Source organism: Necator americanus, chromosome X (assembly GCF_031761385.1).
Source record: "Necator americanus strain Aroian chromosome X, whole genome shotgun sequence".
Taxonomy (NCBI): domain Eukaryota; kingdom Metazoa; phylum Nematoda; class Chromadorea; order Rhabditida; family Ancylostomatidae; genus Necator; species Necator americanus.
Genome location: NC_087376.1, coordinates 6,917,886 through 7,025,040, shown reverse-complemented (window position 1 = coordinate 7,025,040; position 107,155 = coordinate 6,917,886). Strand labels below are relative to the sequence as shown.

General features: G+C 36.0%; 7 protein-coding genes across 11 annotated transcripts in view; 2 read left to right on the top strand and 5 right to left on the bottom strand.

The window, feature by feature from the left end:
• Positions 1-1,104: 1,104 nt before the first annotated feature.
• On the bottom strand, positions 1,105-5,920 carry RB195_021685 (uncharacterized protein; the record flags this gene model as incomplete). Its single annotated transcript, XM_064208552.1, has 4 exons — positions 1,105-1,275; positions 2,088-2,167; positions 5,263-5,382; positions 5,830-5,920. 4 exons carry the CDS (start codon positions 5,918-5,920, stop codon positions 1,105-1,107), a joined length of 462 nt encoding a protein of 153 aa, XP_064064433.1.
• A 1,207-nt stretch (positions 5,921-7,127) lies between these two features.
• RB195_021684 (uncharacterized protein) lies at positions 7,128-27,184 on the bottom strand (the record flags this gene model as incomplete). The annotated part of the gene is made up of 13 exons (XM_064208551.1): positions 7,128-7,171; positions 8,494-8,659; positions 10,095-10,149; positions 10,212-10,293; positions 12,651-12,739; positions 16,499-16,595; positions 16,656-16,772; positions 18,024-18,159; positions 18,744-18,811; positions 21,443-21,566; positions 21,818-21,889; positions 24,142-24,269; positions 27,019-27,184. 13 exons carry the CDS (start codon positions 27,182-27,184, stop codon positions 7,128-7,130), a joined length of 1,344 nt encoding a protein of 447 aa, XP_064064432.1.
• Positions 27,185-32,947: 5,763 nt separating this feature from the next.
• On the top strand, positions 32,948-72,330 carry RB195_021683 (uncharacterized protein; the record flags this gene model as incomplete). Of its 3 annotated transcripts, XM_064208548.1 has the most annotated exons (30): positions 32,948-33,075; positions 35,579-35,712; positions 35,793-35,895; positions 35,972-36,140; positions 36,419-36,562; positions 37,067-37,168; positions 37,250-37,344; positions 44,515-44,598; positions 45,525-45,655; positions 53,404-53,506; positions 53,876-53,985; positions 57,202-57,269; positions 57,327-57,430; positions 59,852-59,921; positions 59,992-60,096; positions 60,159-60,233; positions 60,293-60,379; positions 60,468-60,587; positions 60,650-60,739; positions 61,478-61,545; positions 61,619-61,699; positions 61,769-61,882; positions 61,957-62,063; positions 62,534-62,708; positions 62,796-62,970; positions 64,177-64,263; positions 64,360-64,434; positions 64,502-64,651; positions 67,952-68,109; positions 72,267-72,330. In XM_064208548.1, the coding sequence occupies 30 exons, from the start codon at positions 32,948-32,950 to the stop codon at positions 72,328-72,330; spliced, it is 3,276 nt and encodes a 1,091-aa protein (XP_064064429.1). The 3 variants fall into 3 exon arrangements, with proteins under 3 accessions (XP_064064429.1, XP_064064431.1, XP_064064430.1); XM_064208549.1 differs by lacking the exons at positions 32,948-33,075; positions 35,579-35,712; positions 35,793-35,895; ... (4 more) ...; positions 44,515-44,598; positions 45,525-45,655 and having other exon boundaries at positions 53,406-53,506; XM_064208550.1 differs by lacking the exons at positions 44,515-44,598; positions 45,525-45,655; positions 53,404-53,506; ... (18 more) ...; positions 67,952-68,109; positions 72,267-72,330 and having other exon boundaries at positions 37,250-37,366.
• Positions 72,331-72,982: 652 nt separating this feature from the next.
• On the bottom strand, positions 72,983-83,968 carry RB195_021682 (uncharacterized protein; the record flags this gene model as incomplete). 2 transcript variants are annotated; one of them, XM_064208547.1, is made up of 5 exons in its annotated part: positions 72,983-73,198; positions 75,633-75,791; positions 77,880-78,002; positions 78,068-78,257; positions 83,877-83,968. In XM_064208547.1, 5 exons carry the CDS (start codon positions 83,966-83,968, stop codon positions 72,983-72,985), a joined length of 780 nt encoding a protein of 259 aa, XP_064064427.1. The 2 variants fall into 2 exon arrangements, with proteins under 2 accessions (XP_064064427.1, XP_064064428.1); XM_064208546.1 differs by lacking the exon at positions 77,880-78,002.
• Positions 83,969-89,464: 5,496 nt separating this feature from the next.
• On the bottom strand, positions 89,465-97,187 carry RB195_021681 (uncharacterized protein; the record flags this gene model as incomplete). The annotated part of the gene is made up of 12 exons (XM_064208545.1): positions 89,465-89,599; positions 89,678-89,792; positions 89,853-90,001; positions 90,066-90,150; positions 92,905-93,024; positions 93,366-93,507; positions 94,363-94,498; positions 95,363-95,445; positions 95,506-95,605; positions 95,857-95,970; positions 96,999-97,050; positions 97,114-97,187. 12 exons carry the CDS (start codon positions 97,185-97,187, stop codon positions 89,465-89,467), a joined length of 1,305 nt encoding a protein of 434 aa, XP_064064426.1.
• An 831-nt stretch (positions 97,188-98,018) lies between these two features.
• On the bottom strand, positions 98,019-98,267 carry RB195_021680 (uncharacterized protein; the record flags this gene model as incomplete). Its single annotated transcript, XM_064208544.1, has 1 exon — positions 98,019-98,267. One exon carries the CDS (start codon positions 98,265-98,267, stop codon positions 98,019-98,021), a length of 249 nt encoding a protein of 82 aa, XP_064064425.1.
• Positions 98,268-101,723: 3,456 nt separating this feature from the next.
• Positions 101,724-107,155, top strand: part of RB195_021679 (uncharacterized protein) — a gene marked incomplete at both ends in the record, with an annotated part of 6,528 nt that continues 1,096 nt past the window's right edge. Inside the window, 11 exons of one of the 2 annotated variants that reach the window (XM_013436972.2) lie at positions 101,724-101,820; positions 101,884-101,985; positions 102,039-102,160; positions 103,244-103,354; positions 103,405-103,496; positions 104,170-104,349; positions 104,410-104,551; positions 106,100-106,440; positions 106,529-106,591; positions 106,657-106,771; positions 107,126-107,155. The exon at positions 107,126-107,155 is cut by the window's right edge and continues 58 nt beyond it. In XM_013436972.2, coding sequence (XP_013292426.2) covers positions 101,724-101,820; positions 101,884-101,985; positions 102,039-102,160; positions 103,244-103,354; positions 103,405-103,496; positions 104,170-104,349; positions 104,410-104,551; positions 106,100-106,440; positions 106,529-106,591; positions 106,657-106,771; positions 107,126-107,155 — 1,395 coding nt within the window. Of the gene's footprint in view, positions 101,821-101,883; positions 101,986-102,038; positions 102,161-103,243; positions 103,355-103,404; positions 103,497-104,169; positions 104,350-104,409; positions 104,552-106,099; positions 106,441-106,528; positions 106,592-106,656; positions 106,790-107,125 lie in introns of both variants that reach the window. The other variant, XM_064208543.1, reaches the window with a different exon arrangement.

Below are 107,155 nucleotides of genomic sequence, written 5' to 3'. Positions count from 1 at the left end.
ATGTGATCTGACGCGGAACGTTATCTTTATCAGTAGGATGATGTCTTTCACGTTATTTTATGTTAAAATATCATTCTGTGATAACTTCTGGGGGAAATCAGGAGGAACACCCATACTTCGAGTGGTGCTTTCAAATTATATCTATATTATTTTGGCATCGAAGGAGTGTTTGTAGCTGATGGTCGAATATCCTCCAAATGTAGAATTGACGCGTTTAGAAGGAAAACTCCGTAATCTTTCGCCTTAATTTATAATATAAAGAAGAGAAGGAAAGCGTTGTTAAAAAAAAAAAAAACACAATTCTAATTTTACAGAAAACACCACTACTATTAACTTTCATTGATCAGTCAAGGGGAACGAAGCTAAGACCACCGAAAGTCTGAAGTCCGGCTTTAGCCGGACATTCAGACTGGTTTTTTTTAAGATTCAATTTTTACTGAACACGATACAATTTGGAGCAATCTTGCTTTTTTTTCCTCAGATCCTCTCTAGGTGAGGTCTGATCGTGAATAAAAATGATTGGCGCTCGCATCTCTCATGAAAATAACAAAGTGATTTTTCATAATGGAAAAGTGAAGACAAGAAATTTATAGCACTAATAATTTATTATTTAACGCTTGTATACATATAAGGTTGAGCAGATCGATGGTAGTTGTGTGTACAGCATAATTCAATTGGTTTTACACTAGATTTACATTAATTATGAATTGAGTATACTATCTCTGAGCACAAGCGATATACACCATCCTTTAATTGGTTCCTCAACTCGTGGAATACACATCTCATCCCAAGCACATCCGCTCTGTAATTAAGAATAGAGAAACTCAATTATTTTTTTATACTATTCACCGAATTTCCGTGTTGTCATATGATCATCTGAAATGCATTTGCGCCTAACCGATACTGTTCCCTCGAGAAATATATCCGTGCGGTGCTAACCTTAATAGCATCCGGATCGCAGCTAACAATTCGCATGTTTTCAGTCTCTGACTTCTTCATCTGTTGAAATTGTCGACGATTTGTGGATAGATGAATTGGAAGGGATCCTGGAGCAATGGGACTAACATCGGTTGCTGAAAATCCGCACTTTTAAAATCTTATAATTCAGTTCGTCAGTTCAGTAATAAAACAAAATAAATATTGAAACGGACGATTATCAGTCTTCATTTCGAATAATGCCCTTGAGGAATAATCGGAATCTCCGTTAAATAGACGTGGAATGATTTGTACTGAGTATCGTGCACCTTGACGTAGATGGTTTAGGCGTACGGTAGTCTGAATCAGAAATTATGTTGATTGAATGGTATTCAAGTGACTGTATCTCCATGGAATTTTAGAGAACGAAAATACGCTTTAAATTATTAGAGATATTTTTGGATATTTTAAGAATAATTGCGGAACTTTATTTTGTCTAAAACTTCATTCTTTTAGTAGTACAAGAAGTACTTCGATCATCTTGATCTACAAAGATTTGACTTTTTGAAAAATAGCTAAGAAATATTTAAGAGTAAAGCCAACTTCCAGTAAATTTGGCATTAAGTCTGGTCCAAGTTTGTTTTACACAAATTAAGGTGCATGAAGAAACGAGAAAGAAGTTTTGCAAAAGTTTTCTCTTACAAACGTGAGTTATCAAAAAAAAAAAAGCTTTTTTTGAAATACATTTTCATGTTTTAAAAACATGAAGACGTAGTGAATATTTAACATGAGAAGATTCTAGCGAAAAAGGGAGCTGTAGTTACTAAGTACGGTGTAACGACGGTGATTTAGTCCATAGTTGGCTTCCTGGAAAATTTGCAGTCGCTTCCGTCTTACTTGGGATAAACGAAATAGTGTGTACTATTCAAAACAAGTTAGAATGGTATGGATGTGCATCGGAACTGAAAAGGGTGGAATTGCTGACCCTTGTATACAAATCTCGTTTCTAATACATATTCCAGGTTATTGATTAGTTCACCTGCATTAGCGAATATATATATATATATATATATATATATATATATATATATATATATATATGTAAAACATACATGCAAAAACCGTAAATGTTATCCTTGAAACTATCAGAGAAATCTCTGTACATGACTTACATTCTTCGAGTCATTGATGATAACTTTTTCCCATTGTTCTGGAGACAATTCTTTACGATCCGTGTAAAGGATGGTTGAGCCTAAATATATAATATATTCGTAAATTCGACAACATTTTAAGAAAGAAAAAACGAAAGTGAAAATTAAAAATATGAGTTTTTTTTTTAAATTCAGAAACAAGATGAGGGTGCAGTAACTTCAACTTCGCCTTAGTTCAGCGATTTCATGAATGTCCTCGATAAATACGGTGGATTTCTATCAGTTAATAATAAACTGTTGAACTGATGAAATCGTTCAACTTCCACTATTTCCATTAATATTAACAATAACGGATAAAAATGTTCAATAAAAACTTCTTTTCACTTTTGTTTCACTTTAAATTTGATAATAGCATTGAAAAATAAATAAATAAGCAGATAAACAGGTGAAAATATGTAACTAATCGAAAGAAATGGCGGATTTGAGCATGTTCCTACATCCAGAAATATGGAATAAACTTTCATTCCGAAAAGTATTTAATGTCCGTTGAATTATGTGGGTAGATCCAGTGTGATGTTATAATGATGTTACAATGATATTATATTATCCAGTAACACCAGGGTGGAGGAAAGTTTCTGGAAACGAGATCAGTTTGAATTATTGCTTAGTGGTTGAGGTTGCTACAGGAGATAATTTAGCTAATGCTGGATCTTAGGGTTGGATTTTTTTCAGGATCTATGTAAATAGTTCCAAATGTTCCTGAACAATTATGCTTCTCTTGTTATCTGTACTAACAGATGAATGCATCAGTAATGGTGGTTTTGTTTTTTGAAATTTGGACTCACATACTAAAAGAAAGAGGCATTATTTAGCATATTATTTGAAAGAGTATTTCTTTCTCTACAAAAAAGATGTTTTTGAACTTTCATGATGATTCAATGTTTTTTCGATAATTTCCATATCGATCAAATGGAGTGTCGAGCGGAAAAAAAATGAGCATTTCTGTCGTCCATCTTTGCTTTTAAGCTTTTTCTATGGGAAAGAAAATTGGCCGATTGAACACGCTCCGCTCAATCGGCCAATTTTCTTCCCGTATAACGTGGATTTCCGTGCAAAAGTTGATCACGCCTCCTCAAATTCCGAAACGAGGTGCAGCTTTGAGATCGAAATTGCGCTCTTTGAATCGTTTAAACCAATTTTGCGCCGTTCTTTGTGCACGTCAAAAATGTCACGAGCAGTTTCTGTTGCTCTGACATCTCGACTAAATTGCAAAGAAAAAGTTGATATTGAAAATGCTCATTTTTGGCAGCCTGACGTTCTATTTTATTGATTTAGAAATAAAAAAAAAACAGAAAGAGCCAAAAACGCTATCTCTTCTAGAGGTAGAAATGCTCTTTCAAGTAACACATTACAAAATAATAAATCCTTTTTTTTTCTCTGCGCGAGCTTAAATTTGAAAAAAAAAAACGCCATTACTTATGTATCGATCTAAGAAATGCTTATTTGTAGTCTCAGTACCGATTTTTCTTTCCTAGTTATACTTGCTGAAGTTATACCTGGATTGACTAATCCATACTCTCTAAATGAATTTTCTAAGGAAATACATAGTTTAATTTAAATATGTAAATCAATATAAGGTTTTTAACTGATTTTAATGAAAGAAAGCTAGCCGCTAGTGTCTAATATTTCCATTATTTCAATTATTACCCATTATTTCTATTTTTATGCTAAAAAAAAATTTACCTTGTCTAATTCTGGAAGTTTCGCTGGTGGTATGGTAGGAAAAAACAAAATATCGACCAATATCTCAATGAATTTCACTTTATTTCCTTTAAATCCTCTCTTAGAGTTGTTTTACTCTAATAGAGTCCTGTCTATATACATAGTTTGTGGTTTTTCGTAGAAAGCACGAACAAATTATGCTTAACCTGTATTTATTAAACAAATTATTATTGCTGCTACTACTATTATTATTACTACTATTATTACTGCTCCGATTATTATTAATATCATTGTCATTACTATTACTATTACTATTATTGTGCTTTTTCTACTGTTCATATAGTAATGTGATATTTCGGGAATGTTCGAGTGGATCGCAGATATTTACATTAATCGATAATTGACATTACTCAGGCTTTTATAATTGTAATAAAAATAGTAAAAAGTATCGAAAAAGCTTCAGTAGTAAGAATTTAAAGAATTTAATGAGTACATCTAATACTAATTTGGACTAGATCTGCTCTCCCGTGTAGTGCATCCGCACTCCGCTAGAACGTGCACAATTTGATGACAATTTTCGTGAACTGCGTTACTGTACATACGTGTATGTCTATAATTTCAGAAACATAATGTAAATATGATTTCGTGAATGTATGACATCAGTTCCATGTAAGACGAACAAATATCGGAATGAGAGCACTTTCGAGGATTTTTTCACATAGGATATCACGCAATTCTCAGTAACCTGATATTTTGTAGAATTATTTTGGTCCCTCATAAGACTTTTTTTTGAAGGGAAATGTGTAATGCATTTCTTAGCAGTGTTAATTCTGTTTTTTTTTCTGGAGCATTGAAATGTGTTTATTCTTCTTTTTTTCTCATCAACAACATTAGCAATGTCTACGGTGATGGATCCGAGTGTAAACAAAGATTCTGATGAGAAAACTTGGGCGACGAAGAGTAGGTTAACTCAATATTTACTAATTTATGTAAAAACAGAAAGAGAAAACTCTATTCCTACTTTATCCATGTCACCTTATCCAAAGGAAGTGTTCATCTTAAATTGTAACTGGTTTGAGTGAATTAGCCACTAGTACTTGTTGCCACATGAGTTTGAGTGAATTTGGCATGAGGTGAAAGCGTCCTGAGGAAATTTTGTTATGTAAACAAATTTGTTATTGATCAGGCTATCTCCTTTGGAAGCGATGAAAACATATTAGTTTTCTCGGTAACTAAGTAGAACCAAAATATCCCAAGTGGAATTTGCTACTTGGCACGTTAATTCTGTTTGATCTACCTTTTAATTAGCCTTAGTAAACAAAAAAAAAACATTCGCGAACTTTTTCCATTCCCATAAAGTTAGTAACATTCTTTTTAAAGACGGCTTTTATGTTTTTTTTGGAGGTAAATTACAGGAAATTTCCCCAATCTTTCAATTTTTCTTTTATAAATCATTTAAAAAAAGTACGCTTACCTACTACACTGTTCAATATGTGATTAGGATATGTCCACGAGACTTCAACCTGTCCTGGACCAATATTTCTATAAGCCAATGAATTCCCTCCCTTGTCATTTTTCTCTGTTCCATTTTTCTCTAAAAGAAAAAGTCTGTTGATCTTAAATCGAATACTATAAAGTTAAATAGCAAAGCAGTAAGCTGTCAATGTGTTGGCAACATAGCAAAGCAAGGGGAAGGAACAGCACGTGAATTCTCTAGTTTTGACTTTTGCTTAAAATTCAATGGTTGGTGCAACGGTAATTGATTTAATTCTGATAAATTATAGTTTATAGATCACAGTTCACAATCACTTAACATTACAAAAAAAAGGCTTAAAAAAGTGAAAACAAACGGTTGAGAGGGAAAATCCTCGAAGTAGACGCTGTATTGGTACCCACAGGTTTCCTGTTTCAGTATTAATCGGAGGAAAGATATGTTTGATACAAGAGCCAGATCAAAAGTCTCTGAAGCCAAGTGCAATTGCGTAGGCGGTTGCGCTTGAAGCGGCGCTAGCGGAGCTAGCGTTTGCGATCGAGTTGGGACTCTTGTTCATCTGTGCAGCTCTAATGGATCCAGCTGTGATCCCGTCAGGAACGCAGCCGCTTGCTCGTCGCCGCTTCGTGCGCGGCCACATACGCAACTGCACCAAGCTTCAGCTTATTTTGACACGACTATGGTGAACATAGCACGAACATAATTATTCACAAAAAACCATGCACAAACCAACCAAATTGCGAACTCTCCATTCCAAATGTTTTCTCTTCAAAATCTCCTCATTCTTCTTCTTTGAAAATAAATAAGGAGATTTGGAAGTGGCATTTTTTAAGTACCAGTACCATTACAAGCACAATACAGTGCATTTCAAAAGATGATAAGTAAAAAAATTTTAAATCTCGAAATGACAACTCATCTAACCTCTTGGCATCATGTACAATCAAAAACAAATTGTTAGCTTATCGTTCTTATCGATTTCCCCAGACTTCTTTTGTGTGGATTGTAAGCACTCGAATCGTTTCGGTTATCTTGTGTTCTCAACGTTTTTGAGCCCGACCAGATATTCTTCGCTGCTTCATTTCATAATAGTCTCATAAAACCTCTAAATACGTTTTTCTGGATGTAAAGAAGTGAGTTAATGGCAATAGTAATCGCATTTTATGCTAATTTTCTGGAAACTAGAGTATTATGCATTTTCTGGTTTATTACAAAACTGGCGCACTTGGAAAATGTAGATTTTGTAATGTAGATTACAAACACTGACATGGTCCCGCTTAAGTCCCCTTAATGGTCTCTAGGCGTAGGATACGGTGTTTGTTCCCAGGAAGAACGTTGCAACACGCTACTCTTGCACACGCGCCGCGTCCACGAGCGAGCGGCCATCGAGGTCTCCTCAGCAGCCAATCCAAGCAAAACCAACAAGTTGGCTGCTGAGGGAACCGAAGAGTGTAGGAGAGTGACCGCGATGACAACTGCATTCGGCTACAAGTGCGTTTTCCGAGAAATTCATCCTAACCAGAACATTCCACACCTTGTCGACAAAAATAGGATTTTATTTCATGTTTTATGTTCCCAGAAATTCCCTGGAGGCCATTTTCGATGTAAGACATTATCCCCCAGATACTGGTTTTGCATTACTGTGCTACCAGGATGAAAAAAAAAATCGAAGATATGTTTTTGTTTTCTTACATGAGCAAATATTTGTAATTTTATATGTCAAGAAGGATTTGTGAATTGCAATTCAGGATATTTCTATTGAGGTTTTTTGAGGTTGAGGTGAGCCTAACACACTTTCACATCTTTTTAGTACGAAATGAATTTATTTAGAATAAAAGATAAGTTAATATTCATTCAAACGGGTTCACATGATTTCTTGATGTGTGCTGCCAATCTGAAATTATTTACTCTATATACGAATTATAAATATTTACTGTGAAGTCAGTGATCAGCTGATTAAGGTGGAAACTCGTCGATGTTTGCGGAAAAAAAGTTACAAGTTAGTAATCTAACGTCTCAAAATGTCTTTTGTTTATTGTAAAATGATATCAGAGTATCCTTTTTTTTCATTTCCATTCATGTGATTCTTTTCTTCACATACTTTCCCGGGGATAATTTTTATTATTCCTACAGCAAAAATAGCTCTCACTTTCACAGTGATAACTCAAATCCTTTACTTGAAATTCCTGAGTAAATGTGGAACATAGAGGATAGAATTGTTTAAAAATAAAGTTAAAAAAATTAAGAAGGAAATAACCGTGGTTCTTTGTCTTCCTTTTTATCCTTTTTTATTCTTTTTTAGCCCGAAAATGACAGTGGACAATCCTTTTCCATAATTTTCAATTTTTTCTCACATGCTATCGCCCTTTTGATTGTTTTACTTTCTAAAGCACACCAATAAACAGATAGAAATTTAAATTGTGATGAGAGTTTCTTAAGGATGTACTTTTTTTTTGTATTTCTGCACTTTCCGGCTATCGTAGCAGTCCACTAAAAGTTGAGAATTCGAGTTGGTTAAAAGCTTCTGGACGTGTTTTTGGGTTCTCCTGTAAGTAATCGTATTTCGTTCCCTATTCCATGTGCAAATTCAGTGTATTTTGCTAGTTCTTCCTCAAAATGATGTCGTCAAGCGCAAATCTTCGTGTTTCCACCACATGTTTCGCAGAAAATTCACCGTTAGATTCCAGATAAATTTCGGGAAATGTCCACATGTGAAATGCGAGCTTCATGTACCACCATTCATTACCGATTAGATTTCGTCGCGCACTTTTTTGAACCGCATTTTTCCGAACATCTGTCGGATTAAAATCCGCCTAGATTATGGATCTTTTCGTTTGTTCGTCGGATTTTGTACATATTCCAGAACTGCACGGTTTTTGATGATCCATCGATCCTAGACAGCTTAAGAAAAGGGCTGCTCATTTGCACACAAATAGCAGTTGCGACAAATATTTTCAAAAGTTGTAGATCTAAAGAAAATATCCAGAATTTATGCGGATTTTCATAGGAATGGACGAGATCAAGAAATCGTTCAATGTTTTTCGCGAATCCTTCGCTATTTCTGCATTCATTCACTTACTTCAGGATTATTTTTTTTCTAAATATTGCTCACTTTCATCCCTCATTTCTCACGCTCTCTCCCGATATTTATCCGGAATCCATTGGAAAAAAATTGCCACAGTGATACCGCATATTATCTTTTCTCATACTGCTTACCGATCGTTTTAAACCTGTAGATGGAAGGAGCTCTGATGACGGAACCATCCTTGTTACGAATATTTACTCTCACAAAATATTCCGTTGAACTTCGAAGGTTATCCAGAGCCAACGCTGCTTCACGGTTACTGAGCCGTATCAACCGCCATTGTGAATCGGGTCTATCCTAAATATGATAATTTGTGGCAAAAGTCCTTCTCATGTTTTTTATTTTACTATTTTTTAGACTAAAAATCGTAATCATTCATTTTCCTCTCATTCATTTTCACTTTCCCAAGTCCTTTGCTTCTTTTTAAAGGTAAATAGGAAAATTCTTACTTGAGTAGTAAAAACAAGATGTGAAATGAAAAACAAATAGTTAAAATTTGAAAAGGATAAAACTCCATGAAAAATTTTTTGATGTGGTTTTATGAAGAAAAGAACCATATTATATGTAGATTTTTAGTAGTCGAACATGGATATTGAGAGTTTTGACCTGCAAAATCAAGGCTAAATTGGTCAATTCCTGGATTTGATTGTGCTGTTGGTTAAAAAAAAATGGAGATTTATTTTGTTTCGCTATTCACAAGATTGTTAACAAACAATTGTGGTAAATAAGGTAAACGATACCGTCTTTGGTCTGTTGCGTCGATTCCTAGTCATCTATAGCGATTTATGTTATATGTGCATTTTATTTTTGTATTTACGTAGCAAATGCAGTAAACAATTATTATTAGGTTAGGATAAAATGCTAGAATAGAACTGATGATAGAACTAGAACAACTATGTGAATTACAAATTACAAATATTAAGAATGTATAAGCTTAAAATTAAATTAATAGGTAGATGTCATCACTTTTTTCTTTGGAGAATTCGGTTAAGCAACCTAACATACTCGATGAATCAAATACAGTTAACAATAAACCAAAATCACCCAAGTTGTGGTAGCATCGCATTTTTTTAAACACTTTATCGGTCAATCGGACTAGGATAAGAAAAAACGAGTTTTTTTCAATAAATTTAATGTCTCGTTTAAGGTCTCCTCTATGTTCTCTACTCTGGTGACTGTCATAGTCGTCACTGAACCAGTTCAACCACGCCGTCGCAACGCGTCCGCTGCCGCAGGCGGGTAGTGCGCACATTAGTGCTGATCTACGGATAGTGCGGACACGTCTAAGTAGCTCAGTGGAACGTCTTGTACGGCCATTACGTGTTCTTGGAAAACCGTGTTCCAGGAATTTACTAAACATCTATATGTGATCTGTCATCTACATTTTGAACCTATTTAAAGTTAAAGATTTTTATTGCTCCGATCATTTTTAGGCGGGCCCAAATTTATTGGAAAAACTTTCAAAAGATGGTTTTTTTTGCTAAAATATTATCTATTTACCTTTTTCTTTGTGAACACAAAGGAAGAAGGATTCTGTGGACGAAGTTGATCAATCCCTGCGAGAATACGCCTACACGTTCGAGTTTAATTCAGAATTGTTTGAGGTTTTGCGAACGTGTGGGCCAAGCGTGTGGGAAAGGCTTGGTTGGCAGCGGAGGGGTTTTGAATCATTTGTGAACATTTTATCTCTTTTTTTTCGTACATAGCCATTTTTGAAAGCTTTTTTTTTCACCTTGTCGTCGCTAACGTAGACATCATAGCCAGCGATTTGATCTGTTCGAACATGCCTAGGATAAACCATTTAGGATCAAGAAAGCAAAAACTACTAAAATAATGTGGAAACACTTACGGTTCAAGAATCCATTGCAATTTTACCGAGTTTACCTCATGGGAATAAATAACATCCACTTTTTGAATCGGATTCGCTTCAACTGAAAAATTTATTAATAACTTCAATCACTTTAAGCATTTTCATACCTCTCACAATTTTTCATTTCATAGTTATTTTATTGAATAGGTGACCTTAAAAAAAAAACGAAGAGCTTGGAATAACGACATGTTGTTCCAGAAAATTATTTTAAGTCTCATAGCAGCTACAATATCTTCTCGGAATCCTCTATACAAACACGGATACTATTACAACAACAACAAGGAGGAAAATGTAATCCCGACGTCATCCTATTTGTTCTTGGTTTGCTTTGTGAGGATGATGTATTAAATTACTACTTATTAATTCGATTTATTTCATCGCGAATGTGATTCCCTATGGGACCACGAATAATCTATTTGTGTAAGTGTAGTTTGATCTTATGGTAGAATTAAAAAACATATTCATTCCTTTTCACTATTTCGGCTTTTTTTCTTTATCTATCTCTCTTTATTAAGTCTTTATTTGAAATTCATTAGAATGTGTTTTTACATTTGTTATTACTGTGGATTTACTGTGGATTTGTTTAGTGACGTAACTTAAGTGTTACATTATTGGTTTTCCTTTGCCTTTTCTTATGGCAGTTCTAAGGATATTAAAAAACGTAAAATATTTATATTTTTGCGGTTTTCTTCTACAAGTAGACCAGAATTTGGTCTTTGATATTTTCGTATATTGCTAAAAAAAAAATAGGCTAGAAATAGTCTGGAAGTTGAAATACGGATGATTAGTAGAGAAAAGAAATTAATTTTGATTTAAATAGTTCTTTTTTTGGCTATTTTTATGTTACTTCAGCAAATTTGGCTAATTCTGGATTACACGTTTTTTGAACGCATATTTAGTGACATGCTCGCGTATATTTTAGTATCAGTGACATTAGTCGCACTTGGTTAGTTAGTTACTATTTTAAAGATTCTCTAATTTCTGGATATCCGGACCGACGGGCACGTAACAGATGCTTCTTCACAAGAATGTCCTTATTTTGCGCTCTTTCACAATATACTCTGCTGTTTTTTTTTCCTAGTTTGATGTTAGCACTATGATTACTATTAAAATATCACGAAAAAAAAATTCTATCTTACTAATGATGTTATTATTTGAAGATATTAGCAGAATTGTAAGGATTAAAATTTGTGGAATTTTTTCTTCTTGTCACCTACATAGTCTCAGTGTGCGTATTCACATCACACACCCGCCTGAATCCACATAGTTCAAATTCTCAATCCGATTGAAGGATAGAAAATAGTTTTTTGTCCAATCCAGAAGATGAAAACATTTTTAATGGCTGGTAATTGAATTTGCGCTATTCTACTCAGTCATAAACAACTGCGATAGTCATAATGGAATAAAATTTTACCAGCTGATACATTTCCTTATAATCGGGATGAGTTTTTGGAAGGTAGAATGTTGATGATCAGAGCTTCAATGGATATGAAATCCAGAAAAATGAATGGTTTGTGATTTATTATATCCTCTTTTTTTTAAAATAGAAATTACTCATCCAAAAATATTACTTTTATTTGGTACCTCGTCTATGTTTCCTTCTTCTCGTATACTGCAACATTTATTATGTTTATGAACTTTTTGTGCTTGATCCAGGCAAAATATTTCCAACGAGGGATATTTTCAACAATGATAATTTGAATTTAGACATTGAAAAGTCCTTCAAGTGATATCACACATAGCTGTTATTGTTGACCACATACGTACGGGCCTCGAAATGGATCTCTCTCCAGGAAAAATGTCTGCTGCTTTTTTTTTTACTTCCTAATTGTCGAAGTAATTCCCGAAAATTTTCGAGGAACACACGAGCATTTGTTTGCTTCTTTTCAGGGGTTTTTTTGGAGGATGTCATTGAGAATGAAATTTGAGAATACATTCATGACATATTCTCATATGTACATCGCTTGTTCGTACGGAAGTTCTAAACGAGTAACGGGGTCTCATATTCTCACACTCTTTCGCAATGTTCTACGCGGGACCGACGATGCTTCGTTAACGATGTGATACGAGGAGGTGGGATGTGTTTTTCCCATGGAAATGCAGTTCATTTCGCTAGTCGTCGTCGGCTAACCTCTGAACATACCGAGACGAGGAGAGATCGTTCACCGTATCCCTCTATATCCGCGTGTTTATGGATTTCAGCGTCCGAGCGTCGTGTTTTTCTCTTCGTGTTTTTGTGTACGTTTTGAAACCCTTTGTGGATCTCCTCTGAATTTACAAACGTATGACCAAAATGGATCATAATGACGCTTCCCGACGATCATCATAATATGCGTATGTCAAATGCAGGACCTTGTACGTTTTGTACTCTCTCTTCTTGGATTTTATGATCTACAGAAACTTCCGAGGATCGCTTACCTTTTGGTGTCTTAAATTTGAATTCGCCACTTTCTGTCTGAATATTGTTAGCGAGTGTTGTTTTGATACGTAGAATATATTCCGTATCGCTGAAAAAATAAATATTCTAGGACATTTCCAGAAGAAAATATGTAAGTGGACACAAATATTTTGAACAACCTTTAGATTTAATATTCGAAAGCTTGAAGTTTTATAGTTAATTATGATTTGAATTTAGAAACTGAGATCGGGATTGGACAACTAAGGAGTAACAAATTAAAATGAATTTCAAATAAAGTTGAAATTGAGAATGTTCCAGAAGTTTCTATGATGGACTTGGTCACCATGGAATTAAGGAAGTCTTTGTTTAGATCGGTTTATTTCGTGGAAGGTTTTTCGAGTTCGAAATGAGGGAGCTATTGTTCTTTTTTCCCCCATCTTTCCCTATACATTAGCTTTTAAGGCTAAGTGAACCGTATGATAGGGATACGGTAACGATTTGTCCTTTAACAATTCCTTAAACAGTCAAGCGTAAATGTTAAAGAAACTTGTATTAGAAACATATATATGATATTCTGCAAAAATGTATGATTTACAAAACAGTTCTTTGATTCATATTTCTATGAGAAAGAGTGCATATTCGTTGTTTTCTGCCGAAATAAATTCAAAAAAAAACACAATAACGACAATGTAGGTGTATTGTCTTGTATTTGCAGCTTACCAGTAGTAACATTAAAATGTTATTTAACTGCTTGGAAACATTGTAGCCATGTTCAGGAATTCTTCAAGAAGAGTTCGAGATATACCTAATATCATTGCATGCATTCAAAAGTGTTAAACCATCGCAACAACCTCAACTCCTTAGAATGATGTCAATGCAAAATCTTGAAAAAAAAAAACAAAAATAAAATCAAGGCTTTATTGTACCGTATTCTATTACCACAGGTCTGAAAACCAATAAGTTATGATAGATCCGTTAGTCTACCAAAACTGTAATATTGTCCATATTCCTATGGAATTAATTAATTGAATTAATTAATTAAAATATGCCACTACCGAGCGATGGGACCCATCGGTGATGGGAGTCGTAAGGTGTGCAGTGTCCGTAAACACGCCATAACGATGGGACTAGAGCAAATTTTTATTAGTGCCTAAATCCTTTCAAAAGAATAGGTATGGGTTTTCTAAAACGAGGAAAAGTATGAACCTTCATGGTAAAGTTGAATTGTTAACTCAGTCAATCCCGAAGTTTTTTCTTCTAGGTGGCATTCTGGATTACCTAGCAAAATGAGAACGACTTTCTTTTTTCAGGTATACAGGAAAAATTCACCAAATACTAAGTTGTAGTCAATAAAATGTAACTGAAAAATTAAAAAGAACAAAGAAACGTATTTTTTACTTCCATAGAACCTGTTTGCTGAAATTTTCGTTGAGGTTAGGATTGCGATTTTTATTCGAAGAACCTGAGCCGCACATTCTTTACAAATTTCTGCGCAGCAATTTAATATAGTGTCCGAAAATCATGGAGTCCTTCAATTTTTCAGGTCATATGTATTTTTTTCCTAATAGTGATGCATTGATATATGTTGTATCAATCTTTCCTATTCCTGAGAAAATATACTTTTTCCAATACACGTTTTCAACAATACGAACTGGATTTATTACAATTCTTCTCAGTGTTTGTTGTGTTTGTGACATCATTTTTTTCATGAATTTTCTATGGATCATGAAATGATCCAGCCGAATAGATAACCATTTGTTCTGGGAACATATACAGTAACATTTCGCTCATTTTTTCTTTAACAACGTTTAATCACTTTGACGTTTGAGAAGCTGTTGTTTTGGAAGTTTGCCAAAAACGTCTCTAATTTCTGCGTAGTCGTCTTCTCTGACGTGTTTTACATCGGTGTCATATTTCAGAAAACAAAACTTATGTAATGTTATTTATACTCTATCTTGTATAGTAATTACTATTCTACCTAAGATTTGTTTCGTTCGATTGGATGAATTCCAGGGTATTCAGATACTACCGTCTAACTTATCTTGCTAGCTCGTATAGTAAAACAGATTTCCAAAGGTCAAGCTCATGAATTTAAAGAAAACCACTGAATATTTCATCAGCTTTAAGTGTTATCAGCAAAAAAATTAAATAAACAACTATGAAGCAGCATCATAGAATTAAAAACTGGTAATTTCATAAATAGCAATTCTCTACGTTGAATAAGTCTGAATATTATGTAAATACAAGTATTTTACATGACTACAAAATTGAGTGTCATTTTTTTTTCTCAGTTCGACTCCAACCTCTTTGGAATATCGGAAAAATATGCCCTTTTTCAGCCACATCAAAACCAAATAATTATTTCCATATAGTTTTTCTGTTTGTCAATATCAGTGATCTTCTGTCATCCGTTAATGATGTCGATGATGTTATCCGAGAATTCGAAATCTGGTGCAAGAAAATGATTTTGTTTTAAAAACAATTTTAAATTGACAGCGGTGACAATTGAGTAAAATGAAATATGAGGTTACAGTACAATTATTAATCCTGACGTCTATCTTAAACAAGAAGGGAGTTGCGTCATGTAATATAATTTGGCAGCTTTTGTTACACTATTTAACCGACACAATCGAAATGTAAATTAGGAGACTCTTTTAATGAGTTGTTGCTATTAAATTGTATGTTTATATGAGAAAAAAAAAACATCAAATTAAATTCACTCTCAATGAAAGTTCTAAAAGAAAGGATTTGATGAAGTTTATTCTGCTATCCATACTACTGCTTTCTGGATGTAATTAAAATTAAAATCGTTATTTTTAGATCGATACGACAAAAATGCAATTATATCAAACAGGAAGTGAATGGATTAGGATTCATTTTCCGTTCATCATTTTCAATATTTGCTCTCTTGTTTCCGTTTCTGACTAGTTATGTTTATGAATTAACGCCTACGAAGGGGTTAGAATTTGCTGAGACTCCTAGAATTCCCTTCTTCTTTTTTTGTCCCCATGGGAAAACGGAGGTATTGCATGGATTGGAAGAAAAGGAAGTAAAGAAGGATCTATAAAAGTACTTCTAGAATATCAGCTGGCAATTTTTAACATTGACAAATTTTTTCAGAGAAATTTTCTTTAAAGGCATCACCCCACGAATCTGAGCTGGTGCAGATTTCAGGTGGAGTATTCGTATACAGAATGGGAGACTACGGAGAGGGGGGTGATTCCGTCCATTTCCTCCTAATTGCCGTAAAAAACGGCCCGGAAGATACGGCTTCATTCGTTTTGGCGCACCATTTTGTACAAGAGGTTCGATTGGAGCGCGCCAGTCTTGCGCGGCGCCGCATCTTCCGGGCCGTTTTTACGGCAATTAGCAAGAAATGGACGGAATCACCTCCCTCTCCGTAGTCTCCCATCCCGTATACGAATACTCCACCTGAAATCTGCACCACCTCAGATTCGTGGGGTGATGCCTTTAACCCACTAACGGCAGCGCACCGTATTTTTTTTGTTTTCACGCGTGAGCGAAGCATGAAAAATAACGGTTAAGAAAAAAAAATAACCGCACCGTTGAGCTGCGCTATCCTCAGAAATTTAAAAATCCTGATTACCTGTAAAATAAACGTGATGAAGTTAGTTTTTTTTCCCAGCTATATGTAATTTCGAAGTGATTTTGAGGAAATATTATTTATTCATTCTAACCCTATCACTTCATATTCTCACTTCTGCTTGCATGAATTAAAATTTTTATCCAGAAATTTTATATGTGGATTTTTCTTAGAAAAAACAAGTCAAAACAATTCAAAAGTTTGCTAGTTCTATTATAATAAGATGTGTATTATAAAAATATGAGTTCTTTATCAAATGCATACCTTTTCAAATTATGAAGTACAGCTGTTGGTTTAGTTCCATGAAATACGACTTTTTGCCAGCTACCACTTCCTGATTCTACGTATTGTACATCATACGCTGAAAAAAAATTCAAATTTATTCTCTCTCCTATAATGAGGAATACGCTGAAACACGTACAAACAACTTGATTTTCCATATTCGGCGGAACTTCCCATGTTAAATTCACTATTCCACGACCGTTCGATTGAAAATGGCTACTAATTATGAGATTGCCGATTTCGAAATAATCCGCTTCTGCAATTAGAGGAAAAGAAAATCCAATTTTCATTTTCCTAGAATTTTTCCATGTAGAGAAATCGTTTTCTTTTTTTCTGAGAGCTGCTAACATTGACATTATAACACCTTTTTTTTAGGATCTTCGCTTCTAGTTACTTGTTGTTTTCCTCATTCCCACACTTTTCTTAATCCTGGCTATCATGTGATTCTTTTTTTTTTGTTTTTTTTTCTAATCCTTATCTACTGAGTTGTTCCTGCCAACTCATTGTTTTCTTCTTCTTTTCATGTGATTGTGACTGAAGAACTTACGATCCTCTTATGCTAATCCAAGACAAATTTACATACTGTGGATTTCCTCATGGATCTACCTTGCACTTTAGACCTTTTCCTCATTTGCTATCGAGTTAAATGTCAGTTACAAACTTTCTTTATTATTTAATTCTTATTGTTGTTCACGTACAAAATATAAATAGCTTTATTTAATTATAGTTCGCTTAACCTCCTTTTCCTTCTTTCTCATCAAATAGAGTCGCTTATTCAATACAGGAAACGTCAGGATGCCAACAAATATGATTATTTTGTTTTGAACAGATATCCTTTCAAAATTGGCAAAAAACTGAGCGGTTTAACAATTCTATATATCAAAAAGAATCAAAAGTTCCTATAGTTGGAGGAAGTTATTTCAAATTTGTTATCTTAAAGACAAAACTTAATTATTTATCTTTCATTTCCGGGACTTTTCTCCGTTTTTTTTTTTGAATGAAAAACGAATTTTATTAAATGCTACTAGCAACAATGGAGGAATGTGAATGTAAAAGTGTCATCGTTCAATTTTAAGCACTCAAATTTACAAATATTTTCAGTCTCTCTATTTGATCTCTCTATCTAACTTAATTAGGAATGTGCCTAAGATATCACATTTAGTGCGATCGATAAATCAATAGAAGAACAGGAAAAGTGAAGAAATTTTAACTTCGATTTTGGATTTGAGTTCTAACGAAAAAAAAAAGAATTTTTAAAGACTTTCATGAAATCCCCGTATCTAAAAGTTTGATCTATCTCCAAGCTCAGAGGGACACTATTAAATAAACCTTTGCCCTTCATATAATATAGCTTACTCATATGTTTAATAAATATGTATGGATTAAACTAAATTAAATAAGATTAAAATTATGAGTAAAAACAGCACAACAATTTTTATGAACAAATGAAGAAGAGAAGTAGTTGAGAGTTTCTAGAAAACTAGGATCTGAAAGACTCCTATCCTACCTCTTGGCATATGGATCTCTACAATAGCAGCAGTAGATGATATCCTTGTTGGGCTGAGTGCACTACGAATAGTCATCTCATATTTCTCTCCAGCGATCAATTTCCCCAATGTGAAACTATTTGCCGATGTTTTTATCTAAAATAGGTTGAAAAATTTGTATGGGTAAACAAATAATACATTACATATAACCTTGGACAACTTTAAACGCAACGCATTACAAAATTGACAATGTTAGGATCTTTCCACAAAAAATTGGAGGTAATCGAGGGTGCAATGCAGTTTACGATGATAAGCATGATGAAACTCTGTTTACTTTACTAATCCTGGAAATAAGCGTGTGAAACAGCTTTGTTTGATCCTATCTTCCTAACGATGCAACTTATTACGCAATAGAATGAGGGTAACTCCGTCGTCCTCCAAAATCCACAATCCAACTAGTGTAGCAGCAACTACCTGACCCAAGCAAACTTTGACGCGTTGTGGACTGTCCCCGTTCTATAGAACCCGTACTAAGTTGCATCGTTAAGGAGATGGGAACACGCAGAACTGTTTCAAACGTTTTCCCGGATTAATATGAGGAATTGCGATTGATCATGCTCATACTCGCGATCTATATTCAGATCTCTAACTATTCGTGGTGAGACCCCAACGTTGTCAATTTCGCGAGCTGGTGCCTCCAAGTTATCGAAGAAAAGTCATCACTTGCAAAAAATCCATACCTGTTGTCGATGAAGAGCGGTTCCAGAATCGGATGTAAGCTGTTTTACGTTCACTATATAGAAGAGATCTGAATTTTGGGTTATCACTAATAATAAAGTGATAATACCAGCAATAATATAAAAGTTTACTACAAAAATTCACTTTAGTAATAGTGATAGAAGTAAAATATCCTGAAGCAACACCTATCCTTATAGAGTTGTTTAATTTTATTATCTATAATTACAGCGTTCAACCTATAATTACTAAGAATACCACTAGTTTAGTGAAATTACAAGTTACTAATTTTGTTTTATTGTGATTTCAAATTTCATTAGCAGAATGTTATCCAAAAATTGATCACCGGCGATCGATAGGCCAAAATCATTGACTAGCTGCTGAAAAATTTTGCCACCTTCGTGTTTTATATACAAATTTCGACAAAATCATTTTTTGCATTTTTTTCGCGTTATTTCTTGAGGATAACAAGAGAAAAATTTAGTTTCAGCTGATTCCACTCTAATACAACAATAAAGACATACTACTGTATGAAATAGAAAAAATTTTATCCATAATATTACGTCATAGCGTTTACAGTAGGAGTTTGTTCGATTATTTGATCTGATTTCCTTTAGAGATCAATTTTATTTAAAAAAGATAAAAATAAAAGATAAAAGTAAAACAATGAAAATATCTATAAAATCCTGAAAAAAACACATTTTCATGTTGTGAGAGATGACTTTAAGCATTTTGTATCCTAGGTTTCCAGAAAATAGCGTAAGATGGAGAGCAGTACATTTTTACTTGTTCAACGTTTTCTTATTTTCTTTTATTTTCTCTTTTTTCTGTTGCTTTTATTTGGAAAAAAGAGATAGATTAGGTAGATCAAATAGCTTTTGGTCGAATTGAGATGTGTTGACAAATCATTGAATTCCTCTAAATGTGTTTGTGTTTATTCTTGACAGATTTTGTTTGGATTCATATGAATTTTCCGTAACATTTTGAGTTTATATGCGTTTGACCGCTGACAAAAATAAATACGTACGAAAATCAATCAGAATATACTTTTTTCCAGAGGTTTTTCAGTACACAGATTCAATACGAAGGACTTTCGTTGGAAAAGGATGATGACTAAAGTTGATAAATCCCTCTAGGACCCCTAAAGATGTGAGGTTTATGCCCCGCGGGCAATAATTTTTGGGACCAACCGATAGATCACGCTTTTCCTCAAATTTGTATTCACTATATCATGTTTTACCCATCTCTTTTCGAAAAAAATAGTGGAAGAGAAATGAAATTTTGTGTTAAGTTGTCGAAATCTTAAAGAAATACCGCCTGATGAACAAGGTTTTTTCCTCGTTTCCATTGTTGTGACAACGTTTCAGAACAATTAACTCTTTTAAGAGATATATCGTGGATTAATGGTTTTGAAAAAGTGGAGTTATTTGATTTTTCAAGTTGATTATTTGATACAAGTCAATTTTCTGGAACAGCAAATGGAGAAGGGAATTTATCCTTCATTTATCCCCTCTTTTTTTGGATGCAGTGTAAGATTGATTGCAAATTAGTGTCTTTATCCGTGCAGGTTTAAATCTGCTATCAACCTGTGGATCCCGAAGAAAAAAAATGCTCGATAGCTTTAGTACTGTATCAAACGATTGTGGAAATCCTTTATCACTGCGCTACTATCGCTCTTGTGAACCTCTGCTCTTTTTTCATCTTGCTTTCTTTTTTTTTCGGGATTATTCGAGTTTATTTTGAAAAAAATTTCCTTGCACAATTTCCTCAGTGTTCGGTTTGCGGATGAATTCAAATATGTTCATATCTCATAAACGCTTACCGTGTAACCATTACCGAAAATATTTGGTAATCCGAGACACTTTCCTGTCAACAAATCAACAAATTAAAGGAAATAATAGTGGAAGGGCGGGGCAGAGTCGATGAATCGTTGAGGCGTGGCCTTCGCTTCGTCGCAATGATACATCTCACATAGCTTTGATTGCTCGGGAAAAGTTACCGGAGCTTGTTTCGGATGAAACCATTTATCCATTTTCATCTTTTCATTCCTAAAGTTTCCAAACTCCCCTATCATCTTTTATTTCTGTATTTCTTTCAAGAGACAAGAAATTTTGCTAGAATTTTCTCTATGAGAATTTAACAGAAAATTTATTAGTTCTCCTCCTATAGAAAGATTGAATATGAAATGAATCGGTATATTTATGGAGTAATTTTTTCTTTGTCCCTTTTCCACGCATAACATTAATCAGCCACTTTTTTTGTAGTAGATTTTTTGCTTTCGAGTGCAATACTTTTTTCTATGAGTGGGGTTTTTTTTTCGTTTTTGAGGCCAAGCAATCATATTTTAACTCTATCATCCGTCATCATTCTCTCTTTTCTTTATGGTTCTGTGCTTTACTTTATACGAATACTTGTATGTACACTTTAATTGCCCATATGTTCTTTCCTCTTTCTCGTACCGGAACCTATTCAGCAATTACTTAACTGCTGTTGCTCACTCTCCTCTTATAGATGCTACTCTGGAAATCGTACAATTATTCCCTTCAATTATCCTCACGACTACGTTTATATGTTGTTATCATTACTAAACTTACAACATAAGAACATATCAATACATTGTGAATGTCAAAAGTTACATAGCTGTTCTGGATGACATCATAAAGGACCCTTGCGCCATATCCAAGAAAATAAAGAGAAATCGCACCTGGTGAAGCTCCAACATGTGGTCGCCATTCTAGTTTCACACTTGATGGGCTCAATACATGAGCAGTGAAATCCAGAGGTGGTACAAGTTCATCGTCGTCAATCTCCATATCTCCGATCGTTACCTTAAAGTAAAAAAAAAACAAGTCTAATCAATTTACAGTAACTTTTTTAAATTCTAAAATGCTTATTTTTGTTTAGAAACGATATAAACAGCAAATACGTTTCGGATTTGTCCAACCGGATGAACTCAACGCGTCTACCGCATCGCATACGCATCCCTCTACTTCCTCGTAAAGGGTTCGATATCGCGGTCAACCGGTTGAACACATTGGCCACTATATGTCTTAAAACTAAAAGCATTTGGAATTCTTACCTTTTTATTGATGGTCACAATAAGTTCCTGACCCCAATCTTCAATAATTTGTCCACCTTGTTCTGCTTGTACCTAAATCTATCCTTCATATTTACTTTTTAATATAAATAGTAATGATTCCTGTTTTTAGGTTGGTTCTTATTCCTGTATCACTGGTATAATTTTGTAGGTTCTTGTTCTTGTATCACTGATGTAATTTATTCAAGAATTTTCTCGAATTCGTTCAGAACTTTCGTTTAAGAGCTGAAACTCACATTGCGTATTGTGCCTGTAAAAGACATATTATTTGCGATAAATTAGGTTTAAAGCATTCCATGGATCGCTGTGGATGTGCACGTGTGAAATTAGCAAAACATTGACGCTCGTCTGCTATTGCTTCACATAGAAAACATTATTGCAGACGAATCTAGCTTTTCTCCTAAAATTTCCCATTACATTACTGATTAAAATTCGCTGGAGTTTAAAGGCATCACTCCACGAATCTGAGGTTCTACGGATTTCAGGTGGAGTATTCTTATAAGGGACAGTAGATTATGCAGAGGAGGATGATTCCGTCCATTTCTTCCTAATTGCCGTAAAAAAACGGCCCGGAAGATACGGCTTCGAGCGTTCCGGCGCGCTATTTTCTACAGGGAGTTCGACTGGAGTGCGCCAGCCTTGTGCACGCGCCGAATCTTCCGGGCCGTTTTTTACGGCAATCAGGAATAAATGGACGGAACCGCCCTCCTCTGCATAATCTACTGTCCCTTATAAGAATACTCCACCTAAAATCCGCATCACCTCAGATTCGTGGGGTGATGCTTTTAACTGTAAAAATTTTATTGCGTGAAGTTAGCGTTAGCTCTATGTTGCGAGTAAACAAGTAACTTTTTAAGGAAAGTTCTCAGTGTTCTTACTTAACAGCAGCTGAACAAGACCTCATCTCCCTTTTCTTCGTGATGACAGTATTTTTAGGGAATAACTAAAGCAATGAAATGTTCTACTTCAGGGCTTGGAAGCCAAAAGTTTCATAGATTTTCCTAGTTTTTTTTTTCATCCGGAACTGTTACAAAATTATCTGGATACACTTTTTTTAGATGCAAAGCACGTAAACATATCCGTCTCCATCTTTTTTTTTTGAAATAAAATTTCCTCTTACATCACATGAAAGGGATCAAATTTCTGTCATCAACTTCAGAGAATTTTCAAATAACGATAGTGTTAAGTTAGTACCGGTAATTATATGGTTCCAGAAAGATTTTATTCTTTTACAGTTCTAAAAAACATAAGAAATTCTGGATCCAGGTTGTTGTTTCAGTCGGGATCATTGTAATCGCATCTAATTAGAGATACTGTTGTACTATTCAGATCTATGACGGCCAAAAATAAACTCATTCCACCATTATCGTTCTATTTTTTTCCTCGAAATTCCCGTGTAAATTTCGGACGAACGTACATTATTTCGGATCCGAGACGACATTCATTTATGGTGATGACGAATTCGTGTTGTGTGTGCGTTTCTTTTTTTTCCTTTGTATGATTGTCAGCTAATGGGTTGACATCCAGATGGGAAACAGCATACAAACGTGAGGAGGGCGTCAGATTAGTTATACACATCCTATTCCGACACACATTCACCTCATTCAATGCTATCCTTCTGTATTCCATGGATACGTCAACAAATTTTTGCATTTTTTTCCCTGAATTATTATTATTTGCATAAATGATGTTGACGCGTTTGCATTTTTCACAAACAGAAACGTTTTTTCATAGATTACTGTATCCTTCTAGTTGACTAAACAATATAATTTGTTTTCCGTAAATGTTCATGTTTGAAATGTATCTTCTCCATGGTGTGACTAAAATTTGAGGGCAATAGAAACGAGAACTGTAAAAAATCTTCGACAGTTAAAAAATAAATCTGTATTACCTTCATTAACAAGTTATTTGTACGTTCATTTCTGGGACAAAATATCTGTAAATAACTCGATTCTCCCGGCTTTTTTCATTAAAACTTTCTGATATTGTACTTGTGAGATGGATTCTTGAACTGGTGACCCATTGTTGGGTTAAAATCCGACATCTTTTCTGCTTCATCTTTTCCTTTCTTTTTTTTCTTTTTTTTTGATATCTCTAACATTCTTCTTTGAAGTATTTTTAGAGGAAAATGCCCTGCTATCCAGGGCTAACCACTAAATTTAGCAGCATAATTCTAATGGATGTTTTTTTAATGTTTTTTTTTTTTTGAAATGAAAAAATCACCATTTTCCTAAAGCAAAGTGTAAAGCGTAATGAAGTGATAAATCAGAAACAAATTTCACTTTAGATTAGCTATAGAGCTCTACCTGTACAAAAAGTTCGTTTCCATTCTTGTATTCCGGTAAATTGATCCGTAATTGCGGTTGAGAAGTTCGTGCATATCTCCATGTTGGATCGTCTCTTCCAAGACGATATCGTACAGTGAAATGTACACCTGAAGTATATACATTAACATATCTTACGTGGATTTTTTACTCAAATACTAAATAATGTTATAGATTTCATGGTAGAAATCCTTGAACACGGTTAGCGCCTCAAATGATAATCCCTCTTCTCTCTTTCGAATAACTTCGGAGAATTTCAAAAAATTTTTTTTCGTTTGTGACATGGTCAAGAAATTTGCAGATCTTGAGCTAATATTTACGCAAAGACGTAATAACATCAGAATTTAGAGTCTGAATGATATTTGTTCAACCGGGCAAACGCTGTGCTTCCACCGCAACGCACTCGTTTTCTCTGGTTCACACACATCTTCCCTCCTCTCTCTGCTCTGCTCCAATCGATAGCATATGTCAATCGCTTGAACGTATTCACCATCATCTTTAGGGACAAGCGACATTGGAAATTCGTACTTCGAAGAATCGCGTTTGATTTCTGGTAATTCTCTTGCTTTGAAGATGTATCTTTCTAAAACGTCATTATGAATCCTCACTTAAAATCTGACTTTTTAAATCAGTCTTTTTTTCTGAGATGGTAGATCTTTTTCCTCAAGAACGGTAAAGGTCCAGCATAAATTTAAAAAACTGGATCAAAGCGGTGTTAAATTGCGTTAGGGTGAGTGCCGAAAATGCGACGCTTGTCGTCATTTTATATTCTTTTATATTTTATATTCTTCTTATTAATATACAATTTCTTTGTACTTCTTCTTAGTAAATAATGAAATTGTTGTCTTCTAGAACAAGTGAACCTAAACTTCTAATTTGTTCCTCTTCTCTGATCCCCTGTTACTTCACTTGTTCCTTCCTCGAAGGATTACGGAAAAGATAAAAATTGTATACCTCGAAGAAATCCTCGGTAGAAATAGGTTCATTTGCCTCAATTTTTACAAAACAGTGGTAATTCATCTTTTGAAAAAACCTTCACAAAAGAAACACGCAAAAATTTGAATAACAACTTTGTTCAAAGATTAATCCAGGGTCTATAGGTGAGCCTAGACATTCTTCCTTGAAAATATCAATTAATCAAAACAGAATTGATGCATTGAGAAAGAAATATAATTTTAGTTGGTACTAGAGTAATAATTAGTTATTGGACTCCCTCTAAAAAGCGATTTTTCTTTCCAAAAATATTAATGAAACAGTTACGTCGAATATTGTGAAGATTCAAAAGGCGATTTTTTTGCACCATTTGCAGATTTAAAAAATGAAGTCCTCCTAGAAACCACTACAGAAAAATCGCATCGCTTTACTGTATTGTGTATGGTATAGTAATGCATAGCCTGTTCTAAAGAGACAAAATGTCATTTTTCTTTTGTTTTGATGCGACGGCTCTCAGTAATCCTTATTTTGCACAATGGTTTCCATCATCCGTGATGACTAGATGCTTTAATGAGACGTGGTCTTTACAAACCGCATCGTTTACGGATTCACTTTTTCATTAAAACACATCCACAGACGTTTTTTTTTCGGCAAACATTTTTTTTCCATTTTTTCCCCGTGATACATATTTAGCGATACATATTTTAGAAAAACTTGAGTTTTTGAACAATTCTCTTCCAAGATTTGTATCAAAGATTATGTAACTTCAAGGTTCTGCCATATAAATTATATAGGAATGGAGACTATGAAAAAGTGGGATTTATATTATTTTATAAGTATATAATTTACAGAACACGGAACTCTCTACTAACTATAATGATTACAAACAACATCACAGTAGTTATTTTTCGCAATATTGAAAATTAGAGGGGAAATACATTCTTCTACAATTTGATGTTCGAAAAAAAAGGAAATCCTCTTTACTTATCCGGGTCGATTTTTGTAAAAGTCACATCAAATCAAGATCTAAGTCTTTGAAATAAATGATTTTTATTTTGCAAAACATTTTTTCAGCTGTTCACACTTTTACAATTCTAGATATGTGACTGATTTTTTTCTAGTAATCTATGTAGAGTTACCAAAGAAGTTTCCGTTTCCGTTGCCGCTTTGAATCCGTGCATTTTTAAAAGTGAATATGTAAACTTAACGAACATTTAATCCTTTCAAGTCTTGTTTACCTGGTATTCCTCTCTTAAACATCAACAGAACCCGAAAAAAATAAATAATTCCAGGGAAACTACAGTACGTTAGTTTGGTTACACTCGAATGAGAGAATTTGTCGAGAAATAAATTACGATTCCCGACAGTATTGAGCTCATCTACCACAGTGTTCTTTTTTCCTTACATATATTTTTTAAAGTGCTCCATGACCTTCCAAACTTGTTCCTGAAATCTAGTTATACTGCCAATTTTATTTCAGCATGTGTCCGACACATCTCTTGTCGGCGAGCATATTCCTTTTTATCATCCAGATGGAATCGGGTGACTTTGGAGAAACTATTTCAAAGAAAAAAAATTCTCTTCCGGAGTATCTGCATGTTTCCTGACAAAACACTAATGATGACACTAACTGGCACGAGCTTGTCGGTGGATTGGTCGGCTTTAAGAAAATATCACTTTTTATCCTACTTATAATAATGACTAGCTCACTCAACCTAATCTGGATAGTGTAGATAATTAGTACTAGTAATAGGAAGGCCAACTCGAATCCATGAATAATATGTAAGAAGCGCATAGGGATTTCTTTTTATAAGGCTTTTTTTTGTTGTATCTCGCCTTGTTAATAACCAATAGGATTGCAAGGGACGATGGCAAATATCTCGATTTTTTTTGGGGAATTTTTGTTTTTTATGCAAAAAAACGTACCGTTGTTGGTTGGTGTTCTTGGATATTGCCATTCAATAAAAATTGAGCCAGAATTCTCATCGAATCGTGCATGAAGATTTTGAATACTTGTTACTGGTACGGAATAAATTAAAGTCACTGTGAATAGCAGTAATAGTGGACGAAAAAAATTGAATAGTGTTGTCATAGCGGTAAAATTATCCTTATACAAGGATAATCAGTGCTTATCCGTGATATGTTGGTGTGTTGAAGCGCAGCACAGAAGGAGCAGCAGTAGCAGTAGCAGAAACAGCAACTGGTCGGTCCAATGGCGATTTGTCACAACACAGACAGAGTACGCCCGATCCATTAATCCAATGTAATACACCGCTGTATGAGTTGTAATGTCCTCTTTGCCTAAGGCTAACTACACTGCTGGACGTTTACAGTTCTGGACTCGTAACACAGCTCACTTTGCTCGGATCATCTATAAGGATCCGAATATTCATTGAGAAAGACATCAGCGAATTTCGGAACAAACACCATCAAAAAAAAAAAAGGGAATAACGCTGTTTTTTTTAGTAACACTAAGTATGCGTTTACCGTTATAGAGGAATTTTCGGACAAACTCGGATCACCTTTAGTGATCAGAGTTTTTGTGGGAAAAAGTTAAATTAAAAAGTGCACAGCGTTCATCAATTCCTAGCCGGATGCGCCTGCGCCTACGACTTCAGTTCAGATTCTTTTGAAAGCAATTACTAACACATGTCTAGGATATATAGATAATGACTTCCGAGGGCAAGTCGATGTGTCCAATTCAGTGTTTTTACTCATCCAGACAAGTCTAGTGCGAATTTATCGACTCCGGGAAAGATGAAAAGCTTGGTTTTTTACTGCAACGCTTTTGAATCATTGGCCGTGTAAACACGGTCGAATCGCTGACCAGCTGTGCTGCATCCGTCCTCGGGAAAAAAAATTAATTACATTCCATCAATTTTATCCGATCATCCTACAAATAATGCAATTTTTCCAACGGCAGTGATGGTGTATTTCTTGATCAAATTAAATATAAAAAAGCTAATTTGGGACGAATACGGATTATCCTAAGTGATCAGTGTTCATTAACTGCATTGTTTACGGCATGATGTTGTGGAAATAATTCATTTTAACAGGATTCTTCTTGCCAACACTTTGTATTTGTACGGATTTGTACGGATATCATCCCAAAATTCACTTTATAGAAAAAGACAATCCCATAAGTAATGCTGTTCCTTTTTCATTAGCGCAGAATCGTATTTTTTGTCATGCAAAAGCAAATTTTTGTTCTAACTCGGACCTCGGATCTCTAGAGATCAAAGGGCTCATGGGAAAAAGTTAACCACAACATATAAATTCCATTGAATGATCCATAAATAATTCGTTTTTTCCGCAGCCGCACTGAAGGAGTGTTCTTCATCATGAATAAGCCAATTTGGTGGGAATGACACGTTGAAAGTTTGCCACAAACAAAAAAAAGGAGGAAATGAGGAAATGAATGAGAGTATGTCTTGGATTGAAAAAAAGTTTTTTTCATTTTAATTTTGAGAAATTTAAGAAGTATTGAATACGACTTTATATATTATGTGTATTCTATTCCGTTTTTATTTATGTAAAATTTGTTAAAATGTTTATTTTAGTTCCAGAAGAAGGTAATTTGCCGATGTATTGGTAAATAATTTCAATTTAGTCAATAACAGTCTTGTACACAGTTTTACCTTGTCATTTTATCATTTGAAGTTGACCGAAAAATTGAAAAAAATCAATTAATTAATTTAATTGAAAACTACGATCTAGTCGATCAATAAAAGAACACACTTTAGCGTTTTCCTGAATTTACAGACATTTTGTCATGGAACGAACAATCGCTGAGTATTTTTTTTTTCAAAAATTGGATCTTCTTTGGAGACCTGGAAATTCCATAGTGATCCACCTCATTTGTAATTTTTAAATTCACATAATCATTGAAGGTACCAGAGGAAACTCTTAGCTCTGGCTTTTACAAACATGGAGGTTCGAAGTATTTATAAATTTTGCAAAAATTTTATTGATTGATAGAAGGTGTTTCATTTCATCACTTTTGCGGATATGGAATCGTCCCATTATAAAACAGTGGGTCTTTTATATAGGAGGCGATTACATCGCCGACTGAGATTTATAATATTTTAAATAATGTTTGGTTGTAATTTGATTTAAAAAAGCATTACTTCGCAGTATCATTAATATGGAATTTCTCCAATTCTTTTCTTTGTCTAGGAAAAATGTCACATCAGTAAAAAGTCGAACACAAAAAACAAAATTTATTCGGTCTCGTATTACATGGATTATAAGGACATGACGTATGTAGCTCTTCGCTGGAGTATGATCTTCTAATTGAATAAATGTTATTTTAAAGGATGGAATGTTTGGCGTTAATTAATCCGCTTCGGATGCTCCAGCGAATTCACTACAGTTCAGAATCTTTCGAGATTCAAGAACGAGAGCTGCTGAGGCTAGCTGGCTATGTGTGAAGTCGGTGTTTTGATCCTTCAAGACAAGTCTGGTACCATTTCATCGACTCTGGCGAGATGAAAGGCTTGGTTGGCATTAGGGCGATATCGAACCATTGGTCGATCGTACAGACACAGCAGAACCTCTTACCGACGGGGCTACACCTGTCCAAGTGTTATCTATTTAGCTTCATTTGAATATTTGTGTGAGAGGGAGAAACTGATTTCAACTCCACCGTGATCTTATAATTATTTCCAGCAGCTGACAGTACGGAGGACGATGGCTCTTTTCTAGCGCTGAAACTGAAAAAAAAATCGAAACATTGTTTATTTTGAATATTATTTACTTGATGTCTGTTTTAGTCCTTAGGTGGAAACACTCTTCTTCTGGCCTTGTATTTTCTACTGTAAGATTTTTAGAGCTCTCGGATCTGTGCGAGATTTTGATGATTCGGCTATTAGAAACGGTGAAGAGTTTGCAAAAATTTTCTGAAAAAAATTGAAACAAGTTGGTTAGTTAATAATAACATGAATAACAGTGGAGAGTAATGAATGAAAAACCTCTCAATAATCTTAATATTCTTATCGTTTTCTAAGATGTAAATGTTGATGCATATGTTGCAACCTTTAATTGCATAATTTCTCACCATTGACGTAATTATCTTCTTAAATGACTTTTTTACTGCAAAGTGAATGTTTACCTCCATGTATAGCATCATGTGACATCTGATCTTAACTTAACACGTTTGGACACGCTCTTTTTTGGCCGCGTTAATCTTTTTGAAAAGGTGATTTGTGGATTTGCACTGAGCGACAAATGTTACAAGCTGATCCAATGGCGGTGTACATCAAATCTTATACGAATTCATTTAATAATTCTCATCCTTATTCTATAATGAACAAATGCAAGACTTTAAAAAAGCTTCCTATTTTTTTATTATTTAATTCTCACTAAATTTATTTAAATCATATTATAAATGTAGGACAGAGCTCGAAAATATCAAAATTGAAAGTTTCGATTAGGTTCTTTTTCTGCCCGATCGTAGTCGAAAGCCGTTGTTTGTTGTTGCAATTTTTCCTGCTTCCGTTCACTCTAATCTATTAATTATCGGCGAATTTGTAACAGTTTGTGCCTGGATGTGGCCGGTTCGGAGATGGAGGAGCCAGTGAAGAGACTTTTTATATGCATAGCAAAAAACCAGCGGTGAATAGAGCCGTTATTTTGCAGGAAAGAAAGAGAAGTTAAACGAAGCCATTTTAGCGGCTGCAATTACAAATATAAACTTCGCCGAATCATTACTATATAGTTAGCTTTAGCGATAAAGTACAACATCTCAGGATTTTTGAACGACTAAAAGAGATAGATTAGGATTCTTTCTGCTATGCTTAGAAATTATTGACTCAACCCAGAAACCCTGTACTACTTGTTTGGATACGTGTACCTTTGCTTATTAATATAAAAATCCCTTCATTTCGTTTTTTTTTTAATAGATTAATTTTTTTTTTTGTTGAGCGACGATAGAAAACCTCACCTAATGTTCTCATCATTTTCAATGCAGAGCACATTAAGGATTCAAAAAAATTACTCTTACAGTTTTTCGGAAGATATTCTAAGGTTTCCGAATGCGGAGTACAGTATGCCTTGGACAGGAATAGTGCTGTGTTTATGGAAAATTGCTGATGGTTGAATACATTATTGCTAGATACTCCGCTACACTTCTGCTCTGCCGGTAATTTTTTTCTTGATAAGAGGATTGTGAAGAGATTGGGACCTTTCGATTCATTTGTATTAATATTAGATTTACTGTGTGTCACTTACCAGCTGTATCGTTATATGTTAATATTTCTAGACAATGAAAATCGGATTTAGTCCTGAAATGAGCCGCTGTGTCGCTACCTTTCTGTACCAATAACATTTTTTTTCTGTTAACTATCCAAGAAAAACGGAATACTTAATTGTACGGAAATGTACAGTGCTATGTACAATCTCGTTACTCGATGATGCATCCTCTGTTTTTGTTTCGGGAAATTTGCTTGTATATACATGTGCTCTTGTGTGTTCCTGGAACAGCTCTTGTAAGGAAATGTTAAGCAAATATGTCTATCCTGATAAGGTCACGTAATCCTCCTATGAAAGGAGGTTCTAGTTGTGTACATATTGAAGGTGACATTCCAATAAACCGCAGATTCCAGATTGGGATTCGGGAGGAACGCGAAGCTATCGGTCATTAGTGAAGTTTGTCATACGTATTTTCTAGAAATATTCTCTTATTAATATGTATAAAATTTTATGTGTTATTTTTGCAAATTTTTTATTCTCTGAATCGTTTAATTCAAATCTTTTCCATTAGTTCAACTTAGTTCTAAGTTCGCGTAACTTTGCTTTTCTACTCCTTTTTCAAAATTTACATTCAAAATTTTTAACAAGTTTAGCATTGATGATTTTATTACTGGTGAATACCATATAGTTTGAATTATGCACTATTTTCAAAATTCGTTCTTTATAATGAGGAGAATGAGTGAAAATATGCCAAATAATAATAAATATAATAATAATAATATTAACATGCCAAATAATATAATATGGCGCCAAATCCGTTCAGTTGCGTTGGCGCGACGCCTCCGCCCGCAACGCCTATTCCTCCATCTCACGCGTAATCCACTCTTTTCTTGCTCCGATCGAATGCGCATCGCGTTCGCGCGGTTCAACATAGCCGACGCCGGCTATGCTACATTTCTCTGCATTTTCGGTTGTGCAGAGGAATTTCCTTTGCTCTTCTTTTATCTTTCTTAAAAATCCATTCAGACCTAAATTGATTGAATCTTAATCCTACATTAATTCCTACCCAAAATGGGTAGACTAATGAATGAGTGAATGAATGAGCAAATGATTAGAAAGATGAGTGGATGAATGAATGAACAAATGAAACTCACTGTCTCGTTCGATTTCAGAGAAGTTTTCACCACTGTACTCTCATAGCTTGTAAATATCTATTCAGAACCTGTATCGTCTTATAATTTCCAGCTAAGAAGCATATAGCTGAAGTTAATGCTTTAGGGTCTTGTATGATTTTTGTTTCCTATCGGAACCAACATGTAATGATTGAATTAATTCCTTGCTCGTTTCAATCCTTGTTTTCTTGCAGTTTTCTTTTCATACCGCAACATCACATAACAGTCATTATGAGACATTTTGAAATGTTTCACGGCTTTTATTTCTGAAGAATATTCCACGCATTCTTTTTCGCCGAGCTAGATAAGCGAGTCAACGGAGACTGAGACTCTGCCGATTTTTGCAACCATACGTTTCACGATTTTAAAATAAAATTCTCATCTTATGAAGACAAACTCTCTCCTTTCGTTGTCTCCTTTTTAGCTTTCTTCGTTTATTATTTTCGTAGTTCTTTTAGCATACATTTTTAAAATATACCTTTTACTTTCAGAAAATGAACGAATCATATCAAATCCTCGAAATGGAGCCAACAACATCCGAAATCATTGAGATGTTCTATCAGATTTCATTCTTTCTCATTGGTACACCAATCAATGTGTATGCCTTTTTGAGAACGACGAGGTTTGTTACTCGAAAACGGAAATGTAGACGAAACTGAAATAAATAAATAAGGAAGAATTAGTAAGTGGAGTTAGTTAAATAATAATATAAAATATAATAATATTATTGTTATTAAAAATTAGTAATTCATCTGAATAAGTGAACAAGTAATTGTAGTACACGAATAAATAGAATCAAAAAGTTAAATTTCCTGTGAAGAAGAAAAAATGAATGAGTAGCAAAAAAGAAAAGTGCACTCTGAATTTTGGCCTGATTATTCCTCAGTTAGTCGTGGAACTAACAAAAATGTTCCAGGATACTGATTTCATCCACTGTACTACGAAAAAAAAAAATCGGGCCTACTTTCATAACTAAAGAATGTGTTGTAGTCCTAAATATTAGGTGAAGTAAAAAGTTGTGTGCGTTTCCGCTGGACGTTCTTAGCGGGTCATATCTGACGATGCAGACATCGCATCGGGTCATACTACACGTCGATTGACATCACGAGAACAAAACCGGAAAAAAATCGTGGTCCAATCACGTTGGGCCGGCCCAAACGATCGCCAAGCTCGGATAACGGGCCAATAAAGTTTTGATGTGTGTTTAATGGAATTGGAAGGGAATTATCCACTATGAACTCCTCCTATCGGGCCAAACACTCAATTAGGACCTCTTCTGTCAATAACTGACCAGATTGAATCAGGCGACCAGATTTGGTTGATAGGGAAGGTGCACTGTTCCATCACGATAACCTCAAGCTGCACACATCTTCAACGAAGACGCATCAGAAGCATCGAGAACTTGGATGAGTGGTTCTGCCGCATCCGCCGTATATTCCAGAACTGGCGCCAAGCGTCTATCAACTTTCCAACCATTTGAAAAATTTCATCGATGATGGAAAACTGGCCTCAAGAAAGAGTTGTACAGATTTGGTGGTCAAGTTTTTTTTGCCAATGAGGACGAGGAGTTCTTCAATAGTGAACGTATGAAATTGCCATCAAAATCGAATGAAACAGCGTATGTTTGATCTAAATCGATTAGTCCCAGCTATGTTAGTTTTATCGTAGAAATAAATCGAAAAAGTGCACAGAACGTTTTACTTCACCTATTATTTCTGGCATAATCCTTCACAAATTACCACATAAATATACATAGTTTCAGAGATAACTGAAAACAATTTAGTCGTGTAATGTTGCTTAAAGGCATCATCCCACGAATCTGAGGTGGTGCAAATTTCAGGTGAAGTATTCGTATACGGGATAGTAGATTATGGAGAGGGGTGTGGGTCCGTCAATTTCTTGCTAATTGCCGTAAAAAACGGCCCGGAAGATTCGGCGCGTGCACAAGGCTGGCGCACTCCAGTCGAACTCCCTGTAGAAAATAGCGCGCCGGAACGCTCGAAGCCGTATCTTCCGGGCCGTTTTTTTACGGCAATTAGGAAGAAATGGACGGAATCACCCCCCTCTCCATAGTCTCCCATCCCGTATACGAATACTCCACCTGAAATCCATACCAGCTCAGATTCGTGGGATGATGCCTTTAAAGTAGAATCCATATGGCGAATGTTTTTTTGCAAAGCAAGCTTTTTTTTTGCTATCACCTCATGAAAAAACTTCTCAAATAACCAAGGCTTAGAACTCCAGATGTTTAGAGTAACATCCCATCGATCTGTCAGATTGTTGTTTACGGATCTCTGAATATTCCGGACGGACTGAATGACACTGACAGCTAAAATGTATCTCTCTGTTGGTCAAACGAAGGTAACATGTTATTGGCAAAAACGAGTAACTCGACACTTAGTTTCGGTGGGAGAAAGAAAACGTCTTCACTTTATTGCCAATCACAGCGAGTTTTTCTTGGATTTCCTCCAAGACCTGTGATTGCAGGGACGAGAGTGAAACCTTTCTAATTACTTTTCTTCTAATGAAGAATTAATTAATTAAGAATTAATTAATTAATTTTTTGCAAAGGAGAGCTAATAAGGTTGTTAATTGAGTTAATAAGGAAGGTGACCTCAGTGGAGGTGAAGCGCTCTCCAGTTGTAAGACCTACAACTATTTTCCTAAAGGGAAATTTGTGATTTTAATTGAAAATTTCAGAACAAGGAAAGAATTAGAGAGGAAGTTCTGGATACATGCTTAGAGAGAGAGGAGAAGAAGAAAGAGAAAGGGAGTAGGAGAAAATTGAAAACATGCACAAATCAAACCACAGCGTTTTGGCGGTAGAAATTTAGCAGCACTATCGATAATGTAGATCAAAAATTTTTTTTTGCCTTGAACGTTCCTGAAGACACCATCAAATCAATGGAGAACAGTTTACAATATGTAGGAAAAGGAAACAATCTAATATAGTACAGAATTAGGAACCCAATCGTTTACGATCCTGGATTTTGCATCATACGGTTTTTTTAATGTTTCAATAACAATACCACTAAATGATGTTCTGCTAGCTAATTTTAAAAATTTCATCAACATTTTCTAGAAAACATTCAACGAGGATTTCAAAAAATAACTTCGTTTTCCAGAAATATCCGTGAAGGTGGTGTGGAATCACGTCTTGTGAAGCTAAGCCGTCAACTTCTTATTGCTCATATAATGGTGCTTTTCACATACGGTGTATGGCGCAGTTATTGGTTTTATAATATTGTTTGGGTTCAAGGTTAGTAGTAAATTGTTAAAATGAGTCATATTTTAGTTAAATTAGGTAGATCACATCGTCCTGTTTTTTTTTTGTTTTAGGGAATATGATGTGCAAAATTTTCTCATTTTTTTGCGCATTACCTTTTCATCTTTGGTCGAATATGGTGGCCGCAATAGCTGTTGATATGCTGTGTTGTATCACGTTAGTTTTAAAAATATTAGCTTTTTGAAATGATCTATTGAAAATCAATACTAGATTCTAATGGTTTTTTTTTCAGTTCACCTTTGAACAGTTATCGAACTGGTGCGAATCGTGTGGATTGGTTGATTGCACTCGCATGGATTTGTGCCTTTTTATGTGCACTACCGATGGCTTTTATTCGTGGAACAATTACAATTTATTCGTTTGAGGATGAATCCTATGAGCAATGCTATCCGTTAGTGAATGTAAGTGTTCACTTTATTGGTCAGTATTAGTTGACATTAGACTTGTAAGCAACGGCTTAATCGTTACAAAAGACACGGTAGCGGCGATATTTTTTTGCGGAAACAATACATGACTCAGAAAAACACATGATTTAAAGGTAGTTGTAGTCGTTTTCCAGACTTATATGGGTAATTCTTGAGGTATAATTTCTCGAAACTTCCATTAATTATGATTTGGGCTTTACATATGGAAAAATTAACCTTTTTGTAAATACTTCATTAATCGTATTTATTTCCAGAACTACAGCAGAGATATACTGATTGCGTTTAATTTTTTCCATGTTATAACTACATTCTACGTTCCACTACTAATTGTTGTCGTTTGCTATTCTATGATCGGTCTTTCACTTCGTAAACAAATGGCTGAAAGAAAATTGCTGCAGGTTTGTTGAAAAGCAGCATAATAATAACATTTTTTTACAGATACAACGAATTTTTTCATATATTTGCATCTATTCTGTGATTCTATTTGTTTAAAGGGAGAAAATATAAGCCAATAAACTGTCGAAAAAATTATTTTAAAAAATGATTCATAAGTTGGTTTTAAATGGAAGGAAACAACAACAAAAACAAACAAACCACATTGTGTCAAAAATAAAACAGGATTTTTGCATGTTATTTTCTCCCTCTTCTAGCAAAAACTATCTGACTTTTGGTGCAATTGCGTACGTGGTTGCGCTCAATGTGACGAGGTGTGAACTTTGCTGAGTTGCGATGTCCGATTGGAGCTAGCGAGGATCCCATCGCGATCACATGATCGCCAACGTAATTGCATCACAATTCGGGTACCTTGACTCGACTGTAAAAAAAAATGTAGAAATGAATATAATTAAATTTAGAACTTAAGGGATGTATATATTTTTATTTCTTAAACTTTTTTTGCCCAGGATGGTAGTAGCCAACAGAAACATTCAAGCACTAAAGCACGATTTTTACGAGCAACTCTAGCAGTGATTTGTACATTTTTCTTCACATGGCTGCCATATCAGGTAAGATGTTCCTATCGTAAATGAAGAACCAATTTTGATCCTGTTTTTTCTTGGCATTAACATAAAAGTTTTTTTTTTCAGGTGTTGGCATTGTTACGCGTTGTTTGTGATGAAAATGCCGTCTGTGAAAGTATAACTAGTCGAATTAACTGGTTACAAGCGATAATTATAGCAAGGTTAGTGCACATGGTTACATAAGCGTATTTGATCATTTACTTAAAATAAAAACATTCCGTTTGCACGATTTTTTTCCCCGCAAGCATCTTTATTTTTTTTCCTGTTTCTCATCCGAATGCATTACGATTTCTGCTCCAAAGAGAAATTGCTAATGAGGTGAGTATAGTTTGTGGGAAAGGAAAGAGGAGGACATTTCTAGCGTCCCTGAATAATGAAATTACAAACATTTATATCAAATATAGCTGTTATTATTAATTTTAGATCGCGATATTAGTATTTCCCATTAACATCACCGCAACTGACTTTGCACGAAACTGCAATATTTGGATTATTCTCTCCACAATTTTTCTATGTTTTTATTTTCGTTATAAATATTGTATTCTTCTAGATATGGAAAATGGATTTTTAGGATGAATTTCCTTTTACAACTACACTGAGATTAAAAAAAAATTGAACTAATTAACTACGTTTCCGCAATAACCGCATCAAGAAAATTGTCCCTTTTTACCTCTCACAACATTTTCTTAAACTGTTGAAAGGGCGTGGTGTTTTTGTTGCAGTATATAGGATTAAATGTTTTATTTCTTAAAAGTCATTTGTAAAATTTCCGACAAGTCTTAAAGATAAAAAATCGTTGGTGTTATTTGAATCCTACATGACCCATACATTGTTATCAAGAGTCCTTTAAATCGTCAATAAGTTGCGTATTTATTTACTTAATTATTTGTTTGTTCATTATTTATTTACTTAGTTAATGCAATCGAGATGTGTTGGTCATAAATGAAGAATGTAGAAAAGCGACATGTAAGTAGAAGAATAATGATAAGACAATGATAATAATACGAAGTATTTGTTATTGATTTTTGTAGGAAATAAAGTAGTAACTAATTTCATATTACTGCATGATAGCTTTTTTGATAGTACAACTGCTGCACATTTTTAATCACACTTGTATACCGTAGATTTTGATCTACATTGGTAGCGCATTGTTGTCTTCGCGCATAGTTGAGCTGGTTTTTTGCTTTTTGGGAGCCTTTCTCAGGTGTCCGTATCGATTAGTGCACTCGTGTCGCACTAACTATGATGTGTTGTGACCCTTAAGATCACAGTAAAAAAATCTACTCCTTGCTCTTCCAGCATTTTCTAAACATCTCAAAAATTCTACCGTCAAAACTTGTCAGTCATATATTTGGAGGAAAAGTTTCGTACCTTTGCCTTTTTTTATAAATTTGAAATGTAATTACTGTCACTTCGTGCACGAAGAATTCAGTTTTCTAGTTCTCTCCTAATAACGTGTGGTTGCGACATTTCGGTTGTTTTTATCCCTAACAAGAAATAACATTTCTGGTTACTTGACGCATGGATATAAGTTCGAGTCGTTTAGTTAATTGTAGGAAAAAAGAGATACTGCATTGACATTTTCGATCGAAGAATAGTCGTGAGCCGTCGTTTTTCTTTTCTTGAAGTGAAAAATGTTCATGGAATAAAAAAATATTTTCAAAATGTTATACATCTTTCGATGGAGAACGTTTCTCTCTATGAAATTGCTCTACTATAATTTCTTAGTTTTATTGTTTTTTTTTTCAGAATCTTAAATTGAAGTTTCAACTTGGCGAAACGCAATAGACATGATAATTTTTCTTTGAAATTTCTTGTGCTCGACCTGCCCGATTATATTTTCCTAAGTAGATGCTACAGCGTATTTGATCCTCGATCGTTGACCCAGAATTGAAACCTTCCCTCGCTTGTGTGAAGCGGCATACTCCTAGTATTATCCATTTAATTGAGCATTCTATGATGCTGATGCGCGCTTTCATCCTGCTAGGGATATGCCCAGGTTTTCGGAACACAGGTCAAGACAAGAAGAATACTGGTGCTGAATTCGTGAGCACGAAGCCGAATGTTCATCGACATGGAGACCAATCCTTTTACACGTTTCATAAAATTGTATCAGCATTCGTTGCGTCTTGTTGCTGATTGTTACCGGAATGTTGCTATCAGCAAGGCGAATATGGTGTGACTGCAGACCGTCAGCTTTCTTTCCCATTTTATCCCATTTTAATCCTCGCAGTAAGTTCTCGATAGTGGCACTGAATATTTTGGGTGAGATTGTGTCACCCTGACGAACTTCTCTCTCCACGCCGACTGTGACATTATGTAGAAAGTGGAAATTTTGGCGGTGAATTTGCTATACTATTGACGAGTATCTTTATGTATGAGTAGTACGCCTTGGTTTTTCAAGGCCTCCATGACCACTTCAGTCTTAACAGAATCGAATGCTTTTTTCAAGTCGATTAAAGTGTGACACAGAGGCATCTTTTACTCTCGCAACACTTCTATGAGTTCTGGAACGGTGTGTATATGGTCAATCGTGCTTGCACGCATGTGTGTCCTTCAATTGATGTTCTAACAATCCTGTTTGGAATTAACGTTGTGAAGAGCTTGTAGATAACGGATAGTAAGAATATTGGGCGTATTCACGGATGTCATGTAGACATCGCTTCTCATACAACAGGAAATCCATCAGGCAAGGAATTCTTCCTCAAACAAGGCAATGATCCGATCCCTTCGGTACAACAGCAGACTCGTCAGGTAAAACCTTTTACCAGCATGTTTACCATGCCAATGATGTTAGCAATTTCATCGCGGTACCCTTCACCGGTGCTCTTCTGTGGATGACGGTTTTGCTGGTTTTCTATTTCTACGGAGAACGAGTGAAGGGCTTTGCTAGTGTGTTGATAAGGACTGGCGGTATGTTGTTCGTAGGTTCAGTCTCCATTCTGTCGAGTCCGAGTGGAGTTCGACATAATGACATGTCAGACTTAGGAAGAGATATGGGATAACCTGTCGAACGGTGAAGAGACCAGCTGTCGTAGCTGCCGAAAAGATCTGAGTAGAAGTAGTGGATGACCTTGTCCATCCCCTTTCTTGAACTTTAGGTGTTCTAATTGGGTGCCGGAAAGCTTTCGTTTTTGTCCTGCCGCCACCAAAACTGGTGGTATTCTTTCTTTAAAGTCTCCTTTTTCTTTTCTCTACAAAGCCTCTTGAGCACGGACGTGACTTAATAGCTGCCTGCAGCTGGTGCAGCACCACGCTTACCTACTAAGTCTGAAGTTACCGGAGATATGCGTCTCTTGGCGGTTTTGAATCTCTTCGCTTTCCTAGTACAGTCGCGAAAGTATTTTGCAAGTCAGTCATATTCGTCCTCGACCATTGCGATATCTTCCCAGGTGTGGGCTAGCGAGGTAAAGAGGCTTCAGTGATGATAGGTCTGGAACTTCGCTTTATCAATCTTGAAGTTTTCTCTCTCCTCCTTGTGAAGAGAAATCTTTCTCATACGAGGCGATGATCCAATCTCTTTGGTACAATATTAAATACGTTAGGCAAAGCCTTTTATCAGCAATGATGTAACCAATTTCATTGCGGTATCCTTCATCGTGTGACTACCACGTCCAACACCCAGAAAAAGAAAGGCTTGTAGAATGGAAAATTTCCATGGTTCTCTATATGCATTTCTTCAAACGTTCCTTTGGGTCTAATTTTGGCATTGAAATCGCTCCCATTCACCTTGTGGAAGGTGCGGTGGTCCTGTCAAGCTTCTCTATGTCTGTTTAGAACGTTTCTACTTCGTCTTCATCATAAGTTGATGTTGGAACGTAAGCGACGAAGGCAGTCGCAGCTGATGTTGGTCCACATCTGCTCATCTGTAAAAACTCGCAATTCGTTCAATAGAGTCTATATTCATTGCCATATTTGCGTTGACGTGGATACCAACTCCACGAACTCCTCTACTGCTGCACGTGCGCAGGAGAGGTTTTTCTCCGGTGTCGTATACGGCACTTAGTGGGTGAGGTCGTCTCATCTCGGATACTCCAATGGTGTCGTACGTAACCTGCTTACTCATGAAATCTTCGGTGGTCGCTTTCGATGCGAGCGTACGTGAGTCATAAATACAGGCTGTCATCCTAGTGTTTTTCCCTTTCTGCTGCTTAGGTTACTCTAGGAATCACATCCTTCCTGGCTATGTCAGCTTTCCTCCGATGTCAGGAGACTTTCCTATTACTGTTTTCTGAATTAGATTTTAGAGCCCGTAAGCAAGTTGCAGGCTTCCAGTTCCTTTTTGTAGAAGGACGTGGCATTCTCTCGGATGGACAAATGTAGCTTATTTGTTGGAGGCGATTCCAAACATTCTCCTTTGCACCTTCCAGTCAATACGCCCTTGGGCGGATGCTTTTAAGTCAAGACTGATGGAGCGGAAACACGGAGTCCAGTCTTTGAATCGATCTGGGTCTCAGGGTCGCTTTTGTTATACTGTTAAACCCCTATCCGCCTCCTGAGCGCCACGTAGCGTCGCGATTAAAGGCATCACAACACGAATCTGGGGTGGTACGGATTTCAAATGGAGAATTCCTATACGGGGTCGTAGATTATGGAGAGGAGGGTGATTCCGTCCATTTCTTCTTAGTCGCCGTAAAAACGACCGCGAAGAAGCGACGAAGATGCGGCGCGTGCACAAGGATGGCGCGCTCCAATCGAACTCGTTGTAGAAAATAGCGCGCCGGAACGCTTGAAACCGTATCTTCCGCCGTTTTTCACGGCGATTAGAAAGAAATGGACGGAATCACCCTTCTCCCCATAATCTACGATCCCATATAGGCATAACACACCTGAAACCCGTACCATCACAAATTCGTGGGGTGATGTCTTTGACTGGCTGTGATCCCTTTAATGAGGGAGATCAATGGCAAGGGGGAGGGGTAGGAAAGCCAAATATATTGTTTTTTTTTTTAATGCAAAATTGAGCAAATCACTTTATCATTTTGAAAATTATAATGTATTCTTGAGCAAGAACTCGAAAGTAATAGTAGTGATAACAAAATTTCTAATTAGAAATAAATCCACCTATTTTCAGTACGTGCATCAATCCGTTCCTTTATCGATTCGGTGTAAATCGGAAACGATGCTCACAAAATTGCAGCACATTGGAAAGTGGTGTGGGAAAGGTACGGTAACATTCATTCTGATCATTTAGGTCCTATGTGGTATTACTCGTGTTACTACTGTTAATTATAATCCTTATCCCACTTGAACTATCAGTAACCCCAAGCTTTTCTCGTTTTCTAGGTGTCAGCAAGAGAACTTGACCAACCTCGATTTAGCGATTCGATTGTCAGACCGAATGGTCGAAGAAGAGCGAAAAGTGAAACGGTTTAACGAGATTCAACTAGTTTTTTTTTTCAAAAATTTATACACTCGTACTGTTTCTGAAACTCTCTGCAAAGTTTCGAGTATTCGACTTGTCGTAAATAAGTTCGAAGAAGAGCGAAATATCGACTTCTCGAACACGTTGCAATCATTTGGTTCACCACTGACCGATCCAATGATCGAATAATCATTCAATCTGGCCAAAGATATATCGTCTGCAAAGGATCTCCTTCTGGAAAGCTGTTTTCTCACATATTATTAGGTTGTTCATTAGTTTCCTTCCTCCTTTTACCAACAGAGCCAGTGACCTTCGCTCATCGGGTAGATAATTGATTAATTTTCCTCAGAGCAGAGATGATCGTACATTTACATTTACAAACCGACTTAGATCAAATATGCACCGCTCTCTTCGACAAATTTTGTCCATTTTATTTCATAATTTCGCAATTGATGAAGAGGCCAGTTTTGTACCATCAAGAAAATTTTGCATTTGCTTGATCAGGTCAAAATCGCTTGGTACCGTGTCTGGATTATACGGCAGGTGCGGTGAAACCACCAGTCCAAGCTCATGGAGCTTCTGACGCTCCGTGAACAACACTGGCGTTGTTTTCATGGAACATAACACCTTTCCTGCTGGACAATTCTGGCTGCTTCTGGTCGATCGCATGCTTCGATCTGATCAGTTGCGGTTAAAAGAGGTCTGAGTTGAGTGTTTGACCCAAAAAAGAGCTCATAGTGGATGATTTTATCGACATATTCGACGATTGGACTACCAAAGCGTGGCTCTTCTTCGACGTCCATATATTTCCGGAACGAAATGGTTGAAACCACCGCTTTGCTGTTGCATGTTCGATGCTGTATTAGGTCCGTAAACAGCACAATTTTTTTTTGGCACTTGTTCCGACTTTCCAACTTGGTCGTAGCGGTAGTGAAACATTTATCGAATCTTCTCTTTTTTTTACCTCCATTTTGAAACGCTGCAACTTATAACTGGCTCCACCAAACATACAACTGATAATGAACTTTTTTTAAAGCGTCCCATGAAATAACCGTATAGTATGACCCGATTTGATATTTACATCGTCAGACATGGCTTACTGATGACATCTGGCAAAAAAGTCAGGACTTTTTACTTCAACTAATACATTTCCTTCATTTTTCAATGAAGGCTATTTCGGGTGCTTATTGTTGTTTTAGCTGCTTTCCGATGACTGAATAGAATAAAAATTTTCCTAATCAACTAGGATTACCGCTTTTTATTGTTTGTTACATTGTTTTAACATGATTTGTTTTTCTTTGTGAGACCTTTCTATGCTGTTTACCTTTCATCTGTCCTACTTCACTTTTCCTGTGTACGTCACGTTATTCCGGATTTTTGTTTTTTTCACCTATAACTTCACTGATCTTCAATTTTAAAACGTGTACCGATATTGTGCTGATCTTTTTTTTTTCTCTGTTGAGTTCGCTTGACAATTCGGTATGTATAAAATGTTAGATAATCTTCATCGGTGAACAAATACTCACAAATGTACAAAACAAACATATTAAAACATCTTACGCAACAAAATTCTCATGTTTTTGAGGGATCTACCTACTCATTTGAAGATGGCTGAATCAACGTGGAAAGGATTAGGAGAGTCTTTGTTTGGTGTTACGCAAACACAATGCCAATAACAACAACAAACCTTCAGACATTTTTCATTTTCATCATCTCATCCAGAAAAGAGGGAGATGTACCATACATACTACTAAAATCACATACCTTAATTTTTGTGGCGGTTAAATTAAGATCATATGTCTTTTAAAAACTGGATTATAAGGCAAATATTTAGAAGGAGAGAAGATTTATGTTGCTCAGTCTTTTTTGGATTCGCCAACGTGTTCGGCTTCAATCTCGAATCGCAGAGATGAATGAACGTATGTGACTTATAAAATGGCGAGAACAAACCAATGTGTCAATTCAGTGTTCATATCCTCCCCGACAACAGTGCTATCGATTTCGTGATCAGTTCTGTCACGGAAAGCTGGAGAGCTTTAGTTGGTCATAGGTTGGTATCGAACCAATGACTGAGCCGACGTTGTGGTGATCTCTTACCACTGCTCCACAGGTGTGAAAGCCAATATTTAGTCCAGACAATCTTTTAGATCTAAAGAACGGTAAGCAGTGGTACTATGTAAAAGATTTGATGTCATTAAACATTTTTTTAAAAGAAAAATAGGTGATCTATGGTAAGTTATAATTGTAAATGAGTTCTTTGGCCACAGTTCTGAATCCTGACTCCTGATTCATACTTCGCGTAATGTCAAATGTGAGTTGAAACTCTGAAACACTGGTTCTTTTCACATCTTTTAAAAGAAAGAATTTTATCCTTGTGAACAAATGGCCTCTTATATCCGAGACAAACACTAGGCTAAAATTTTTGGATAAAAAGGACCAGTTTACTAGAAGTGCGAAAGTTCGACTTTCCTTGAATCTTGGCATAGAGATAGCAACTTGTTGATAGTCGAATTTAAGCAACAGCCAAGATTGTTAACAAAATTTATTAGGCTAACGTCTCGGCGTTGTCGCCTTCGTCAGCGGAGCGATAGCACCACGCGGATATCCGCTAACATCACGGCAACGCGGCTACTAAGGCTCTGACGAAGGCGACAACGCCGAAACGTTAGCCGTAATAAATTTTGTTAACAATCTTGGCTGTTGCTTAAATTCGACTATCAACCAGTTTACTATCCCACGTAAAATATTTTCTGATGTTGACTAGCGATGTGCAACAGAAGTTCTATAGAATACCCTAACTGGAGAGTCGTTGAATATCTGAACAATCCTGAAACAATTTAACTTCCAGAAAAATACTTCATAAGGTCAAAATTTTAACCATCAGGGATCCTGATACTACTAATACTAGGAATCGAGTAAAAAAAAACTTAGAATATGACCATCGGTACAATGTTGTAAAATGTTGATCTCCTCCAGGACTGAGGAAATTTATATAAGAGCAAAAGTTGAATTGAAACGAGGACAGAGGATCTCTAGAGAGGTTTATAAACATGTAAGAAGAGAGATGAGATTTTCTGGATACTGCGATGCGATAGAAGACGACCATGGTTAGTTCAAATCGTACATATGTATGCACTTTCTATTTTTGCGATGTTCATTTTCATTTTGTACGTAGAAGCACATCAAAAGATTTCATAATTGTTATGTGATTGAAACAAATGGGAAGCAATGAAATGAGGATTATCATCCAATAATTAAAACAGAGCTGCTACTTGTATATAAAGCCTTGATCAATAGTTTCTGAATCACTTTTGCACAATTTCGTTCTTCGCTTCAGGATCCGTTATTGTCTTCATCACGTGTCTTTTTTTCGCTTTTGGTTCGCGTTACATTAGTAGGGATGTAATTGTTGCTCTAGGATCCACAAGTGAAGATAATAAAAGACAAGGATATGGTACAAGTTAGACAGATATAAGATGATAAAAGATGTGATCAACGTTTATCTTCGTTATTGTATGTGTGGCACAACTTTTAGTGTATTCAGTTAAATAAAGAAATATTTCCAATGCAAGATGGTGTGGAAAACTGGCAATGCTGAGTATTTGGGTAGATCATGTTAATAAATATTGTTTAAATATTTTATGTCAATGCAGTAATCACGTGACAGATCTCTTTGCTTGGCAAAAATGAACTGACCAGTATTTGTCATCGGTAAGTGTAACAGTTATATTGATTTACTGCATAGTGACATATATTTAAATAAAACTATAAATAACTATGGTAACAGTCGTTGGTGTTAATTTAAATGTCAGTTAATATTAGCTGTATCAAGTATAAATGACATGTGATTAGTTGTTACAAATAACGGGTAAACGTAGGTAATATGTTATTAAGTATAATAGAGTCAAAACGACATGAAGCACGGTGCATTTACGTAGGGGTTGCGCTCGAAGCGTTGCAGTGGAACGTAGCGGTTAGGATCGAGTGAGGATCCTTGCCGCCACCGTACATTGCTGCAATTCACGATAGTCCCCCTCGATTCCAACCGCTATGGACAGGTTCGAGAGCAGCCGCTCACGCAACTTCACCGTGTTCGTGTCCTTTTGACCCTAACAAAGTTATGAGTAAGTATTAACTGGCAGCCGTTACCAAGTGGTTTCCAGAAATATGTCCCATATGATATAATTCCCTTGTTTTTCGCCGATTTTTCAACTGAAATGACGAGATTATCCATAGTTACCTTCAATGTGGGCAAGTTTTCAAAAAAAAAGTGCTCCATCAGAAATATTGTTTTAAATCTTGACTTTCTGTGATCCATCTCTGAAAATGCACTATACTCCACGACCATGTTTTAGTCAGCGGAGAAACGATTACCAAAGACATCTATCATGCATCAACGAAGTTATTGTATCGGTCGCTTTGTTTATTCTATGTAGCATTTCATAAGATAAAGTCCAGCAATCTCATCCTACAGTAATCCACCCGTTTTTAGAAGCCAATTATAATGATTATTGTGTGAAAATAGACTCGGAAGTAGACTTTATTTGACAAACCTTACCTAACCGGAGGTGGTGTGACTGTCCATGGCGTTTATCAAGCGTATATGAACTTTTTGTAGCTCGTTTTATTTATTTCAAGCAGATCTTTACAAAGTAAGCTTGAGCTATATTATTTATAATCATAAAATTCTCCTACAAGAAATAAAAATATCCTTTGATTGATCCTCCTATTTCCTTTTCTTTTTTCCTAAATCTGTTATAGAGATTCTTCAAGTGGGCGGGTGTGGTGTGCAGACATTAACCACATACGGTGGTAAGGTGATGAGTGTAGTGCAGTGAATAATAAACGATTCAAGTAATAATTATTATTAAATAAAGTAGAGTTAATGCTTATCGAGGAACTTTGGCCAGCATCTGTAACACTCTGATAAATCGAAATTTTTCATTTATTCCCGACGACATTTCACTATACGGGAGGCGATTTGCATCTTACTAGTTTCCATACTATTATTTATTTATCATTTTTTAATATCTTTATTTCTTATTTGAATTCAACAAGAATGTGAAAAAAAATCACAACAAATCCACTTTACTACTGCTGCATAACATATCAGATGAGATTTTTAAGCATTCGAAATATTACATATAATAATGAATTTATTGGTACGATCCACTTTAATTATTGGAAAAAGATGAAGGGATATAATCGTCGTAGCACAGATGTTCAAACAAAGTTTTAATGTGTCTCGCATCGGAATGTGATGTTAACAGCTGTGCATATAAAAAATGTATGAAGAAAACATTCCTACATAGGAATGTACTTTCGTTAAAAGATACGTAGCTTTTTTGTTTTTGGAACCGTTTTGATGATTCATAGCACTGTAGTCGAAAAATTTCTCCTTTTTTCTGATTATATAAACACTATCTCTACAACATTTTTGGAGAAAAGATTGAAGTATTCTAAAATTCTTTTTATTCACTATTTGCAACTTTCGATAAACCTCGGCATGTTGATGTTTCAATGATTGTTTTCTTTAATTGAGCCGGACACGAGGTTGTCACAATCTTTTATTCGTGGCTAACGTTCTGGGCTAACGTTAATATCGCCTTCTTCAGAGCCTGAAAGGGTGATTAATCCGATCAAACGCCTTATCCGGCCAACAAAGAAAGTCCTACGTTTACTGTTGGGCCTCATAGCTATCAGTAGAAGATAACATCGTACATTAGGATCAGCTGACTATCCTGTCACTGCTAGATACCTGTTGTGTGGTGACTAGCGCAATCAAATATCAGCCTTAAATAGGGCGCGAGTTCCCGCATGATGCAGAAACGTTCCTCCCTGCGATTCATCTTTGGGCCTTTGGAGTGGATCCAAAAAGCCTCCAGAGCCTTGTGCGCCACAATACTAGGTTAGCGCACTAAAATTTTTACAAATACTTCTTTTTATTCAGTTTTAAAACATATTCACCACAAAGTGCACAAGTGTGCTCACTTCGTGCAAACGTTTTACAGGTGTAGAAATTATATATATATATATATATATATATATATATATATATATATATATATATATATATATATATATATATATATATATATATATGTATAGAAAAGGGAATATATGACCACAAATAGTGTAGGAGCGTAGGAAAAAAATTCGAAGTTGTGACCTCAGCTATGAACTTTTAGATACTTTTTTCTCTAGCGAGCCTTATGTTTATCATTCGGAAAGGCTCTAAGTTTAGCTCACAATAACATTGACGAGATGGTGAAAAATTGAGGTGAATTTCTAAGTGACCTCAGCTGAAAGTTCACCTATGTAGTTAACGAGTTGTGGAAAACAAATCAATTCATCTCGTATGTTGACTCTATTGCCCTCGTTCTGCACTTATTAGTACTGTACTGTCATTATTAATCGTTCTTTTTAAATAAAAAAATGAACGTTTGGAGTGTTTAATTCCACACATCTCACTCCATTTTTTACACCTAAACCTTTTCTTTCTTTCTTCATAACATTTGATGATTAATATTGGTGTAGTTTGAACAAAATACCCATTTTTCCTATTTTTATTTTGATTTTATAATATGATGCACTTGTCATCGAAATGTCGATAACAAATAATGCACAAATTCGTGGATTCATGTTACGAAATCTCCAACAGTGATATTTTTACGCACAAAATAAACTAGACAACCATATGAATCATTTTAATTCACATCGTCTGTAACGTTTTTAAATTTTTATCACACATTTCATCTCTGATATTTTGCTATCCGACATTTCGTTGCATGACATTGAAAGTGATTCCATATTCTTCTTCAAGAATCCAAAAAAAAATCCATTGAAACCACTTTTCACATCGTTTCTCATCTATTTCATTGAAAGAAGGCACAAGAAAGGTCAGCCGAGAATTGACCTAATCGTAATGCTCTGATTTTGACCTCCTCATGAGGTCACCTATGTGTTGTTAGCTAAAAAACGATGCAACTATTTAATTATTGGAAAATATACTGAGTAAGTGAAGCAAACATGCGTAAAAACATATTTATCAACTTATCTATCTAGAAACATCCATAACTGTACAATGAACAAAAGTTTATTTTGACAACGATTTTTTTTCAGAAATATCTTATTTAATTTTTTGAAGACTTTTTTCAACAGAAATAAGACCGAAACTGTATAAATAATTGTTATTATGTACTTAGATATATCAAGAAGCGTAATGCTCTATTCCGACAAAATTGATTTGTGATTCGAAAGAAAAAACTGTCGATCAGTAATCATCCAGAAAACCAGTTTTGTTGTTTTTCTATTCCTCGTGTTACAAGCTATGTACTTTGTCTTTTCAATTACTTTACATATATCATCATGATTTTCATTTTTGACAATACCTCATTAAATTTTTTTGTAATAGTTTTTAAGATCTTCAAGATTCCTTTGTACTTAAAATCCATCACTTTAAAGAATCCTTATAAACCTTCCTTAGTTATGGAGAATGGATCATTGATAATTTCTTAACAGCATATTATTTTAAAAAAACTATTGTAGTATAACTTTCCGAATTGGAAATAATTGGTAGGAATTTTAAAAATCAATAGTATTGTTACTCATCCTCAGATAAATATAGTTACAGACTTCACTTTTTTGTGGTCGATGATTTATGATCCAAGACCCGCCGACAACCATTGATCATTTTCATTTTATTGGTGACCTTTAGTCTTCACCTTCACCTAAAAATGAACTTCAGTGAAGTTATAGATGTTAAGTACGCCCGAGACTGATAGCAGTTTAGCACTCTTTCTCCGGAATCATTGTTATTCTGGAGAAACTGCCAAACACATACATACTTGGTCCTAATCTATGCAAATATAAAATGATAAAGTTTTGAGGTAGGAATTAATGTCTTATTTATCTCAGGACGATTCAGAAAATACAAATATTATTCTTACTCAAAAATTTGAAACAGTTCCATTCATTCCACTCATAAATTCAAGGTAGAATAACCAACGTGTATACTTAAGACCTCAATTACTCTTAGTACTATCGTTTTTCCTCTTTCTTTATAAAGAAGAAATTTCTGGAGGTGCTAAAATATTAAACAACGTAGCGTTTCCCGATATGTGTGTTTCGTTGATCCCTCCCTTTTCGCTTATTTGACAACTTGTGCTCTATGGTTGAAAACTTTTCCACAAATATTTTATAAGAAATAATGAACCAGCTTCTGTTATGGTTGCGAAATTCATTTATTTTCAGTGTGAACAGGATTAAGGGACTATGCACTTTAGTTGTTACTCCCATGTTCATTCTGAAACTGGATTTACTGAATGTAAAATTAGATGTCCTTCATAGAAGTTTTACTTATTATGACGGAAATTTTTCACGGTAGCCGTGTAAATCATCGTAGATCAACATCTTTGATGATCTACTACAAACTTCGATCAATATTCATTTTTCTTTGACTAAACTTAACAGACATTGTTTTAAAGAGAATTGTAGTATTTTTGCAAGTTGTGCACAGTTTTTTTTTTACTTTGTGGAAGCTATTGAATGCAGAAGTTTGGAATAAAATTGTTTTCGATAATAATCATGTAGATTTTCGTGAAAATATGCCAAAAGCAAAAAAAAAAAAATAAAAATTGTGAAAATATGTCAAAGCATGCTTATTGTAAACATATGGGAAATTTTCATCTAAATCTGAAATATATTCTTTTCAAGTGGAAATCAAACTTTTTGAGATGTGTTCTACATTTAAATCCTGTTTTAGCACTTATATATTGGTTTTTGGAAGTGCTACATCTCTACAAAAAATTATTAGCCGACTGGAGATACAGAGGTTCATTAGAAATATGCTATACTACATGAAAAATTCAGGACAATCCATAGAAAAAACTAATCGGTCTGTTCAAATGACCTTTCTTTCTGTCCAAGGTGATCTTTCACTTTACTTCCTGTGTTTATCGATAGAAGAGATGTTTTTGATCGAATGTGGTGATCGTTTCATGATTCTAAAAATGAAAAATTCTACCCGAATATTTCTTATTACTACACGTAACACATAGTTTTCATACATTTGGAGGATGTTCGAAATTTTTGTGTTACTATTCTATAAAGACGTGAACAACACCTGTTAAGAAAAAGTCGTTTTTCAAATTCTTTTTTTCCAGAGTTCTATCCTACATTTTTTCAGAACAAGGTATAGGTTAGATTTAATTATTTAATTTAAAATTATAATTATAATTATTTAATTATTTAATTCGGTTATGTTGAAAGAACTATTTATTTTTCTCATATTTAGTACGATAATTCTCATCTCAAACGGCTCAACTCACCTTGATCTTCTGTTCGCAGAGAAGTCGTAGATCATGATCTCATCATTATCGTTTCTAAACTCTTTTCTGAACTATTCTACCTTAAAATCTATACGAAGAAAATAGATTAGTTCTCATTGGAACAATACTTCATTCTCTCTTCCCTTATTTTTCCTGATAATTTTTTGAAATCCTCGTATACTATAGTTTTTTTTTTCATTTACTTCTTAATCTGACCCACCATCATCGATATTGATTACCTGCTCAGTTTAACGGGGATACGAATTTGATAGCCTATACGAATAGGCTGTAAAATTAGCTTATCTACAACATTTCCCATGATTTCCTTTTTCCAATCAGATTTTCCTCTTCTTCATTTCCTTCTTAGAAAGTATTCTTTAGTTTTCTTCGTGAATTGTTTGTGAATCAAGAAGAATTGTTAAAAATCGTTAGTTCTGGTATTTTGATGTGTGCACGTGTCATATTCAAATTTCCTTGATGACCAGCGATTCTTTTCTGGAGTTGTTATCAGTCATTCCATAAAATGAGAAGGAGTGGATAATTTCGGAACTGTACCGTCAAGTAAAACGGATTTGTTCCAGGATTTTCTTCACTCATTGTTAATCACGTGCGCTGCGGGCCACTATCTGTTACACTTCCGTGTCCTTCATACGCACAACATTGATCGGAACGGTTCCTAGGACTGATCAATGTGTCCTTGTGGATGAGTACATCGCAACTGCTTGCCACGCGGATCCACACACACTTTTTTTTTCGCCACCAGAACAAACGGTCTCTATCTGATAGGAATATCCTTGTAAATTTTGTTCCTTGCAAACCCTGGAGTATCCTTGTTAACCTTGTTGATCTCTTCTTTTATTCTTACTCTCACTTCTCTCGGAAAGTTCATGAAACTTTTCAATTCGTTGGAGGACCCAGCGTAGCACGTGTTGCACGAAATCCTTCTTATAAATGGTTAAAACATTTTTTCGTTGATTATCAACGTTTTACACCCCCCTTAGAAACTTCATGATGAAAGTACTGCAATGTTCTTTTTTTTTCTGTTACACAGAATGGCACAAAACACTAGTAAACGGAGAATTTTCACAAAGAAACTTCCAATTTACCGGAATCAACAGCATCTTAAATTGCATTTGAATAATCCTCTTCTTGTCGTTGTCTAATCTACTGATTTTAAATTTTCTAATCACTTTAGAATCATTCTCCTCCTTATCAGTCACTTGCAACGTTCCGGCCGCCGATGCTCCATGCTCCTGTCTTGTGGATTTTTACCGTTATTGTGAATAATTCGTGCATTAGTCTTGCTACACTTTTTCAGTTATCTTTCTCGTTCTTTCTTCATTTTATCGTTCTATCGCAATCTATCGCAAGCTGATTTCGTGCCAAGATAAACTTGTTGGATAAAATGCTTTTCTGTTGAACTTTTCTCCAAGTATCATTGCTTTTGTTATTGAGAACCTGTATATAGAAACGTGTTTTGTTCGGGTTTCTGGACTTCGTACCTTTTGAACTCAAAATAATCTCAGACATGGCATACGATATGCATGCTGCTAAAATCACTTGGTCAGAAAATGGCGATGGATACACAATTGTACAGGACGGGATGAAAATTGAATCCATGAAGCCACAGTGAGAACACTTTCGTTAATACCTTTTTTCAACAATTTTCCAATCTTCTCTGCTATTTTTCGAGTTGGTTTAAATTTTTCCAATTCATTTTTGTTTATTTCGTTTGTAGAGTTAATAATGCAGCTCTTTGGTTTTGGTATTGATGCTTTGAGGACACTATACTCATTTCTTTTCTATTTATAATCTTAAAAAATGATAACAAATTACTCTATTCATTCATATGCTAGAAATTTTCATTCACCGATTTAGAAGAAAACCACCACATTTCTAAATATGTGGGAGAAACAAAGCTGAAAGTCCTTGAAAAAGTTTTCTTTTTTAATTTTGGTCTAGAAAAATATTCAGGAAAATGAGGCTCCTTATTTCTAGGCCAAAACCGAGAACGAAATGGTTCAACAATATCCTTGAGGCGAACGGGAATACACCTCTATCGAAACTTAATCGAATTCCAGAAAAGAAATCATTGAAGTGCAATATTTGTAAGTTTTTTTTCTGCATTTCCCTCGCACTGTTCGATCCAAATCTATTTGGCGATTTGATCTCTAATATCTTAACGCTCTGTAAGAAAAGTTACGGTTTCGTTGACAGTCTGACGGTTTGATCGGTTGAATTCTCCGTGTTAATGTGCATTTGATAAGATAGCCGAACGGAAATTTTTGCGTTTGTCAAAAGAGACAGAAGTCACTAAATGAGGTCTATTGTTCGCTGAAATCAAATTATGGACTTTGGATATTGTGAATTGAAATGATTTTAGTACAACGGATTCATGTTCTTTGAGCTAACATTTGGAGAAAAAAAGAATCATTTTAGCAATGTGTCACCTGTTACTCTACTAAGTCACGTTGTTATCGGCTTAACCGTTTGGAGCTGACTAGTAATTGACTACTTATTAGTCTGATTTTATGCTTCAGAAGATTATTTCTAGCACTAAGTGTAGTAGAACACGCTAACATTGAAATTAACTATAATAATGGAAAAATATACTGTAATGATAAAGGATGTTTCATTGAAAAGTTTTACAAATACTGGATCTCACAATGTAATCTCACGGCAGATAATCCATGCGCGTAACTAAATCAGAAAATCCAGTAAAGAAGCCGCAATATTAAGAATGTTTATCGTGTAAATTTAAAAGTTCGGTTCAGCATTCATGTTACACCATACGCGTGTAACCTTGTGAAGTCAATGACGTGGTCAAAGACAAACAGCATTGCAGCGCTCGCGTCGCGGTCTACCGCTTCAACATAAGACACACTTATGTTGAAGGCTGTCCATCGTTAGATTGACGATGTCGAGATCTCTCTTTCAAAAAAAAAATAGAGTTTCAGTCAGGTGTGGCGCTGTGACGGGCACGCTCACAATTCTAATCCAGAAGAAAAGCTTGTGATACACCCATACGGTTTCCGTCTTCACAATAAAACTTATAGTGTGTAGTAGAACGATGGGAATCTTCAATGCACCTGTGATTAGGAATTAGGAGCTTCTATTCCTTATTCGGGTTACATTAGTCGAATTTTGAACGTTGGAAGATAACGGAATTGCCCGCGTTTTATCGCGTAACAAGTAACATCGTTGAGGACACGGATGCAATCAAAGCTGTTTCACACGCCTTTTTCCTAATTGCTAGAAGGAATTGAACATGATCACGCATATAATTAGTGACCTACATCTTCCTCCTATCTATTCCTGGGGACATCCTAACACCTTCTGTTTTGATGATATGCTGCCGTTAAGTCGTTATAATGATTTTCAGTTATCATTTATAAGTTTATTATATCTTTCCGTTGTTCCTGTTCTTCCTCCTTCTCCTCATTCCATTATCCTCTCTATGAAATAGGATTGGTAATGATTCTTGTTCTTTGACGTCGTTGTAGACGTCTTCACGTATCCGAAATAGACTTATACAAAGAGATACGAAAGAAAGTTACATGGAGCCGTTTTACGATGCACGGTTTCTCGTCAGTGGACCTACTATGAGCCCAGAATCTTAGTTATTCTAGTTGGAAGTAGCATGGGGTCTTGTTACGCGGTGTGCAAAAACGCAGGCGCTTAGCATGGTAGTAAGAAGGGGGATAAGCAAAAAATACTTGCCACATCATTTGTGATATTTTGAGAAGATTCATTTAGAAAAATCATGCTTGATTTGTACAACATATAAATTTCAGTGAGAGAACTAGGAAATTAAATCGATTTATTTTGGCTGAGGAAATCCCATTTTTACATGAGGAGCTTTGCTTTTTTGGTGGAACTAAAAAATAGCAGAAATGACAGTTTTATTCCATCTAGAACCCTCATGCCTGTATGTTGTAATAAATTCTCTTGCAAATTCAAATACTGAAGACTGGTAGAGATCATATTAATCTAAAGACATAACACATTCTGAATATACGGAGAAAAAGTTTCTTTTTTTTTCATTCTTCTCTTCACCACCTAATATTTTTGTCAGTATTTCTAAGTAGTTAGATATATCATTCAAATTTATTTCTGATTTCATTTGCGAATTATCGAGCATCACTCTTCCTCGCCGCTCCACTTTTTCTTTTTGTCTCTCTTTTCCTTGGAGAGAAATTCCTATGACAGTCACTAATAAGTAAATACGGATTCCTATCGGCATATCAGTCAGGAACTGAAATTACATTGTTTACTTAAGGTATCTAGAAGATAACAGTTTAATCTTCTGAGTGTCATTTTTCGTTAATTTCATCGCTAAAAGATTAGGTCCTCTGCTAAGCTGCTCAATAGTTGCGCACAGTAAAAAAATTCTATGCTGACATATACGCCAGAAAAATCTTGTTGATAATGTCTGGAGGAAATTCAATTGGATCAAAAATTAATTCGACAAGAAATTTATAATTACAATGAATATGCAGAAATTCTTAACAAAATAAGTAATTAACGAAGGCAAACGGTTTAATCGTTCAATGTGTGTGCAATAAAGCAAACACAATATTCTTATCGTGAACAATTTTCGGAGGAATTTTTACGTGTATTTATGAAGTTACACCAAACCCAAAGCTGAAGAAGACACTCATATTGCAAAGTCGTTGTCTGAAAAAGAAAAATGCTTGGCTGCCACTAAAGAAGACGTATCGGATTTTCGAAAACCAAAAAAAAGATCGAATATGACGGATGAACGACATATTCGAACACAGAGACATAAGGATTTGACATGAGTTGATTCGCTCTTTTGCCCTGAATAATCATAGGGATTTTCTTTTTAGTCAAGAACACTGAACTTTTTCCGTACTTACTGTAAACATAAGTGTCTATGAACCCTGGGAAAACCCTGTCTTTAGCAGAAGTCATCCTTTTCCAAATTCCATATGAATTTCTGAAGATTTTTGATAGAAGCCTCATTTTAGACTTTCCAAATAGAATTGGCATGAATTCTATGGATTTTTTGTTCGTAAATTTTAAAATTTAAAGTAATATTTCATAGCTACTGTCTCGCCTTTGTGTTCTTGCACGAAGTCACTTAAATTCGTGAAATTTTTCTCACCCTGAATATCTGTATGTGCTCATCTACGGAACAATGAAAAGCGCACTGTGAAGAACAGTGAACACTGCTACAAAGAATACTGGTTAAATACTACAAATAGTAATTTTGCAAACTTAGGAAGAATTCATTGTCTGTAAGAGTACAAGGTAGTTGTCAACCTTATTCAATAATAGGTTTTAAAATGAATTAATTTCAGATTTGAAACTGGAGTATTTCAATGTGGCAGGTTCTTTGGAGGATCGTTCTGCAATTCGCATGATTGAGGTCCGAAAAATTTGTTTTGTGCCCTAAATATTCTATCTAATTTCACGTTTCTGATAGGTAGCCGAACAACATGGATTGAAAAAAGGCGCCACAGTGATCGCACCGGCAAGTGGAAATATTGCTATCAGTATCGCTCTAGTTTGCGCTGTCAAAGGATACAAGTAATATTTTGTTTATTCCTCGAAATCTTCTCGATAAGTTGTACGTTCATATATGACAGGAAGAGCAATTGCGTTAGAAAACAAACAGTTGCATTGTCAGTATACTTGGTCCCTACTGTTTCCCATCAAATGATTAAATTTTGGAGTGCTTTATTTCAAAAATTGCTTGATATGACAATAAAAAAACCTCTTATGTTAGATCGGTAGCGAATACTTCGAGAGGGCCAGCGCGATGTGTATTCGATCGGTGAATGGTAGGGAAAAAAGAGAATGTATGTAACAAGAACGTGCTTTGCTGCACGCACGTCACGTCCACTAGTGTGAACATCATCAGCGTTGGCTATATTACAGGATAAATATTTGAGTTTAGACATGAAAAAAAATTAGTAGCAATAGTGTTAATAATTTCTGCTATTTTCCGGTAGTAATTGCTTTTTGCGCTTATCTTGTAGGAAACTGGAATATTCTGCTTTCCTGATTTTTTTTTTGATACTTTCCTTAATGGCAGAATACCACGAATCTGAGGTGGTGCGGATTTCAGGTAGAGTATTCGTACACGGGATTGTAGATTATGGAGAGGTGGGTGATTCCGTCCATTTCCTCCTAATTGCCGTAAAAAAAGGGCCCGGAAGATGCGCGCGGGCACAGGACTGGCGCGCTCCAATCGAACTCCTTGTGGAAAAAAGTGCGCCGGAACGCTCGAAGCCGTATCTTCCGGGCCATCTCCTACGGCAATTAGGAAGAAATGGACGGAATCACCCTTCTCTCAATAATCTATGATTCCGTATACGAATACTCCACCGGAAATCCGGTCCACTCCAGATTCGTGAGGTGATGCCTTTAACCAGAGGATGTTCGAAGAAGCAGTCAAGATTCGAAGTTAGACCGTATTGTGCGAAGATATATTCTATAAAATATGTTTTCTAAAAGGATATCTTTTTTCTTCCTCTTTCCTGGAAAGAAAACTTTGTGCATGAACTGTTATAAATCTTGCATTTATTTTCCATACGAGAACAATACAGTTAAGAAAGAAAATAAACACACTTCTATCATATACAAGGCCTTTGTTCTTTCTGAGTTTGTTTAAGCATTCTATTGTATTTCAATTGCAACGAAATCATATTCCGTGCACAATGAGAATGTACGTGATAAAATTTTATTACCCCTATGATTGCACTAATTGATAAGCGGTTTTTGATTTTTAGAGCAATGATTCCTGAAAATGGAACCAATGAAAGCTTTTTTTTGCGAGAACTCACAGATTGAGTTTGTGACCAAATATGCTATAAGCTCTAAGTAAGAGTGCAAAAATTCAAGTAATTTCCTTAGTGGAATAAATAGTAGTAAGAGGATAATTGATACAGTAAGTAAATAGTAAGGTTTGGACTTTTTTTGCTGGTAAACCAAATACCATTTAGGGGCGGGTGTAGTGTAGCGGTTAGAGGTCCCGCTTCCTGCGCAATCGATCGATGATTCGAATCTGCCCTAGTGGTCACCAAGCCTTTCATCCCTCCAGTGTCGATAAATTGGTACCAGACTTGTCTGGGAGGATAGAAACACTGACTTGACCCATCGGCTGGTCCCCGCTAGTCATTGTATAGGCCAGTTACACGTTCGTAAAACATCAAAAGATTCTGAATTGAAGTGAACGCATCCCAAGCGGATTGATTAGCGCCAGAAACTTTATCCTTTATCCTTTAATCCAAATAAATATGTTCTCTCTTTATTTTCTTGTTTTTGAGGTAGATCGCGTGGGATCGCAGGGATCGCGACAAGGGTGGTCCACTGGTGGTCGCGTAGTCGTTGGTAGGCAACGTATCTTGTAATCGACGACGAAGAGATCTCTTTTCATTAATCTATAGGGGTACGGGTATAGTTTGAGAGTATAACAGTGGTAATGCTCAATTCCCTCTTATAATGCGGAAAAATGCGTGTAAATCACCCTTCTGTGGTCCCGTCTTCCCAAGTGTGCAACTTACTATGGGTAAAAGAATGTAGGCAACTCAACGCGTCTACGATTGTGCGAGGCGGGCAGCTGCTTCCGTTCATTTATGTTACATTAGTTGAATTGTGGACGTTGGAGGGCAGCGGATCCGTCTACGTCCTGCAGCCTAATAATTGGATATAGGATAGGATTAGGTAAGATAGGATCACACAAAGTAGTTCTCACGTTTTCGCTGGATCAACAGGCGGAATGATGCGTTATTACGTCCACAGTGATAAGCTGCAACACTGTACACGTAGAAAGATTCCGACACCGCTAATTTTGATACGGTACTTTTAGTCAACTGCGATAATAATTATGTACACATTGAAACCACGATGATGTACATAGAACAAATGAGACAGAAATGAATTGGACGTCAACTTTTGTAGAAAATTCCATTTTTGAAGTTTAAATTTATATGTTCAATTTTCTAGGTGTATTATTGTCACTCCCGACCGACCATCACACGATATTGCTGATATCATGACAGCGCTGGATGCACAGGTTAGAATTCATCATAAAGACATTCCCCTACATAGTTTTTCAAACATATTTCCACAAATCTAATGTTTAGGTGATTCGTACAAACAACGGTAAAACTCCGGAGAGTCCAGACTCTCATTATGCTTACGCTAAACTCATAGCTGAAGGAATTCCAAATTCATATTTCCTTGATGAGGTCTCGTTCTATGATTCAGCTTTTTTTTTCGTAGAAACATTTGAATTGAAAATGGTCTGCAGAATATTTCTGGAGCCAATGCACTGACTCATTACGAGACAACTGCTAATGAAATTGTTACTGCTCTTAACTCAAAGGTATCTAACATTTATAATGTTGTCTGAACTAGTATGTATTGATTAGGTCAATAGTTTAGGTTGATCTTGTGATCGTCCCAGTAAGAACTGGTGCTGCTTTAACGGGAATATCAAAATTCTTCAAACAACATCATCCTGGAACAAAGGTCTATTTTTGTTCTCTCATTTTCGATGAATTTGTTGAATTGTTTACCTTCGGCTGCCGAATTCATTTTTTTTCTTGCAAATTTGCAGATTTACGGTGTTCGTAGTCATGATGAAGACTTTCCGCCGATTCCTGAACTAAGCACTGGAAATCTTCCATCTGTTGCCAATTTTTCGGATGTAACCGGAATGGAAATCGTACGCTCTAAGGTTAGAGAGGAACTGTTATCTATTGAACATAGGATTTTTGAATAATTAACCAATTATTTTAGGAAGCTTTCTTAATGACACGTGAGCTGATCAAAGAAGAAGGTCTTATGGTTGGACCATCTAGCGGAGCAGGAGTTTGCGCCGCATTTAGGGTATAGTTATTATATGATTCATTACAGTCAGCAATTTTGGCTTGTAAACTACCGAAACTTTTTGCGTAAAGATCCTTTTCTGTGAAAAGCAGAGGTATTTTGTATTAAATCCACAGTGTTTAAAACCTGATTTCTATTAAAAGTGTAAAGTTATTTTTTGAAATAGTGGTGTGGTACACCTGTAGTGCTGTATCCTAATTTATTTTGCTTTTTTCAACTTTATCTTATTGCTTCTTTTTCCTTTTTTCATTATTAATAATGCAACCTGGGTCATCCAACTAGGAAATTTCCGAGAGTCAGCGTCGAGATTTTTATTGATGCGGTCAAACTCCCGTATATAGAAATCCTTTCTCAAATTCTTTCTCCTGAAGTCCATCGACCACTGACCTCAAAATCTTATTCAAATTGCAATTTTGATGTTAATGTGTTCATCATGGAAAAGAAAAAGTTCGAGGGAATTCTCCAGTAACATGTGGGGAATCCATAATAACTATGGTACTATCGATTAGATGAAATTTGATGTGTTTGGTAGATATTAGTGAGAGGAAGGACTACACATTTTCATTTTCAGTCGACAGATAGCACGGCATAACAATCCACACTGTGGTTCTGTTTCAGTTTTTTTTTTCGTAAAATTTTGGTTGTTCAGTTTAAGGTTTGATGAGGTTTACAAAATAAACACAGTAGGTGTTGTTTCTAATTATGTAAAACTTACTAGAATGCAATCAGTTATTTTAGTTGGCCGAAAATCTACCAGAAGGAAGTAATATAGTGGTCGTAGCTGTGGATGGGATTAGAAATTATATGTAAGATTACGAACTAGAACTAACACTAGCAATACTTAATTTCTCGAAGTTTCTTGAGAAAATGTTCATTTAGGAATCAGTTTATCGACGATGACTGGCTAATCAAGAATAAAATCATTACACATAGCGATAAGAAGACTGTTACACCAAAAGAGTATGTCACCCACATGTTTATCGATCTATATGTTATTAGGGGAACTTTCCCATGTTTTTCTTTTTATAGAGATTTCGATCCGAAGATACTAGTATACGATCCAACAACGTTGGCTGGTGAATGGAAACAAGATGAGACAACTAAGAAATGGACTAAATGTTCGCGTGCATTTAAACCATACAGGTAAATTATATCTTGGTTATACGGGTGCAAAAAAGGAACCTTTGATTTTTAAATATAATAAAAAAATATTTAAGGCCAGAGCGTCCAGCTGTCCTTAACAATGTATTAGAGGGGATTGGAAATACTCCTCTTGTAAAACTTAACAGACTTCCAAACGATAATGGTATCAAATGCAACATGTGTAAGCTTTTTTTTAAATTCATTTGCCAAGGTTTATTTATTCGAACTAATAAATCGCTTATTCTCCATATTTCTATAGTAATGTTATAATAAAGATATATTAAAGATAGTAATGTCATGTTAAAGGAGTATCGTATTTAGCCTTATTAATTTCAAATTATTTATCCGTTAGTACTTCCGATTAAAGGTCACCTTTATTCGGATTCAAATCCTGGATTGAAAATTCGCTTATCAGATACCAGATGGTGATTGGTAACAGGGCTCATTATATCATTGATATAATATAAATATAATGAGAACAATATAAGAAGAACTATATTGGGGAGTTATTTCATTCTAGTTCGACAAAAGAAATGACATTCTTTGTTCGTGTACCTAATATCAAACCGATCATTTCTACGATATATCCTGCTATTTTTCCTGTCGACACTAAAAACTTCCTGTTGATAACTACAAAGTAGAGTTGTTTAGTTGTTAAATGCGAATACTTCAATGCTGGCGGATCAACGAAAGATCGTATCGCTCTCAGGATGATTGAGTTAGCTGAAGAGGAAGGAAGACTGAAACCAGGAATGACATTAATTGAGCCAACATCTGGAAATACTGGTATTGGATTATCGTTGGCTGCTGCAGTTAAGGGATATGGGTAAGTTTTCAGGATTTCATGAGATGGGTTCCGATGGATTCATCAGATTCCCGTCACTTTTATAACGTTGATAATTAATTGTTCTAGATGTATTATTGTTATGCCTGTGAAAATGTCCAAGGAAAAAGCTGTAACAATGGAAGCGCTTGGATCTGTGATTGTGAGAACACCAAATGATGCTGCATTTGATTCCGCTTACTCACATATTGGAGTATGTTTGCGTCTACAAAATGAGATACCTGGAGCAATTATTCTGGATCAGGTAAGACCACGAATATTTTCATCCCGTACGTATATGATATATGATCGAGAAGCCGGTCAGAAAAAAAAAAAACAGCATCATATATAGACTTTGTAAACATGTTATACCAGGTCAGTATGATCTGTCCATGACTGTGGAAGATTGGAGAGAGGAGACGATAAGCGTTGCAGAGAAAGAGAGACCGTTACGGTACGCGCGTCGCTTGAAGTCGGTTGAACACGTACGGCGTCGACTATAGAATTATCTTACTTGCTAACAATTCGCATAATGTATTATCAAAAAATCATATAATTAGAAATTTTTGAAACACCTGAAACAAATTCCGGATAGAAATTCTGGAAAAGTGCAAAAAAAAATCATATTTGGCTGAAGTAACTAGAAAACAGATCCTCGCCATAATTAACATTATAAACTTACATCTTCATTCCAGTGATATCATCGATTTCGTTCTCATCTCCATCACTTTAACCGCTTCTAACAGAAATATTTATCTTTTTCCGCAAAACCTGCAAAGTTCGTGCATATGCAAAGATATTGGAATTGAACGTGTTGATATGAAAAGGAGGAAAAGATCGCTATTTTAGGAAAAAAAAATGACGGAATTGAGGATATAAATCGGATACGAGTAGTCTGTTCAGTAACTAATCAAGTGTACGAATCAAAAATCTGTGCGAATTCTATCAGTGCAGAAAAAAAACACAAATACGCATGTATGAGAAAGAGAGACAGCAGCTATCGGTAGAAAAGTTACGAGTACTCAAATTCATGGCGCAAAATTAACCATAAACGACTGAAGGACAGAAAAATGCAAAAAACTGAGTGAGGTCGAAGGTATCCGAAAACTTGTCGAGAAATGGATGTGGTGAAAAACTGTTTCTCGGAGAAGTGATTTCACGGATAAGACGAAAACATCTTGCAATCTGCTGAAGATTTTTAGTTTGTCCTTTTACTATCTTCTGTTTTCTAAACTTTCTTGGGTTCAAATATGTGAAAGTTCTGAGGGGCTTACAGTCGGTTAATGCTCAATGCCTATATTTTCTCTATCAACAAGGTTATCCAGAAGGTTCAGAATTGCCTTGAATCCGTTTAATACGATGGATGTGATTAATGAATAAAAGTTGCCAGGTCGCTTTTTTTTTACGAAGATCCAAAAAATCTTTTGAACGTTTGTTGAAATATCGCATCAAGTCAACTGTACATTTTCAGTACCGTAACCTCGGTAATCCAATGGCTCATTACGAACAAACGGCTGAGGAAATTATTGACGCTCTTGATGGAAAAGTGGATTACGTTGTATGTGATTTGTACATCTATATTATCAATGTTTTTTATTTCTGATATACAATATTTCTAATATGTCTATTTTTATCATATTTTTGTTCTTGTCAGGTGATTGGCGCAGGTACTGGTGGGACGGTCACTGGTGTTGCGAAGAAGATTAAGGATAAAATCCCGAATTGCATTGTACGATCTACGAATACGAAGAAATGATCTGTTAACTAAACAAAACACTAAGAATTGTTTATTTTAGGTTGTTGGTGTAGATCCGGAAGGCTCGATTTTGGCAGATCCTAGTCAAGGTGAAACTGCTTTCTACGAAGTAGAAGGTGTTGGATATGATTTCGTGCCGGGAACTTTGAACAGAACCGTGGTCGACAAATGGTTGAAATCTACAGACAAGGTATGTAAATGAAAAAAATTGAGAGGTATCGATGTGGACATGTAGAGAGATCTTAAATGTTGCTTTATAATGTTATGAAGATAATGTGATAGGATTGCTTGTCTTTCTTCTTGACTGCTAGCGATTTGCTTTGTGGAAAAAAAATAGTTTCTAGGCAAAATTTCCACGAGGGATCGTAGTTTTTCCTGATTGTTTTTAAGGGGAACTCTTTTTATTCCTTTATTTCTAATCTCTGTTAGACTGATGAACGTTAGCGATGTAAAAAACGACATGACGTGGGAAAAAACAAGCATTGTTGCTGGATTTTTCTGCCATTCATATAGCCTTCATTAGGCTTTGTTTTTCTCTAAACTCCGAGTTCTTCACTTTGCTCCATGTGTCTCTGCTATTTATTTACCTGTTCATTCAAGTAAGCAAATGAGTGATATACTATGCATATTTCAGGCAGCAGTATGTGCTTAATAATTGAATGCTTAATATTAGTAATTAATAAGCCCACGGATCTCCTTCACAAGAGGGATCACAGCCGGTTACTCGCGAGGCTACGTGGCGCGTCCCCGGGTGGCGGACCAAAAGCGACCTTGTGCTTGCCCAGAGGCGCAGGTGGATTCAGGGTATGGACTCCCTGCTTCTGCTGAGCCAGGACTGACTCATGACATCCTTGTATCCCGCACGTCATTCCGGCCAAAAGCCTGCAGTCAAGTGACTGGGACGTGCAAAGGCGGCGGTTTGGAGTCGCCTCCAACAAATAAGCTCCACATGTCTACTCCGGGAGAACGAAAGTTCTTCCAAAAACTCATGGGACTAGAGGCCTGCAACGTGTTCATGGGTTTTGAAATTTTACGCATGTCACAGTAATAGAAAAGTCTCCTGATTCCGGAGGAAACCCTGGTACAGTAGCGCCAGGAACGACGGGGTTGCAGGGGTCATATAGGCTACCGAAACGGAAAAGGACTAGGATGACGATCTGTACTTACAACGCACGTAGGCTTGCATCGGAAGCGCCCATCAAGATCTGATGATGCAAGCCAAGAAGATTAAGTACGACGTCGTCGGGGTGACCGAGACGAGACCACGTCACCCTCTCAACGCTGTATATGGAACTAGAGAAGAACTGTTCTTAGGAACATGAGACAGTAGAGGTGTTGGTGGAGTTGGCAACAACACGAATATGGCAAAGGATATCGATTCTTTCGAACGATCCGAATCGGACGTCTGCGGATGAGAATATGTGGCCTAACACCAGCTTTGACTATCTTCATCACCTACGCTCCAACATCAAGCTACGAAGAAGAAGAAGTCAAGGCTTTCTATATGGACCTGGAGAAGTTCTACCGAGAAGATCACTCCTTCTACAAGGTCACAATTGGCGATTTCAACGCCAAAGGCGGTCTAAGAAGAACGTCTGAGGAACTTGACATCGGGACGCACGGCCTACAATGGAATGAACAGGAGGAGAGGCTCCCCGAGTTCATTATGACGACCAAGACCATCCATGGGAACTCGCAATTCCAGAATCCCTCATCTCTACGCTGGACGTGGGAGTCACTGGAGGGTACCGTAGTGAAATAGACCACATCATCGTCAATAGAAGTTGTGCCAAAGTTCTATACAGGATCGGACCATCCCGTCCTCCGAGGAAGATTTTCCTTCACAAGAAGAGAAGAGAAAGCCGCCAAGTTCAGAAAGCGAAATCTCAGAACTATCAAAAAGGGAGATCCACTTGACTTCGGCAACTATCGTCTAATCTGCTTACTGTGCCTCATCTACAAGCTCTTTACAAGAGTGATCTTTAATAGGATTGAAAAAGTCTTGGATGAAGGACAGCCATGCGAGCAAGCAGGGTTTCGAAAAGGATTCAGCACGATTGACCACAGTGACACTGTTTCGAAACCCATGGAGATATCACGAGAGTACAAGATCTCGCTCTGTCTCACCTTCATTGACCTGAAGTGGGGGCCTTGGACAACCAAGACGTCCCTACTCAGTGCATAAAGGTGCTTCGAGAGTTGTTCAGTAACTTCACGACCGAAATTTCGCCATTCTACGAGAATATCATCATTGACGGGAAGAGGGGGGTCCGACAGGGTGATACAATCTCACCCAAAATATTCACAGCCACCCTCGAGAACGAAATGCGAAAATTGGAATGGGACGACATGGGAGTGAAGGTAGATGGTCGGCAGCTACACCATTTGCGCTTTGCTGATGACATCGTACTGATAACACCTAGCATCAGCCAAACGGAACGAATGCTGACCGAAATCGACGAAACATGGTGATGCATCGGTCTTCAGCTGAATCTGCAAAAGACGATGTTCATGCGCAACGGATGGGTCTCGGATGTCCCATTCATGCTCAACGGAACGAACAGCTACGTTTATCTGGGTCGGGAATTGAACATGATGAACGACCTGACTCCCTGAACGACCTGGGCAGGAGGAGACGGGCGGCTTGCGGAGCGTATAATAGCATCGTGGATGTAGTGAAGAAGACCAGGAACACCCAACTCCGTGCTCACCTCTTTAACACCACCGTACTTTCTGCTTTGACCTATGCTTCGGAAACCTGGGCATTTCGCAAGCGGGAAGAAAACGTTGTGAGCGTCATTGAACGCGCAATTGAGAGAATGATGCAAGGAATATCCCATTTCACGCAAGTGGGAGACGGGATTCGAAGTTCTCTCCTGCGATCCAGCGATCGAGGATCAGAGACGCCGCCGCGTTTGCCAAGGAAAGTAAAATAAGGTAGGCCGGACACGTGATGCGCTTTAACGACAACCGCTGGACCAGAGCCGTGGGCGACTGGGTTTCCCGCGATATTAAACGCACTACAGGAAGACCGCTGACCCGATGGTCAGATTTCTTCACGAAGTCGTTCAACGAAAATTATGATGGTCTCCGTGTCCCACGCGAAAGGAGGAACCACTGGGCCACTCTGGCACGCGATCGGGACAAGTGGAAGAATTACTGGCGCCCGCTCGACCAGTTCGAAGATCAGTGGGAGTCAAGATGATCAATTAATAAGCGCGATGCTCCACTACAGAATAATGTGATTAAATGCTAACGGTATGTAAATAGTTGATTATTTAAATACACCTAAGACCGAAAAGAAGTGTGAGATCAAAAATGAATTATAAAGTAACTCAGCACATGTATATAAAGTAATTGTACATAGGGTTATCCTATGACGAATCCGTGATTGATTATCAGGGCATTTCCTTGTTCTCAGTTACGGCATGGATAGCCGCTAATAAATGCTGGAATCTTTTTGAAAATTATGCTAATTACATCCTTTTAGGAATCGTTCGAGACCGCTCGAAATCTCATAATGAAGGAAGGAATTTTATGTGGTGGTTCGTCTGGTTCCAATGTTCATGCAGCTCTAGAAATTGCACGTGGTCTACCAGCTGATAAAAATGTTGTCGCAATACTTCCTGACGGAATTAGAAACTATCTGTAAGTCTTTTTCTTTGACTTCCATGTTTTTTCTTTATATCCACAGCATCGGAAAATTTCTTTTCAATGTACTGGATACAGAGATCCGTTTGCTGGTAATTATTGTCGATGTGCTCATCAAATTTTCGCATGAAAGGAAATCTATGGATGAGGTGGATGACAAATAACTAATCGATAAAACGATCTTCTGCATGTGGATTTCGATGTTTTTCATAGTCTAAGTGTAGTACTTCATATAGGGAGCTGTTTACTCGCCATGAATCTCTAAACAACCTACTATTGGCGGTAGATGGGGTTTTTTAAAGGCATTTCTCCAGCCATAAATTCATCCCGTTTTTATTTCACCAATTTGTAATTCTTATTTCCTTTTTGGGATCTCATGCTGTTTTAATAGCCCACCAGTTATGGGTGCAGCTCCGTAGTTGGAAGGGTTTTTAGATTTTCCAGAGCAATAAATTTGACGAAAATTTATTACGCTTTCACCTAATTGCAAGTTCTTTTGAGTTATACGTGTTGCGAACTATCCACTTTTAGTCACTCAACCTCATCCTTGTTTAGAACTACAACATTTCTAGTCTCGAACTTCTTTCTTTGAGCTACGCATCCCCTATTCCTCGGTTCCTTCTAATCTTCGGCTCTTGAGATCGCTAGGATCGTTTTCGGAGTGCGAATGACGACAAATTGCCTCATTCCAGTGTATTGTGAGAAGAAATGAGTGTCTTCGCATCCAACTTTTTGAGTATGTGAAAGTAATCAGTTCAGAGAACGGTGCGAAATTTTTGAATTTTGAGAGACAATTCGTCTTTGTTTTGAATTTTATAAAAGAGAGACGTAGTGTGAAATTAGCAGATTCAAAAACGATTCCAAAGGCCAGCTGTTCGAAGAATCAAAGAGAAAAACCGTTCAATCTGTGGAAAATGGTAGAAATCTCTTCAGGATTTATTTTATTCTAAAAAATGCTGTCATTTGAAGTTTTCTTAAGAATTCCTGATACGTCATTGGTGGGCGAAAACTTTTTGCTCGGAAGGTTCACATTTCCATTCCAATTGTTTTTTTTTCGTCAAAATCCGTGTTTAGATTTCAAACTGTTTCAGATTTTATTTCGCTACTGAAAGCATGAATGAAAATTGAATTTGTTGATGTTCGTTTTAGTAGTCATGAAATCTAAACGGGAATCAAACACTTTTAAATTACAAAATTATCAGAAAATTATGTTATCATATTGCAAGTGTTTTCTGCCTCTATCGCAAAATGCCGCAGATTTCTTATAACGAACTTTTTCAGATAGATGTTTTGGTTTCTCAAAAACCATTCTAATAAAAAAGTATTAAATAAAAAGTAGTAAAGAGGTTTTTGGTACTTTATAGAAGCGGCAATGTAGATTTTTTTCATTTAAAGCTTTAGTTAGTAGTTTTGCAGTGTTACTGGCCCACCAGCATTTTCTCATAATATTTTTGTAAGCTAATGGTGAAATCTGAAGTTTTTTCTATGCATTATAGTTCATGTAAATCTTTGAAAAATTAGTAATGGTATAGTTGTAGGTAAATGCAGTAGAACTTGCCATGAAACTGCCAAAAGTGCCAGTAACTTGACGCATATGTTTTTTTTCTAGCTTTTAACCTTCTCTTCCTTTAAAAAAAGGAGTTTTTGTTTGTTTCATAATAATTAGGCGAATAATTCTAGTTAACTATAAGCGATAAAGGATATTACTGAGGCCTGGTCATCCTAATAATAAAGAAAGTAAGAAATAAAGACAAGGAGTATTAGTCAAATGCAACAAAATAGGTCTTTTTAAAAAAATCACTTTTAAATTTTTTCTCCTATTTAATTCTTGTTGTTCATTGCGCATTCCTGGCTGAAGGTTTAATATGAGAGGTGTACCGCTTAAATACTTATAATATGACGAGGCCTTAATTTATTTAAATTTACTGTAGCAATCACTGAGCCGAGAAAAAGAAATTGTGCTAGAGAAACTCAATTTTCTTCCCGCTTATTTATTCATTTATTCATTCGTTGATTTATTTATGTTATTTGTTTTGAGTGAGAAATTCAGTTGTGGTAACGATTACGTCCTACATTGAAAGCGAAGTGATGGTTCATCCCTATCCTTTTCTCCAGAACTTTGACATTGTAGAATCCACAGTGATAAGAGAAGTATTGATCGATTATCAGTTCCATATTGGAGTTGATTGTCCAGATATTCTCCTAAACGTACTAGCTGAGGGATAAAAATGGGAAGATCATGTCTGTTTAGAACTAGGTAACAGGAAAGTAATATCTGTCCATGGAATTAAATGGGAATTTTTTGGTATTGCGTCTTTCCACTATCACTCATTGTTTCCGAGGTATTTTTTGAATATCGAAACCAGAAGCGAAAAGAAATCTTCGTACAAATCTAAGATCAGAGACCTCTTCTACCCTTCCCTTTTACCGAAACACCTCTTCACACTCAATGAGTTGAAGAAATGAAGTCCCATAAAATTTATTGTCCGCTAAGTCACCCATTAACGCAAGTTCATGCAGCCGTACAAGCAATGAAATCCACTTTACGCTGTTTTATTTCGTTGCGAGTGCTGTTAGTGCTATGGTGTAAACAGTTGCTTTGTTGTTTAAACTGATGCCAATGTTGCACCTGATGACTTCGGGTGGTCTTTTTTTGTGTCTTCGGTCTGTTTTTTCACAGGCTAGATTCCTGGCAATATCTGCTACATGTTGGAATTCAACATCGGAAATTTCTTCAAACGAATACTTTTGATAAAGGATAAAGGATAAAGTTCCTGGCGTTAATTAATCCGCTTGGGATGCGCCCCCACGTCACCACTCAAATTCAGAATCGTTTGAGGTTTACGAACGTGTAACTGGCCTAGACAATAACTTGCGGAGGGGGGTAGCCGATGCTTCAAGTCAGTGTTTTTATCCTCTCAGGCAAGTCTGGAACCAATTTATCGACCCCGGAGGGATGAAGGGCTTGGTGAGCACTAGGGTGGATTCGAACCTCCGATCGATTGTGCAGGAAGCGGAACCTCTAACCGCTGCTCTACACTAAAATTAAGATTTTTGACCTGAAATACACCCTTCCTTAATTTTCATAACCTTCTTCCATCTTTCTGAGCAGACTTTCAATGGAGCTCTTCCAAGATTCATTTCTCTGTAATAAAAAATATTCCTCCAGAGCAATTCTGAATGCAATTTTCCAGAAGAAAAATTACCACATTACTCATGAGAAGATCCAATAAATGATTAATTGCGGGAGAAAACATTGAATTAAGCAGTCCAGTTTTTTGATATCTCTCGCTGAGCCCCGTAGATTTTTTTCTGCATGTATTGGATACGATAGAAATTCGTATTTCCCATATTCTAAGGTTCTGAAGTGAGTAGAGTACTGTGAGTTATCCTACTAATTTGCTGTTCCTCTAACTACCAGGAGAGCTCAAGAAATATACAGTTGGCAACGTAGTTTAGTTTTCTTTCCCGAAACAATGGAATTGTAATCGAAAAAGCAGAAAACACTTAAGAGCGCTTCTTATGATGAAGGAGCTCCCCTTATCCGGATAGAGAAAATGTCCGTCTTATGGATTCCAAACATGAAAGGATCAAAATTGGAACCATCTTAGTGTCCTCAAAAACTAAGAATAACCGGTAGTTCTGAGAAAGGACATCAAACAATTTTCAAAGCTTTCCGCAAGGAAACCCTCCGCTCCCATTGATGTTTACGAAGATTTTCGATCTGAACGAAATGTGAGGAGAATGTTACAGTAGCATCTCGGGATGCATTTCTACTAAATCATGTAAGCTAAAGCACACTTGGAAAAAACTCAGCCGCTATTCCGCACGCAATGATCCACGATTTCTTGGAATCTTGAACGACTTCCGTGAACGGCCTCAACAATCTGTTGTCAACAACGGCTGCCATGCGATTCGCTTCCGCAAAAATTTTTCAAAAATTGCGTTTTTTAAGAAAGGTTTAAAAGGTTTAACGAAGGTTTTTTTTGTTTTCATCTTCCTCTTCATATTTGTAATCTTTTGAAAGCTTGAATTAATTCTACTCAACCCTGTGTGTATGCAGATAGTGCTTACGGTTTAGATTTTAACTTTCCTCATAGCTTTTTTTTGAGCAAAGTGCAAAATTTGCTGATTTGTAAATTAATTTTATTCAGAACGAAGTTCCTGAACAATGAATGGATGATCGTGAGGCACTTCGATGTGAACGAAACCGTCTAAATACAGAGTTCATCAATTGTCGCTTAACATATATTTTACAGATTTACTGTGATTTTTGTGTGTGTGTTTTTTGTGTCAGAAAGTATCGTACTGTACAACTAAGTAACTATTTGGTGATTGTGGTTCTTTATCAAAAAAATTATCCGAATATTCTTTCTTTGATTTCTTGATCGAGAATTATTTCTTCATAACGCGTTTCTGTATTCGGAAAAATTTCAACATCTTGTCATAAGTATCAATAAACTTCTCACGATTCAGTTGTATGGGTTATAAATTTATCGTAGGTGGTTTGTGTGGCGCAAAAAGAGTACAGAAATTTATTCACCAATTACTAAAATTAAAACGCCATACAATTTCTATATCTGAGAGAAAAAAAATAGTAAACATATCTATAACTATTAAACTTTATATACTTACACTGTAGATAACCGTTAGAAATTTGAGAGGAGACGATGACAATGACAATATTCATTATGACAATTAAAACTTCATAGAATTCTTCATAACTGATCATTGTTAATTCACAAATGGCTGAACAAAAATCTTAGTTTTAAGTTAAGAAATTGAAAAAAAAAATCAGTATTGACCTCTACCCTTCTTTATATGACCTACACATATAAAATACCAGTGTACTATTGACAAATAATGTGGATCACAACGAGACAGCTATTAGTGGTTCATTTTTACCACTATCCTTCTTTTTCGCTCCAAGTAAACAATTCACAGCTGTAACACCTTGGATTTGAACTCGAATCTCTGGATTATATTTATAGTAGACAAAAATTCGTATTGTTGACGATAGTACGAATAGATTTGTTCCAAGATCACTTGCTAATACGTAGAATACGTTGAAATTACCATCTTCATCCTGAAATGAAAGAAATTTTAGTTTCATTTTCAGGGAATTGATGGTAAAGAGAAGAAATAAAATATTTATGCTTCGAAATTCATCCTAAAAATGTTTAAGTTAATGTATGCATTTTATTTTATAACACCAAGTAGAAGAAATGAAGGTGCATTGGTGATCCGCTCTCATTTCAGTTAATCTAGATGCTGGTGGACGGGGTGAATTTGCTTTGCTGCCTTAATGAATTCCATAAAAAATCTTAAAAAAGTCCATAAAATCCATGAAAAGCATTAAAAAAATCCTTGCACTATTGCTGTCATTGCTAGAAAATGTATCCGCAATCCGGAGATTGTCATTCATTCACATATGACAATTTCATTGCCAGAAAAACATCAATTCCCTAATCTTATCACATTATTATTGACATTGTGGACCCGTCTCCAGTATATTTATCGGTACCTCGTTGCAGGACACCAAGTCGTTTATTGGGGATAAACTTTTTCAATACTACCATGGGAGTGAATTTTCATTGAACAGCATATGTTTTCAACCCGCCCTCATTTGTTTTCCAAAGTGATATTGGATATCGGACGTTGGACAAGTTCTGATTCCGAAACAAAAGGATTTCAAAAGAAATGGAATTTTTCATCCCAAAAGAGGACAGGATGAGGAGATTATCTCATGGATTATTAGTCGGATATAATAGTAGTAGTATACAGCCGTAGATAGATAAAATGAGAATAGGGTGCCAGCATAATTAATGCAGGTAAATTTGAATCCAATTGAGTACTCAGGATTTTTTTTAGGATAAATTGCTTGTTTTATTTTTCCAATTCATAAATCCACAATATCAAAATGCAGTTTCTTTATTCTTTTGTTAAATTCCCAGTGCTGCTTCACAGATAGGTAAACCTACGGGAAAACCACAAATTGTTTTTAATTATACGCGATTATTGATACTCTTGTTGTTCGAAGATCAGGAATGTTTCAGAGGTTTATGGATAACATTTTACACATTTTCGCAACTAAATGGTAGCATGTACTAAGAAAAAAAAAAGACAAACTTCAATGTGTACAAAATGTTGCACTTTAGCTAAATAGAATAAACTTTTGTGATTAATTCCATTGTTCAAACCTATGCTTTTTGCCCTGTCGCAAGAAAAAGGACTTGACTGCATATTTCCAGAAACTTTTCGAGGAAAAACGTAATTGCATGTTTTGAAATGGTTTTTCGAAATTCGACCTGCTAAACTGGACATGCAAAAACCACAAAATGCATGTCCCAGAAACATCATTGCATTATTTCTGTTCCAATTATGCCAGTGCTGAGAACGATTGACTTTTTTTCTGCTCAGGTACGTGGAAGAGAACGAAAATGTGGAAATTTCGTTTAAAGGCAGCGTACCACGAATATGAGGTAGTGCGGATTTCAGGTGAAGTATTCGTAGACGGGATGGTAGATTATGGAGAGGGTTGTGGTTCAGTTCATTTCTTCCTAATTGCCGTAAAAAACGGCCCCGAAGATGCGGGCACAGGACTGGCGCGCTCCAATCGAACTGCTTGTGGAAAAAAGTGCGCCGGAACGCTCAAAGCCGTATCTTCCGGGCCGTTTCCTACGGCAATTAGGAAGAAATGAATGGAATCATCCCCTCTCCATAATCTACAACCCCGTATACGATTACTCCACCGGAAATCCGTATCACCTCAGATTCGTGGGGTGATGCCTTTAAACAACCAAAGACATATGCACCTAAGAAGGATCAGAAGGAAATATTGGAAACATGCGGATTCTAAGAAGGAAAAATTAGTACGGAAGAGTATTCGCATATAATTTATATTGGGGCATTCCACAAACAATGCGGTTTTTCTTTTTTCCTTTTTTCTCTTTTATTCTCTTTTTTCTTTTTTGATTTTTCAAGTGCAGAGGAGTTTTTTCGTTTTCGTCGTGTACAAGCGAATTTTGGGAGAGTGGCATTGAAATCACATCAGAAAAAGGGAAGGAAATGAGGAAAGTAAACTAGAGTATATTTAAGGTTCTAAAAAAGTACTGTTTATTTTGTTTTTCAAAAAAAAAATGAAAGAAGTATGGAATATCACTTTAATCGAGATGACCCAACATTTCCACCGTAAAACTTCTGCGGGTAACCACCAACAAAATGCGAACGCTTGAAAACGTTCGCCGTTTCCCTTTTTTCTTGACCTATACAGTATGCTTAACGTCATAACTCATCCGAATGTCCATGAGGCGATGCGATTTGCGATTTCGTGCAGATAAGCATGCCTTCGGCCAACCCGACTTAGTATATGACAGATGAACGGGTAAGGCGGACTTAAGCACAATGCGACCCTATGTGACTGCTTGCAGAGTTCGTTTATTTTCTGTTCGTGATGAGAACGTGAAGAAGGTTTCTCTCCGAATGTACGTGCGTAGAACGTTCAAACGTCCGTAACGTACCTGAGTGAGACTCGAGTTGAATATCTCTATACAGTAGAGTACGAAATTTACGCTATTACATGCTAGATACGATGATATAATGACAATTGTTGTCTTCACTGCACAACGTAATCGTTTATGTTCACGTCGTTCATCTTCTTCAGCAGTGTTTCGTTTTGTCTGAAATTAGGCGGTTATTTTGGATAATAATCGTAAAGAACTAAGCTATATTTTATGTCGGGGTAAATTATTCCTATTGAACACGTCAGGCGATAATTTGTTGAAAAAAAAGATCCATTGTCAGACAATATTGCACAATTTGTTTTTTATCTCAGCAGAAAAAAAATCTGCAAAAGCATCCGTAATCGGGTACAATATTTGTTGTTTTTGAAAGTTTTAAAAATTTGTATTCTCTGCGTTTGGAGACAAAGGACTATATCTTAACTTGATCCTAGCTTTTGTGAAAGATTTCCTGGCATTGAAAGTTGCAGGCTATTTATCTTTCTTTCCTCTTTCATCTCCATAGTTCACACGTTTCATGGATACCAATATTGTATTTACATTTCAATTGTTTCACGAAAATACTGGCACAAAAACGTTTATACAAACTTTTTAAAGGCATCACCCCACGAATCTGAGGTGGTGCAGATGCGACGCCGCACAAGACTGGCGCGCTCCAATCGAACCTCCTGTACAAAATGGTGCGCCAAAACGAATGAAGCCGTATCTTCCGGGCCATTTTTTACGGCAATTAGGAAGAAATGGACGGAATCACCCCCCTCTCCGTAGTCTCCCATCCTGTATACGAATACTCCACCTGAAATCTGCACCACCTCAGATTCGTGGGGTGATGCCTTTAAACGATGGAATACAACGTAATTTTTATCCGAAAAATAACCGACTTGTTCAAGATCAATACATCAGAAAATGTTGAGTTAGAGCTCTGGATAAAGGCAAACTCATCTTATATATTCTAAATTTCCGCATTTTTGAACCTCAAAGTTCTGATGTCCGGCTGTTTTCTACCAAACTGTCGAGAAGTCGTATTATATTTACCAAAAAAAAAAACTTCACCTCGTAGTCTATTCCTCCGCCTTTTTTTAGACATTAAAATGAGGGAATTTTTTTTGAAAATGTAAAAAAAAAAATCCTGTTCTCCATTATTTTTCTTCCATAAACTCACATTTCTAGTCAATTCTGAGTCGTAAGAATGACTCTCTCGTCTACCCACACACTCTCTCATTCGCTCATGTGCTGTCTGCGTCTCTAGCAAATATTCACCCACTTGCTTCCTTTTTCGTCTGCGTCCCCTCTCATGTAACGCTCTTTTGCACATATGCAAGGAAATTTTTGCAATTAGAAGTGATTCTTCAAGATGAAACATTGATCATTCCGTCATAGAGGGAAATAAAAATATTCAAAAAAAAAAACTAAATAGGGCTAATAAGAGCTTCGAAATTAGCTCAATCAAAATTAAAAATGTGTGAAAGAAAACAGGAGGATTTTATGGATTAAGGAGCAAACCCTGTTGTGTTGCATGTAAAACAAACGTATATATGTTTACCTAAAGTGGACTTAGCAAAATTCTTCGTTTCGATTTCTTCAGAGATTAAACAATAAACATGTTGTGTAATGCAACTTCAAGTCAAATCCAGAAAAGACAAAAAAAAAACAGGATTTAAAAAACCAAATATTTCATTTGCTTTACTGGATTGCACGCTGTGAAAATATTTTTGGAATTTTTTTCGTTCGTCAAAGGATGATGGATGAAGGTGAGAAAGAGAGTCGACCACAAAATTCACTGGAATGCGATAATGAAACGGCCTTTGCAGCTCAATATCATCGAGATGGCAGACATTTTTCTAGGGATTCTTCATTTTAGAATGAATATCCTGATTTTTCCCGGAGAGTATAATCAATTCTTGAATTCATGACTTGTGTAGTCGAAAAAGCAAAACATGTTTAACAACGACACAAATCCGTTCATCTGATTGGTAAAGTGTTTTCAGTACTCGATTCGAAAATACTTAAAGTAATCGAATCGTCACGCTTCTTCACAGATAAATTCCGGTATTTCGCAACGAAAGAAGATTTTGTTTATAACACCAAACTTTTTTTTTTGAAGGAAATCTAGCAACAGAAGACTAAAGATTTGTGGTCTATGGTCAAAGCGAAACAAATTACGCTCCTCTATCCATTCATTATTCATCAAGGTGAAAATTGCGTACCTCTTTTGTCCAGAAAAGAAAAGAAATCCTAGAAAATTACCGCATGCATGACCGTTGGACATGACGATTGACGTCGGGCACGACGATGTGATGAACGCAATTTTTGCACCACAACGCAATTTAGGACACAAAGAATCACGAACGAGACGAATAAATGAAGAAACTGTGAAATTTTGTTGATTATCAAATATATAAATGTTCTAATTAATTGCTGATAGAAGGAAATACCTGAATAAAAACATCGCTGATCGTGTACATTCTAGCAATATTTGGATCCATTTCCTTTCCGGATAAAATTCGACTTTCAAATAAGTCGCAATTTTCAAGTTCCACAACTTCGATGAAAAAGAATCCAGGCAAACGAAGTATGACCACAATTATAGCAATCAGCAACACTGTGACCCGTAGATTTTGACCCCTAAAATAAGAAACCAATACTTTGGACGGCTAATTTTAATTAGTCATTTGGATTATATGCTAATTATTAATTCAAGAAAATTGGTGTGCCGAACTGATAGGGTGCGTGGTTATCTTTCCTTTAACTTGACTACATAAATTAGGTTGATGAAAAACAATCGTAGCAAAATAAAAAATAATGCATATAATGAAAACGGATTAATTAGGGAGAAAAAAACTGAATACCGTGTTAATCGAGAATGACCAGTGATTGAAGCTAATCGAAAAGCTGTATTAGCGATCAATATATACGGAATACATAGTTGAACCATTCTGCTTGCAATAAGCATATGAACATTATACGTTTTTACTGTCATATATAACCATTCTGTAAAAATGTAAAAGAATTGTGCACATGGATTGAATAGTAATTGAATTTCGATGAAAAACTAACTGAAGAATAAAATCCACTTACCTATCCTGAATGTAACTGAAAATGTTAGCGCACCAAAGCATGTGATAAATAAGAAACATAGCATAAAGTCGAGAAAGGCAAGAAATGTTTGTGAGGGATTGCTGGAGCTTTTCACAAGGAAGACAAATAGTAGCAGCAGATTGCACGCGCATCCCACCATCGATATAACGGTTCCAAAACTGAAAGCGGTCATAATACTACACTTTTATTGACATGTTCAGTACATAGATATATACTAAAACAGTAATTAGAACAAATCCTTGGGATAATTTTGGTTTTCTGAATGATGTATTTTGAAAAAAAAAATCTTCTAAAAATTTCTAAGAAAATTGTTTTAATTAATTGTTTTAACATGCACATTATAATCACTAAGAAGAAAAGTAAATATATACATATATATTACATAATATAATATTATAATCTTATTTAAAACAATTTGTTCTTTTTTCTCATCCAGAAATCAGCAAACTTTCCAAGATCCGAATCGTAAAAGTAGGCGAGTTCCGAAGAAACAAAAGAGCTGAGATGACTCTGTGGGAGAAATTGTTTCTGAATATTTCTTTTTTGAAATAGTCGTTAGTAATTTTTCGGAGAAAAAGGTATAGAAAAATGTCAATTATTTATAACAATAATTTTCATCACATCTCATCTAAGCGGTACGTTAGCGACTCGAAATTTCTGAATTTTTCGTTTAAATTTTCGTGCAGTAAATTATGGATTCCTTTAAAAATATATTCACTAACGTTTGACTCATAAGAACTTCTCGTTCGGATTAGATGTTTCCAAATTTCATGTATGTGTCAATCGAGCTTTTGAAAAAGAGGTTAAATATATTTCCTTAGCCTGCCCGGATACTCGGAAATCTCAAACAAATCCTTGACAAGATTCGAAAACTCGATATGGAATTTTGACTATGAATGTGTTCTTGGAAAACATTTTAGAAGGAAAGGGAACTGGTCCGAAGCAGATTTTATCATTCGTTGTTTATGGACAACTACAGATTTCATCCAACATCAGAAGAGAATCTACATTTTTTTTATTTCCTCCCGACACCTCCTACAAGAATAAAATACATGTCTATTCAGCCAGAAACGTTAATTTCTCCATCTCTTTATGGTTTTTATCTGTTTTATGCTTCATTTCTTTCTAAAGAATGATTTGTGACCAGTGACTAGAAACGTCCACCTCTTCCATTAAGAATCTATCCAAAACGTTGAATACTCAAAATATTCGTTTTGGAATCGCAAGTTGTGATTTTGTAGTAAACTTCCTTGAAGAAGGCTACAATCTTCCAAACAACCTCCATCTAGTGATGAAATTAATGAGTTCTGTGAGAAAAATTAACAGACAAAGCCGTTGTATATATCCAAACGAAATCCGACAGTAATCCCTCCGTTACAAGCTCCGAAAAAAAAAAAACAAAGGCGATTGTTGAGGAGAGCTGTTTGCACACGAAAGACACTCATTCATTAAGATGCATAGAAATTCTGTTTTCTGTTCTCACAAAACGAACATGTTCCAGTAACAGTTCACAATTGTGGAAGATATTTTTGTTCGGAATTAATCCACAAAATCCGTAAGCATATCTGGAAATTGGCAAAAAATCCGAGTTGAATGGTATAAATGAATTGGAATACTCATTTCTTAAAACCCTTCATTTCAAAGAAGTAAAATCAGTCTACCACTAAATGTCCTTGAACGAAGTTAGGAATATTTCACCATTACAAAACATCGCATATTTATGTAGTTTTTATTGTATTGCATATATTTGGTTTTTGTTTAATTAACTACATGAGACTAGACTTCCTGATAATAGCTACCTATTCAAAAACTTTTCCTTCATTTGCATATTAAATTTAGGTGGATTTGAAATAAGAACTGAACTTTTGTTCCAAGTGACTTTCTTCTCTTTCCAGAGATCATTGCAACTAGAAAGATTTCTAATAAAAATGTTCCAGCTTGCAAGAGTACATAATTAGGGAAACCCAAAGGTGCCTTTGGAAGAGTTTCAACGAATTTCAACGTTAATGAATCAGGAGAGTTTTTTCGAACATTTCTTTTTGCTAAGAGAAATGAAACATATTTGACGCGTACGAAGCCAGGAGAAAACTGTAATTTTCTGGAAGGGTCCAAGTGAGTTATCAAGTAAAGGTCGCTTATTTCGAAAAAGGAAAGCTCAGTGTATGAAACACAATGAAATTTCTGAAGAAGTGCTAGAAATTCCTGGGATTTTCGCAGAGTCGCTTTTATATTACAAAACGGAAAAAAATACGAAGTTGGTCATTGTTTGCGATATTTTTCCAATGGGAGTTTGATGCATTTAAAATTAGTTTGTGGTTCGGTAAGTTGATAAGTTTTCCCCAACCTTCTGCAAAATATTTTCATGTAAAACCAGCTATGAAATTTGCTGTCACTTGAACAAACGTTTTACTATTTCGTTTAAATATAAAACTATGTATAACTTTTTAACAGTAATCATGTAAAAGTTGCAAATAAAATAGGGAAAAATTCCAACTATATAAAATTACTAATATTTATAAAAATTACTAATTACTTCTTAATGCTCATTAATGTTTTCTTAATAGACTTTTTTTTCGCCTAAACGCTTCCTCACTCACATTCTCGCTTACTCTTACAGTACTACTCCTGAAAAAGCCACATATGAGCACGCAAAAACAGTGAAACACTTTGAAGTAATCAATTAAAAATAAAGTACCGATTTCACAAAATATTACTCAATGTGGAATACAATGGAAGTACTCAAAAGCTCACAAGAAATTTTCTTTTACGTTTCGAAAAATTTCCCTACAAAGTCTGTTTAATTTTACATAGTTCCAGTAAAGAAGGTCATCAGTAGAAATAGTTAGAGGTTTATGTCAGTGTTGGTATCGGGGATAATTGAGGCTGAATTAAATAGCTTGAGTTCTAAAGCAAGCATTCCAATTATCCTTATTTTTAGCTCAGCCACCTTAACATTTTAACATTTTTCAGAACCTCGAAAGCCGAAGATATAGCCCGCAGACATCTCTCAGTTTCCTATAGAATAGTATCAGTAAATCAAAGTAGATTTTGAAATATACTCTTCAGAATTTTTTGATCTACTCTGATTAACTTTCTTTAGTGTAGTAGATCATCTCGTATCATATTTGCGTGCATTAAGGACATTTAAAAGGGACCTCCAAGGACAAAGGAAGTGCTTAGACATAGTATAGGAGATCAAAAAAATTAGCTGAGTACTATTTTATGTACATTCACTCGTTGCTAACTGAGCTCTGGAATATGATTAGGCAAACGGTCTTCCTCTTCTTAAGCTCAGCTCACTTATTTAGGTTCCAAATTACCATTAATATTTAATCATTGCTGAAAAATAAGGCAAAATTGTTAAATAAATAGGATAAAATTCGCAGAGCCAATGTTACGATAGCGGCTAACATTCAAATCATATTCTGTTCTGAATCCAGAGAACATTTCCGCTCTTCCATACATGATTAATCCCTTGTGTTCCTCCTTCCTTTTTCTCTGAGACCAATTAGTAAGGGGCAGCTGTTAGTAGAAAGCGGTTTCCAGAGCTCAAATTTTTCACTCAAAATGCGTGTCCACGATTATAGTTAACCGTAATTTTAAAAATAAATTATCTTTTATCGAAACCCGCTCATATCGTCATATACTTTATTATTCTGTCATTTGACGACGGCAACAGATTGTTGTTTATGGAAGAAGGAGGGAAAACGGAGCCATAGCGGAAGTTTTCCTATGACTTTCTTTCTCTTTCCCTCCTTTCCCTCTCCATCCACGCATTTGACACCAACGGATACAACAGAGAGAAGAGAGTCACAGAAAAAAGTTAGACGAGTAGACAGTACTCACTTTTTCCTTGAATTCTCTGGAGAATCCCTCACGAAATCCGATAATCTTCCTTTCAAGGAAAATATACTTGCCTCTGTTATGTTAAGGTTTTTCTTGCGGTTTGCTTTGTGCTGTTGTTTTTAAAATCTAGGAGTTTTGAAGAGTAGATTCTTGTGAACTAAACTAAAAAAACCACATGTCATTTTGGCCGAAATAAAAATCTGTGAACGATTTCTAATCGCCTATTAAGCAAGTCAACTTCATAATGAAATAATTTTAGGGTTCACGTAAAACTCTTTTTTCTCCAAGCACAGCGGATGTACTGTGAGAAGGATTGAATTAGAAGGGAAACGTACATATATAATGTTCCCCTGGTTAATGGAGCAGATCCTATTTGGGGAAAAATGAATGCACTGCTAGGAATCTCTTCACATTTCATGACGAATAGGTCTTGCGGCCTCAACTACATCATTAAACTCGTGGAGCTGAATGAAATGAAGAGTCAGGACATCTTTCTTTTTACTCAAATACCATTCTAGTTTCGTAAGAAAACAAGTTTTCCATGCACAAACTGAATTGGTGACCCAAATAAACAAAAGAAAAAGAGCATTCCATAGCAGAAAACTTAATTATACGATGTGAATTCCTCTTAATGGATATCAGCTGGACTCGAAATTTTCACAATAAACTTATCACAAGTGATAAATTCGTTGCGTGGTTGAATTGGCTAATAAGAATTTGTGCGGGTTGAATGAAACCGAACAAATGCTGTGGAAAGAGAAGAAGAGGGCAAACGTTCTCACGTTCCAGAAATGCAATAGGTCCGAGAATGATGGTAATTTCAGAAATCCACAACAATTTCTTTTGAATATATTGAACGCCAGCAATAATTAGTCACTTTTCACGGATTTCTTTTCTTATGTTGACATACTAGAAAAGATTTTAAACTGTTTTATTTCTAAGAATAAAATAAATTCTGAGGCATAACAACTTCTAATCGCTACATGAAACTCATCTTCTCGTTTCGGATCATTAACAACGAGTAGCCCAATCTTCGAAAGCGAAAAGGGAAATGTGTTTTTGTCCGAACTGATATTGTCGCTTTCAGCCTGCTGTTGATGTGAGAGAAGCCAGAAAAAAATAAATAAAATCATATTTTTTTCTTCTTGACAGGGTTGCATTTCATTTACGTTTTACGTATTTGAAGGACAGATGACGGAAAACAAGGTGAAATTGCGGAAATAATTAATGTGTATGCATGAATGGAAAAAACAAAACAAACAGTAACCGTGGCCAAGAAAACAACACAGCAATACGAACCTGATGAATGCTAGACGTAGATTTGGATGCGTGTCGACATCGCATGGGCCATCCGTTATATTTGAGCTATCGCCAAATGTGGAATCATCCATGCCTAGAAGTTTCTCTTTGATTTTTCTTTTTGCTCTACTAATTGAAAATTAAATCAAAATTAGTTTTTTTTTTTGAACATTTGAGAAAAAGTCACAGTCAGGATTAATCCAGCAAAGAATCACACTAGACTTAAGAGATGGTAGTTTCAGGTAGAGGATTGTCAGATAGGAAGGATCGCTTCGGGATTTTGTATAGGCCCACTTGAGGAATAATATGACGAAAGATGAGGCCGTTAGCGAAGCATAAAAAACAGCACATTTCCGAGAGAATGTTCATGTTTCTGAAAAAGACTCAACAAAAACCTCTTTAGAATCCTCAAAACTTGGACTATAATGGAAATATGTGGTACATGGCCGGAAACTTAGCAAAACAATACAATTAGGCTAAATTTAACTACGTTATAGTCGTTCTTTGCAATTTTTTTGTGAGTTAAGAAGTAAGGTTAAATCGAATGTGAAACAACTGGATGAGAAATTCCTCCGGATACCTATAGAATGACAGAAATGAAGCCCTTACAGGAGCATGCCTTTTTTTTGGAATTCGTGCAGCCACACGAATTGTGCACCAATGTGAACGTCATTGAGAGGGGGTGTGCATGTAAGGATGAATACTGGATGGTTTCCCTCTTTTACACATTTTGCATTGCGTTCGTTGAAAAATGATGCACTAATTTTGATTTATATCTAGTTTATTCACACAATTATAATACAAACAAGATGAGAATGCAAAGCTTCAGCGGTAAAAATGATAAAATAGTATATAGTATAACGTATGCAATATACCAGAATTTCCAGAATTTTGACACTGACAAATTGACCGTATACTTCAACAAATTACCAAAAAAGCGTGGATATGCTGATGTTCCAGTGCTCCAAAATGCCTACTTGATTAGATCCGCCCCTTATATGCTTGGGGGTTATTTATGTCAACCAACTTCCTGTTGATGCCTTAAACATTGAGTCTCGTATTCTTCCGGAGTATTCTGTGCACGGATTGAGAGCTCATTCAGCCAATTAGAACCGATTGAAGAGAGGGTCTCTCGAATAACGAATGGTTTATGAGTAAATTTTGATGGAGAAGTTTAACTAACTAAAATCATAAGAGAAATGAAATTCCGGCTGGTTTGCTAGAAGAATACTGGAAAAGTGATTTGTAAAAATACTCGATTTATTTGTTATGCGATTCATCTAATCTAAATAACTTTTAGATTTATAACATTTTTTTTTACATAGAAATTCTTGAGATATGTAATGAAAATGTGTAAACAGAGCTTAACGAAAGCTTGTAAATATTTTTTCCTATGTTTCGGAGCGAATTGCTTCTAGGCGATTCGAAAGCGGTAGTGCTAGAGAAACTGCTGTTAGTGGGGTGGGGAGGGATGGTTGTAGAAACCAAGGACGGGGCGGGGCAACTTTGAAGGATAAAATGAAAAGGCTAGGATTACAGGAGTTGAAGGTGTTTCTCTGGAAAAGCTTATGCTTGATCATCTTCATCCTTTGCTGTTCATCAAAATTTTTGACTTAGAGATTATAAGTACATAGACATTGGCATTATGTGGTAATGTTACGCAGAAGACGAATATTTCTTCGTTGTTTCAATCGTTGAGAGGTTTTCTTTTATTTTAAATTTACTGAAGTAAAATTAATAAGAAAAAATTTTTAAAATTTAAATCACTATTCAATCACTCAAAGAAAAATTTTGTGTTAAAAATTAGAAACAGAAATGAGGCTATGTTCGGCTGATGCGTATTACCTTACTTCGCAGGAGTACCAACCAACTTATGCTATTATTTGGCAAGAAAAAAAAACAATGCAATTATCTCAGTCAATGCAAATATCGAAGTGGAATAAATAGAGAAATGGTGAATGAGACAAGTAATTTCCTCCATTCTTATTGTAATCGAGTCCTAAGTGATAAGCTCTGGTGTACATACTGTTAACATTTCGGAAAGTACCATTCTCAAAGAGAAAATTTCTTGAAGAGAACGTGAATTTGTTTATTTCTAATAAATTTCATGAACAAATGCGAATAAATCATGCAGTATATAGTAGTCACCATCGATGAATAATAACAGCAGCATTTGCCCTTTCCAAGTGAACAATAGTCATAATCCTGGAAAAAGAACTAGAGAGGAAAAAAAGGTAACGACAACGAACAGCTACGGATAACGACAGAGGGTGAAGACAGATTCAGGTAAAAGATGTGTTACAGTAGACATACATATTAAGAACGTACTATATTAAGAAATATTAAGATTAAAATTATTAAGACATTTTGAGAAAAAAACTTTTGAATTCGTTAATAATTGCAAAAAAAGACGATTCTTTAGAGCATTTTTAAACCTATATATTTTCAGAGAACGTGATTCAGTGATAAGATAATAGAGTTCAACTGAAGAAAACAAAATTGAAAACTATGAAAATTAAGTTCTCTTTGAATTTCACGTTAGAAAATGTAACTTGAACTAACAATATCGATTGTTTACAAAATTTATTTACAGCATCCATGTGATACTGCAAAGAACAGTTATGTATGGGTTTTAAATATGCATGATTCGTCTCACTCATGGTCGTGGATCGTTTACGAGGGTATAATTGAGGTTGATTCAACCTTTGCACTCATTCATTCATTCAATTACATGCTTCGAAGCTTTAAACAAGCAACGAATGCAACATAGTGCTCGATTCAACATATCAACGAAAAGTTTTCCATAACCTATCGAAATCTCACATCTTCAAAAATGATTAGTTGAATACAAAAAAAAGGAAAAGAAAATAATCCTGCCAGATGGATTGCTTACCAATTGATTCATAGCTGTTGTTTAGTTGAACAGATAAAAAAAGCGAAAAAAATTGAAAGGAAAACGTAAATACTTTGTTCACAAGAAAAGAATACAGACACATGGATTTTCTACCAAAAATAAAACCTACTCTAACACAGTTCTTTTCTTCTTCTTTTCTTTTCTACACTTTTTCTTTTACTAGGTGCGCTTAAAACGAATTTAATTACAGTAGTTACGAAACGAAAGTAACCACGATACTGTATTTGTTCATAGGCAGCAAATGAAACGAATACATTTTTAAACGTTTTTATGTTTAGAGCTAAGTGTCTTTTTTTTGAGAACTATCTTTACCACTTAATAAGGTCACAAAACAAGTTGTTTGCGTGGAAATATTTTTACTTTTCTAGGCCTCGGTGCACAAATTATTGCCTTTCTAAGATAATTAAAGTGATATGATCCTAAAAAAAGAGTTTTTTTTTCGATTAAAAACACCATGTTTTCCTAACGTGATATAAATTAACATAGAAAACTTACATTAAACGCTATTTCTCTGTCGAAAAAAAGCAACAAATTAAAAACATCAATCAAGTAATAAATTCAATTAAAAAATCAAATATGTTTTTTGTTTCGCTTTCATGCAGTATTGGGATAAAAGATTGTAACACATCTCATTGTAGAAATCTGGAAATTCTGAAATTTATGAAAAAAAATTATTTATGAATTTATATACGAGGAAATTGAGTGAATGAAACCTCAAGGCCGAACGTGGTAAGAGAGCTTACTTCTAAGATCGAAATAGCTGTGAGATGTTCGCTCAACTCTAAATTAGGACCTAATTTCACATAATTTCATGCTTGAAACGAAAAAAAACAAACAACTAACAAACTAAATACATTGATATTGCGCGTTAAACGAATCTTATTTTCTTCAAATGAAACAAGGACATTGACTGACAAGTAGCCCTTGACATGCAGCAAAGAAAAAAGAACCTCATTTATTTTATAAAGAGACCCTGCCTGTGAATTTCTGTTAGATACGCACTTCAGCTCTGATGAGCGCTTGCACCCACGCATAATGAAATTTGGAAACAATAGTCGATTTTTTCTAGGATAATGATAAAGCAAGCGCGATAATTCATTTAGCAACGAGGAACTGAAGAGAATGGAACTTGAATACCTACTTAAAATTAATGATGGAAGTATCTTTAATTGGATTCGAAACACTATTAAAATGAATGAATATATTTTTCTTCATACATCTTCCGAGTAGAATGAAAGTACCACCATCAAAGTATAGGATTTGGAGGATCATCAACAGCATCATCAAACCGATAATAATCAATCAACGTATGATTTATCTTTTCAGTTTTTCAGCAAAAATTTGGGCTTCTGGAAGTTTCCTCTTCTCTCCATCCTTTTTTTTTCTCGTATCTGCAGCGAATCCTATGAGAATCAGCAATGTTGAGGGACTTAGCACTAGGGGTGCTAATCCTATTTCGAGGGCAACGTAATAGCGAAGGGTCCTAATCGAAACGGAGAAGAGGTAGCATAAGTACCACTCGGAATGGGGGACCTCTACATGCATCCTTAAGCATCTTTGATCTTGGAAAGCTATTCGGGCGCATCTTCATTCTTGAGTACTTGTGTGTATGCGCTGAAGTGCTCCTAAGCGTTTGCCAAAAGGCTCCTAATGCTCAAACAGCAAACAGACTTGCAACAACAAGCAATATAATATTTAATTAGAAAATACTAAATATTGTGCACTAATAACATATGCCTTTGGAACGAAGAGATGACAAAGAAAACAGGGCCGACACAACGAAGCTCAATCGCACAATCAAAGGTGCATAGAAACGGAGCCAGAATGAAGATGGAACAAAAAAATTCCGAAGTATTGGAGAGGAAAGAGGATAGCAGCAGAATCTCTCCGAGTAACAAACTCACTTTGGGATCATCCTAAGTAAAGAAAGCCACAGATGGCAGCGATCGTAGCCGCGAAAGTAGCAATCCTTGGAACTGATAGACACATAGTTATTCACTCAGAGCCAGAGAATTCTCTGGAGAAAGAACAACTGCATGACACTCGCATAAAGTATGGCAAGTGCATTTTTATAGAATATTCAATAATCTATACAACAGATAGCGTTACAATATTGGTCAAGGGAATGATTTTGATCATAAATAAAATGCTTCGACGATGAAATTTCACACTCAACCAGGGCCGGCCCAATATTATGGCGAATAAACTCTAACTTAAGTGAAAACGCATTATACTCACACTACAACACATAATTCAGACAGTTCGCTCCACGCATTACGTCCTTCGTTAACTGTTCCTATTATAGAAACTCGAAAACATGGACAAATGAAGCTGAGTCTTGGATGAACATGACCAAATCTATATTCTCTACTTTAGAAAATTCCAACAAACTAATAAAAAATAATAATTCGGTTAAAGTAACAAATGCAAAGGGGACTCCTCCTAAATAGCAGTTCGCAAGTGACTTCGGCTACGCACGAAGTTTAAACGCGTGAAGTGAACTATAAACAATACGTAATAATTTAAATTAAAAAAGAACTAATAAATTATTGCGAAGTGTTACGTTCACCGGGATAACTCAGTGAAGTGCTGGAATGACTATAGAATAAGCATGAAACAATAAGAAGCATATACAAAACACAAAAGCGGTCTCGGATATATCCATAGTGGACCTTCAGCACCTTGTCTCGTATAGACCGCTACGACCAATGTAGCGTACCCATTTGATGACGTCATGATCAGAGTAGTTTAATTTAGGTTCGAACACCTTCAAGTAGCGAACTTTCAGTCCCGATGGAGCAAATGGGACCTGAAGGAAAAAGTAAATTGGATAAAGTAGAAGAAAACCAGCAAAGACAAGACTGAATGAATAAAACACTAAACAGACCTCAAAATTCATACTGACTGGAGGACGATTCCACTTTTTCTTCTCAGAACCAGTGGAAAGAAGATCTATTTCGGCAGAGATCTGACTTTCTTTCATACCACCCATCCGTTTAATTCTATTAAATAAAATGCTGTGATAAAACAAAGCAAGACAAATGATGTGAATTCTAACTCACTTCCAAACTATAGCATTCTCCCCTGCTTTGTATTTGGCTTTCCCTTTCATACATATCAGTTGCACTCCAGAAGTGTTTGGTGGAGTCGGAATACGAACTTCGATTTTTTGCGCCAACAACGAAGGTTTGAAATTCGATTTGACCACAACCTGAAAAATCATCGCGGGGTAATTGGTGAGAGATCAAAATTTGAAAGGATATCAAATAATCGACCTTGACTTCCATTTTGTTCCTCGATACTTCCCTAACTAAAGGGATCACGCGAAAAGGAAGTTGGATGTCCTTCGTTGTTCGATACCTAAAACAATTTGAGTATTGGATTTTTTTTTGTGGAACGATGAGAAAAAAATATTTTTCAAACGGCCTCTATTCTAAGGACGGTACAAAAAAATCTTCCAAGTTGTGATAAGAACTACAAAGCAAAGCTGCATATGACTGAAAAGCTATGCCTGACCTTTTTACACCCAGAAATTTCAGGGAGTACTCATCAAGTGCGTATTCCACACGAGTGAATGCTCCAAGAAATTTCTTGAGAAGAGATCATCAATTATCTCAACAATTCCTCGTTTTTTGCTTGCTGAAGAAAATGAGGAAAGTATTCAAATACGAATTTGTAAAAAGGTTAGAATACTATAGTGACAATTATCCAGCATTCGAACATTTCAATGCTTTTCATTTGATGCTTTGCATTGCTAAGGTTTTTCATAAGATATTTCGTGGACATTAAGAAAAAACCTCGGCTCCAGAAGTTTCTCATCCGCGAAATCTGGGAAATAAAAGGCTAATCTGGCCCAATATGTAGGGAGAATATCACTTACACAACACAACAGTTCCATATCTCAAGACATTCAGTCTCATTTACTACTACGAGGCTACTAAAAATGGCACTGAACATTTACCTAAATCGTTTAAAAAAAAACATTGTTTTCGTCCCAATATGAAGAAACCCCGAAGAGAACAGTATCTTGTGTAATCACTTTTGATCTAGAAAATATTTGCCAAGGAGATTCTATTCCTCTTAGCCTTCATTTCGTAAAAATTTCTTTTTTTTTTACCCAGTAGACTTGAAAAACTATCTCACATGATATTCCCTACGAGGCGGAAAATCCAGTTATCATCGCGAGTAATGCGATTTAGAAATAGAGCAGCCCTGTCATTCTTCAAATGGGACCTTCGCATCTAACAGGAATCATTCATCGAATTTCATGATTTTCTAATTTGGTGTGACGGGAAAGAGACATCTTGTGTCACTGACAATTTCTGGCACATAATATATTATATAATACATCCACATAACGACAGGAAACCTATTAACTTTGAAGTTTAATGTGGAATCCCATGAAATTTTCAACAGAATCCAGGACGTAGGGCATTCAGGCAAATACTATACAACCAATTTCTAAATGGCGGTTACAGTGAAAAAAGCGAAACTTCCAATGGGTGAGGGAGGTTTGTGAAAGAGTCCATTGCATGTAATTGTACATCCAAGTTCCTGAACTCATGAATCTTTTAGTAATTTTGCAAGCTACTGATTTTTACTCTACTTAACAGAAATTCCGCCTACCTAACCGTTAAAATGCTACAGAGAAAATACCTCTATGTGGAAGTTCCCAGGTTTTCCAAATTCTTACAAAAGTTCTCGATTTCAAAAAAGCGGTAATTTCCTCTCAATACTATCGAAATGGATCTTTACATTAGATACATAAAGGGTTAATGGTTTAAAAATTTACACTAATATTTGACAATTTTGAGGGAAAAAAAGTACTTGAAACATGGTGATATCAGTGTACCGGTTACTCATCTTGAAAATAGGAGAACTAGATATAGGAAGTAATTTAATGACTTTCGCAAAACAACTACAACAAATGTTGGAATTTTTCTTCACGATTTTTGCACCATGAATAATAGTATTCAATTGTTCAGTATTATTCAATCTAACAGTGAAGAGAGACCATTTCTTAATGTAGGACTGAAAAAATGGAAGAAATTGTTGTGTAATTTACAACTCTCACCCAAGAATACCTCCATATTGAAGAAAATTATAGTCATAAGGTAAATAAGACAGTAAATTGTGGAAAGACTGTTTACGTTTATTAACTGCTTTTTGATAGGGAGGGTAAACCAACAACAAAACAGAAACAAGTTACATCTAAGAAGTGTTGAAATCAGTGGGAAACAGGGCAGAAAAATGGTTCCATTGTTTTCAGAACAATCGCATGAAAAATAAGCAATTTTAATATCTTTCAATAAAAACAAGTAAGTAGAACCAACTTTAAAAACCAATAAAAAATAGCTGGAGGTATTATAAATTGATTGTCTTATAAATACTAGCGGATTATCGTGGTAACCTACTCAACTTTATCAATTCCAACGTTGACTCACATGATAGAATATAAATAGGTCACCATCATTTAAAGGCATCACCCCACGAATCTGAGGTGGTACAGATTTCAAGTGGAGTATTCGTATACGGGATCGTAGATTATAGAGAGGTGGGTGATTCCGTCCATTTCTTGCTAATTGCCAATAAAAACGGCCCGGAAGATGCGGCGTGTGCACGCGGCTGGCGCGCTCCAATCGAACTCGTAGAAAATAGCGCGCTGGGACGCTCGAAGCCGTATCTTCCAGCCCGTTTTTTTACGGCAATTAGGAAGAAACGGACGGAATCACCCCCCCCCCCCCCCCACCCCCTCCTCAATCTACGATCCCGTACACGAATACTCCACTTGAAATCCGTACCAGCTCAGATTCGTGGGGTGATGCCTTTAACAGCATTGAACAGTCACATGACCTTGTCGTTTATCTGTTATTTTTAACAATCGGTGCGAGACCACTCCTCCCAGTAGTTTCACATTTAACTGTAACTTACACAGGAAGTTTTTTTGATGTTCTTAAAAAATGTCTCAGGAATGTAGTCATGAGATATTGTATGGAATGTCACATCTTGAAAAAGCTCATAACCGAATAATACATAATTAATTATATAAACTAACAAAGAATAATGTTTCCCACTGCATTTGGAACACATTGCAAAAAAAAAAATGCTAATCACCTCATTAGCTCGTACTCTCCATCCGGTGGAATGAATGAAATAGCGTGCTCAGTGTCGAACTTCGTAAGTTTTACACATTGATGAAATTGGCAGTCGTCTATGGCGACAGATGCACGAGCGCTAAAAGTATAATCTTAACTCCATTTGTTTATATGTTTAAAGATAGTTTATTTTATAAGACTATACATTGCAGTACCATACACATACTTTTTTTTTACTCAATATTCTTCCCCTACAAAAAGTCGAGGAATAAGACAAAAAATCACCAAAACTTAGGCTTCAGTTTTTTCCGATAAGATCTCTATACCTATGGTTTTGTTTCATTTTCACAGAGACTGTTATGTAGGTTTAGAAAAGAGAAAAAATTTCTGAAGAATGTTCCAATTCCGACTGAAATCTTCAACGCAGAAATACCATAGAATCTGTTTAATAATATCACCGACATAAAGAGAAGTACTTACGCTTTATTTGGATCATCACTTCCTCCTTTTCCCTTTCCATCGATAGTGATTTTATCGTTTATACCAAATTTACACTCTGGCATCCCACTTAGATACGACTTCATCGCCACTTTCCCAGCAACGTGAGCTGACAGTACCTGACCTAAATGGAATGGAAAAATTGGAATGGAAAAAAAAGAAACGCCCCGCAAATTTCAAGGAAGCGAAGACACTTGAAATAAGGAGTTTAACAAAATACAAATATCAAAGTCTTCATTCTTGAAGATCTTCGCAACATTTAAAGAAGACATCCCATGCAGTACGAAAACTTCAAGATTGGGAATTTTAATTGTTTAAATGATTCGTGCATATTCACTCACACCCTCCATTATTTTTAATTATTTCAGCAAATGAGTCATCGTTTCAAAGTTACTGGTTTATTTGCTTTGTTTTACCAGCCTTCGCAGGAGGAACATTCTCACGGAAATGAAACATAACCGGATGACAAAATGGATCACTACATGCTCTACATATGAAGTGTGTCAATATAGAAGTAATTGCTCGTAAGGGAATCTAAACAATCGTTGTTTTTCATAATCACGTCATTTTCGATCTCCTGCATTACTGTTCACGCAACTACACAGCGTGTTATTTACACAAAAGAGAGTTTCCTTATTCCCCTTCGAATTTCTTTGTTAGAGAACCTCATGACTTATAGAATACCTATCTTTAATATGTTTAATTAAAAATTTCTAGGACCCAGATTAGTGCGGAAGAAATCCTGAAGGTTGCCATAAAAACAGATTTAGAAACACTCCAAATTTAATGATAGCTCCGAACTGCAACCCTGCAATCCATCTAATTAAATCCGTTAGGCCGTTCCGTAAAGCCAGCGCATAATCGATATGCGACCTCTCATGGAAGAGACCTGGCATCGCCAGGGACTATCGATTTCAGGGGCAAGGTATGTGGAACAAAAAGTAAGTGTAATACAGGTAGTTGTGGGACGTAAACTCACCTTGCTGACTCATAAGTAGATTCACATATTCAATGACATCAAGGAATAACTCGTTCCTTCGATATTTTATTCCTTCACGTCGCCATCCTATTTGACCTGTTACCTGGGATGTTATTTGGGACTGTTCCTCCTTAGTCTGAAAATGACACGTTACAATAAATGCATTTATTGAAAGAAATAAAAATCTGCTAAAGATAAAGCAGAGAGAAGACTGTCTGTAACTGCTCCCCTAACTTTACACCGCCTGCCAAACACTAAGGAATAGAATGTTCAGAGGAAAAAAAAGCGTTCATTGGGTGCACAGGTGAAAAAGTAGTTTTCTCGGGAGGGAGGATCGGAAGGAATTATAAGAGAGTTCATATGTAGAAGGACTTGCACTCTACATTACAAAACATTTCTATTTAAATATCAGATATAAATAAAGCATTTCAAGAAAGATGGGTGGAAGCTAAATAACATAATATACAAATGGGCGACACTTTTTTCCATTTATCCGTCTCTCACAGTTATCTTTTCTCGGATTGCTGAGAAAAAATACTTTAATCTAAATCGTCACAAAGCAACAAAGGAAGTCGAGATGAAAGAACTCGCGGGACCCCAACAAAGGTAAATGAGGAAAACTCGGCCCTTTTCTATATATATATATATATGTATATATATATATGTATATGTATATGTATATGTATATATATATATATATATACATATATATATATATATATATATATATATATATATATATATGTGTGTATATATATATATCACTATGACTAACGAAGAAATCGTGACAAAAAAGAAACGACTATAACTGGAAGTTTCCTATAAGTTCGGTTGTAATACCGGTAAAATTAAAAACGTCACATTTAATTGGGAAGTAACAACTTCACCACATCACAACACCTATAAACTCACTCACCACAGGAGCAGTTGCATCCTGGAGAAAAGCGACAAATGATAATTGAAATGAATGATCAATCAAAGATTTGAAAACAACTCTTACCGCAGTTCGAACTCCTTGCTGAGTAATGAATGTCTTCAAAACTCCTGGATCGGTATTCTGTGGATATCCGAAGTCAAGAATCTCTGAAGGAATCACAGAATCATCACAACACAAGGGAAGGGTGAAGATAACGTTGATTGTACCGTCTAACAGTTCGTATATAAGAACAAAATTGTTCTTCACATTCTCCTCGTTCAGTTTCCCAAAGTAAGACTGCATTGTGTCCGCAAATCTATTCAAAAACTGAAAGATGATAATTTGACAGTGACATCAAAGTGAGGAAGGGGGGATTTCCAATGGTATTCTGAAAAATCTCCACATTCTCAACATAATCTCACAGCTCAAACTTAGTATATTTAGGAACAATATGTTTCTTACGATGAAGACAGAAGAAAGGGAGGATGAAATAAAAAAGAACAAGATCGGCACGAAACTGCGATCCTTATACACGAAAGAGATAGATAGAAATTAACTGTTAAAAGTAATTAGTTCACCTCAAACACCATTGCAGCGTTAACATTCTGTCGTGTCACTGCACAAATCCAGACATTTCCTCTTTTTACATGGAAGAATGATGTGCGGGCCATATTTGTTACCGGAGTACGGACCTTAAAAAGAGCAAAGATGCTAACAGTTAGACGACTCCAGGGCTCTAACGAAAAATCGTCAACTAATAAATCGTAGGAAACAGATTTCATAACCTTGCTTAGATATTTAGCACGATGGGACCTTGTACGAGTAAATAATATGTCCCTTGAAGAATTATTTTCAGATCAATAAACAGGCATAATCGAGTAGTAATACTTATTCTGTCTATTTCCAATTTTAATCCATATTTTAAAGGGAATAATTCTATTCAATGTCTAATTTCAACTTAATTCATCTACTCCTTTGATAGAATGGATATTTTGACCAAAGTGTTTTTTTTTTTGGATATGACAAGTATGCGTACATAGTCTGATTGAAAATATCTTTACATATCCTGCTTGCCAATTTTTTGTAACCTTCTTCTTTTTGAATACAATATTTGTCAAGCTGTTACTGTCACTAAATGTTGTCTTCTTGGATTTTTACAAATCATGAGTTGAATAACCGAAATGCGCATCGATAATCGAGTGATGCGACTGCTGAGTTCAAGTTGAGTCATGTTGATCCTATTTTTTCTGTTTCTGACCGACTGGATATAAATTTCTATCGATTTTGGCTTAAGATTACGAAAATGTTGAAAGTTTTCGTCGATCATCACATGATGAGTAACACTGCAAGAAAATTGAAGAATAGGACTTGTAAATAATGAGTAGGTGCCGATCCCAGCGATGTCTAACAACAGCTTCAAGGATGCACAGTTCGATATCAATGATTCAGCACCACCAACCTACACTCGGTATTCTACATAGAAACGAGGATAGCTTCAAAAAAATGACGGATTGAGCTTACTTCTGAGAACGTTTATCATATATTTTTTTAACAAAAACAATAAGATCATTTCTACCTTGCTGTTTAATCATCCAGAGGTACTCCAGGAGGGATACTTATAACTGCCTGGGGATACAAAAATGTGCTACAGTATTATATCTCATAGCTAACCATGAACATAAACAATTAGAATGAAAGAAGGAAATGAGTACAGCCTTACCTGTTGCCTAGCATGAATAACATTGACTCTAAACGCGTCGACAGCATTTCTCCTTAAAATAATATTTACAAAAACATTATCTCTAGTTTATTCACATTAAAAAATCATTACTAACGTGACGTCATCCCGATATATACGAGAGATCAATACCTCCCCTTTATGGTTGTACACGAATAGGCCGCCAATCATGGCTGGCCCACCGTTTGCCTGAAATCGAATTTTATTTGTGGACTGAAAAACGATGTGAGATGAGTCGCTCCCATCAAAATAAACACAATGCCATCTAATAAATAGTGTTGGTTCCACAATAATATGAAGGAGAAACGAACAGAAATCTTAAGTCATATTGTCATAATAAACGTCAACAAAACAAGCCCTTTAAGAGGACAAAGATCAAAGCGATAATCGCCGTCCGATAGCTAATACCACATATTTATGATAAACACATGAATTTCTGCGATTATTTGCGGTTCCCCAACAAACATCAGATAACAAACCAGAGATGAGAACAGAGAGAACCTCCAAATTTTCCATCAACAATCCGATAAACTGCCGTGAGCGTGAAAATCAGGGAAGAACGGCCGCGACGCGCCGGCATTGCGATGCGGTTCACATTGCTACAGCTGATGCTGTCATTCTCCTCACACTTCACCGTTTCATCGAACTCATCGCTTCATTCGTATCTCATCTATGTTGGTCTCAATTCTTAATTTGATAAGACGTCAATCTTTGGACCATGCTTGAAGACTTATCTGATCATCGATCCTTCGATGCTTACAACTTGTCGATCGATTCATTCCAGAGATCAGGAATTGACGACGCGTATTCGATCATTATGCGCGCAATCTCTTGAGTTTAATGTTGTCGTCGACGACGTTTTCTTAGTCACTTCGGATCGGTTTATTTAATAATGTGGTCTTATCTGTTTATATATAAGAATATCAACCTCATACAATTCCCTGTACCAGTTCCACACGCATCTACATGGCCAACACACCGTCTCGCTCGTGCCGCGTCGTTCTATCGATTTTTGTCATTCACTGTGCACAACGTTTGTTTGTCTTGCTTTGTGTTGTGAGTGTGTGACGACATTATAGCCGTTTCATCGGTCTCTTTTGCTGGTGAACGTTTGTTCATTCCGATTCCAGAGGTCCCAGTATTCTCGTCGTTCAAATCCGGCCGGCTAATCTCGTCGTCAAGCGTTTGTTGTTTGTCATGACTCATTTTGCGATCATGGATCGTTCCTCGAAAACTTTTCATCTTCGCCATGGGTTTACTTCCTCAATTTTTTCGCTCGTTGATTTTATAGAAAATTTGATCCGATTTTTTCCCATGATCATTTGCTGCGTATGCATGAAATCATCTGTACATTATTACATATTTACGTAGATTACGATAGTATTCGGCGCTACATTCCTACAACTTTTTGCATTATGAGCAGTATATTGTGCAGAACTCGTCAGACAGACAGACAGACATACAGCAGCTGGTTATCCGAAGTGTGGTTTCGCGCAATTTTCATAATGACTTTGTTTTTCACCTGCAATTTCTAATCCTCTGTTCATTTCTGCCCTCGATTTCTCCTCATTCCCTTCTCTTCCCTCTCTCTTCCTCTCTTTCTGAATTTTCTACTTTGCAAACTTATATGTTTAAAGCCCTGGTATCGTCATTTATACATTTAAGACACTCAAAAAAAAAAAAAAACTCAAGACACTTCTAAAACACGTTATTTCTGTTCAATTTCCTGAAGTACCACCTCATTAAAGTGAGGATTGAGTTAAAAAGTTGACGAAATGAGTGTAAACAACTTTCATCACGCGGTGAGCCCTTCACGCATTCGCTAAAAACCGTGGAGCGTCAGCGTCTGTCGGAAAATTCCAGAAATAAGAAGTCACATTACATTGAATTCACGTTACGTAAGAGTAGAACAGCCGATTATCATCAGTTATAGTCCGGTTATTTAGTAGACATATCGCATTAGCGATAGCGTCTCACGGACCGTAAGTAGAGGAACTTCCGAAATCGATCGCTTCGCTTATATATTTGCTCTTGGTCGCTGACAACAGCATTAAAGTCTTCAGTTGTTCGCGGAGGATGCGATCGTCATAGGAACGAGGTGAATAGGAGCGGACACATTTTTCTTCAGATGCTCATTCCAAATGAAAGAGTTGTTTACAGGTTAAGTGTGTACTTAGTGCAATTTTTATTCTTTTTTATCACTAGTTTTGGTCGTGTAGTCTCTTATCAGTCAGTAATGGGAAGTCCTCTCGATTTTGCTATGAATTTCACATTTATACTCATCTTCTGTTTTTTTTTTCGTATATTCATTCATCGACTCACTTCAAAGCTAATCCTACTTTTGTTCTATTCGTTTTCACTCTTCACTCCATATTTTTCAAGGCTTAGTTTATTTTTATTGACTTAAGTTATTTTTCAGAGTAAAATATTTTTCCATGAATATAAATTCCAGCCTATCCCTGCCTGTTGATACAATGTTCGATTGAATTTCAACATATTCTGCACTGGAAATCTCTGGGGATTTCCGTAAATATCCTTGCGTACATTCATGATATTGTGTAATATTTACGTGGGGGTGCACTTAATGACGCATTCAACACTGGATGATGATTAAATCGCGGCTCATGTAATGTTTTTCAAATATTTTTTCTCCATTGTACAGCGGATATAAGAGCGTAATAGGCGGAAATGAGCGGGGGTGACGAATGTCAAGAAATCCATGGAATAAACAAGATAAAAGTCAGGAATTGGATAGGATATCATCAAGAAAGTTAAATCCCCTCAGTATCCATCAGAAAATGGTGACCCTGCCGAGGACTGTGCTTCATTCACTTCCATACCTTTTTACAAAAATATATTTTTAAAAAGTCTAAAAAGAAATCCCACATGTTTCGCTGTCGCTAGTTTTGCGAATGTTTTGTTTTTAGTTGAGCTCCACAAAAGTAACCTAATTCTATTGATTACACAGATAAAACTAGTGTTCATACACAGAGAAAACTTAATTGTCACAGAAATTGGGATAATCGATGAGCACTAGTGCGGCGGCAATAGACGAAAAAAGTAGTACACGCAAAATAATTTCGTCCGCGAATAGTCCATCTGCCATCAAGGATAGCCGGGAACACTTTCTACTCACTATTTGTCAGAATCGCTCTCTTTGTCTCTATTGTCGTTCTTATCTATCCTCCTTATGTCCAATTGCTAAACTAATCAGCCAATTTATATCTAGAAATGTAACTCTGATTCTATCGTTTCATTCTGTTTGTTCCTATCTTTTCCGAAGTGGCTAAACTACTGACTGATCATACCGATGTATCCTTCTTGAATCACGAATGATGGAGTATCTTTTCGTCTTTGAATGCTATAAATTCTCTTGAGACAGTCTTCAGCTGACGAGAGCCCTTCACTTCTCGTTCCCACTTATTTTCGTGGACTATCCGTTCGATTTTTGAGGCTACTTTGTTATAAAGATAGTGTCTTATTTGGCAGCCACAATCTTCTTTTGATTTAAGTATCTATTTTTGTAAATTTAATTGTTCGTTGTTGACTGCTAGTATTCAAAACCCGTTTGAACCTACTAATCTACTTCTGTGGCCGCTTCTACATACACTTCACTACTCCATTTCTGTTATTCTGTATTTCGGAAGTAGAATAGAGAAATGATTGTGTGTTCATGATTTTGTATTACTTGTTTGAAAGCGCTCCACTGGACAATTGCGTGGGACTGATGTAGAATTGAAAATGTTATGGAAATGATCAGAAATTATAAATTCTCTACGCATTGTCATTTATTTCTATTTGAACGTCGCTGTTTTCTCTCAGGAAAACCCATTCAGTGAGAATGGCGTCGAACTAAGTAAGAATGAGAATTGAGGGTTTTAGTATCATAATTTCGTTAGATTTTTTTTTATTTCGTTGTTTTCGTTGTTTGGCGTTATACATTGTTGTTCCCTTGTGGTGCTCTAAACACAGTTTCTAGTTTTACATTTTGATTATGAATTGTCGTCAGCGTGCATTCAAAATAACCACGTTATTCTCCGTACTTTGCACAGTGTGTACATCAAGCATACAAAACTGTATGCACATTAAATTTTATTCGTCTTTTCATTGTTAATTATAATTCAGAGAAGAGCTGAAACAGTTTTATTGTGTTTTTTGTTGTTTCCTCACATTATTTGCGGAAAATTGACATCTTGCCATGCAAAAAGGATTTTTGTTTCCACACATTTTAATTTTGTTTCCGGATTATCACAAATTCAAGCGCTCATCTTGTCATTCACTATGTGAACTCATTCCGGAAGTAGTATTGGGATAAACTTTCATGTATTAGCTTTTCTGCTTTACATGTTACCATAACAACAAACATAGTGATTACTGTGATGTTGGCATGCTTGTAAAGTGTTAATTTCCGTGAAAATGAGGTAAATACTCATCTACTCTTCCTAGAATTTGTCGAATATTTTTGTAAGCATACGAGGTAACGTATGTTTCTGCTTATTTTCTAGTTAGGATTATCAGTACAGTTAGTGAGGTCAAATCATTCTTCTAAGAACTTCAATCAATGATTTGGCTCAGATTTTGAGATGGTTTCCTTTTTCTGTGCAACTTCTGACAATGATTCCTATGGCTTTTTGCGTTTCACATGTCGAATGTAATTCACCAGGTGCTCATTACAGACGATAGTTTCCATTGTCGGACATTTTTCAGATGCTTTCGCTGCGCAAACTTATGAATAAGCCGCGGCCGGATGATTGGGCACCTCTCGCGAAGTTCTTCTACGCTGATGAAGCTTTGAATTGTATTGGTTGGTCATTCTTTGAATTTCCCACCTATACATTTTTCCTAATCAAACCGACGTTCCATTCAGCGCTCGAATTGGACTCTTTCGATGGTCGGCGAGATCCGGAAAGGTGCAATGCCCTTGTAAATAAACTCAGAATTTCTCAAGATAGGGTTCTTCATATTATAGGTACATACCTCAAAGATTGTCGTGCATATCAATCGTTACGTATAATTTTAAAGGTGAAATGCTGACAATAGTTTATCCACGGGAGTCGGACCGGGCGTGTCGAGATTTTCGCGTAAAATTTCCTGATGAAATCATACATGATAGTCTTCCCGGACAGTTATGGTTTGGAGCTGAGGTGAGCTTCATTTTTTTTCGTTAGTTTTTTCTTATATCTTGTGGAGAGACCCCCAACTGGGTACCGTACTTCTCCACAATCTTCTGATAGTTAACTAGCAGGCTTTTGGTCTGGTACTCTATATTTCTGAAGAGAAATATACGTCAGAGTAGCAAACAGATAACAACTGCGTCATGAAAACATTCATTTTTCATCTCTCCGTACAAGAAAGCTTCAGAGAGCTGAATTGATGTGTTTTTGTTCCAACGTTACTACTTTGCCAAGATGTTGTCATGCGAAAGACTGAAACTTGTCCCTACATCTCATTTTTCATAGCGTAGCATTTAAACTTTGCTTCGCTGTTTTTAACTTGAACTTCCGTTACTAACATTATAGCGTTTTTTAAAATCTAACTTAGACTAAGGTAAATTGGTGTAGAATAATTTCACCTGCAATTATTTCTTAATGAGGAAGGCTGTAGAAAAAAATGTGAGTTAAGAGTATTCTCGTCAAAGTGAAATAACTCTTCGCTATATTCAACTATGATCACGTCCATATGATGTCCATGTTGTGGTTGCATTCCTTGTAAAATAGAACTTTGCATCGTGAAAATAACTGCATCAATTTTTGTTTCACCGTCTACCGAATGGTGAGCAATTTCCCTGTCATACTGTAGATACTACGTGCAATTGAGCAGTGTGTCTAAGCGAAAATCAAAAAGTCAACGAAAAACATTTTCTGTCAGTTATTCCCTGGAGTGAGTCAGTGTTTTCGACCTAACCACTGGTTTCTAACTACGGGGAACTCATTTTTCTTGATGAATTTAGTTTTGGAGATTCTACGAGTCGTGATGTCATATAAAAGTTCGGTGAGATCACACCCAACAAACTCTAAAATTCAAGATTCAAGATTTTTAATCATAAAATAAACAGTAAGGAGTTTGTGCGGTATAAATATACGATCTGGAGTTTCATAGAAGAATCAAACTTCTCCTGTTACTTAGTAAAAGTGCGCCTTTTAGCACTTGGTTCATTAATGGAAGAGTTCGCTTAACCCTAGACTCAAGTTTTCGTTGGCCTTAATTACTTAATTTGGAGTTTTCAGTGCCTTGCTGCTGGATCTAGCATAATTGACCACGAATCCGAATCCGACGCCATACGACCACTTGCGAAGGAACTCACCCGCCACCTCGATTCCCTTCGTGACCTTCTCAAGGTAATATTTCGTTCTTACATATACTTCCTAGAAAATGCACCAATTTTAAGGACCAATCTTTACGTGACCCATTAATCTATACGGATGCAATAAAAGAAAGCCTCTTAAAGTTTGATCACCTGTTTGCGGCCTTTGAGTTCCAGTAAGTTATGGTTTTATTGGAAATTTTTCACGTTGTCAAATGATATATTATGCGTGATGCCAGAAGACCTAGCAGTTCACATTGTCACATTATTTTTTCACTCAGTTGTACATTACTGTAGTTTGGAGCGTTGCATTTTAAACTATCCCTTCTGCGCTTTTTGTTTTTGATGGTTTTTTTTTGTTCCTACTCTCCTTTATGTTAGTTTAAAAGAGTTTTAAAATTTTTTTTTATAATGGGCTAGTCACGAGATCTAGCGTATTGCCACGTTTATTTCCCGTTATATTTGGTCGCTATTCATCACGCTAGTAATTTCCATCGAATTCTGGCAATGTGGTTTTGAGCTGTTGGGCATGCGGGACATTTATCAAATTTTGCGTATGACGATGTTGTCAATAGTCATTTTGTTAAGTAATGGATTATTCTACGTCTTTCAAAAGGAATGACGTTCCTTGAGAAATATAGTGCATGTATTGGGTGTTTGGGCGTTACTTTTTTCTTATTAAATACCTAGTGTCACTTCGTGATTCATTCTCGTCTAATCTTTTTTTTTTTGAATATGTTCATCTTTCTTTAAAAATATCCATAATGGAGAACATTGTTGTGTACAGTATATTTCCCAATATCATCAGATTTCTTCTCGTTTGTTTATACACTATGAATTTCTGTTTAGGTATGTCTCAGCTATGGTGCCAGTGAAGTCAGTAAAAGAGCACGATGCACAGCTAGACGTGGCCGTGTTGTTTTCGGATGTTCTTGAGCGTGCTCTAGCACAACGGCTTATCACCCAAGAACAGATTGACTCATTTGATCCTATTGTTATGATTTGCATCCCTAGACTTGCCATTGTCTGGTAAGATTATTCGCGAATTTTATCTTCATACTTTTTAAGTTAGTAATTTATTTTTTCTAGGGGACTTATTTATTATCCGGAAGGAGCTCTAAATGTTGACGGTCCACAAGAGAACATCTCCGAGATGTTCCGCCCTTATTACTCACTACTAAGCAAAATTCGCAACCTTCTCCTTGCTCTCACTCCTAATGAGCTTCTCAAAGTGGGTACCTACTTAAGTTTTGGCTTTCTATGCCAATGAATGCAATTGCTTTTTTTACGTTATCCAATTTCTTTTTGGCGATTTACCACCACATGTTATTTTTTCTGAATTAAATTTCTTCCCATCGTATTTCCTTCAGTGATTTCGCATACTTTTTTTTTTCTTTACAACGTGGTTTAGTTTTTATATGCATACATATACATACTTCCATACATATATACATACGTGTATGTGCATACATATATACATAAGTGCGAAAGTTCGACTTTCCTTGAATCTTGGCATAGAGATTGCAACTTGTTGATAGTCGAATTTAAGCAACAGTCAAGATTGTTAACAAAATTTATTACGGCTAACGTTTCGGCGTTGTCGCCTTCGTCAGAGCCTGGAAAGTAAGAGCATTTGCAATATATCCTCTCAAATGCCTCATCCAGAACAAGTCATCATCCCCTAGGATATTAAACCCGGAAACAAAACCAAAAAAAGCCCAAATCGTTGTGCCTACCTCAGTAGCCGCGTTGCCGTGATGTTAGCGGATATCCGTGTGGTGCAATTGCTCCGCTGATACTAATTAGGATGCGACCCGCATATGACCCCGTAGATCAAACCCGCAAAGGTCTTGATACGGAGCCAGCTCGTTGGTCACGGCTAAGCACTCTTCCTTTCTATTCATTTTTGGACCTTTTGCATTTATCCAAAACGCTTCTAAAGATCTACGAGCTATAATTTCGGATTCGTACGATAGAATTGTGACAGCTATGCAGAAAGGAACGTTTTCATGACATTGTCTGCGGTGAACTCCGAGGGGAGTTGCTGCATTCGATTGTTTCATCCCCCTTAGATGTCCTTTAATGCGAACACAAAGGGGGCGCCCTGTTTCGCCAATGTATTGGTCCCCACATGTTTTGCACGAAATTAGATAGACTACACCAGAGACCATGCAGTCCCCTTCCTTCCCGAATGGGCATATTACACAGTCTGGAGTGAGACAGGAGCGGTCGTACATTCTGTTTTGAACTAGTTGTTTTTGAGATTTGTTGGAGGTATTTCCACAACTCTCACTTGGTCCTCGAGACCGCATTTCACCAGACTAGCCCGTATAGCTTTACTCAGGTCGTCGGTTATGAAGGGCAGGCAGAAATTGATCTTATTCGACTCAACCAGTGTGGCATATTCTTGCTGCGCACCAAGATCTGGCCTACGTGCCTGCGCTAGGTTGGTCGCATCGATCCGCTCCTGGACATCTGATGTCACCCTTACGGCTGTCCTAAACATGTTTTTAACCACAGATTTCTTAGCTTTCCAAGGGTGAGCGGAAAGACAATGAACTAGAATGTTTTTGCTGCTAGGTTTTCGGAACCATCGTGTCTTCCATTCACCATTGGACCACTGTATTTCTACATTGAGGAAGGACAAAACGTTAGCCGTAATAAATTTTGTTAACAATCTTGGCTGCTTAAATTCGACTATCAACATATATACATATTTTACCCATGTTCTGCCGTCTTAAATCAATATTTTTGTCTTTTTATAACGGTTTATTCCTAGGTTGAGAAGATACTATGCACTGGAGAAACTCAAGTAGCAGAAGAGAAGGACGCGTTAACAATGGCAGCTTTCCGCAGCAACCACGAATCGCACGACTCACGTTCGCGAAAACCGCTTGCAAACTTACAACTGAAACGTTGCCAAAGCGATGATAACGATTATGGATCCGAAACAGTAGCAGAGAAAACAATTAAAAGGACCGAAGGCGATTGTGACACCGAAAAGCTAGATATCAACGCAGACTACGAAAGTGGAACGCAAGACGAAGTGGACGCTGAGCCTCTGTCAGGTTCTGAAGAAGGCGAGGCTCAGGGACCAGAATACAGTCTGGATGATACGTGGTATGTTTTCAGTCTCATGCGCAGTGTACCAATCTGCTATTTGAAATTATCCCGATACGTTTTTCTTTTATTTACTTCTACTTTTCAGCATGTCACCAAATGCGTTTGAGTTGCGCTCTAAGTTTCATTCTGCTGACGACCTAATCCACAGGTTGGCATACAAACCAATTTTTTTAAATTCTATATTTTACTCATCATTACTTCATATATTTTTAGATTGTTTGTGTGTATTTCGGGAGTTGCGGATCAGCTGCAGACTAATTATTCTAGCGAAGTGCGCAAAGTATTGAAACTTATTCTTCAACCTACTGAAGTGATTCCTGTTTACGAGGTGGATACTCCTGCATTGGTGCATTAAGACATTTTTATTCTTTTTTTTTCTACTTTTATTTTTTAATCAGTTGTGCTGGATTTGTTTTTCATTTTTGTGAGAGTTCCTAGACAGTAGTAGAGAAAATTTTCGAAGCGAAGAGAGACGCGCAGTTAGTTCCTTTTTTGAAACAGCTGCAACACTTACATGCCGTTAATATTATTATTTAATAAGGTACCATTGTTTACATGTGAGATAGTCGCTAGCTAACGTATATTTACTGCTTTAATCGTCATCTTAGAACATTGCGGCACAAACCAGATTCATGACTAATCAGGTTCTATTATAATGTTTTTAAAATAGGCGAACGTTAAGGTAAATGGACAGACTGCTGCAAATGCTGAA